The 144179-nt window shown below is 42.0% G+C and overlaps 4 protein-coding genes and 1 long non-coding RNA gene across 5 annotated transcripts; 3 read left to right on the top strand and 2 right to left on the bottom strand.

Annotated features, from left to right (window-relative positions):
* The first annotated feature begins 11632 nt into the window (after nt 1-11632).
* Nucleotides 11633-13958, top strand: cox7c (cytochrome c oxidase subunit 7C). Its single transcript, XM_030415950.1, has 3 exons — nt 11633-11815; nt 13310-13457; nt 13860-13958. Exons 1-2 carry the CDS (start codon nt 11741-11743, stop codon nt 13424-13426), a joined length of 192 nt encoding a protein of 63 aa, XP_030271810.1. The 5' UTR covers nt 11633-11740; the 3' UTR covers nt 13427-13457; nt 13860-13958.
* Nucleotides 13959-46154: 32196 nt separating this feature from the next.
* On the top strand, nt 46155-76242 carry LOC115581626 (ras GTPase-activating protein 1). Its single transcript, XM_030416882.1, has 26 exons — nt 46155-46699; nt 60383-60535; nt 63094-63229; nt 64609-64679; nt 65462-65579; nt 65833-65864; nt 66643-66695; nt 66869-67019; nt 67146-67224; nt 67632-67755; nt 67850-68006; nt 68174-68261; nt 68478-68558; nt 69590-69747; nt 69873-69949; nt 70077-70249; nt 70331-70490; nt 70729-70871; nt 71002-71117; nt 71240-71326; nt 71462-71529; nt 71622-71710; nt 71849-71926; nt 72092-72226; nt 72325-72404; nt 74685-76242. Exons 1-26 carry the CDS (start codon nt 46155-46157, stop codon nt 74731-74733), a joined length of 3201 nt encoding a protein of 1066 aa, XP_030272742.1. The 3' UTR covers nt 74734-76242.
* ccnh (cyclin H) lies at nt 73341-81111 on the bottom strand. The gene is made up of 10 exons (XM_030416883.1): nt 80903-81111; nt 80679-80803; nt 80463-80585; nt 80291-80364; nt 78852-79065; nt 78574-78737; nt 78046-78116; nt 77812-77917; nt 73787-73850; nt 73341-73695 (listed from the first exon to the last, which is right to left on the bottom strand). The coding sequence occupies exons 2-10, from the start codon at nt 80793-80795 to the stop codon at nt 73669-73671; spliced, it is 960 nt and encodes a 319-aa protein (XP_030272743.1). The 5' UTR covers nt 80796-80803; nt 80903-81111; the 3' UTR covers nt 73341-73668.
* A 984-nt stretch (nt 81112-82095) lies between these two features.
* LOC115580981 (uncharacterized) lies at nt 82096-119635 on the top strand. Its single transcript, XR_003983970.1, has 2 exons — nt 82096-82295; nt 116512-119635. It is a non-coding gene; the product is annotated as an uncharacterized LOC115580981 (long non-coding RNA).
* Nucleotides 119636-121467: 1832 nt separating this feature from the next.
* Nucleotides 121468-139851, bottom strand: tmem161b (transmembrane protein 161B). Its single transcript, XM_030418062.1, has 12 exons — nt 139619-139851; nt 135177-135280; nt 133975-134055; nt 131713-131810; nt 131445-131601; nt 129881-130032; nt 129716-129776; nt 129461-129601; nt 127653-127766; nt 126418-126592; nt 124835-124931; nt 121468-124744 (listed from the first exon to the last, which is right to left on the bottom strand). The coding sequence occupies exons 1-12, from the start codon at nt 139619-139621 to the stop codon at nt 124455-124457; spliced, it is 1473 nt and encodes a 490-aa protein (XP_030273922.1). The 5' UTR covers nt 139622-139851; the 3' UTR covers nt 121468-124454.
* Nucleotides 139852-144179: the final 4328 nt, after the last annotated feature.

Raw genomic sequence — 144179 nt, 5'->3', positions numbered from 1 at the left:
CTCCAGTAGCTCCTTTGCCGCTTTGATGCCTTGCCAGTGTCACCATTTCTGAAAATGCACCCATTAAACTCCTGCTTCCAGCCCACTACATAGTCTAACAGGCCGGAACGCTGGAAGTCAGTCACACTTGAGGGAGCTGAGGGGTCAGTCTGTGCAATGATGTCATAGAAAATGGTGCATAATGTTCATTGTGAACGTTAATTTGAATGGCTGGGATTAACAGTTATTAACAACGATTTGACAAACAAAGAAGCTTCAATAACCATAGTCAACAGAAGGGAGATGGGAGGAAAATTCCCCGGACTCCCTTCAAAATAGCTCAAGTTTGTGAGTCTTTAAGTTCAGGGTATCTCTGAACATCTCTTTGAGAAACGCTGACCATGACAAACTCCTTTGTCATCCGGGTCTTCGTGTAAAATTGGCAAATGTTACACATTCATTTCTTACTTTCTTTGTGTGAAAATCATCGTGCGTCACTCGAGATTCATAATGCCAGGTGCGAACTGACGACCTTTCCTCACATGATCGTAGCATCTAAGAAGCGCGGTAATGCCGGCGACAAACGGCCTCGTGGGTCATCATAATGCTGCACGGTGAGGATTCAGATATTTCACAGAAGAGCGAGCTGATCCGCCAGCTTGTCACTGTATTTCTTTAGGGGCTGCTGCGGCCCACTCAGCACCACATATAGCTTCCCCCCGTCCATGATAACATGCGCCGCAATAGGCAGAATTTAAATGCATTAATTATGCCGCTCTCTACCTTATGTGCACATCACATCTGCACATACATTATACATTAGACCCCTTATCACCGCCTGACATATGGGAACGTTTATGCTGACGAACATTTGACTCACACTACATAATCTTGGCACATACAGTGATTCCATGTGACTGGAGGTCTCTGCATGCTGCTTTCTTCGTACTTACACTGCAGGGGAGCAGCGTGCGGGGACACACAGGAAGCCCTGAGTAGCCTGACACTGAACTCACGTTTTTCACATACGAACATCATGCTGCAAGTAATCCCTTAGCAACAAGAAGTTTATACAAGTGTACAACAATTATACTTATTTTATACTAAAAGTGAGGAAGTATTCTTGAAGTGTACTTTTTATATACTATATTTTATATACTTAAGAAAAGTATAGTGAAGTATACTTGGCTTATACTGAAAAGTATAAAGAATAGTCTAAGACTAAGTACATTAATACTTAGACTTACACTTATACTTTAATACTAAAGCTTATACTTGTACTGTAGTATACTGTAACGCCCCTTGTGGACTGTGGCGCAAAGACTCTTGGGTATTCTGTTGTTATTGGTGTAATTATGGTTCGTGAATGTGGTTGTGAATAAGATGATGTGTAAGACGGTTGCGGGTTAATTCTCATCCTTGTTCTGTGGTTAAATTGTGTCGTGTTAACAAAGATGATAAAAATGTTGGCACCGTGAGTGAAGGGATGTTTTCCGGGAGAGACTTCCCATCTGTTAAGTTGTTGGTGTGTGGTAAAATTTGGTGAATCTGTATCCAGAACTTGCCAAGTTATAAATACTAATATTTAATATATCTTGATCTAACTGCAGACTAAGGTCAAGTTATTGACTTGTGCTTAGCAGAGTAAAACTGTTTTTCACTACACACATTTGCATTGAGGTATTATCCCTGTTATAAACTTACATGTTCATAAACTAAAATGTGGACCAGAAGCATATAGTTAGCACACTAGTAGTATATAGATGAGTGTACTTGTTGTATACTTGAAACTGTACTTCTGTAAACTTAAAATGACCTTATAAATTATACTTAAAGTATACTTTTATAAACTTAAAATGTTCCAATTTAGTCCAAAGAAGTATTAAATTGATATACTTTCTAGTACGCTACAAGTACTACAAGTATAAGTATACTTGCTATACTTATACTTAAACTCAAGCATACTTAATAAAATGAACTTCAAGTATACTACTTTTTGCTAAGGGATTGCTGATACACATATAACATATCTATTCCATAAAACAAACATAGAAGATTTTGACCTAGTTTTGACAGCATCTCCGCTATTTCAGCAAGTGATTATCATTACGTTACTGTTTTTTGCAGTAACGCATGTGCATATAAAAAATACTGATTAATTGATCATCTTGTAACGCTAAGCATCTGACGGGAAGCTGTCCCTTCTTGCAGATGCATTAGAAACTGACTGAACTCTTAATTTTTGGTCGATTTGGTCGAAGTGAAATTATAAACAGCTCCTTGAAAGCAACCATGTAATTCAATTTCAGCTTCAGTTCAGCATTAAAGTTCAAATAAATCAAGTCTCACTCCTGAAGTCCAAAAACTGCAATTTGATTATTTATTTTTTTCCCAATTGTTTTTAAAGCGTTTCCTTTACGTCCCTCAGTGGTCCATCACAGGAACTGCGTGAATCCCTTAAAGGCTTTAGACCCAGCTGTGGTTGAGACACGTTTTGTTTGTTGTGTGCCAAAGTTCACACAACAGACAGACTGTAGGTGCTAAAACAATTAGCAGGCTAGCACATTTGCATGTAATCCTGTACTTTAATATCTCACTTTTTCTAAAATGGAGAAGCACATAGTTCCTCTGTGTGCACATAGATAAGCACATAGCTCCTTTGTGTGCACAAAGGAACTGTTCATGAAAAGTGGATCTCCATTTTTCCCCACTGATTCTTTTTTTCGAATGTGCGTTTGGTATTTATTTATTTTATGTTCTAGCAGGAAGATATTGTTGCCCTGGAACAAGGTCAGAGCACGCGACACTGTAGGAAGGAAAAATGTTAAGTGAGCCTGGAAGAGTGTTTGATGGATGCTTGGCAGGTTTGGAGTGGAGCGCCTTAAGACCTCTCACACACGCTGCCATTGACTGTGTACACTGCTCTTTTCATAAGGTGGCGGAGGGTTGCACAGCCCGGCACATGGCATCAATCAAGAATGCTCATGTGAATTTGGCGAAACGGCAGGGAATGACTTATTTTTTTCTTAAGGGTTTTGCTCTGGGATAAATGTGTTTTTAGACCTTTTCTGGGCTCGTTTAATCTTCCCGTTGAGAAGAAGCGACCATCACAGCGGCTGAGCAACACTGGCCTCTAAAGGCAGGCGGAGGAACGGGAGTCAACACAAGGATCTCCATTATTAAAGAGAACAAATCTCTGTCAGCCTCTCTCTCTTTTCCTCCCACTGTATGTGCGTCTAGGGTTGTATCAGTGTGTCAGTGTCATCCCTCTATTACTTGTTTGTGAACATGTCAGTGCACGGCGGCACTGGCACACGTCTGTTCTCTTTGTGGCTGTGTTTGTTAATGTCACTCAAGTCAGGCAAATTGAAGGTGCCATTGTTAGTGCCGGAGGGCAACGGGAGTGAATTCGACAGCTTGACAGCTCTCATTAGCGTATTAGACACAAACAGTGGCACAGATGCTCCCGGTCAGTCCTTGGTCAGCCTGGAGCTTCGCTTAACGGCCCGCTGACAGGTGGCTTTGTGGCACTCTGTCTCGTGGTTGACAGGGTGGCAAAGCAGGAGCTCATCTTCAATAGACTGCTGGGATTGCCAAGGACGGTAGATTTCTCACAGACATGAATACTGCGAGAGTATAATGAAAGGGATCACAAAGCGTTTCCTTGTATCCTGCAGACACAGTGTTTTGTAAAAAAAATTAAAGAAATGTGTAAATGAGAGAAAAAGCAACCCAATCACCAGAATACATTTAAATCCCAGCAGTCGACAGATATGCTGAGGCTATATATTTGTTTGCATATCAACTTTACTTGTCTTTAAGCACAATTTTCAATGTTTTATTTTGACAACACTGTGCTTATGGTCTGGTTAGGTTTAGGCACAATAACCACTTAGGGTCAGAGTTAGGAAAACATAATGTTTTGGCTTAAAACACTTGTTTCGTCCAGCACTAACACTAACACAGCTGAGGATGTCCTGACTTCGGTCACCTTAAAAGCAATCAGTGGAATCAGGCTTACAAATTTTAAAACCTCCACCTCCACCACCATCCCCAGCCCACCTCCTGATATGACAGTCAGCTCATTGAAACATGTAATGTAAATGCGATGTAGAAATGTCAATACGTTACGTAGCCTATATCCTGGCAGCTGGGCTGAAAAGAGGGAGACATCCTCATGAACTTTACAGTAGATGGTTCTTTGACTATTTGCATACATTTGATATTTGCGTATCAGACATTGAATATTTATACCACAGTGTCTGCAAGAGCAGCCGACTTGCTTGTGCTGACAACAGAATCTCTTCTGTTCTCATGTTTACTGTGAAGCAAAGTCGTGTTTGCTCTGCGAAACACACGTGCTCACCATACGCATTCACACAGCGCACACGCAGTCAAAGTGTCCTGGTCTGCTGGTTCACCTTCTTACTGTAGCTATTGTCATTTGTTACGGCGCAGAGCTCCAAAGTTCAGTTCTCACTTTCACTCTTCACCAGCTAAAAAAATCAATGCCAGAGGCAGAGAAGTTCTGTTTAACTGAATGAAAGTTAAATGATTTTTCCAACACACCTTTTGAAGTTTTTCGCAATGCCTCAAAGGTAAAATAGAATGGGATGTACAAGTTATACAGTCAATGAGAAGCCTGTGCAGGCAAATACTTTGACAAAAAAAAAAAAAAGTGGAGGTGGACCAAATGTAAAAAGAGCCAAACAGCGGGAAAGACTGGAACTTTACTTTTACTGTGCTCGGAGTGTGTGTGTAACAGAATCATCTTGCATCGTGCATGGATTGATTTCAAAAAGCCCACAGTCATCTCAGCAGAAATCAGCAGAACAGAAATGTAATAGAAACCGCTCGCTTTCTGTCCTTGACCTGGAAAACTTTCAGGAGCAACTTTTTATTTGCATCATGTCTGCAGAAAATGATGCAATGTTTGTTTGTGATGTTTAAAACCATGGAGTAGAGCATTTTTATCACAATTCAATGTGCTAAAGTACTTCTGAGACTATTCAGAAAATGAATAAGGAAAATATGCACCAACAAGCTCATCACTGTTTGTTGATTTTGTCTTTACAGGATGTCGATTTTAGTGTTATTCCATCGTATACTTAAAGGAAGATGGCTCTGATTATTTTCATTTTGTTAAGGGACATGTCATTTTATCACAACCCAATCACCAGATTAAATACTGTGCTTATGCTCTGGTCACGTTTAGGTACAAACGCCACTTGGTTAGGGTTAGGAAAATATGTTTTAGCTTAAAATTTACCTGTTTTTGTCACCACAAACACAGCTGGAGAAATGTTGCGACTCATCATCAAAATCAGTTTTTTGCTGCTACAAATGTGGCTGGAAATTGTCCCAGTGTCCGTGGCCAAAAAATATCCAGTCGCATCACACTGACACGTAGGCGTCGACTGTAGTCACTGGCTTGGCGGCCTTGTCGCCTGGCTTAAGGTCATAAAACATGAATATGATAAAATAGGTCTTGTACAACACGTACAATGCCTTAACACATTATCACCCAGCACTGCATAACCTGTCATTATTCATGAGTTTATTCGTACATATATTCATTTAAAAATATTCTCACAGTTTGGCTAGGCTCCACCAACACATGCATTTGGCTATATCAGAGGGGACATGAACTGGATTCTATTGAAACAGTAAATAAACAGCTGATACTGAAAAAAGCTGAAGTGCCGAGACAGCAGGATGATGTTTCACACCTCACATAACCCTCACGAGCAGAGATCATAAAGAACCTCCTATGCATGCTGGGGGTTGGGGGAGGGGGGCGAATGACTCAAATTTGTCATGTTTACCTCTGCTCTCCAGAATAATTCTCTATCTAATTTTCTTTCCAGCCTGGCAGGTTTAATGTAGAATCCAATCATCAGCGTCCATTTTATTTCAGAGGTACAGCGACGCCTAAGCGAGCTCGGGGGGGAGGGAGTAGAAGCCCGTTCGTGAGACTGGAGTGTATTAAACCGGGGAACGGTAATGTTTCATGAACGTGATTGTGGGTAAGGATGCTTGTTATTTAAGAGGTCTTTCCCTGAATGGACAAGGGCATAGGTGATTCATCCCGAGAGAGCTGGGTCAGCAGCAATCCCATGCAGTTTCTGCTTTATCCACTTTAAAGATTAATGTCAAATCATGCCACTATGTGCATGCTACGAACTCCCATGGCGACTTAGCTGGAGGCAACATGTGTCTCTGCGGGCGCGTGTGTGTGCGCGCTGTCCAACCTGCATGCGTTTTTGAGCGCCTGTACGCTTACTGCACGCCTGCAGGAGCCCTGCTCACAGGACATATTCTGACCATAAAACAGAGACAGAAGAAATGGAAGGAAGCGGCGCGGTTGGCCCTTTCAGTCCCCCCCGAATACAGATGAATCCACCAGGACTGAACCCGAGGCGGAGCGATGACCGATGGAGCGCTTTCTGTCGCGACTGCTCGCACAAACAGAAACAAATAAGGTTTCAGTCCGAATAAGATTTTCACTTTTTCACCCTCGCGTTCCACAAATGCACTGTAATTGTACGAATCAGCTCTCAGGCTCTTGTCGGTGGCAATGATGCAAGACGCCTTAAACTCAAGAGTGCTGCTGCCAAAATGAACTGTCCTCATTGATTAACATTATCCATTATCCCCCCCCCAACCAACCCCTTTGTGGAACATTATTGCAAATCTAGACAGGGAGAGAGATGCTGTTTACGTTAGCGGTCTCGCCTGCTATCTGTCATATACTGTAGCAGATTGGTTTCTAACTGCTAAAAGCATTGAGTGAGAAAATTAAAAACATAATAATAACGAGTGACATCTTACATTCAGATATTTATTGCATGTAGCCACGTTTGGTTTGCCATTAATCCATGAATCAGTCTATCGATGTACTGTAATTATGCACACAGACTGCAATATTATTATCCACTTGCATGTACATGGTTGATTACAGGTTTGTTTACAGATATGACTGAGCGCGGGTCTCACCAAATGCTAATTGGCAGACTTGAACAAAACTGTGGCTTGTTGTTTAAAGAGGACAGCGTTGTGTATTTGTGCACACAGCACATTTGCATCTTTACACGGGGGTATTGACAGAGCACTCTGGGTGCAAACAGCTTCGCTCATGTGCGAGGGAATTGAATTAAGACAGTCAACAAAAATCACAAACGCTGGACTGAGAGCATGGATGAATTGAAACATGACACAGGATGGATTTTGGGATTGTACTACCGACCTCATGTGACCAGTAATAACATCAATACTTTAGGTAGGATCTGATGAGATTGTTTGTGGTGGGCACCGGGCGCCAGGATCCATCCCAATCCTTCATTCCTTTTTAACAGATTGTGCTGGCAATGGGAGCGCAGATACGTGGCAGCGGGCCAGGTTGACGACGCTGCCTTGATGGATGTGGCAGCCATGACGAGGGGTAACCAGCTTGCCACGGCTATCCGGATCACAGCAGACAATGTCACATGCCCTCCAGACTTGTCAGGAGAACAGCATTTTCACCAGCTGACAACACTGAGCGTTCACTTCGTACCGGGAGATGATCTAATGCTACGCGGAACACGCTGCTAATATAGGATTTGACATTATGTCAGGGTCAGAAAACAGGTGCATTCACAACAGTGAAGCTCCATACATTACATAGAATACAAAAGGTTTAGCTGAACGCTTCAGTGGAGAACTTTTTTATTTTCCCAAAATTAGGAGGGTTTTTATACGTTGTGTAAAAGTAAAGAGACCTCATCAGAGACCTACTTCACTTTCTTCCCAAAAGGCTCAAAATAGCACTTTTGAAAATGGACATCAAAGTAGTGAGGGAACTCAGGAGGATTTAATTTAGTGAGCAACTATTGTAAGTGGCTCCGCGATGAATCATTTTCTGGCTCATTCATAACTGAGAAAGTTTCACTCGCTGCTCCGCAATAAATTTCTGTCTGCATTCAGAGAATGTTTTGGGGCCATCGGCTGTGGAAAATATTAAAATGATTCATACATAGTCTGTGGCTCATTATTGGAGAATTAAGAAAAACTCTCTGTCTCTCCTTCTGTCCCTGTTAGTCCCCGCTGCATTTCGACTATCAGAAGTCATTTCTTGTAATTTGATTGTTTTCAAATCAGGGTATTTGTTTCGTATTTGTGGAAATATCTCATGATGTGTGCTGCTATACGTTAATGGGTCTGCAGATGTAAATGAGCCAAAGGCTAACTATGGTGCAATGCATTAAATGGTTACATTTATGTTTTAATTGCATACTGACCCTTACAAATAAAATTGAAATTAAAACTGAATAAAAATTGTTTACAAAGTGTATCTATGAGACTGGAACATTCAAGAAAAGTGTTAAGACAGCACTGTGGAACATGGAGAACATGTGAGGTCGCCTTGTGACTTTGATTTACAACTGATGATCATGCAAAGAAAAAAAGAATGTCCCTATTTTCATTCTTAAATGGCCTTTTTATTGAGGACGCCAATAAAGACAGATTTGAGTAATTTGAAAAGATTAGAGGAAACAAATAATGTTATATCTTGTTAAACTTCCTGGTTCCTTCTTTTTTCCTGGTTGCCTGGCAAACTGCACTCATCCAAGCAATGATCCAGCGCATAATCTCCTTTAAAACAGTGAATCGTCATAATTACACTTTGGTTTTTGTACGGATTAAACAAAGAAGGTAAAGCGTGTTAATTAGTGAGCTTTAGAGCTGCTGGCAAGAGGATTTCCCACTGTCTCCGGTGATTATGCTAAACTAAACTAACCAGCTGCTGGCTCCAACTATATATTTTCCTTATACCACATACATATATACATACTGTACAAGATGAACACTGCTGCACTCTCTACAACCCAATCGCAGAGGTATCATTTGGTGTCACGCTTACAAATGTTGAAAAGCGTGCTAGGAAAAGGTTTCGTTTTGGCTTAAAATACCTGATTTGGTCTCCGCAAACACGGCTGAATATGCCCTGTCTTCCCATCAAAAAACATCAGATTCTTGTTGCCATAAACACAGCTGGGAATTGTGACACGGTCTCCTTAAAAAATTGTCCAGTGGTGGCACGCTTACGAATGGTACATAGGTACGTATAAGTACAAGTGTGAACATATCAGTGGTTTTTCCAGAAATGTTAACATTTGCCAACATTTCATCCTGGTGACTGGGCTGCTCACCAAACACTTCAGGTGAGATGCAGGGATAGCACTTCCATGTTGTCACAGTCAACATCCTCTCCGTAATCATCACACTTTCTCTACTCTTAACCTGTAGCCTAACGTGTGTACCCATCCATACCGTCTGTTAAGCTCATCAAGCAAAATCCATATGGCGCTGCGCAAATGCACCATGTTACACGACATCTGCGAACCCATTTACGAAGACACAAGACAGAAGGCATTGGTCCACTTTAAATGTCGAATGAATGCTCGCGCTTACGATTATTTGAGTGATGGATCTAAAAACACTGAATAGTCATTTTGATTAAACTCTTCTTTGACCCAGGAGGATACAACAGACGTGCACTCCATCTCTCACACTTCAAGAATCCGTGTGAACGCAAACAGACACAGGGAGGGAACATAAATTCTTCATGACAGTCAGATGATGTGTTTGTTTTTTTTTTAAAGGCAACGGGACGTGACAAATGAGAAACATGTAAGATGAGGTGTTGCAGATGCACACTATCAAATAAGTAAATGCGTACACAACACACACACAGATTGCCTAATGGGGAAATTGCAACATATATCCAAAGCCTGAGGCTCTTTGGAAAATGTTCTTATGCCACTGACTCCTATAAGCTGGGCATTTATCTATACACATTCTGAATAAACAGTAGTCTGCATCATAAATGAATAAATCAAACAGCCTCTGAAGTGACATGGTGTGTAGCCTGGCGTGCACATATGAGCATTAATCAATGAAAGTAGCAGCAGCGGTATATAAGGAGGGTCACACCATCAGTCACTGTGTCCACCATAGTTATTACCGTGGCAATGAAATAGCACATATAGATAGCTTATCAAACAATATGTTTTCACTGTAGCCCATACTGACACACACACACACACAAAGTACCAGATTTGATCTGAATCGGTTATTTTAATTAGAATACAGAGTTGGCTTTGTCACTTTCTTGACTACACCAGTGATGGAGGAGGATCCAGAGTATATGTACTAATATCACACTGTAAAATACCACACTGCATTCAAGTTTGTTTTTGTTTTTTTTTTGCGATTACTAAAGACTGAAGTCTGGTTGTCAAAACTCTTCACACAGTCAGCAAAACAGAGGTCTATGTTGACCAAACAGTCGTTTCTTTCATTCAGCCTTTATTAAAATCTCGAAAAATCATTAAGGGCAAGCCCCCATTTTAAATGATGTGGACAGCACAAATAAAAATAAAAAAGGTAAAAACAGAATAGGTGCAAAAATTTAATAACAGACAGAAACAACGAACAAAATCACCGAGCGAGTAAACAGAATGAGTACATAAAAATGAAAACAGATAAAAAGCAATATGACAGAATACAAATAAATGGGGAAAAGTGCTGAAAGTGATAAGAAACAGCCGGCCAACGAACGTGACAAAACACAAATAAAAGTCATCATTGCTTCACACTAGATGCATCTAATGTCAACATTTTACACTATCCATGACCGACACTTTTCTTATTCATACTCCAGCAGCAAAACACTATATATTTCAAGCACATTTTTCGACATCATCATCTATTGTTACGATAGAGAAAACCTGAGCAGAAGGCAGACAGGGTACCTGGGTAGGCTATAGCAAGTTCAGCTGAAAGCCTACCCAGTTACCCTGTCTTTAGATTTTAGAGAGGTTACACTAACTCTCACAGCATTGTACATTACATAGCTTCATGCAGGATTGAGTATTTTCATTATGAATTAGTCAGCTTATTGTTTTCTTTATAATTGACTCATTGTTTGCTGATTTGTAAAGATTCTGAATAGAGTGAGAAGTGCACTTACCCAGAGCCCAAAGAGACACCTTCAAAGTGCTTGTTTTGTCCAACCAACAGTCCAAACCTCAAAGATACATAAGAAAAAACTACAAATACATTGACATTTTAGAAACAATGAAAAGGAAATGCAACACAATATTCACATTTTTGAAGCAGAAAGCAAGAACTGTTTTACACTTACACTTGACATGACGGTTACCAAAACCATTAGTTTTCTGCAAATCTGCAAATTGGTTAATCGACTTGTAGTTTTTGCTGTATTTGCTATAAACTGTTGGGTAGTTGAATTTATAAAAACAAATAATAAAAATGACTAAACTCTATTTCATGCATAAAATTGATTTGTACCTTGTAGCTAAAGCTTAGAAATAGATGTCATAAAGTGAAGATTATAATATTTACCTCTGAGATATAGTAGAGTAGAAGTAAAAAGTGGCAACAAAAGAAAAAAAGGCGATACACGCAGGGCTACCCTTAAATTGAAGTACAGCATCTGAGTAAATCTTCTCAGCGGTCAAGTTGATTGTATCTAATGTAGACACACAAACATACACACAAATATATAATTTTAAATCTCTATCTATAATAGGCCGGGAAAAAAAGTGGCCTCTCAGTGCTTTGAACTACATTTCCCGTAGACTCTGGCTTCATTTCCATTTCCCATAACCCTTTGCGCCGCACTGCCGGTTACACAAACAGGAAGGTCGAGCACATCAGCGTTGTATTGAGGCAGAGAATAAACCAGGCTACAATCATGCTGGGACAAGCTGTGAGGCGATTCACGACGTCTGCTGTTCGTGCTTCACATTATGCTGAAGGACCAGGGCAGGTGAGAATACCACCTTAAACCAGAAATATTGTTTGAAATGTGATATTATGCGTATCCGGCCTGGTCTGTATCCTCAGCCTAACGTGAGCTAGCTAGCGTCACTTGGAGGTCATGTCCGTCATTCGGCAAGTGTGTGAATGTAAAGCTAGCGAAACAAGCCACCAACAGAGGCATAAATCTGATACTATACGACGCGTAGAAACACATATTCTCTGGGCAGAGTTGTGCCTGCAAGTGTTGATTTGGGCGCGAGTCTGGCGACGTGTTGGTTAGCATTAGCTTTGTGGCTAACTGGCTAATCAGCAACTCTATCAATGCTCCTTCGTTAGCAAGCTGCTTCAGCAAAACCAAATAACGAGACTTAGGTTACAGGGCACGCTGACCTTCATATATTGCGCCGCAGATTTCTTGGTGACATACTTGTATGTCCAAGTGTTAAAGCTTAACTTAGACGTGCAACACTTCCGGTTAATAGCTGAAAAGTTAACTTGAGGTCACAGCTAGTCTTTCTTAACAGGCGACCCTGGAGAAAGGTGCGCCTAATCCTTTGATGTTATGAAACCGCGTTGCCATTAAACAATACTATAAGGATCCGTTCTTAACACGTTAATAAAATACAAGTACACTAGTAGTGATGTACTAAATCAATTTAAATGTATTTACATTTTCTGGTGCCACTGCAGTTTGCTTCCCCAGGTCACTGAAATATTGAATTATAGCTATTCTACCTGTATCTGCCTCAGCTGTAAAGCTTGTTGAATGTCACTAATGGTGTCAAAAAACAAACCTGATAGTTTGTCTTCTTTAAAACTGTTTGATTGTACATGTAGTGAAGGAGCAAAGTGTTGATACTGCATCATTGTGTGCCCTTAGAGCGCTTGGTTCAGTAGACCATTTTCACAGCAGACATATTGATTTGTCAAAGAAGGAAAAGCACAGGTGGAGTTTATAACTATAACGATGGCTGCATTCCATTTAGGTGAGCTAGCTCCAGAGCTCTGGTACTGTACATGCTCGCTCACTGTCATGGCTTTCAGGGACACGTATTACAACGGCGCTGTCCTTAACAATATTGGTGGCATCTGTGCTTTTCCTGCTCTGGCAAGTCAAAATATCTGCTGTGAAGGGTTCCATATTGTTTATCTCTCATCAAAATGAAAGGACTGGATTGCATAAATCATTTGGAAGTCACATAAGGACAGTCGTTACAAATTCAAATTGAGCCTTAAATTGCATAGAAACAAGTGTAAAACTCTCACATGACATTAGTAATAAGAAATGCAGTTAATAATACCGGGGAAATGGAGACGTGTCCCCTCGTTTATAATTTCACAGGTAATTGAACTTTAAATGGCATTAAATGTTGAACTCAATTGCTTTCCAAGATGTGTGCAGTCGACAGATGTTGTTTTTGTAATTACCAATGTATCTGAAGGAATTGTAATTAAGTTATTGCCATCTCACTTAGTCACAATACTTGTTTTTTTTATACAGAACTTGCCATTTTCTGTGGACAACAAGTGGCGTCTGCTGGGCATGATGGTGGTGTTCTTTGGCAGTGGCTTTGCATTCCCCTTCATCGTCGTCAGACATCAGATCCTGAAGAAGTAAAATGGTCCCATGCTGTTTTTCAGCCTTCTAGGTAATTATGACTGCCATGTTTGTCTAGCATGTGAGCTTTCATTTAAAATGTCAGAATGATGTGGCATTTACTTCTGCCTTGGTTTAAACAGTGACCTCAGACAATGACAGTCTGCTCAGCCTTTAGCTCAATGGCATATCTTGCAAAATTTATCTTCATGTCTGAGAGTGACTAACAAATGTCATGAAGGTTTTGATGCTGTGCTGCTTAGATAAGCTTGCACTTTTAGCAAGTTAATGTGACAGGTTATTGCAAACATTGATGCGTATCAGGCGTGAGCAGGTCAGAGTTGTTGTTGTCACATTTATCTTTACTGGTGTTTACCCAGAAATTGCTTTGGCGTTATCGGATATCTGCAAGTCATCTTTACTCTTTTTGCCCTGTCCCTTGTTGTCCCTGCAGGTCGTCACCTGGATGGAATTTATCCATCAGAGCTCTATCCAGGCAGAAGAATGGGAATCTCTTAATTTTGTTTGTAAATAAAGTTTCCTCAAATATGAACATGAATGACTGCTGTTGTTCTTTGCAATACCAGAATATTATACCATATAAAGTCCATATGAATATTACGCGGTAAAGCTAAACATGACAGGTGCGATATTTTATGGTAATGATAACTTTCTTCAATTTGTAACGAGCCTCTTATTTAGCCACAGCACATGCTTGATTTAAGCACTTTCAAACATTTGTTTTTCAGGCAAGAGTGTGTACTGTATTTCAGAGACACTGCATTTTTTTATTGTGTTTAAAAGTGGCAACAGTTCCAACACACAAGAAATATAAGAAAATCTGAAGCAAGGACTGGTTATTCATCCTTTAAATGCCGGATGGTAACTTCGACAAGTGATCGTAATCCGGTCTAGGGCAGCACAATATGTTAAAACAATATTTTGGTTATTTTCATTTTTATTGTGACACAATTCAAAATTGTTTGGCATGATCATTTCTTTTGTGTCCCAACTTTAACTGAATAACTAAATTCTGTGACATTTTTTGGGGTGTCTACCAAACATGTTTTGTAACATAAGTATTGAATCTAGTAGTTGCCACTCTTTGACCAAAAGCTCGATATATGCAGTAATATTTATACTAATAATCACCTTTGAGTGTGAACCTGCTATGCTCAATGCAACTTGGCCATGTAGTTTTGATATTCGCAAAAACGAGAAGTTCCAAATCCCTACAGAGACAGAAGATGTGTAGCTTGTTGGCGTAAAGTCAACATCCTGTAAAAGTTAAAACTGAACCCATAACTTGACATATTTCAAATCACTCTTGATGCCAGCAATCTAAAGTGAATGAATAAAGTCAAAATCGAAAGTCAGTTGGAGAGGGCTTGCATTGAACAATCTAGTCCTTTTCTGATAGGTACTGTTCGCTCGGCTCTTCAGCCGAGCTCTACTGAATAACCTGTTTCAATTCAATTAACCCCATGCTTTTGGCTATAATAATCCAAGGACAATGTATTAAAAAGGGAGGTGTGGCAGTTCAGTCAGTGAGGACGGAGAATGTAAAAGCTGAGAGGCTTTCCATGCACCTCAATTCAGGTGTACCTTACGCCTCGGGTCATTTTTTAGAAATTAGTAGTTTAGTTTTTTTTTTTATGTTTTTTTTAATTTTCCCATGCTGTATAGCAGAGAGGCGCCTGGGTTGGCCCGGAGACAAAAGCAGAGACATGGAGACAAGCTGTAAGCATGAGAAACAACCTTCTGTATCCCTTTTATAACCCGGCCTCCCTGATTTTCACACATGCACGCAACTCGCAGCTACTTGTAAACCTGTCGCGTGGTTTTGTGTTCTCCTGCATTTATTATAATGTTATACTGTCTGTGCCCCTGGGCCTCCTGGATGGAAGAGCATTCAGGTCGCGCAGCTCTTGCTAGGCGGTGATAAAGTTATCAGACGTTTAATGGGGTCAACAAGTGGGAGTCGATATTTCATAGGTGGGTTGTATTGAATAGGTTGACCTTTGTCAGTAGCTCAAGGGTAGGGAGAGAGGCTTTTTCTTGTGGAAAGCATTTCTCAACACATAAACATGACACCCTGCATTATGGCAGCATACTAAAGTGCACGCTCGCACACGGCACATTTTTTAAATCTCCACATTTGTTGGCAAAACACACACTTAACACCAGTGTAGACACACTGGTGGGCTGAAAAAAAAGAAAAAGCAACCAAAGTGCCCTCTCGGATGCCCCTAAGGTAGATAAAACATGACGAAACGCCCTCCACGGTGCCCTTCTACTGGAGAAAATGTGATGCAGTGCACTAATGGGTGCCCTTAAAATGGAGAAAACACAATTCAGTGCTATATAGCGCTGCTCTACGTGCCGGGAAAGGGTTTGGAACAGTTTTTGCCATAAATGCAACCCTAATTCTTTCCACATGTAACTGGTCAGTGCTGTTTTTATAAAAAAAAAAAAAATTGGGGGGGGGGGGGTAGGGGCCACACAGGGCTAACAGGGCTGTTAGCAGCGAGCATATTCAAGCCTAACGTGAAAGCAACACAATTTTACAAGAGGTGTTCGGGAAAACGTCCCAACTGCGTCGTGCGCTGTCGTTGAGCTCACTGAGCTCTCAGTAGCTTCTCTGTTTACCGACGATGCTCAACTCATCTCAGCCTTTGAGTGGTAATCCACTCTCAGAGCGGTCCTTATCAGTTCGTAATGAATCATCATGATTAAGTGTCTGAGCCTGCTTTAGTTGATGTCCTTCAGCCCCTTATGTGAGCCATGCTTGGCTGGTTAGTCTTTTTCGAGTGCATGTCAAAGATCACTCTGTTGTGCACGCAAAGACATATGGATCCCCCTGGTGCCATTAGAGACAAATAAGCCTCGGCGAAGTGACATTTCATCCGTTGCCTTTTCAGTAAAGGTCACTGTAGAACATTATCGCCATCATCTCCATTAAACGACTGCAGCAGGTTGTGTTATTTTAATTTTTTTATCCCTGAGCTGTTTATCCCAGTTTGGTAACAGTAGTAAACATTTGAAAGCTCCACTTCTGAGCTCGTACTGAACTCTTTGGCACCGACTACACAGAACTGCCAGCAGCTACTTTAAATTTTACAAATGGTTCGCCTGGGTGCAATACACTCCAGCACTCTGAGTGCTAATTTAGGAATGTCCCTAACATTTGGACCCTTTTGCAGGGAAAAAAAAAGGAAAAAGAGAGATTGAAAAGACACACGCACTCGCTCCCCCTGAGAGTACGAATTTAGTCCGGCATTGACACTTTAAGAGATCAGGTCTGAGAGGAGTGTCACATTATCTGGACATCAGAGAGCAAAAAAAAAAAAACACAGCACTAAGCAGAGGGTACTTTTTTTCAGTCATAAATGTTTGATCTATTCTCTGCCATTACGCTGCTAACAGGGGCTTTTAAGGATCCTAGTTGATGCCAGACTCCAGCAGCGAGGGCCAATTAGACACAATGGTGTTATCTGGACAAGGACCAAGCTGCAGTGCAGTGCTGGCGACTTATGAAAAGTACATAAGGGTGTGCTGGCACAGGACATGTTGCAGGAGGACTCCTACGGTGCCCACAATAGTGTACATCACACATTTTAGATGGGCTTGCCATATCTCCACCCCATGGCACTTAGAGCGGCTGCAGGAAGGAAGCGAGGGGTTTGGGGGGGGGGGGGGGGGGGAGACAAAAAAAAGAATACATTACAGGAGGATTATGCACCCAGCATGCCAAGTCTCTTGCAGGAGTTTGTCATTCGGCATTTAGTGTGTAAGTGGGGGGTGGTGGTAAAATAGAGAGCAGCGGTAGTGTGTGTGTGCCTGTGGTTTTCTGCGGTATGCCAGAGTTTACGCCTTCATTATAGCCGATATCTGCTAAATTCATTATTGTGATTGTTGTTTCCAAATGCTTTACATTCCCCGGCGCACAGGCACTAATTAAAACTAAGTGTGGTCATTAAATATCAATTCGGCACCAGTTTATCACCGTTCAGCTATTGCTTAACATCACGCATGCTAATAAAATGAATCGGTTACATACAATTACTGCATTGCGCACAAAGGTGAAAGCCTGTAAATATAGTAATGCCCCGGTCGACGCATCGCAGCATTTTATTTTCCCTTTACTTTTCTACAAACTAAATGTAGTTTTACGTGTTCCTGCTGACACGTAAATCACATTATTTGCGGTATTTGCGGCCATTCACCGCAGCCTCTGTAAGCTATTCAATAAGAAGACTTTTTCTGCATCTCACATGTGGAATCTAATTATAGACTCATTTGCACTTCACAGGAGAAGATAGAGGCTCAGCTCGGTGTAAAGGATGCGCAGCCGTCTAATAAAAAGACCTGACATTTTATTGAATCCCCTCGGTTAGAGGCAAATCTCACATCCAGCCGCGGTGTTATCGCTGAACACGTTAGTAACTGTTAGTTAGTGTGAGCGCACTCATTAGTGATTGACAGTTGTATAAACATTTACTTACTCTGGATGAGAGTGGGTGCCTGACAAACACTGTGCGGGCTAAATTACCCATCTGGGTGAGGTGGATGAGCTCTAATCAGCACTTTGTAGTAAACATCTTGCACTGCAGCATTCCACCGTAGCGACAGATCAATATATTACATTCAAAAACCAAGGGAGGCTCGATGATGTGGCCCACCCATCATATCAGCCTGATGACAACAAGAGGTGAAAGCAGCTGCCTCCGGTTGCAGCACAACACCCTGACACTGCACTGTCAGTCAATAAAAGTTTCAAGGACACGCTTACTCCCAAGTTTCTTTTGCTAAGCCCTTCCTCTTACCCTACCTTCTCTGTTTACCACACTCTACCTCAAAGATGCTGACTTGTGGAGAAGTGCGGAACTGTCAGTGCAGGAAGATGAAGTGTACGTGCACCTCCCACTTCGTCAGAGTGGAGCTCTACTGCCTCAGCCGGGAACTCTACACAATTAGACCAAGAACCTCCAGGGGGCTGACTGTTTCGTAGGAGATGAATGCTCGCAGGAGTTGACTCGTGTGTGTGTGTGTGTGTGTGTGTGTATGTGTGTATGTGTGTGTTCAGGTATGTCACAGAGAAAAGAGGTGCGAGAGAGACTTTAACATCTGATGGCATTTATAAAAACTGAGCGCATCAAAAAGCCACACTAGCCAGTAAGCTAGCACGGACAATATATCTTCCTTCTGATTGAAGATTTCGGGTCAACCGTCTGCGTGGGATGGGATTCACACCAAATTAAATCAGAACATCTGCGTGACACACGCAGAAGCGATGTTGCCTCATGCGTTCCTCTACCTCGTCAGATATTTGATCTCTTTCAGCACGTGTTTGATCGTCTCCATCTCCTGAAGATGGACCAAGGAACCTAAAGAAGAAGGACGGGTCACGGGGTCGCTGAAACTCACTCTTTGGTGCCAGACTGTAGTGAAGTCTAAGGGGGATTCAAAATTAAAGAACACACTTCACAGTAGGTTGACGACTGAGGACTTAGGCTCGTCAGATATTTGTTGGGCTCTGCATTGTTTGATCACAGTATTATCACCCCGGTCAGTTATTTCGTTGACCAGTGTAGACACATTGGGTTTTAGTGTGATTCTCCGCGCGTCTTCCATAGACTTCAATACAACTGGCACCACTGCAGTCTGATCCTTCCCTCTTTTTTAGGTACCTTGCAGTAGATATCTCCGGCGAAGTGGAGAAACGTACTTCACTTCACATTGACGCCGATATGGTTGGCATGCGCGGAGAAAGCGCAGCAAGAAACCTAACTCTGCAACCGTAATCGGAATATGAGGCTCCATGCAAACGCAGATAGTCTCAGAAGCACACGTGATTATAAAATATGGAAAATGATGTCCTCTCTGTACATGACATATTGCACTTTGCAGGCATTATCATGCATTAATGTTGCAGCACCTTTGCTTAAAAAAGAAAGACCTGTGCATTCAACCACCTTAGGGAAACCTGCCTCCCTTTCAAACGGTGGCATGTCGCAAAGATTTTGTGAAGCCAAAGGAGAAAAATATGTTATATGTCACTTCAGGTTTTTCCACATTCAGTTTAGTGTGAGAATAACCGGAGCAGAGAAACTCCGGTCGAGATGTGAAACCAGCATAATCTCTACATCCCATCCAGTCCACTTCGGTCCCCAGAACAGCCCTCAGTTCAATAATGTAACACTACACACTGCCAGAGTTAATAGTAGCGATTTTGAGGGTTGGGAAAAAAAAACTTTTCATTTTAAATAATCATGCCCACTTCAGTCCGAGCTCTCACATCGAGTCTTATGTTAATGCCTCTGAAGGGTTGGATGTGGATGGATGTGCATTTTGCTCTCTTAGTTCATACAATATACAGTACCTTTTTGAATCTAGCTCTTTGCCCCCTCTGATGAAAAGCAGATTTAAAAAAATTTTTTTATCTTCCCTTTTACCAGCTGTCTGTTATCGAGTACTTCTCAACACATAAAACGGTGCTCAGCTAAAACACGAGGTGTTGAGCTCTTCTGTCTGGGGATATTGCACACTGTCTCCGTTCGAGGCTCGTGACTGAAGTCATTTGAATTTAATTTGAGTAAAAACATTCGACTATGTTATATTTCTATGAAAATGATGGTCTGTCTGATTCAATTCATCATAACAACTGACAAATGTAGGATGAGCAATTTCCAAAAACATCTGCCTCCGCCACTTCACAAAAATATGATATTTGTTTATTTTAGCTCGTTACACCTATTTTTTTTATTTTTTTGGGTGATGTTTATTATGACTGTGAAGCAGCACAAAACATCCACACAGATGCTGCATATAAATGTCAGCAGGCTCATTCACTGTAACAAACCCCTCAACGGTTCAACCAGGACTGGGTCGGTTGGGCTCTGTGTGATCTGCATAGAAGAAATAACAGTGGGAGATATCTTTTTCTCTAATGAAGCATCTCTAGAGATGCTGTCTTCAGTGCAAAGCCACTGTGTGAATAACGCCTGACAATGTCAGACTACTCAAGTTGAAAAAGTGAGAGGGATGGCAGGAAAAAACAAACAAATAAAAAGGGGTGTAGTTGATCATTTGTTGTTGTTGCCTGTGCCGTGGGTCTCTCTCCTCCCAGACGGAGGGGAGAACATTGGAAGCTATTCTGGGCCAGAAAACTGTGCCTGTTGCTCTCTCGTGGCATCTCTCCCTTGTTGCTCTCTCAGGAGGGATTCAACCCACGGCATTTCACACACTGAGAGGCATCTGCCGCAAAAAAAAAAAAAAAGATGCGTGCACATTTGCACATGCCTAAGCCTCCAAACTGATGCACAAGTCCAAACACAGTCACGGTTTCTGTCAAAGCTGCAGCCAAACTACAGCACGTCTATCTTCAGCTTTAGCTGCGTGAATAAAGAGAGAAAACTACGCAGTTCTCTCGAAACCCGGTGCCAAAGATGCAGACTAAGAGTAACTTCTTTGTTTTCATGTTTTGGAGAATAGTTTTACTCACTGTACAGACAGTTGGACTGAGACCAGACAACATATATATATATATACAGTGGATATAGAGTACAGAAATGGGCACAGGAGCTGCACAGGTACAGGAACTGTACGTTTACAATTGTTCCCCCATTGGGAACAAACAGTGTCCTGAAATCTGCAAGTGAGCACTTTTTATAGTTTTTGTGCAACCCTGTTTACCATATTTGTAAGATTTCTGATGTAGTTCTGCCGTAGTCTCCCAGGACAAAGATACAGAGGTAGAGAGGTAGGGAGGCCGTACAGCGACGTCCAATTGCACTGATGCTGGGTAGCCCGATAGCTCCCCCATCTGGACAAAGACGTCCTATCAGGCATGTGGCACATTATGAATTCAGGGGGATGTTAAATTCCTGCGGTGCCAAGTTTACAGCTGCTGCATAATGGGGGAATTGCACAGCTGGAATGAGAACTCTTTAAAACAACTTTCCATTTGTTTGTTTTTATCATAGTCATGTGTTTTGATTGTCACACATTACTTTTAATGATAAATGTGACATGGGGCAGGTCAAACTTTGACAAACTGGTCGCATGAAGCTCGGAGCAGCGCAGTAAGAGTCCACACAAACACAATTTGATCTCATGCGTTTTTTTTTAGTCCGAGTGTTTGTCCAGAGGGCGGGATGCAGCAACTGTTGTTTGATTTGAACGTGGGAACACAGCCCCGACAGAGACACAATACAAGTCACAAAGGCAGAACTGACTGTGCGGGGGGGATGAATGAAAGGCCTGTGTCTTGCAGAGATGGGGAGGGAGAACTGGGGCAGAGGAAGGCACGGGGGGCTCTGATTGGTGTGTGTCCCCGCAGACCGGTCTCTTCCAGGATGTTCTTTGGGCACCACAGATGTTTGGGCGACATGAACAGGCACAATTGGCGCTGGCCTGAGTTCAGTTGGGATGTGGATTCAAAAGCCCCCGCTGAACCACATGGTGCCCAGGACCCCAGCCACAATGCTGCTGTGGACTGATTCAGTATTGCAAACATAAAAAGGATCAAATACCTTTTTATTCCCGTATTTCCTCCCTAAAATGATTGGTTGTACAAATTAGATGATGTTTTAAATGCACCACTGAGTGACATGTAATCCCACTGGTGCTTTCAGCATGAGGTAACCCGGCAGCTAAGAGTCACTCTGAGCGTCCTTCAGATGTTTTGTCAATTATGACCCATTTAAAGTTCAGCTTGGTCAAGACAAAAACAAAAAAAAACTCTCTTTTTGCAGCGACAACTGAAAGTTGAGCAGATTTAATCATCACTCTCTTTTCAACAGGACTTGGCCTACAGTAGACCACTTCAGAGTTTCTTTTGATTTTCCGTCTTGTTAGATCTTTCAACTTTTACCACGCAGACTAACCAAGGGAGAGTCGCTCAGTTATCCTATTCACTCTTTGCAATTATAAAGAAATAAGATACCGGATGAAAAGCCTCTTCTCTAATGGAATCTCTAGCTGCTGATTTTAGTGTGTGTGTGTGTGTGTGTGTGTGTGTGTGCGTAGGTCCACACAAACAAAACGATCCCACTACACTGCTGCGTCTTCACTCTGATAGGGGGAGGCCAAGATATCCAATTAATAAGCGGGGTTAAAGTTGACTTTCCACTGGCTGCTCCAATCACAGTAGGTGCCCCGGTTAATTTGGCGAACAAAGTCATGGCAGGGGTGGGTGGCCACTTAGGGAAAAGCGAGGCGAAGGAGAAGGGATGGATGAGAGGAAGCACGATAAGGACTGAGGGAAAGATTGTGGCCCCCTGACAGCTCAGCTTGCATTGCAAATGAGGAAGCTGACTGAACAAAAACATTTGCTGAATCTGTAATGGGAACGATCAGCCCCACTTCAGGAGAAAGTCGTGCGCTACAGCAAAGACCCAAACAAAACTTTTTGCAACAAGCGGCTGGGTCATCCCATCGAGTCTATGTGCGTGAAGTCCTCACGTGAAGAACGTTCCACACAAAATCCTAGTCCAGTCTCTGCTCAGTCCAGGGCTGTTCACTGAAAGAAGAAAAGGTTATTTAGGGTTTTATATTCTATCTATATCTTCTGTATCCTCTACCAAGGAATCATTTGTCTACAAATGTCATTTCTGTATTTAAATATTAAAGGCACATTATGTAAGAACTGTTCTCCTGCAAATAGGGGCCGAATATCACCAGATCAACTGCTAACTGCTCCTTTTTTTTTATTTAAGTATTTTTTTTCTGCTGCAGAGCCTCGGCACATGGGACGGCCGCTCTACCAACTGAGCTAAACGGCGCCCTGACTGCTAACTGCACCTTACTGTAGTTGCCATTAGCCAGTAATCTCAGGTTACCATGCAGCTGGCGCTCATATTAGACTCCGGCCGGACTACAAGCCCGGAGCACGGCGGGATTTTTCGGGTTGTTTACTATCGGTACAATAAGGCTAAGAGCTAGCTAGTTAGCATGCTAACTTCAATAGATACCCCAGTGAGATACATAGATCACAGTCTAGTCTGCAAAACATAGATACATACATGTGTCTGTACTGCATTTCTGAATATTTTGAACTAAAATTCTTACACATTACACCTGCTAATGTATTTGAATTAATGTTTTTGTTCACCCTGATATTTTATATATTGTTGCCTGTTGTGTATAGTATTAATGAATTATCAACTATATGGTGCAGTTACTTTTTTGATGATTAAATCAGCCATTTTTGAAACAACCTCTTTTGTTTTTCTTCAATCTACAATAGATTGGTGATGGCCAAGGTCCTATCCATTTATTGGTTAATTTAGTTGAATTTGTAGAAGTGAAGTTACCTTCATATCATGGTAACTCTGCAGAGTTATCAAAACAACAAGTAGCAAGTGGCATGGCAATACAAAGTAATAATAATAATGATAATAACGATAATGGCTAGCATTGATAAAGGGAATTTCAAGAAATTCAAAGCCTTAAACCTCTTCAATGATTTTACATTGAACCTTTTAAGGGTAGCAAATACAAACCAAGGTGTAGAACCCTTATAGGTTCAATATAAAACCACGTGTCCTGAGTTTGTAAGACATGAAGGGAATAGCTGTCTGAGCTGACATGTGGCTCTCTCTATTTCAGAGCACCCACGTGGGTACACAGTCACTTGACTCTACCCAGGAAGCCTGTGACTCTCCACTCTGCAAAGGAAGTTTCAGAGCTTGCAAAAATGATTGATTGAGGTTGCCAAAACATAGTATCTTTATACACGCCTCATTGGGACTGAAAAAACAGTTTCAACTCCAAGAAGCAGCCGTGGACGATGCTCAGACACATCCACCGTTGCTAAATTCATACACAGACACTGCAGGCAGTTTTGCCTTGGCAAGCTGAGAAATATTCCCTTCTGCTGTCTTTTCTCTCTCTCTCTCTCTCTCTCTCTCTCTCTCTCTCTCTCTCTCTCTCTCTCCCTCTCTCTCTCCCTCTCTCTCACCCCGCATCCCACTATCTCTGTCACATCTCTCACACTTTGGTTTATGAATCCAAACTGACGGCAGGCAGACTTCTTTTCAAACTTTATAATAAAAGTGACTCTGAATAGAACATGTAGCCCCTCGGCTCCTGGGGGCTTCAAGACCCAAGAGCTTCCTCGAGCGGCACATTTCAAAAGTGGAGAAAAGAAAAAGTATTCAATACAAAGAAGGTGGGGAGGGGATAATATATATATATATAAATACATATATATATATATATATATATATATATATATATATATATATATATATATATATATATATATATATATAAATATATATATCCAAGAACTCAAGTAATGATAACCTTAGAAAGCACAGGTAATAAAGGGATTGTAGAAAGTTTGAGATGGATATTTGTTTAATAAAAAAAAAAAAAGTGCCCTCGCAGAATTTGAGCCACACATTACCAGAATTTCACTGTTGTTTCATCATTTCCAGCGGAGATCTAACCTATCGTTATAAGCTCTTTAAGAAGGCATTCTCAGCAGTATTATCTTGATGCAATGTCATCATATCATAGAGTGCCCTTATTCTGAATAAACGTTTTCATCTATCCTTGAAAAGCTTCCCCTATGGCTATATCACAATATTTCATTACTTTGGTGTAATTTTCACAGGGAGGAGAATGAACAAAGTATGTAAGCCTAATTTGTTGCAGCTATGGTCTTTTAAAGTTTGAAATTGAATTTCACCTACCTTCAAAGTCTGCTAACACAATTAAGCTTAGTTCTTTGACTTTAAATATGATTTTGTTCTGAAGTGTCTTTGTTCTGACTGTCTATTCTTGGAAGTTAATTGCATTTTCAGTGGGCGCCGTTCAGCACTGTAAAATGGGCATTTATGACACCTAGCTTATATCTCTACTCGCAGGCTGCCCTGTTGTCAAATCGCTCGGGGCAAGCTGAAATTAATACTTTTGTGTTTTTTGGCTTAATGGAATCTGGTTGTAAAAGTCTATACGTTGGCGGAGTAGTTGTGGTAGAGTTTTTAGTTTTGGTGTCTTGACTCTGTGACTATATTGGCTTTGTGTTCACACACAAGATCTCCCTCTTTTAGTGGCTGAAGATTTCAATGGTTCATTAACTCACTTTCCTTAGGAAGATCCCATAAAGGTCTCTTAGAGTTGGGGTGAATGGCTTGCTTTACAGAGCAACGAAAGATGGTCTAATTAAAACGTGCCCTCCACCACTCTATTTAACCTTTGGCTGCTTTTTAATGAGCTACTCACATGGAACAGGTCTGATTTATATTACATTTATTCACGGACACACAAGTGTGGAAAATATGGGTCAGCCCTCCACAGAAGCCTCATTCTTAACCTGAGGTTATCACATTAAGGCAATTACAGTCCGCAAAAGTGAGTGTTAAATATGTTTTAAACACTTCCTCGCTGTGTCATCAGTGGTATAACATTTTATCCTTGAAAAGATCCAGCATGTAGGATTTAGTGGCATCAAGCGGTGTTTGCGTGTTGGCCGCTAAGCACGCCCGAGGTCGTCTCTAGGAGCCAGGGTTCGGTCTGTCCGTTCCGGGCTTCTGTAGAAAACATGGAGGTGCAAAATGGCGGACTCCGTGGAAGAGGACTCGCTCCGTCTGTAGGTATAAAAGGGCTCATTCTCAAGGTAACGCCACTGCATAATTTCAAATATCACATTCTGCGCATTGGGCACAAGAACAGAACGAGCAAAAGAATGAGGTATTCTGATGTGGTTTTTTTTGTGTTTTTTTTTGTAAATACATAATTATTGCTGAGTATCCAGCCCGGTGTCCGCTCCCCTGAGCCTCGTCAGCATCCATACGTGAGTGAGGCGGAGAGCAACAGGGAGTTCGGGAAGCCTGGATGTGCTGAATCAAATCTGCTCCACCAGCTGCGAGAGGACAGAAGTACGATGTGGCGACCTGGGAGCGATGAGAAAAAAAAAAAGAGAAAAAAAGACCTGTTTTTGATGAAGCTGAAAAAAATAATGCATTAACATTGTTATGCCGAGACTTCTCGGCGGATGAGAGAGACACTTATTAGACTTGCAAAAAAAAAAAAAAAAGGGTTCAAATATTTGACTCGCCATTTTTTCACCCCACTGTTTTCCATCACAAGGCTAAGAAGTTTCATAAAAACACGCACGGAATTATCACGAGAGAAATGGCCCCATACTGAAACTTTGGGAAATGATGCAAAGTAGGCTTTTAGCAGCCTCTTGTAAATAAGGTCTGATGACTGACTGAGTGACTGAGTGAGGGGGAAGACAAATTGAGGGACAAGTGGAGGGAGGGAGAGGGAGGGAGAGAGAGGGAGGGAGGGAGGGAGGGGGGTCAGGGAGTTTGGGATGGGAAAGGAACAGACTGCTCTATCATCTCCGCCCAGACACCACTGGGACTGAGAGTGAGAGACAGTATAGCGCGGTGGAGAGACAAATCGCTTTTCTTGACCTTTGAGAGAATAGCTACATACAATAATAATCCACCGAAGGAAGGGTGGGGCCGGGAGGGGGGGGTTGAGCTGGCCGTAATACTAGGGTTTTCACTTTTTTCACCACAGAGAAGTGCTCTTCCAACACACTGCCGAGGAAGATAAGGCAGAGTAGGAATGGAAGTCTGGAGCTCTGTATTTGCTCATGTCTGTTAGCGTGTGTGTGTGTGTGTGTGTGTGTGTTTGTGATTGCTCAGTCTTAGAGCTCCGCTGGTGATTGTGTTGGAAATGATCTCACATTCTAACCCACCCCCCCAAAAAAAAACAAAAACAAAAAAAAAACAGCCAGGCAACACAATGCGAATCCTCAAACTCGGGTTTTAGGATTTGCTGCAACTGGATCAGAAATATTCCCTCTTGTGCTTTTAGCTGCGAGCCTCCACCCAGCCGGCAAGTTCACCGAGATCTCAAACACTGAGGTTTCCACTTCATGCGCCTTCATTAAATTCTTACTAGTGCTGTAATTCTCCATGCCTTTGATTCAATAGCTCTTCTCTGCACTTCTTTGCCACACAGTACATGCGGGGGAATGTAGCCTGCAGTGATGTGCAAGCAGTGTTGCGGCATTATGGGGCCCCCTTACTTTTTTCTTTTTTTTTTTCATTCGCTACAGCAAAGAGGTTAGCATGATGGACTAGTTACTGGTGGTGCCTGTCACTGTAGTGTGCAGTGCGCTCTGATCTACATCGTTCTGGGCTTTAGGTACTACTTCATGCCCTGAGCAATTATGGGCTGCTTCGCTATAATCTGCCAGGGAGAGGGCTGAAGACGTATTGGTGGGAACAGTACCGTTTCTGATAGTGAATTATTCATCTGTTACATTACGGCGGAGATGATTTAGATCTTTCCCTGTGTTGCTTGATTCGCTTTCATCAGTGATTTCCACACAGACGACTCCACCACGTGTGCTTTTAACAGAGATTCTTCTTACGCAGTGGGTTGAGCACGATAATCTAAAAAAAAAACAACTAAAAAAAACATTGCTTTTCTGTATATCTTTGGTGACAGTATTGTGAGGTGACACTTTCCTATCCTGTCCTCTCTCACCCAGCCACACAGGGTGATATTTATCTGTAGCACTGGCAGCACGCCACCCCTTTTCTTTCCATTTTGTATGCTTTCACTCCCTCCATTTTTATCCCTCCTTCCAACTTGTAGCTGCCTCATGAATGGATGCAGCCTGGCGGAATCAGCTCATCCATTTTCCAGCGCCTCACCTGTTTGCTCCTCTCCAGTCATTATCTCTCCCATTCACACCCGTTCAATAACGTGGGGAATCCCTATCAGTTGCGCGCTGGATCTGGGTCTAATGTTCCACAGTCGACTGGGCAGGAGGTAACGTGCCATTAAGGCACATGCAGTCCCCCCGAATCCAACAGGAGAAGGCGCGCTTGATGCAGTGGCACCTCAGCGCATAGACAGATTAATAACTGCCACAGAGACACACATGACTTATGAGGTTGTAAAAGAGCATCATCCTGCAGGACCGGTGTGCTGTACAACATAATCAATTACAGGAGAGCACAAATACATGCCACTTTATTATTACAAATAATAAATGAACATTAGGCAGCTGGTAATGCAGCCAATTTGTCTTTCTCAAGGGTCGCTAATGGTGCAAAACACTCTGCGTGAACTCCCCGGCAAAGAACTTTGGATATTCTGGCACTTTCCATTAAAAATTGAAATGCAATCAGTGTTGTAATCTTCGGCTGCGGCTCTCGCCGAAGTCAATGGTGCTGAAACAACAGCCAGCCAGTTCAATCTAATATCAATCAATCATTAGGAGATTGTGCTCGCTGGATGAAACTGCTGAGACAGAGAGACGGAGGCTGGTGTACGTAGGCACTACGTATTCTATATTGAGACAAATGGGAGCTGATTGAGGTGCCGGGTAAATGTCCCCCATAACCTGCCTTTTGCATTATTATTTTTGCAGCAAGTACGAGCGCAACAGCTTCGAACTCTCTTTGACCTTCCAAAAAGACATTCGCTTGTACTTTAAATTGGGGGGGGGGGGGGCGTCCTTGTCTGTATACTCCATTCCCTGTTTACACTAATTAAATACCCTTCCTATCAGGTCTCAGGGTCATGGACACTGGGCGAGCAGTCTGAGTTGTCTGTGGTGTGGAATACCAGAGGAGGCCCGTCTGAGTGCCAGTTAGACAGCCACACCTTCACCCCACCCCCAACCCTCACACACACACACACACACACTCAGCTCTAATGAAAGAGATGAATTATGGCTCCGGGTGTCCAGAGTTTCACAGAAAGTGACGTTAGCAAGAGCCACAATAAAGCACCTCATATCCGCACAGAGAGCGGAGGAAAGAGGGGATGACTTTATGCTTTGTGTTCTGCATGCATTGTGTAGTGTAGTGAAGTGTGTGTGTGCGCGTGTGTGTGTGTGTGTGTGTGTGTGTGTGTGGTAGAGAGAGAGAGAGGGAGAAACTGTACACACAAACACAGGCTGCAGCCCTCCTTCCCCCCACTATTCAGTAGCTCGGTGAAGCCCAGACGTCGTAAACAGGATTTATGTCATTTAATTAAGCTTTTGTACAATTACCTTTATTTACAGCTGCATGAAGCAGGCAATAGGGAACTCATGGCTGTGTGAGCCAAACAGAGAGGTCGTAATTTCTGTCCTTTCATTCTCACTGTTCCCAAGACACGAGGACAACTCTCCTGTGCATGTGGGCTTCATGATTTGCTTGGTGGAGCTGCATATTTAGTTTTATCGAAAATGATATTTAATTCGTGACTAAATGTCTGGATATCCCATAGAGTTTGTTCCACGATATGGAAGGCCACATTTTTTGGTTTTAAATGTGAAAAATGTAAATGTAAAGCTCAAAATCAATAAATAAATAAACGTATTCTAAGATTCTACACTTGCTCCTCTCTTTATCCTTTTAATGCGCGGCGTTCATTCCCACCAATCTGTTGACCAATTTGAGAGGAAATGTTCAGCTGACATATCTCATAATGGTGATGTATCCCTTCTTCTTTCACACAGAGAGGTAAAAGACACATTGCTCCAGCTTCAGTGTTCCAGTGCCATCTGCTGGGAGGAACAAACCGCTCCAGGTTCAATGGCTGGTCGCTGATGCAGAAAAACACATCAAAACATGTGATTCTGCGCAAGCACGCCTGTTTACTTTGACAACAACTACAGAGGCCTCCTTTTCTGACAGGTGTTCCCATCTCTGTGTCAAACCAACAGAACACATGGCAGTGTCTGCAGCGTGGCTGGCTCTGTGCCACGTGGCTGGCTCACACGGACGCGCCGTGACTGCTGGCATTGTTGTCACTCCGAGAGGAGGCGAGTGTCATCAGCACAGGCATTGTGGGGCAGGAGTCACACAACATCAGCGGTGTGGATGTTTCATTTTTCAAACATGCGTCACTGCATCTCATCCGAGACATAGAGCGACATGATGGTTTTGTGTGCGCTATCTGTCCTCGGCTGCAATTACTTTTAGAATACTTTCAGTCAGATTTTGAGCAGAAACGGCACATTGTGTGTGTGTTTTGTTTTGTTTTTTATTCAGATAAAACATATCTTGTCTAAGGCTTTCAACATGTGACCAGCAGAGGGAGCTTTACCCACACTTTTTTTTCTCTGACATGGCACGAGGACAGGCAAGTCAGCCAGCTGTCTTGAAACTGATACCTCAAATGAACTTGTAATCATGTAGTCTGAACATTTAACTCAAATCAATCAGCAGCCCTGTTCTCAAAAAAGAGCTTCCGTTCCTGTACAGGCATCTTGTAAAGACTCTACTTATATTTACTAGTGTTGGTGAACGGCAGAATCAGGATCTCTGTGTCCTCACCCCGTCCCCTGTCCTCCTCCTAAGAATAGCCTGCTGCTTGCTTTTGCTTTTTTTTTTTTTTTCATTGTTTGTGCATCATGCCCTTTCATCAACCCCTGTGAATGGGATGGGGTATGAAACTATGCTCAGAAATGCAACAGGCCCTCGAGGCACCGCGACTGAATGCAAAGCTTTACTTCTCATTATGGCCCTCATAAAGAGGCTTTTAGAGGCTGCTGGCCTGCGGAGGTCTGTAGAGGAGAGAGGGAAAGAAAGAGAGAGAAAGAAAGAAAGAAAGAAAGATGAACGAAGAGGCAAATAGAAGGAAGAACAGAGCAAGACTTGCAAGTCTGGATTTGCCGGTCACAAGACGAACACGGCGCGCAGATAAAGCACCGACTCTCACGTAATGAAGTCAGAAATCTATCCATCTAAGAAACAACGTTTGCATGCGCGGAGCAGAAGGCCACAGCGGTCGTCTCCTCTCAGGGCCCCTCCATGTGGCCTTTTTTTCGCGACAGATGGGCGTCTGTCACTTTATTTCAGTCTCATTAGCGGTGAACGCACACTCATTTAAACTTCCTCAATTTTCAAAAGCTCACTGATTATCTACATTATGGCAGCGCCGCTGAGGGGAAAGCACGTCCTCGGCCCGCACTCACTACCTCAACATGCAGTGTGTACGCACAGGCCTGGATTTGGAATTCATAAGCAGCCATTGTCTTGAAATGTGAGAGAGGACAAATGGCGAGAAAAAAACAGCTTCATTCATCGTACCGCTGCAGTGTCAGTGTCCTGGGGCATTTTTAGTTTTTTTTTTACAGTGTTTTAGAAGTGAAGGAAAGGAAGGATAAAAATAGTTCCTGTCTAGCCAGTAATGATAAAACCATACCTGCTGATCCGGAAGCTAACCCTCATCCCCTTTGAAGACAAAAAGCCAAGAGCAACATCCAGAACCGTTGTTTAATCACGCGTAAAAACACTCTAGTAAAGTCTACAGGGAAGCGGATCTTTGCATTGTCTCGAGCCTTTGCTTTTGATCTCTAAATCCAAAGTTGTGCCAGAGGAACAACCACACTTTCAATACATTGAATGTGCAGCAGTACGAGACTTAAATCCAGGGTGCTGGGACAAATTCTGTGCTCTGATTGTATTTGCTGAGGTGCCACAGGAGCTCTGCAGCCGGAGCCAAGATGCTGAGTGTGTCTGCGTGCGTTTACAGCACGTGTGTGTCTTTGAGAGGGAACATTAGCTGGTAAATGTGGGGAATATGGTACTCTCAAATTGACTGTGGAGCAAGTTTCGCCCTCGAGCGATAAACTGCACGTACTTCTGACTTAGAAAGGCCCCGAGAAGATTGCCGCTGGTGGAAAATACAAGCTTCTTGCTGCAGGCCCTTTCCAGTCAAAATGAGACCTGTCTAAACATCAGCATCAGGATCACTGCAGCAAGTGCCAGGGACGCTGCAGGTTCAGCTGCCTGTGTCGGTTTCTAAAGAGGCTTACACTGGAGGTGTTTTTGCACTCACATTCGAGGGTATTTGCATCTTTTATTCCCTGTGTACTGCTCCTGCGTGCAGTTGTGGATTAAACTAAGTAATTTTTCTTTCATTTGGGTCAGTTTGGAAGACGAACAGAACAAGGGAAGAAGCTGCTTCATCTGAAATAAAGATGATATTTCTAGCCCTTTTCAGCTGGAACGTGTGGGTTAAGTGCCGAAGATGAATATCCTTCCTCATCTAATGGCTTGCCCTAGATTTCCCCACCTGCAGTGCCCTTATTTTTCACCGTGGTGTCTAATCCACCATCGCTCTCCCACTTAACACAAAACAAAGCCTCTTGCAGTGTTACTCGAGGCGGCCCATGGGAGCTGCTCTGCCGAGACCCAACTTCATCACACTGTAAGTAACACACTTTTTATGACATCCACTTCCAGGGAGAGGATTATTCCAGACAGATAGCAGACAATCACCTCTCGCCTCCAAGCACTCTGTTGATTTATAATGCAATCTGTTCAATAATCTAAATTTGTTTCGCATTATTCATGCATGAATGTACTTTTTCAGCTGGATAATTATCTTGTTATTGAGCCGCCGACTGATCTAAAGAGCTTCACAAGGATATAGCCATTTTGTTTTTGACCACCACGGCTGCAGTGATCAAACAAAATGGAGAGTAAATGTGTGAGTGTATTAACAGCTACTGTCATGATGTCACAACCAGGTGTGTAACTGCATTTTCAGGCAGGCAGAGGTGATACTGGCAGACTGACATGCAGTGGTGCTCTTTTCATTTTGCCTTTGTTCAGTTGACATGGTGCTGAATTTGTGCATGTGAAGCATATTAGATGATTGTTACTCGGTCATTCAACGTTATTGAACTGACCTTATTAAAACCCAGTATGTAGAAAACTATAGCAGTGGTAACTCTTTTTTTGCCACAGACCGGCCTTGCCTGACTGATGAAGGTAGCCAAATTTGGCAATGAACAGAGAGTAGAACAAGGACTTATTTGAAATTATTTAGGTTGATGGAGTCATGTATGGATAAATAGTCCTTTTCTTTGCATTTACACACAAAGATATGTTCATGACTTTATCTTTAATTGATCCAACTCCCTGTTAGACCTCTTACTGTATGAACAGAACTGTCTGGGGCCTGGGGCTGCATGTAAAGTGCAGCCAGCATCAATCACAAATAAAGAGCGTCCATTGTATTTAATGATGTTTTACAGCTCTGGGGACCAAAAGAGAAGTAATGTGTCATCAGCAGACTTCTGAAACAAAACCATGTTTTCAGCTCCTTTCCTTCATGAATTCATGAAGCATCAAGTACATAAATCACATTAAAGGGTAACACTGCATTTTTAAACATTAAAGTGTCTTTACAGGACTTGAGAAGGACTACTGTATATGTGGAAAAAGAACTGTAAAAACCTATTGTGGCTCCAAAGGACTGCATATAATCTGAAGAAATTGCCTCCAGAGATGTTACTCGGTGGCTAAATTGCCTGTTAGCATGTTAACACCATGACACTGTTGGACTCATCAACGATGGTTCAAAGACTAATCAAAACCAATACAGCAGAGGCAGAGATACCGAGATACCATGTTTTTTAGTCCACGCTTTCTTTCTCCTTTTCAAAACCTGACGCCTACAATACCCACAATGCAGCAGCCGCTAAGTGACACCATTGGAAACTGTTCATCGGATTGAATGGGGCTTCCTCTGAAGCCACAAAGAGCTTCATACTACTGCTTTCACATACGCAGTTGTGCTTCCAAAGACCTGTAAACAACCTTTAATGGGTTCAAATTGTGGAGTTACCCTTTAAAGGAGAACTTCGGTCGATTTAAACATGCAGCTTCATTGCTCAAGCTACCCCTGACGTGCGAGTACCGAAGACGCGAACAAATTAGGTCCAGCCATTATAGAGCTCCGTGAACGGAGATGTAGCATTGAACGCTAACTGCATGGGGTCAGAACTTCACGCTGTGTTTTAAGCATCTTAACATGCTCCACATCTCACACCAGAAGTTATGCAACATCAGCAGACACCTTAGCACACAGCACTGTAGCGTGTATGACTCAAAATGAATAAAAAAGTAGTTAAAATAGTGTGTTTGTGCAAGGAGCTACTTACCTGTTTGTTGACATCCGCGTCTTCCGGTAGCTAGACCAAACTAGCGTATCCACCGAGTGTGCACTTAACAGGCTTAACAAGCTATTGTAAGGCTCATGGCTCATGACAGGTTGTAACATGGACATGTACATTATGAACATACACACGAAAATGCTGGAATACGTTTCCGTCTCCGCCAGTGAGGGAGTAAGTGTACGCTCGACGGATTGACTAGTTTGGTCTAGCTACCGGAACACACGGATGTCAACAAACAGGTAAGTAGCTGCTTGCACAAACACACTATTTTAACTACTTTTTTATTCAGTTTGAGTCATACACGCTACAGTGCTGTGTGCTAAGGTGTCTGCTGATGTTGCATAACTTCTGGTGTGAGATGTGGAGCATGTTAAGATGCTTAAAACACAGCGTGAAGTTCTGACCCCATGCAGTTAGCGTTCAATGCTACATCTCCGTTCACGGAGCTCTGTAATGGCTGGACCAAATTTGTTCGCGTCTTCGGTACTCGCAAGTCAAGGGTAGCTTGAGCAATGAAGCTGCATGTTTAAATCGACCGAAGTTCTCCTTTAAGTGTGCTGTTTGGATGTTACAGTGAAGTTTCCTGGTATCTCCATGACAGTAATGACTTTGGTATCTTTGAGCCTTTAGCATCCATTTATTCTTCAGTTATCTACACCCACTTTTGAGTGAGACACACTGTACAGGTTTCCAGTCCTATTATTGTCTATATTTAACAAATTTGCGTATTTTAGCAGCACACTATACACATTGTTAAAATAGCCCACATGGTTTTCTCAGAGGTAAAACATTTGTAGAGGCGATCTTTTTTTGGTAAAGAAACAGTGTATCAGGAGTATCATGAACACGGAAAGGAAAAAAAAATGAGCTAGAGTGGACGTTATGTTGTAGCCGCTATGCTGAGGAATGAGTGTATGTTGTTAACACACGTGCATTTCACTATGAACGGAACAAATTGGCTGCCTCAACAGCCTCAGGGAGCCAGATCAAGCAGAATTAAACAACTTACGCCCGGTGTTGAACAGCAGGGGGTTACACAGGTGATTGTAAAACACGGTCAGCCTAAGCAGTGGATCTGCTAAACATAACTCAGATCAATAGGGACACAGTGTGTTGCCTGGTTTTTACCCCCAAGAGATTTCCTCGGGCGGTGTGATCAACTGCATGCTGGAAACACATTAACATACATGTGCACACGCAGACATGACACCTGACTCTGATATGTGCTCATTCATTGATGTGGGAAGCTGTTATTGCTGTCAGTGGTCTGCACGAGTGAGGTGTGCATGAATAACAGCCTCTCTGGGTGATTATGACCAAAGCATGCCGTAAATGTACATACAAAGACAAACACACATATCTCCGAATGTGTGTTTTAAAGAATGACACATTCAGCTCCTCAACATACACAAAGTAGTTGTAAAAGGTTTGTAGTTACTCAATCACAGAAGGGGACAAAAGCCTGCCAGCTTAGCAGATCCAGTTTTTTTTGTTTTAATCCAAAGTTGACTCATTTTTTATCTGAGCATCGCAGCGTTGAGCCTCCTTTACATTGCTGGCCTGTTTGCCCGATTTACAGGGAATCGTAAACATGCCTTGTGGTTTGAAAATGGATAATGGAGAAATCCTGCAGGTTGACTGATGATGTAGCAAAGAAAGACGGCAAATGGCTCCTGGAGCTTTACTGTCTTATCCACGCTCAATCCCGGATCCTGATCCATTCTTTATTGACGTACACAGAGCAAATATCCTCAAGGCAGATATTTGAGTAGGACAAAAAGATCTTCGTTGTGTTCGAGGGATTGCGCCGCTATGTTTAACAAGCAGATCATATTAAAGACTTTGCCTCTTAAGACTGCCCTGTGAGAATTAGGCGAGGGCCTTGCCTCCTCACCGCTGCCCTGATTTCTCATTTTGTCTCGCAACAATATTGATCTGAGAATCCCGTTAGGCATATGGGGGTTAAGGAGAGCTTCCACAGAAGATGGTCGATGGGACGGTGATTCAAAACCGGCTCTGCTGTCGTAATGTGGAGTTAACATAAATGGTAAAGACTGTAGCAGTGGGAGAATGTTATGCTTGTTCAATAAAAGAGAGTCATAAATGTATTTCTGGAATTAGAAGTAAGAAATGTTTTATGATGGAGTGCAATCACACCCATGAAGCTGTTTGGCTGGGGAGGTGGGTGTGATTGACATCGTCGTCGAGAAAAAACCCGGTTGTGAATTGTGCATATAACACCATCATCATCGGCGGCATCGCAAACATTGATGACAGCTCATATCTCCTGCTCACCATCAGCAAAACCGAGGAGCTAATTGTTGATTTTAGAGAGGAGGCAAAGACACACGCCCCTGTCTACACCCATGGAGGTGGACAGCTTTAGGTTCCCGGGAATCAACATCGCAGAGAACCTCCAATGGTCAATGCACATCACTAACCTGGTTTAAAAAAAGCCCAGAAAAGGTTCTTCTTCCTCTGGAAACTTAAGAAAGGTAAGTTCTGGAGCCAAATTCTTGTCAACTTGTACAGAAGAGCAACAAAAAGCATCCTGACTGGAAAGATCACAACCTTGCATGGTTTGTGCACAACGCAGGACAGGACAACTCAAAACCACCCAGAATATCACTTGTACCCATCTTTTGTGCATCAGAGTGATGTCAGTGAAGTAAGATGTCTGCACAAAGCGTAAAGGATACTACACGACAACACCCTTCCCAGCCAAAGTCTGTTCATCCTGCTGCGTTTGGGGAAAAAAGGTACAGAAGCATCCGCTGTCGTAACACCAGCTGACGGAGCAGCTTCATTCCTCAGGCTGCGGCTCCTCAATTCATCCTCCAGACTCCACTCTTGAAAATAGTCTGCTCTCTATTTCCCTTTAACTTTTTAAGCCAAAGATGAAAACACTGATTTCTTCACATATTCATTTTTCTAAATATAAAAATATGTATGCTCCGCGCAGTGAAAATGTGACACATCAACACAATATGTGCACACACATGCCAGTCGCCCTTTCTGTAACTACGCATTCTGTTTACCATATGTGTAGAAATAATGTTATGGGCATGACATATGTGTTAGGGAGGCACAGACGCACAGACTGTTGTCCTGTCCTCTCCGTGGGAGCACATGGTGCGCTGCTGTGACAGTCAGCATTGAACATCTCTTTGGGGATGCTCCATTATTTACACTGTGTCTTCCTGTGGCCCAGATGAGACATGACAGGAGCCACAGGAAGCTCATGAATTAAACAGAGGGGCCTAAAAGCACGAGGGGAGGGAAGAGGGTGATGGGGAGGCCCCGAGGAGACAGCAGAGCACTAAGGCTGCAGATTGCAACGCACATGTCGCCACAGCCTGAGGGCCTGGAGGGAGGTGAGGCAGGGAGGAAGGAAGGGACACAGAGGGACTAGGGGAGAGAGATGACAGAGCAGAGGAAAAGATTTTGTCAAGGAAGAAGATGCAGCGGAGAACTCGATGGAGGCAGGAGTAGAACGCAGCAAACAGGGACGCCAGAGGTTCTCAGTAATGAGACGGAGAAACAGCAAGAGCACGACAGCAGTCTTAATTTAGCCGGGGAGACATTAATCCCTCACTGATGCATATAAAATGCAGGAATGAGGATGGCGTCATGCATTCAGCGGACAGTCAGTGGGGTGTGTGATGTCTCAGCTGTTGCTCAAATAGGTCGGGCAGTGAGTGGCTTCTGGTGTCAGCCTGCATGACCGGATGGATGGGATAACCTGATTTGGGCTGTGACTCATCACCTGATGCAGCAAACCAATAAACGGTAGCTGCGGGCAATAAAAAGACTCAGGCAATCCCCTTTCCTGTTTCAGTGAGGGGATCAAATTTGACAAATGGGTATTCAGGTCACAGACATGGACGTTGAATTCTGACGGATGATGAATTTCCTTCATGCGTAAATGTACGATAGGTTTCTGCACTGAACGCACATTTGTCAAATACAAACGGTTACTTACCGAATAAGACCGTTGCTTTTATGCCTTCTCCCTCACCCACACGCACGCTCACACACACTTCTGCGTTTTATGAGTCTGATATTTGTAAGTAACTTTTTACAGGAAGTGCCTCTAATGACAGCCTCTTTTCATTGGCCCCGGGGGAGCTGCTGTCCATCTCTCGTGGCAACCCCAGACGGGAAAAGGAACCGCCCAGACCGTTGGTGCCAGAGTGATATCATCTGATCATCAACCTCAAACATGGGCGCTGAGCCACACAGTGCATTTTCATATAGTGGAAGGTCTTCATCCGTCACTCCCCCCCCCCCTTTATATTCTGCTCCTTTCATCCGCAAATATTAATCCTGCAGAACAAGTGAAATTGGCTTGTCATATAAAATGGAAAGTTGAGAGCGTTATATATCTGAATGGGTGCCAAGTGAATTAGGCTTATTAACTAAATCTTTTTCTTTTTTTTTTTTAAAACCTCAAGCTGAATGTAGCTTCTCTTATTGATGCAGTCCATTAGATGTAATAGTAGTCTGTCTGTGGAGTATCAGTTGTCGTTCTACTTGGGCTTGAGTGCTCTTAATTCCCTCCAGAGCCCATCTGGACTAGCGTCTTTTCAAACAATATGACAAGATGCTAGAAAGCAAAATTTGAATGCAGGCGCAATCATTTAAATCGTTCCTGGATTTACATCTACTAGTGTGGTGCCCATTCAAATCATGCTGTTCAGCAAAGATTATCTAGTAACATTTTTAATCTGGATGATTACATCTGTACTTTACAAGCCAGACCACAACAGCCAATGACAGCGGTATCCTGGTGCCGGTAACTGTGCTGCCAAGCAAAGGTAAACATTCTAGCCCTTGAGGCTAACATCAGTTAGCATTGTTGACGTTGTTCTCACTGCAGCATGTCACCACAGCAAGTTGTTGCACTACGCTGATCTCTGTTTTGTTTACGTCTGCTTCCCCATGCGATCACATGAGAGGGATCACGTGTGCGCCCAGCTTTAGTCCACAGGGCCTTGAAGCCAGAGCACTGCACACAGTGGTGTTTGCTGTTTACTCAAAATGTATTTGTTTTGAACTTGTCGTGCGTCTAAATTGCACTCAATTCATCACTGCACTTCTTTGGGTCTTCAGCATCAAACCTGCCAAGTGCAAAGTAGATGGGGAAGAATGGTTCTTGAGATATGTGAATAACGGACTGACAAAGGTTCCTTGCTTCATAGTTCGATTGTCTAAAACATATTGAAGCCTTAGTCTTTTTAGTCAGGCACTGGCATGCTACTGCATTATACTGTTCTCGGAAAGCAGCTCTCAAACAAGAATCCACATGAGATGTTCTAAGAAATCTGTCTAATTGTGTGTGTCTTTGTGTGTGTGTCTGTATGAAAGAGACATAGACAATGTTCATTTTTCCGTTGCAGCTTTCTTCTGTGAAATTGTTAACACTCATTTCAGCAAGACAAAAAAAGAAAAACTGTGACCACATGTTTCGCTCAATATCTAACACCAGAGCTCGGTGCGACAGAGCTCTCTGTTGAAGTGTTGGCTGACTTGAGCCGGAGAAATCATCAGAATGACATTTAGAAGTCTCAGCTGGTGTTGCTGCGCCGGTAAATAAGAGACAAAAAGTGAGGACGGCCCAATAATACCGGTGATGATTGTCCGGGAACAATGCTGCCCCTCTGTGCCTGCATCATTTTCACATGGTTCAAGTAGTCAAATTCCCAGATTCTACTTTGACTCTCTTCTTCTCAAAGTAGTCTTCGTACCACAAATGCGGGAGGCTGCCCATTTTCTAACACCATCCCTCTCATAAAGTGTGACTGAGGGGGCCATGTGCTCTCCATCCCCCCACCCCCATCCCACCACCACTCTGCACATATGTGCATTCGAGTGGCAGCTGCAAACTCCCCCGCTTGCCCTCTGAAAAAAAGAAAGTGAAAAACAAGCCCCCTACACCACAGCAAAAGTAGGAGAACCTTTCTGGTCAGGAGGTGTCAGGCCGCTACTGTGAGTGTCAGGAAGAACACAAAAAGAAAAAGGCTTCTGATGTCTATTGTTGTGGAAAAGAGTTAACCAGTCATAAGTGCTCCGCGGTCAGAAGTATTATTTTGTACAGACATAGTTTAAGTATAGAAGTGTAACTTCACACTGTCTTGTAATCAAGAAGATGCATTCATTGCTAGCATGTGTGCACACAGCACCACACACACACACACACACACACACACTGCAGTTATCCACTAATAAAGCAGCACAGTGGCCTCCCCATCTACTTTCTCCAACTCTTTTTGGGGGCTGCAGGAGGTGTGGAGCAGCAGACTGCACCACGGCCGGCTCAGCACATTAGCAACTCAGTGACACACAGAGGCCGGGTGGGCACATATTGCACATACTGAGGCAACGCCAGCAGAAGTCTCATCCAGAAACCAATTAGAACATTACAAGACAAGTTGTGCAGTCAGGGACCCAAAAACAAGTGTGAGCTGCACACACAGGCAAAAATATGGAGCAGGCCTCTGTCTCTTTGACACTTTCTGTTTTACATACACCACAACCCTCATATGAAATGTCACCTCACACACACACACACATACACACACACACACACACACACAGCAGATCCGTTCAGCGACAGACGGATTTGCTGCCGCCTGCAGCATAATACCCATCTTGTGCGAAGGAGGAACTGAAGTCATGTGGATTCTTGGTATACTAAACAGCCCAGATGATATGCAACAGAAAGAAATATCATCTTCACCGGACATATCAACAGAAAGTTCAGGCTTACAATATCACGCTGCATCAATGTTGCACGCTGCAGATAAATTATACAAAACATATTCCCAGACATAACTTGAAATCAGGGCAGGTTTTTTGTGTGGGTTTGCATTAGTAATTCCATACAGCTTTAATGCACAACACAGATTTTAAAGTGATCTGATGTAACAGTGAGTACTACGGCACATCCTGGCGCGATGCGAGACACATTCTCAGAAAGAGTTAATTTTTTCCGATGACAACTGAAAGATTCATGTCGTATCCAGGGATTCAAATTGGTAATTACATGAAACTTTAAGCATCCGGTTATCATTGAACATGGCATGGGGCTGTTTCATAAATCCCATGAATGTTGAAAAACCTAGCCCAGTTCTCCTGAGGACCTTTGCTCACGCTATCCATCCATGTGTCACTCACTCCCTTTTTTAAACTTTTATGTTAATCTGGTTATTTATTCACACGAGTCCTGATGTGCCCACGAGTATCCTCTGCTTTAGCTGAGGAAGAGAGGGCAAGTGCAGCTTGTGCACTGATCTAGAAACATGTAACATATGGGTTAATGTGTGTACTCTACCTTTGACACTCGCCACATTAGCACCTAAATGAGACACCAAGGGGTGGTGGGTTGACACACATTATGAAGATTTTGCTAAGGACAGTGTTCGTATGCTTGTGTGTGTGTGTGTGTGTGTGTGTGTGTGTGCGTGTGTGTTCATGTGTGGTCTATTTGTGAGAAGGATGACAGAAAGAGAGACATAGAGAGGAAGTCTACACACGTACAGCCTGTCACACTCACTGTAGATCTAACATATGACTCGTACTGTACGTATCACTACCACTTCGATCTGTCATACCTGACATTATTAACTTTGCCAAAGGAGGTTATTTCTTTGCTCAAGTCCATTTGTTTGGTTGGTTTGTAAGCAGGATTACACAAAAACTACTAAACGGATTTTCACGAAACTGGGATGGAGAATGGATCTCAACAGCAGACTCAACTATCATAAATGACAATAGTAACCTCTAAGCTGGCTCAGTTAGCCATGCAGCTAGCGTTCTGACCTGGGAGCTCAGAGCAGTGGTGGTGTGTTGGCATAAACACTGCTAGCACAGCTTAGAGCTTTTGACTGAATTGGGGCAGCGCTAGCTAGTTAGCATGCTATTTTCAGTAGCTAGCTCTGCAACAATACACAAATGTCCTAACATTACATTTTTTTTTAACATTTTTCACATTCTCCTGATAGTGTTGTTTTTAAAAAAAAAAATCTTTTCAACAAACATTCTTACACATAGCACCTTTAAAATTGCCAGAGGGAATTTAACAACATTTCGGTTAATTTATCAGAGAGAAATACATGGATCTTGATGGAAAACAAAACTGTATTTACAATTTGTTGTATCTACAAGCAAAATGTCAGTGAATGCAAAAAAAGGGATTTGGTCCAAAGGCGTAGGCAGTTGGAGATCTTTCCCATGCTGTCCCATGCCGGTGTTATGACACTATGACGAATTACATGGTTGAGAGCCGTCAGCCGACACCAAGTCAGGCTCCTGTGGTACCCGAATCAGTGCCCATCCTCAAATCTGACAGCGCAGTTATGGTGAAACAGAGCAGAACAGCCAGGCTGCCCTCACGTTCTCCTTCACACACCCTTCCTCCCCTTGGCAGACTGTCAGTGCCAGATCCCCCACCACCACCCTCCTATAACACACACGCAGAGATGCAGAACTGAAGTCAGAGACAGACACAATCTCAGAGTGAACATGAACACACGGTTTGAGATTTTGAGGTTGGACTTTGGATTCACATGTTTAACCTCCACAGGTATGAAATCACCTTTTTCATACTCCATCACACACACGCACAGTCACAGTCACAGTCACACGTTGAGGCCAAACATGGTAGAGGCTGGTTACTTCACCTCCCAGCAGGTATGAAGCTGGCCCTCTCATATCGCTTGCCAAGGAAAGGCGATTAGCTACATCCTGTCGGCAATCTCATTACACTCAGTCTGGGAGGATCCACAGGACGCAGTCACACTGCCACACAGAGACCAAGAGGAAGATCCCAGCGCTCACCATATAAGGCCAAATGAAAAAACTGTGGACTACGGGACCTAGCCGCACTGAAGCCTAATGCATGGCCATACAGTAAATGCAGGCCAGGGTGATGCTGTCTTGATGAAGAAGAAAAAAAAAAGACCAGGCTGTTGTGCCACTTTGAGAGGCCACTCACACTGGAGTGCCCCACATGCGTAGTGAGCACGCTTGAGTCCATGTCAATGGCGAGCGCTTCATGTATGTCTGCGTGTTTACAACTGCGTATTTGTGTGTTCCAAGTGGAGTGGCTTTCATGGTTACATGTCAAGTCAATGTCAGCCTTTACATTTCACGGTTCACCGACCTTCTGTGTCACAGGACTCAAGAGAGGCCCGCGCTTTAGTGGAGAGCATAGGCATCAGCTCCCTGAGAGACCCACGAGAATGCGAGGTGCGCTTCGTCATAAGTGGCAGTATGTTTCTTCACACCCTCGGCCGGTCCACCTCTGTCATGATGCATGTCAGGAGCCATCTGTCATGAGAGGACCACTCATGAAGCAGGGAGAGCAAAAGAGCAGAGGGGGTTGCCTACATCCAATCAAATACAAACACTGCAAAGATGCTAAATTTTGTCGATGGGAACTGACAGCAGATGTCGTCCACCTCTGCTTTAAAATACTTATCTTTAACTGTATTCGTCTCCCTATCTACAGAAGGACCGTCAAATCAAACTGCAAAAAAACAGAGTGAAAAAAGACGAGAAATTGAGAAAATGACTCAGACCGAAAGTAAAAACACCAGCGAGCAATGAGAAAGTGGCCCAGACATCCTCTTTTTTTTTTTTTTTGGCAGCGCCAGTTGCTCTAAGACGGTTCAGTGTGGAGGTAGAATGGTAATGGCAGCTGCACCAAGGGCATGGCTGGAGGTGGTGGGTGGAGAGTAACAGAGGCTGACTGCTGTAGCTGTTCGACACTGTGTAAGCTCTTCTCAGCCTATGGCCGAGTTGCTGGGGCTTACAAATCAACTTCCTAGACTGCAGAGAAATTTGAATGTTTAAGGTTGAATTTAAAGTTCACCTACTCAAAAAAGAGCAACTTCACCAGGCTCTATCCAGCTGCCACTGGGTCGCTTCATGTCCACTGAGTTCCCTCATTAAAGAAATACAAATAAATAGGATTTTAAAGGGGAATTCCATTATTTTTAAAGCTGGGCCCGACATTTAAACGTCTGGGTGTGCTAATGTTTTCTGTAATATTGTCACACAAATAATAGAACAACTCCAACCTGTAAAGATGTGATGTGAGAACTGCAGCACACTTACTCTTAAGTGTACTATCCACAGACATTAGCAGACATTTTGTCATCTTCTCTGGTGATGATGCTCCTCCAGGCCTGCACTGTGGCTATTTTCACCTGTTTATTTGTTGACAGTCTGGTTTTAAGTTTTCTAGTTGTCATGTTTCAAACTTAGCCAGTTAGATACATGTTTGGTTGCCTTCCCTGCAAGTTGGTCTTAAACTGTCCTAAAACTGGACACCTTTTTATAAACAGTTTATCCCAACATGAAGGTAAATAACCCACCACTGTCCTAATACTTTCTGATTATATGCAAGTAGCCAATCGGTGTCCCCGTTTATTTAACAAAATGCAGAGAGGCCAAGTGAGTGAAAGGAAAACGGATTACTCCAGCCTATACTTGTACAAAGATAGACTTTCTGTCACAGCGCGATAGCCAAAATCAGATTGTCTTCAGCAGTGTATTAAAGCGATCATTAAAAACCCCCACTAGACCATATACATATTTAATTTAGTCATCAGCATTCAGAAATGAATGAACATAATAGTCTATAAGCTCCCAGGCAGGCAGGACTGAATGATGCCAATCCAGGAATAGACTCGACATCCCTCCAAAGGACGAATACTTGGATTTAGGCATAACACAGATCACAATCAATTGCAATTGAATCACACAGACAACGTAGGCAAACCAATAGATACAGATGGGAAATATGCAACTACTCCACATCTAGTGCTGCTTGTCTGTGAAAGCCGTCATCCTCTGCAGTTGTAGATTATGGCATTCAAACATCATGCCGCTGTGTCTTAAGCAACGGGATCTCTATCATAATTGATGTATCTGAATATCAATTAGGATTCAAGTCGCATTTGCTGGAGCGCTGATTGAAGATGGCATGGATCGGACCGGCGGCGCTCTGTGCTCACTTGGCCGTGTCTGCTCGCTGACTGGAGAGGAGTGGGAGAGGGAGGGGAGAAGAGGAGCGAGCGAGCGAGCGAGCGCAGCAGCGGGCAAGCCACCAGCCCTGAAACCCAGAAATAAAGGCGAACTTAGCTCGAATGCGCAAGAATAATTGACTGTGGTTTTACACGATATGGTAGTTCGCTTGTAACAACACGGCGCTCCGGGGATTCGGGCGACAGGGGCCGGGTCGTTTTGTGGACTCTACACGAGACGGCTGGAAACTCAGAAGGAAAGAAAACAACAACACTGGAGAAAAAAAGAAAGACGGGGGTTACACACAACAGTGACAATAAAACAACACTCCCCGACAAGTGGTCTGCCTGGTGCCGAGGGTAAAGTCCGAGCAGAAAGCAAAAAAACCAGGAAATATTGGTGATTCGATGTTCTGTTTGAAACGTTTTAAATGTTAGTTTCCAGATAAGCGTGTCTGCGTGAACTTTAAACTCAGGAAACAATGAAGACATAGCGAGCAAGAACTCATCAAGTGTCTCTGCGCTGTTAGCCATCCCGCTAGCGTTAGCTCGGCTATCGTGCAGCGAGCGAATGCGAGGCAAAGCTAACGCCCGCTAGTGCAGCCAAGTAAGCTAAGTTAGCTTGTCGGCTAATATTAGCTGGCGAGCTAAACGCGTTTTGGAGAAACTTTTGGTGTTGTTTCCCCGGAGCCCAAACACTGACGGAGTATTGTAAGGACGGAGGGGAAGGGCAGGTTCCCTTCTGGACTTTTTCCCCTCTACATATTCTCCTAATATGATGGCTGCGGAGGTCAGCAGTGAGGATACGGGCTCGGTCACGACAGGGACAGGGGTGGCAGGCGGAGGAGGCCCGGAGACGGCCCCTTTCCCCTACTATCCCAAGTCGGGCAGAGTGCGAGTCACTGATTTGGGACAAGGACCAGCACCAGCCTTCCGCCAACATTCAAACACCTCTCCGGACTCACTTCCCGACATGAGCATAATCTATCCCTTGTCTGGGGGGGATATGACCGGACCTGTGCTGTCCGCAACAGGGAGTGGCGGAGCAGGAGGTGGACATTCAGTTTTCCAAGGAACAAGCTCAGGGACCGTGGGCGGCATTTGCTCCTCTCCCACCTCGGAGGGTCCAGCTAGTCGGATTTCACCCACATCAACAGGCCCTGATGGGCCCGCTGCCTTCCCCCCGCTGCCACCACCACCTCCTCCCCCTCCAGGCTGTGGGGGGCTCGGCGGCACTATGGATGAAAGCGACATGCAGGATGGACCGGAATACGAAGAAGAGGAGGTGGTCTTCCCCCTCTCTGCACCTCCCACTAACCAGTGAGTACACTACCACCAAACTGAAGGCGTGTTCATTGACACCTAGAAGTCAACATTATCAAGCATCCTGTGCCTTTTCTTGGGTTGACTTCCTTCCTGTCAACACTTGAGGTCTGATTTGACAGCATTAACTCCTGCAGGTTCAGTAGTGACTTATGCTGCTCGCAGGTATCATCAGTCAGTCGTTACTCCATGTACAGTGGGTGTTAAAAACCAATAAGTCCAATAAGTCAGTCCTTATGGTCATGCAATAATCCAAAAACCTGTTGACATACTGTGTTTACCGTTAGACACTTACAAACGTATCCTACATTTCTGCAGTATCAAAATTACTCGGGCTGAGTTAATATAGTTGGCAGAATTTGCAATTTGACCATCAACGGTCAAACTAAAGTCAGATTGTAGTTGGATCTTGTCATGGGACGATACAAACATTTCCTTCCACGATTATCCTGTCCACCATTACAACATATTTGTAAAACTTTAAAATAGATACGTTGCACAACTTGCACGAAAACATACAACATCACTTTAAGCTGGCATTTAGTTAAGAAACAAATGTTATGTTGCATCACAGATAGGACACATCATTGTGACTGATAATCAATCAAAGAATCAGGAATAAGTAATCATGAATCATATAGTCTTCCTGCACAAGTAAAGGATACATAAATCATGGTATCTTCATCCCTCTGCCCTTTTTGAGTTTGGAATCTGTAGTATTAACACACATCCTTTCAAAGTGTTTTATTGTGGCGAAGGCTGTGTGCATGCCAGGTCTTCCATGCTGGCAAACATGCCTAGGCAATTCAAAATATATCAGGGAACCCATGGGACTGTATGTCAGCGAGCTTAGACAGCTTTTTCAAATCATTCATGTGAGGATATTCACTGTTTCCCCGATTCACGATTATCCAGACAATGAAAATTCACAATCAACTTATTGTGAGTGTTTTTTATTGTGATCTGCTATGAAATCGAATTTAATCTAATCTCTAGTTGGATTTAAGTCTTTCACCCCTATTCACAGTGAAGCAAACAGGATAATAATAACATCCAATCCATATGTTTTTGAGTCAACATCATGAACCTTACAATGAGAAGTGATGCACTCAGAGTAAACTTGCCAATTTTAAGTCTTTCTAGTCACTGTGTGCCACATTGATAATGTATGTGAACATGAGAGGACAGTATTTATTGGCTATAAACAATCTGCATCTCTTGATCCTGGTCCTCTTGACATTATTCAACAAATAGCCTAACAAACTAAAACGATTAAACCTAATAGCAGTGGATCTTTTCCAATATATTTTTAGATTACATAGATTAGAGGAGATTAAACATGGAAGACACACAAACAAAGCCTCACCTGATGTTTACATATGCCTGTATCGGATAGAAAGGTGTAATGGACTATTGCATTGTCCTTATTCCTTATGTCTTAATGGATGTTGTTCCGACACCTAGTGGGGGTTAATTGTGCAGCTTTTTATCATAAAGATATCATCTGATCAGTTTCACCAGCAAAAATGAAACTGTCAGATCAGTTTTTCCATGAAGGCATGGCAGAGGCAGCCCAAGTGAACTGGTTTGATGAAAAGTTGCAGGTGATATGTGCATACTTAGTCTAGGTGAGGCAAGTGGGTTGTTATCTTTATCTGTGCATCAAAAACTATTTGTCTCAAGGCTGCATCATCGGGTCTGATCACAATTGTAAGGACTACATGATGTTCAGTTTGAGTCAATGCACAAAATACTGCAGTGCCAACTTTCTTTATACTGTATATTCTTGATTATTTATATACAGTGTATTAGTATAATAAGTGAAGTTAAATCACAAATGCTATTGTCTCAACACCTGTAGTATGCCTCTGCAATAATGACCTAATTATTTATAAGTTCAGTATTGTGCTCTTTAATGCTACATAAGAAATAGAAAAGGCAATGTTTCTGAGTTGCTCTACAATTGTCTACCCCAAGGTAATTACTGTCCCCGACTTTTAATGAACATTATGTGTTAGAGATGTTAGCCTATATTTTACAAGCAGGGTACAACAGGGTGTTTGTGAGCCTTTTTTGATTGCAGCATGGAAATGCATTCTAAACATTGTATTTTAGGATAGCATCTCTAATTACAGGCATTTCTATTAATTTATCAGGCTTGCACACAAGCACATGCCCATGTGTGCTGGTGTTGTAATAACCTAAATACGGCCCTCCCATTTGTTACAGTCTCATTAGAGAACTGCTGAGCTTTGTCATTTCTGGCCCTCATACTGTAAGATATGGAAGTGACTAGGCCTAGAGTGTGAATTCAGCTCTTATTTTAGGAGCTACTCTATATCTCCCTGTCAGATTAGAGAGTAAGGGGAAGGCCAGCATTTCACCAGTCTTGCCTGTACTGGTAATGAACAACCCTAGCTGGAATTTAACTGGACTTGAATCGAAGTTCTGACAGTACTTCTGTGGAAATAGTAGTTTTCCAACAGGATACAGACATCTTTATGGGTTTGCACTTGGATTCCAGTTTATCAACTTGCAGGGTTTGCCAGTGAAGCTGTGGAACAGTTTTCACTTGTGCATGAATGTCATTGATTTTCTGTGGTCTTGCTTGTTTCACAATGAGAGACTTGTAGTAAAATGTTTCTCTGCCATATTCACTAAGACATAACTTTACACGCTGGTGAGAGTCAAAATGAATCAGCTCTGAAAAGGTTTGCTCAACCAAATTGTGCAAGGCTTTTCCTCAATTTTGGGTTTGTGGTTTCAGTGTATTGCTCATAGTGGTGATGAGCATGAGAAAGCTGGACCGCATACCTTTTTTTTGTAGTTATTATTAGCCTGCAGTGTCCCGATAGGTGCAAGGTGTGTAACAGTGTTTATGGCTTTTATGGATATTGAACTTTGATATCCAAATAGAGGAGGTAGATCTATAGGAGGAAATTGGCAAAAAAAATGCTCTTATGATGTCATTTTTGTTTCAAGGTTCACAAAAAAAAAGCTTTGAGGTCAAATGTCTAATGTACAAACGGGTGCTCACCATGACAACACCTGCCACTGGCAATAGAAGCAAGGCCAGAGGCAGAGCTATGCACGCAGCCTCCATTCATCCTCCTGTCTGGCAGTGGATGCTTCTCAAGTACAGACAAGTTATAAGGTGCTGCCTTTGCCTTGTAACAGTGACCGAGTTAAGGCAAAGATCTGTCCCTCCTTCAGGATGTGCCTCTGATCCACTATGATAGACAGGGCTGAGATGTGGACACTCTGCGAGGTTAAGGTCTCTTCTTGTTGTGCTGTCCTATAGATGATGCCTGATTTGATATACAGTGATTCAGGCAAAATCATCACGGTCATGGACATTGTCTAAGTTCTGGCCTGGAGGCAATAAGATGAAACTCGAGGCTACATTTTATGGCGTAAATCAACCCAACTTCTGTCACATAATGTATGTGATCATCCAATCGGTGTATAATACATGAGATTCATAAATGTGTTTTTTTTTTCGTGACTACAATAGCATATGCCAGTGGCAAATTTACCACTGGCAACTATGGGTGTTGCATTTACAGCTGACTACCCTGAATGATTCTGAATCTCACCCTGCCCCTTCAGCTGTGTAGCAAGCTGTGTATGCCTTCTGTAATCGCACTCCAAGGCTCATCTTGTATTCCTTTGAGTTATTTTAGCAGCCTGCAAAGTGCATGTTGGAAGAGTGATGGTGGAAAACTTCCACACTGTTGGATGTAGTCCCACTGTGGCACATTTGCATCGTGCAGAAGAGTGAAAATGAGAGTGAGAGAGACAAACAGCAGTCACGCTCATTCACACCTCTGTACAACATAGTGTCATTAACAATGGATGCAGTACTTTGGTGAGAATTTCACGCTGATGATAGTTTAACGAAGAAATGGGAGTGAAGATGAGAGGTCGCTGTAACAGTTCTTGCTACTGCTGCCATTAGAAACCTCTGGCCCAGCGCCTGAGCTTAAACAAACAGCACGTTGGGAAACGAGTCGTTGATTTTGAGTTTCCACGAAGATTAGCAAGGATTTTGAGTCATAAAGGGTTTCCCTGAGGAGGTGGTGGTAGGAGGAAGGAGAAAAGGAGCAAAGAGAAGTTGGATTTGAAGATCAGTGGCTATGTGAATGAATTTAACAGATTTAATAGTTGGCTGTTGAAACACCTCTGTAACCACAGTGTTCATTGAGTACCCTCACTACCTAATTGGTTATTCCTTGGTGCCAATTGTTCTCACTAGCCAAAATGTTACAGCGCTTTATAAGAAAGTAGGGACTTAGTAATGGGATTTGATTGGTCATTGCACAGTTTTGATGAACGGTGATATCACCAATTAGTATTAAGCCTGTTATTAATGTTGAACATTTCTGAAATTACTTCAATACTGTAGCTGGAAAGTTACATATTGCACTGTATATGAAGTGTCAGTACCTTGTCGCTCAGCTGTCACTCAGTCTCCCAACCTTTATAGCCAAGGGTGCACATGCTTGAGGTTGGTTTACTAGACCCATTGATTGAAATACAAGTCCCACTTGTATTAGTGTAAACTCTGTGCTGTGCATTGATAATGTAAAGCCTATAGATTCCATGCATTTTCAGTGTGTTACGCAATGTCCTGTCATGCCCTTCCAATACCCACATTGCCCTGCCTTTTCTCTCCTGCATCCTGTTTTCAAGACTTCTGAGCCACTCATTGTGGCCTTAACAGGATCCTCAGGATTTCAGTTGTGTTTGACAATGCACAAGGCTTGATTTGAATGACTTTTCACATTAGTTAGGTGTGTGTGAGGATAGAACTGAGTATGTAGAAAATGTTACAGTGCCAGGTTAGGCTTAACTGCTATGGTACTTCTCACATGACTTCCTGCAAATATATAATAAAGGTGTTTCTTATAACAGTGTTGTCACTTCATTGTTACCTGTACAAAAGACTTGCCACACAACTGGAAGCTGCTGTGCACATTTCCATTATTATTAAGATGTTCTGTCTGCCCTGTGGATGTTTGTATAATTAATTGATGATTTAAATTCTGCTAGAAGAAAATGTTCTTAACTGGACACCCCTGCTTGTAGATTTTAGAAGCGCTGGAGGAATATGGTATGGGTAGATGATAGTGAAGCCTATTATCACTGATGTAATGATGTTATTTCCGGGCGGTTGATTCACAGCAGGAAAGCTGAGATGTTGGCTCTGGTCCCTGTGTGTCTGGCTGAGCATTAAAATGATGATGGTTGGTTAGCATTCAGGTTCAGAAAGGCTGAAGATTCATGGAAGTCCCTTTCCCTTCTATCCATCTGTACAATTTAAGTCTGCCACTGTGTACTGTCACTCTCCTGCCCTGACTGTGGTAACAAGCTGTGGCAGTTTGTCATGTGCAAAGCAGAACAAAACCAATTCACTGCTGCGCTCAGACAGTAGTTGCTCTCCACCTTTTTTATCTTTCCATTGTGGAAACTTGACCACACAGATAAAAGTAAATGGTTAAGAGGTCCCTATTCACATAATAGTTGTTTTGCTACTTGGTTAGTGCATGAACCCATATAATGTTACATTAAAATCTTTGTTCATCTGCTAAAAGAGTCCTTGGTGTAGGGTTATGGTAAGGAATTGAAACCAGTCTGAAATTCTGAGTATGAGAGAGATTCATGTCACTGTTTTAATCTTTAAGCATGGTTGACACCAGGCATGTACTCCCAAAGGCCACTGCAGGTCACAGGGTTGTGTGTTTCATTTCCACTAATGCACATCTGTGTATTCGAGTGTTCATGGACAGCACATAAATGTGTATTCATACGGTCGCCTGTGTGTGCAGTGATGCCACTCCCTACCCTTGCTGTCCCACTGCTTCAAAAACCAATAGGCAGCATGCTCATGATGCGTGCCTTTATGAGAGAGAAAGAGGGAAGGGGAAGAGAAAAAGAAAGTCATTGCAGAATGAAGTGGGAGCAAAGACTACATGGCTACCGTTTGCCTCAGTCTCTAAAAGATCAACTGCTTAAGATGCGCTTCTAAAGGATAATGGATCTAGACATGATCCTCCAGTTTTCCTCAAATTAGCACAATTCCGTACATGTGGGATGTCAGTCTGCATCTCTGTGTCCTCCTGTTCATCTTTCCTCAATGGATGTTGAGTTTTGACCCTTGCAACGGGAGATGACTGTATCAGGGCAGCAGCAGGGTCACATCATCATGCCTTGTAAGGATTTAGAGCTGCCTTTGCTCTGCTTTCCACGTCGGTGCTCACAGTTTTTGCCTGGCCAGCAGCAGTATTTGTGGAATTGGTGCACCTTGTGAGACCACAGGACGCAAGGAGGGAGATGCAGCAAAGGGCGAACTTGGCGTAAGTGGGGCATCAAATCTCACTGCAAGTCTAGCTTTAACAATGGGCTGGTGGAAATAGTTGACTACTCCAGTTTTTAAAAAAACTATTTTCTATTTGAGAATCTATGTATTTAAAAAAAATATATTATTTGAATAAGGGATACTCATGTGTGTAGTTTATCATTTCATTATTATGCAGGGGACTTTTTTGGTGTGAGTTCAACTGCTCATGTAATTATTCAGTGCAATCCCAAACAATCAGCATAAATTTGTTATAGGAATTGTGGTGTCATTAAATGTTTCGTCAAACATTTGCAATGATGGTGATATAATGGTGTATGTAACAAATTTCCTAATCACACGGTTCACAGAACTGGTACATTGAAGTCAGGAAAGGACATATTATATGTGCAACTACATGGTAGTATGCGATTTCAAGACAATCTGACCTAATTTATTATATTGGCTCGATTTAAAAAATCTTAGTGCGGTGTTTACTGGATGATACATTTATGTGTAGGAAACACATTGTGCCCAGTACCCCCTATATAAAGTCTGCAGCTCCCCTGAGGTGCATTACTAATGTACAGTAATGCAATGTTTCATTACTTTTTGATACTGATGAGGGCTGACAGTATGTCTGTGGAGATGTTTGAGTATAGCCACATCCATCAAGACGGAAAAAGATGAAGGGAGACAGAAGCTGAAGAGAGAGAGAGAGAGAGAGAGAGAGGGAGAAAGAGCTTCCAAGGAGCGTAATGAGAGACAGACAGGTAGACTGACAGAGAGATGAGGTCCAACTCACTCAAGTCACTGCAATCTATGTCTCTTCTGTTGGTCTTACCGCCCCTCGAGACTTGGCTCTAGCAAACAGAAAAAAATGCAAACAAGACAGTTTGTCAGTTTTCTAGCATGTAGTAACAATAAAGCTGTGCATAAAGTGGATGGGCACAAATAGTAGAATCTTTGCTTACCGTACCTTAAATCTTCATTAAAACTTAATATTGATATCAATATATCACATTATTTTAAAGGATTGATAATGTACAACTTCTTCAGCAGTCCATTACTGCGGCTTATTAAATGGTTAAGTCTTACCCAACATACTCTGGGTATCATTACTTTTTTAAAATGGCTACGCTTGAATGATTTTGGTCAGTAGAGTATGCAGTGTCCTCATTTTGAGCCCAAAATCTTTCCGAAGACTTGGTGTCCTTTTCAAACCGTAGCTTGTCATTCAACTTCTGTGCTGTTTTATTAATAATTCCATCCAGGGATGATGTACAAAAGATAGATTTATTTTTCTTATAGGATGTAGATGTAGCTTGTTTTTACTTGGAACAGTCTATTCATGTTTATGTCAGTCATATTCTCGATCCATTTATAAGTCATCGCCTAAGTTCTCCTATTGGGAGTATACAACATGCTTATGCTGGTATTGCTGTCTACTAGAGCACCATAAAATACTGTAATTATGAGTTGAGTGCACATTGATAACCCAAACAAAGCATGCAGTTTATGTCTCTCTCCACATTTAAATTGTTATAACAGCCCATTTAATGTAAACATCAGTTGCATACATACATGCATGACATTAGGGCAGGGTATCACCAGGTACCTCGCGATACGATACTATCACGATATTTTGCCCACGATAACGATAATATCACGATACAGCGATTCTGCGATAATCGATATATTGCAAGGAATTTCATCCACGATACATCACGATATCTGTGTCAGTGAAGAAATTCAGAATTTATTGACTGCACTGAATCCATTTCACATGAATTATAAAACATTGTCAATCAATTTCACATGAATGACAGCCAAGTAAACAAAGAGTATATTGCACAGTGTCTCTTCTTAACACACACACTGACTACAACTATCATTAAATATCTATATGTGTGGGTTTCAGAGCTACTTAAACCATTTTTTTTTTATTTTATTTGGTTGTATACCTATGTTTGAATAAAGATAAAGCTGTCCTCCGAAGAGGGGTGGTGGTGGTGGGCCCAAAAAAAAAAAATTAATAAATAAAAAAAAAAATAATAATTTTTTATTTTTTTATTTTTATTTTTTTTACATTTTTAAATATCGATATTTGGCACCAGTGTATCGATAACGTACCTCAAGGCGAAATATCGGGATATATCGTAGTATTGATATTTTGGCACACCCCTACATGACATACATATATTTTCTTGTGTGCAGTCACTGAAAACAAAGCAACCCATTGAAAATACTCTACAAATGTGGTAATCTTTGTGCAGTTTCTGTTGGATTATGTTTATGATTCTGTAATTTAAATATCTCTTCCATAGTTGTAAGATAGAAACAACATTTTTCACATCCTGTGTTTTCATGGTGCCACAGATTACTCTTTTCAATCAAAAGCTACAAGCTGAGAGTAAGCCACAGTGAGGGTTTATGTTGCTTAACAATGCAGGCACAATCTACAAAGAGTATGTCAGTCCTGTCCTCTTGTGATGCAATATTGTTAAAGGCATTCAGCCTTAAAAATATAGCCAGAAGGATACACAATAAATCACGCTGCTGTGCTTGTTGGAGCCTAAGCCCGATGTTTTGGTGTTTTGCCAAACTTACTAGGCTTGGGCATGTTTGGTTTCAGCAGTTTGCAGTAATACTGTTGTTGACAGCATGACACAATTAGCTGAACTATGTATCTTACTTAACCTAGTAACTCATATGGTCCCAGTAACACAATTAGAATTGGCATGTAAGTGTGTATCTGCATCAAATTTACATTGCTTTAAGTGTACTGCACAGAAAAAGGCATAGAGCTAGGAATAAGGACAACAGGAACTGAATAAATGTGTTGAAGTTAAAGATTGATAAATGCTGCAGTGCATTACTGTACAGTAGCATGTGCAAAGAGAGTAGGTGTATACAGTATATTTAAAAACACTATGGCTGACACCATACAAATATATAGTGACTGTGTATGATGATATGATATATTGTGCATTTAAGTGGATGTTTTGGTGCTACAGGTGTGTTGACATTGTGTTTGACTGACTGAACTGTTCATTACAGTAACTGAAATGATTGCCCTTGTCACTTTGTTCATGACAAAGTGCCTAAACTGTGTTCTGTGTGAAGGTGAGGTTCAGGATGTGGGCATTGGTGGTGGTGAAGGGTGACAGTGTGGGTGACTCCTGCTCACTCACCTCAGGAGTTTGAAACCTTGTTGGTGTCATTCATTTATTGTGACTTGGCTAGTGAAACATGCCATGCACATGAGATCTGTTCACACTTCATATCTATTTATGTGCAATTGTTAGCCTGTTTTACTGTTCGTGGGGGAACTGTATGCAGACAGATAAATGCCTAGTCCAGAGTTGAGTGTCAGTACAGGAGAGAACCAGGACGTCACTGTGCTGCTCAGTGTTCATGTACTGACATGACGGGGCATTCCTCAAGCTGATAGAAGCACTGTATCCTATCAACACTGTCATGGCCTATGCTCATAGTCTGTTTATCATAACTCCCTTCCAGTCTGGTTTAGCCACTCACTACCCCTGTCATCATAGACAGTGTAATTTAAGAATGGAATAGTAAAGCCCATACATCTATCTACATGAAACATTTCAATTGCTTTTTCCGTATCTACAGAAGGGTGTAGAGACACCAGAAGTTAGTAAATTAAATCAACAAGGTGATGGAAATAATGTAGATGACTAAAAAGCATACAGCAACAAATCTACATGGCTGGGGTTGCTATAGATACACAGAAAACATTGTGTACAGCTGTGACGTAACAGAGGAATACCACAGCTATAAAATGTATGTTTTTGTGCAATGAATTGCAACCCAAACCAAAAATACAGCTAAGCAGCCTCACCCAATGTGACCAAGTGGAACATTTGCTTGTGCATAATACTGTCGATAAGTACTGGATTTACATCAATCTACAGACCAAGACTGGTTTATGCATTTTATACACCTGCTTGATTCAACAAGACAATGAATGGCATAACAAGATCTGTTTCCAACTGTTTGTATTTGAGGCATAGTGTAGGAATTTAGTCTAAGTAATAAAGTCTTCTGACAAACTGTTTATTTTTAACTGTTTGCTCACATCCAGAGATAAAACGGTAACTGTGGTAGGTCACAAACAAATATATTATCTCATTTAACGGTTAATTTAAATACCCCACCTGTTCCAGAGATCTACAAAACACCAAGAATGAAGCTCCCCCGCATGCTGCACTAATACAAAGCACTAATTTGTATGGAACCCTGTTTTTTCTTGTTTAAAGCGAGAACCTATTTTTGGAAGAAAAATAATGTTTGGTTAGCATGGGTTAAGCTTTGCATAGTACTTAGTAGTATATAGTATGTATACAGGTGTTTGTTTGTTTTTTTCTGGGTTGCAATATGTCACTATTTTTATACTCTCGCCTGCAACTGTAAACAGCTCAGAATACATTTGCTGATGTTTTTGGACGTACGTATGCCAACCTAATTTAAACAGCAGGCTGTCTGGCAGCATGATGCACTGACTCAGCCATGCGTGACATTAGCCAAAGACGTTTCAGGTATATCAGTGTTCGTCAAAACAGTCGACTGAGCCACAATCTTCCTGGAGTGAGGCTAGGACTCACCCTTGGTAATGGTTTAATTTGGCTGCATAATGAACATGAGCAATACAGAATCATTGTTTGATTTTCAGATTTGAATTGAAAATGTAAATTTATACAAAAGATTTTTAAAAACTACAACCTACCTTAATAACAAGGGTCAGGAGATATTTAAAAAAAACATGGAATTTGTAGTTTGCTTTGCTAGAGGCACATGGACTGTGTGAGTGTCTCCAAGTGCACTCATTAGTTTTGGCTCATATGTTCAGCAGTATTAAGGTGAAGGTTACTATAGATCAGAGACTGTAATGATTAATAAATACATTCTCAGCCAGTCAAGTCATTGGTTTTATTGGACTCAGCTCAAGAGATGAATAATTTATAGCTCAAAGCAGAATGCGTTCCTGGCATTCTTGCTCTTACCAAAACAAAACTTGTATTTTTTATTTTATTTATTTAAACCCATCTACTGGCTGGGGAGTATTAAATAAAAGTAATATTACATTTGAGTGTGTGAGAAGTTGCATCAAGGATGAATGAGGGCTGCTGCACTGGTTGCTGCACCGTCACATAAATAGGGCCCAACGTGTATAGGTGTGTCTGGATAACTATTGAGATTAAAGTTCAGCACAGGATAAATAGTTGTTTTTTTATGAGGGTTTTTTTCTTGCAAGTATTTATACGTGATCTAAGGACTAGTTTTGCTTGACAAATACACCACACAGTCGTCTAAAAATGTCTGAAATTGATGCTAGTACGTCAGAGGTGGTTTTGGAGTTGGTAAACAGAGCAAACATTTAACCAGGACAGAGAGAAGGGGCCCACATTATAAACCAGCATCTTCCTGTCCATCACAGTCCATGTAGTGTTTGCACTGTTGGCTTGAATGGCTTAAATCAGTGGAAAGAGTTTGTGGCCCTTACATTGTCTTCCATGTTGTATTGTGGCCACTGTTGACCATTGAACATTTTTATTGATGTTGTTGTTCAAATTTCTTGGTTCTGAGATCTGGGGTCTTCTTGGTGTAGTTCAGGATCAGTTACAGGTTGAGTTAGTATCCAAAATATATTTTATGTGGCTTTAATGTCATTGTATACAGTGTGTGTGTGTGTGTGTGTGTGTGTGTGTGTGTTGGGGGCTCTTTTGCAGTTATCAATCTATCTTTCTCCCCTGACTACCTCTACTCCCCGTAAGTGTTATTTCCCCCAGCTTCCCCAGCCCCTTAAATGCTGCTTGGCCCTACTGTCTAGCTGCCCTCAATTGCCCTCTTCAGATCTCTTATCACCCAAATCCCCCCCCCCCCCCCCCCCCCCCCCCCCAAAGCCCCCTCCTGGACACTTAACTCACCCTCTACTCTTCAGCAAGCCTTCTCCAGCTTTCCATCATAGCGAAACTCATCACATTTTCTTTACAAGTAGACACCTCTCGTCACTTAAAACCAGATGGGAGTCCTTTAGGTCTCCTGTGAAAAGAACTACTGCAGTGCCTTATTCATCCTCTCACCGCTGGATGTTTTTCCAGCCACTGCCCTCTGTTCTGAGAGGCACCGGTTGCCTAAATTTGGAAAAGCGTGTTAATTTTTTACCCCAGTAGGCAGGGCCCAGCCAAGTTCAGCCTCTTCTGCTGAAATTTTAACCAGTGTTGTTCCTAAGGCTTCTGGTTAATTCAGAAAGCAGCAATACTTTAATGGCATGCTGGAAACAAAAAAAAAAAATGCTTTTGGATATAAGCTTTAAGCTGCCGTCCCCTCTCCGTTTGTTTGAGAATTCATGGCCTGCTCAGTGTGTGTGGGCTGCACTGTCATAAAAGTGGGTGGTAAAATATGTTAAAGCTTCATATCTGATGGTGATTTCATCATCAAGTCTATGAATAGATTAGTGATTATCAATTACTTATTCAATTTTCCTTACGTTAGTTGAGGTGATCTGAAAATAAAAAGAAGCACTGTGCCTTCAAAGGTAAAATGGGAAGTATAACACAAGACATTAGGCAGCCTGGTGAAGGTGGTTGTTTGCTGTGATCTGTATTCAAGTTTTGCAATGCTCTAATATTACAGTTAATGATTGCAATCAAACAGGACTGTGAGGAGCTCAGTGTTGTTGGCTGTCATTAGAGAGATGTTTTGATGAGAGGCACTCTGTCTTTAAAGTATTGTGTATTAGTATAGTTGTAAAAGAGCAATTATACTTGTATTGTGTTAACATTTTAATTTCAGTTGCTTCCAATGAAGCAGTCTGATATATAGTGCATTCACTGCTCAACACAAATGTATACCAGTCAGTTACTTCTCAGTTTAGTTTGCAATACAATAAACAGTTGGTCTTGGTCTGGTTTTACAATCCTGGATGAGCACCCCATTATGTTATATCCCCAAAATGGCCATGGGGTGAGGGGAATAGCAGATTAAATTTAAAACTGTGAAAAAGAAGTAGGAAACAATGGAGGGGCAACAATAAATAATTTATTTATATCCAAAAGAAACCTAAACTATGCTAACAAAAACAAACTTATTGTGAAGGGGTTTATTTGCTTACAACAGAAAAAAAACAGCCAAAGTTAAATGATATCCAAGGCAAAATTCAATCCGAGGTTTACCACAGAACCTCTAAAAAGACAAAAAATGTAATTCCTATAAAATGCCATCTGTGTACATATACAGTGGCCTAACACACCATTTGTTTTTATGCACCTCCTTATTAATGTCCTTGTCTGTCTGTCTGTCTTGTTGTTTTTCAGGTGGTACCATGGCAAGCTAGACCGAACCATTGCTGAGGAGCGGCTGCGCCAGGCCCGGAACCCTGGCAGCTACCTCATCAGGGAGAGTGACCGCCGGCCCGGTTCCTTTGTCCTGTCTTTCCTCAGTATGACCAACGTGGTCAACCATTTCAGGTAAGACCAGGGACATGCAACAAGCAAATAAAACTTAATCTCAGGGATTAAAGGACCAGTCTGAATCTGCAGAAAGACACTTCTTTAATGCCTTACTGAGAAGCATGTTTTTACATTGACACAAATGAATTAGCTGGTTTGAAGCAGAAATATATCCTTGCCTGGCTGACTTGGATGATGCAGTGTTGACCAAATATTTGTCTACAGAATTATTTTGCATCCCACAGTCCCAAACAAGTGATTTACATGAATTGTGAGTGTCTTTAAGGCTTCGCTTGTGTTAACCATAGACTTATTCTGTCTAGCATGGTACTGAAAACTAAGATACTAAGCAAGCTTTTTGGGTAGATTAGTAAGAATGTTTTGCTGTGACATAAGTGTTGCAACTCTATTCTCTATTAAAAAAATAGAACATAATATGTCATCTCACATGAAGCCACCATCAAGTAGAAGATAAGCATAGGGAAACCAGAGTTATTTATTAACTACTAACCAAAAGGGCAGTGGGCACTGTCGTGAAAGATCAACCTCAGAGATGAGTCGATACTGAAGTGAAAATGTTTAAGTTTGTTTCTCTCTCGATGTTGGCTTCCGGTGGCCCGTCAGGCCATTGCAGACTATTTCAGTCTATTTGTCTAAGAGTTATTCAAATAGACACTACAATGTTTGGGAACAGTGTTTTTTTATAATGCATATCAAGTTGCACGCTTAGATGCCTGCTGAAACCCATGACTCAGTGTGTGCATGTGTGTTTTTCTGTGTGCTTGTGATGCAGCAGACTTTTCTTTCACACACTGTGTGTGTGTGTGTGTGTGTGTGTGTGTGTGTGTGTGTGTGGACCTAAAGTAAAAGAAAGATGACAACATGTCTCGCAGCAATACTTAAGGGTATTTCACAACCCTACAGTCAATAAAACAAGACACCACAATCTGTAGTCTCCCTCAATGGATATGTTATATTAAATATGAGGATGCATTAACTCTCATGAAAGGTGAAAATATGCTCTTTTAGATCAAGGTCAAATGGCCTGACATCCTCTACTGAAAACAACCTTGTAGATGGGATGTGATAAAGTATTCATTAGCACAAGAGATCAACAAGCAGGCTAAGAATAAAATTTGGCATTTAGAAAAGCAGCACCCAGGTTTCAGCCTTCCCTGGTACATTAAATGCCAACTGTAAGTACTTGACACAACATGTGATGAAAGTCTGTCCATCTGCATATAAATGTCAGGCTATTGTGCCAATTCTGGTCTCAGACATTGCACAAAAGCTAAATTTCTCTTTGATGCACCTACAGGTAAACTACAAAGTATGCATTTTATAGTATTTTCCTCCTTAGTGCTTACGTGTGACCTGCTTGTGCTAATTTTGCAACTGACAGAACAAAAGGGTTGTGCTCTGAGAAATATATTTTCTAGGAAATGTAAATGCAACAGTGACATCATCTCCTTCACTCGCATTAGTTTAATGTGGAGCTGTGATGTCATTGATGCCTAAAGAAAGGAGCCCCCCTGTACTGGAATTATTAACATAAGGTTAATTGCGTGCCACCTACACTTCAAAAGGCTGATGTCCTTAGATTGCATAGGCAGCAAATGAGTAAAAGCACACATGGATTTATTATAAACCCTCAATTAGAGAATCCACTTAACTGATGAGCAGGGAATTAGGATTAGTGGCTCTGCAATTGGATATTGTTCAGAGCAGTACTTTTATTATAAGCGATAAATAATAAACAGGTATAAACCCAAGTCTCAAATTACAAATATCATGGTCATAATAGTTGGATTTAACAGGGCACTTTCAATCTCACTCTTCATGATCTTATCTAAAATCCTACTTGGATGATGTAAATATTAGGGGTATAATGTTGCACAGAAGTCACTGTTCAGTACCTCATTTTTGGGGTACGAGTCAGATGCAATGGGGAAAAAAGCAACAAATATCTCAAATGCATAATATTATGTGTATTTTCATTTTTATATTAAACAGAATTGTAAGTTACAGTTTGTTCTGCCAAGTTTCCTCCCTTGTCCTATAATTCATCAAGCAGTGAACTATGATCACACAAAAGACAATTTAGATCTCATGTCTTTGGCCTTGTCTACTGTCACATCGAGAGGCTGCTTAAAAACAGCAGGCATATGTTGTTGGACTTGATACTGAGTGGCACATCTGCTTGATGCCTTTTAATATGCATTATCATATTCAATGACTTTTCCACTCACACACTATAAAACATTTTTCAAATGAGTGCATGAAACTCACCGTGATGAATACATACCTTTACAACCCTAGTAGACATTTAATATTTTCTGACATTTAAGGATTATGGTAGACTTAAGTCTTACATAGTCATTGTTTATATGAGCAGTGTTTCATCTGGAGATTATAAACCCTGATCATGAAAAACAATGATGGAGCAGTCTAGACAGACAGTCTTGTCATCAAATAAATAAAGGGTAACATCATATACTAACCTAACTGCACAACAATTAGCTTGTTTTCAAAAGTACCTGTGCCGTTTTTATCATTGTTGTGTTTTCTCTCAACAGGATAATCGCCATGTGTGGGGACTATTACATCGGTGGGCGGCGTTTCTCCTCTCTATCAGACCTTATTGGTTACTACAGCTATGTGTCTTGCCTGCTAAAAGGAGAGAAACTGCTATCGCCAGTGGCCCCCCCAGAGGTAAGACTAGCAGCATGTTCGGGAGTATACAATAGATAAAAAAAAAACAAAAAAACAGAACTATATTTTAAAAGTCAATTCCTCTACTGTTTTACATTATTCTCAACTCTTTCCATTGCTTGTGTGCAATGACATAACTTGATATTTGCACATTTCCAATTGTAGTTTTCTTTCAAAGTAAGCATTATAAAATACACCATGTCTAAATATGAGGTACTCCCAGAAGGATAATGGTCTCAGGTTTCAGCTGAAATTGTGTAATATTACATGATTCATTTTAAAGACTATATATAATGCTAGAAACATTTGTTTAGGCATTTCTGATGGCTTGACTGGGTTGTGACTGCGATGTGGCAATGTGGTTTGCTTTTTTGAAAATAGACATCTGTATATGATAATTGTAGCATTTTGATCACAATGTGATTGACAACTTCTTGTTACCAGAAATGGATCACCATGATGAAGCAGATTAAGCGTCTTTTATACTGCTTTTAATAGAAGAACTTTCCTTTCAGATCTAGCAAAACTGAATCTTAAAGCGAAACTCTCGCCAAAATGCGACCTAGGCTTTTTTTGTGAATGTACCCGAGTCAAACCTTTGTGTAAAAGCATAATTACGACGATATAGGCACTTTTAAGATTTACATTAAGATTGTATATTTGTTTTTGGGTCAAACTCATTTTTAATGGGAGCGTTACGTGCATTTTTCAAGATGGCATAAAAATCGCTATTTTTAAAACACTAAGAAGGCTCAACACAACATGACACTTTGCTCATAGTATCACCAGGGTCTCTACACATGAACACAAACATTGAGAACATTGTTTGTGTACACAGAGTTTACTAAAAAGAAAGTTTTTGAGCAACTCATGTTAGCGGTTGCTTGTTCCGCTTGCCGCCGTCCTGCCAGTGGAGAAGTGTCGATTTCCGAAGGTTTGACTTGGGTACATTCACAAAAAAAGCCTAGGTTGCATTTTGGCGAGAGTTTCGCTTTAAGTCTTTTTAAATATCCCTAATGCAAATACCATGATAGTTAACAAGGTATGCAAAATTAAACCTTATCTCCAGAAATGTCATTCAGTAAAAATACTGGAACATTGCTGAAATATTTCATTGAGGAAAGATGAGTGTAAAAATATTATTTTTGAGTCAACTTGAAGTCAACCTTGATTCCTTTATTTAGCCCCGTGCTCACAGTAGAAGAATGTATTTTTCAACTCTAATTACCATTTTTTAGCTGAGTGTGGTAGCTCCCAGAGGGAGGTATAGTACAGCACTTCTTCTTTTTAGAATAATAGGGGGATTTAACATGGACGTGATTTCGGAAGGTCAAGGTTACGAGTGAGAGTTTTATTCTTGAGTGTGCATGTTTCCACAGCCTGTCGAAGACAGGAGGAGAGTCAGGGCCATACTTCCATACACCAAAGTGCCAGATACTGATGAGATCAGGTAAGTATTTTTATATATGTGTAAAAATAGACTTTTTTTGTCTTATACCTATAGAATCACATTTTCATATCCCACTAGTTGCATTCTTAAAAGTACTCTCAGAAGAATGATGCATAATCCTTGAGACACAAGCGAGCACTGATGATTTCCTTGACTTGACTTGAAACATAGCATCTGACTGTGTTGCTTCCAAAGAGAAGCCTAGTTTCCCTTTGATTTCTTTGGCATGTCACAGGCATGCTCTTCCCCTCACAGCAGCCTGGAAAGCACATCATCTGACTTGTTAATGAAAAACAGTCTTGTCTGTGTCATTAAGCTGCAGTAGGCACAGTTACTGATGATCCCAGCTATTCCTGATTTGCCAAATCTGATAAACATCTGTCTGAAGTCAGCCTCAACCCTGAGTCTGCCAGCGAGCCACAGGCTTAACTAAAGAAGACAGACATGCAATATTCACCTCAAATATTATGAGTCAGAGGGACACCTGCTGGCAATGCTTTGGTATTGCAATAGAATCAAAATAAATAGACACAATACAGACTCTTCAGCTGGAAAATTGAAATTATAGATCCGTTGATGGCAAGATTTCCTTCATATTATCAGAATGACAATGCCTTCACAGAGCAATGGTGTTGTAGACACACTGATATTCTGAAATCCTATGTGTAGTGAAGTTTATGGTGTGTTTTACACATTTCTTAATTTTTGCCTTCATTTATAAAGTCTGCACAATATCTTAATGTTATCCCGTTATCTTAAAACCGTTGTGCGTATGTCATCAGCTTCCTGAAAGGGGACATGTTTATTGTTCACAATGAACTGGATGATGGCTGGATGTGGGTGACCAACGTTCGCACAGAGGAGCAGGGCCTCATTGTGGAGGATCTGGTGGAGGAGGTGGTAAGTGATATACTATTTATTCTTTTGAAAGTTGTAAGTCCAAATTATTATGGACATCTTCACAGTAAACTATGTGAGTTGTGGATCAAAACAAACCAATGTTAGGTGACTGAAATATATCATACTGGCACTAGCATAGCAGGGTTGTGAGAAAGCGTATCAATGTACAGTAGTCTATAACATTACAAATTCTGCAGTTATTGGATCATTAGAGTTGGTGTCTTGACAGATTTCTGTTTCTGATATTTTTCAGGGACGGGAAGAGGATCCACATGAGGGAAAAGTGTAAGTTTTAATTTACAGAACTTGCTTTTCTTAAGCCTTGGGTCCACCAAAATCCCTTCATTATAGTACCCTTGAAACTTGTATATAACTCTAATGAATATACCCGATTCCTAGATCTGTTTTACATTTCCGCTGCAGACAGTACTCTTAAATGTAGGGTTAGGATTAGGGGTTACTCTACAGTTTCTTATCAGTTTGGTTTGCTAGGTACCTTTCCTTATGATGCAGTTACTTATTACAAGACAAGATATCATTATAGGATGATATCCACCCTGATAATTTAGCCTTCATTCACACAACCTAAGTTGGTTTGTCCTTGAGAGGGAAATTATATTCTTTATTCGATTTATACAAACAGAGTAGCAAGACAAAACATTGTGTATTGCAATGTATGAGTCATTATCCTCTCCTCACCTATCATGTCCTCCAAGTTTTAAAGTTTTAAGTTTGTGACTTTACTTTAAAGAAGACCTTGAGCATGCAAACTGCCCACTGGCCCCTGTGAGAGGACAGAAGTTATACATAAAATGATGGTCACATTTATGCTGTTCTTTGTCTTCACACTTTTGAACAATACACACGTTTGATATGTTTGTAGACCCTAGCAGTTGATTTAGCAAACATCACACAGTCATTTTATTCAGATAAATGTCTCTCATTTATTATTTCTGTTTTGATAGATGGTGTAGTGTGATTAGGTTCCTACATTTTGTTGATTGAGCTAATTTTATTGTCTGCACCTCTATCTTATTTTGCTTGCTTCCAATCTCCTAAACAGCTGGTATCACGGAAAGATCACCAAGCAAGAGGCCTACAACCTGCTGATGACAGGTACCATTCCTCTTTGCCTTTCATTAGGCAGAAGTTATTCATCACTTGTGACATTATCATGCATTCTTTTGTCATAAGAATAAGTTGTGAACATCAAAGTCCATTTATCAAAAAATAATGCTGAGCATGCATTAAAACCTCTGTCTGTGTCCTTGCTCCCTCTCATTTGATAGTTGGCCAGGTGTGCAGTTTTCTAGTCCGACCATCAGACAACACACCTGGGGATTATTCCCTCTTTTTTCGCACCAATGAAAACATCCAAAGGTTTAAGATCTCTCCCACCCCCAACAATCAGTACATGATGGGGGGGAGGTACTACAACAGGTATGTTCAGCAGTGGTTGCATCCAAATTATATACAATATTTTTAAAGTTGGAACTAGCCTCCATTGCTTATTTTGACTTGCAGTTACTGATGTGCTGCATCTTGTTTGCTCTCTCTCTCTGGTAGCGTCGATGACATTATTGACCATTACAAGAAAGAGCAGATTGTCGAGGGCTACAACCTGAAGGAGCCAGTTTCAGTGCAGGTAGGAACAAAATTATAATGTCATTACTGAGTCTGATCGAGGTGATATTTTGGACTTATATGGATGATATTTTGCAATTTACGGGGTTTGATACTGATTGACTTCAAATGCTCACATAGCTATTTACCCTTGCCATGAAAAGTATTCAAATATTGATGTTGGTGATTATCATTGTGCTCAAAGATGAAAATCTGAAAAGAATTAACTGTAATACTTATTCACTGAATTTTTTTGCAACCGACACATTCCTGCTTTTCTTTTTCTTAACAATCCCAGACATTTCTCTGGGGCAACAGATATAACACCTCATTTATATGTTTTTTTGCCATTTAAGTTGGTGCTCAATGGAATGGATTTTGCCTTTTATACTTATGTGATAGCTTGATTTGTTTCTGTATTTACTGTAGCACCAGGAACAAGTTCTTTCTGACACAGTGGATGGGAGAGAAATTTATAACACTATCAGACGGAAAACAAAAGATGCTTTCTACAAAAACATTGTCAAGAAAGGCTACCTCCTGTTCAACAAAGGTATGTAACATGTTTGAACGATATCATCTTAGTCTTCAAGATGAGATCAGGGATCAGGTCAGTTAGACCTTTCATTGGTTCCTCTCACCTGCAGGCAAAGGCAAACGATGGAAGAACCTTTACTTCATCCTGGAGGGGAACGACGCCCAGCTCATATACTTTGAGAGCGAGAAGAGAGCTACCAAACCCAAAGGGCTGATCGACCTAAGTGTGTGCTCCGTGTATGGTGTGCATGACAGTCTGTTTGGCAGGTGAGATGTGAAATCATAGTTCTTGGTGTAATTTAATAAAGTTGGCAGGAAGTGCTGTCGATCAGTTCTGAGTGATCAGTTGCTTAGACATTATGCAAGTTTACTTTGAAATAATGTCTAACAGTACAAAATGATTACAAAATCTTCTCTTCTATTTAACTTTTTAGGCCAAACTGTTTCCAGATTGTTGTCCAGCACTTTAGCGAGGAACAGTACATATTCTACTTTGCGGGGGAGGTTCCAGAGCAGGCACAGGTAATAAGAGTCAGGAGACCACTGTCACTTATAACTGTCCCATGTAATAGTGTAGAAGCATTCGCACATCTGTGCATTCCAGATTGAGTCCAAAAAACTTTATATGTGTGCTCAAAATGATTGCAACCCAGGGAACTGCTCAGTGCATTATTTAAATTTTTTTAAATATGTACACTGTGTTCTCCAAATGTTCTGACATCATTCTTTTTTTTACAGGATTGGATGAAATGCCTTCAAACTTTCTGCAGTAACTTAAGGAAAACCACTCAGCCGACCTCCAATAAGAGGCTTAGACAGGTGCGTGTGTTGTCAGTGGGTGTGTGTTATTGCAGACACATTAAAGCAGCTGATAATCGACAAGTTACGTAGAAAGGTATTTTTCCATCAGGTATCAGACCACAAGCAGCGAGTGCTTTAAAATCAAAATTTGATGAATATAATTCATTAAAAGCAAGCAGAAGCGTGACAGGGTGGCCACATGATTAAAACGACCTTTAATTTGTGAGGGGTCCCAAGATCAATATCTGAAACTGTGTGCATTAATTAAAAATACACACACACACACACACAAAAATAAACCTATAATGTCATCTCAGCCACGTGTGTACCAACATTTTCATGAACCTTCCGAGTATACAACAAAAGTTGAATTACCTGAGTCACATCAGATAAATCTTTCTCGGCAATGGTGATCGTTTCACGATGAGGGCAACAACTCACATGAACAAGTGCTATTCACAACATCCTCAAACAATGTCTTTTGCTTTTATTTTAAGTGATCCTTAGTGGCAGGAACAACGTGTTGTGCATTTGTATAGGTTAAATATCACTTTCAAAGACAATTATTAAAACGCATCATAGTTAATGTCATCTGCAGGTGACTTATTAAATAATGCAGCAGAAGTGAAGGGCACAGCAGTAATACCAGACACTAGCCAATTTCTGATAATGTATTCAGTGGCTGGTAAAATATGAACACTTAATTGCTGTCTGGATGAAAAAGTTAATTTTGCAACCTGCGTAGCTGTCTTTATTTTCTCAGTGGGACGTGACAGATGTTACGTGTTGTTGGAAGTGTTGTAAACATGAATAATCAGAATCTCTGCAGGAGTGGGTTGTAATGGTTGGAAATGCTACAGAAGAAAGCCAGTGTGGTTTTAAAAAACAACCCCATGCCGTCCTTCTTAGTCGTGTTCTGTTCCTTAACTGTTTTCAATATATTTTTATTAAAAGTCTGAGAGGAAAGGTGGTTGTTTTTTAGTTTAACATGAGCTTACATGACTTACTGAAACCATTCTCTTACTATGTGTTGTTTATTTCTCTCTCAGGTGAGCAGCCTGGTGCTGTATGTGGAGGAGGCCCACAAACTGCCAGTGAAGTATTTCAACAGCCCCTACTGCAACATCTACCTGAACAGTGTCCAAGTGGCTAAGACGCACCACAGGGAGGGGCAGAACCCTGTCTTCACTGAGGAGTTCATCTTTGAGTGAGTCTGTCTGGATCACTTTTTTTCTATTTGTCACTCTTCTTTCTCCCTCTCTATTTTATCCTCCTATCATATTTTCTCTACTTGTTTACAGAATAACAAAATGTATTTATCTGTTGTTTCAGTGACTTGTCAAGTGAAATCAACAGATTTGAAATCAGCCTAAGCAACAAAACAAAAAAGAGCAAAGAAAGTGACATCTGTAAGTAACTCTTCAGATTTTTAATACCAGTGTAATCACTAGAAGTCTTTGCATTTACCTCATGTCTTTTTGTTTTGCGTCACAACTCAACATCTGTCTACCTCCCTGCTCAATCTCTCCCTGTCAGTGTTCATGCGCTGCCAGTTGAACCGTCTGCAAAAGGGCCAGATGATTGATGAGTGGTTCCCTCTCAGCTCCCACGTGCCTCTGAAGGGCATCGAGCCAGGCTCCTTGCGTGTACGTGCCCGATATTCCATGGAGAAGATCATGCCCGAAGAGGAGTACAGCGAGTTCAAAGAGGTCTGTCCCAGAGAAAAGTGGTTTTAACTGTGATACGTTTGATATTCACTTAATTGTATCTCCGTTGTTTGTTCTCTTCAGATGATCTTGCAGAAAGAGTTTCATGTCATCTACGCTCTGGCCCACGTATGTGGTCAGGACCGCACCTTATTGGCGAGCCTACTACTGCGGATCTTCAGACACGAGAAGGCTGAAGCCCCTCTACTCAGGACACTCAATGACAGAGAGATTAACATGGAGGGTAAGAAAGCAAGCAAGTGATAACAGAAATGTGAAGTAAAATCAAATGGAAAGCTTTGCTTAATTGCTGGGTTGACTCAGCTCTTACCTCAGAGACCCACAATATATACATGTTGAATTAAATGAGTCATTTTCGAGCAGGGCTGAGCTTCTTGTTTTGGTTTGTCTGTCGAGTGGCTTCAGCTCAAAAATCTGCACCCGTATACTTCAAACCTTCCTTGCTTGTGCTCTATAACCAGACGAGGCCACGACATTGTTCAGAGCAACGACACTGGCCAGCACACTGATGGAGCAGTACATGAAGGCCACAGCCACACCCTTTGTCCACCACGCTCTCAAAGACACAATCCTCAAGATCATGGAGAGCAAACAGTCCTGCGAGGTAGAGGCCTACAACGGGTTTTCATCTCTTACACACACCGATGCAAACTCTAATCTGTTTCCACACCCTATCCTTTTTTTCCCCGTTTCCATTGCTGTATTTGAATCTCCTTATCTTTGCCTGTTCCAAGCTGAACCCCTCAAAACTGGAAAAGAATGAGGATGTGAACCTGAATCTTGCTCATCTGCTCAACATCCTGTCTGAACTGGTGGAGAAGATATTCATGGCTGCTGAGATCCTACCACCGTGAGAACAAACACACTTATATTTGTACACAGTATTGTCCTGTTTTGTCTGGGGTGGGGGGCTTATTAAACAGGCTGTTCAAACTTGGTAACCTCAAATGAACATCTCTCTGTGTAATCCAGGACACTGAGGTTCATCTATGGTTGTTTGCAAAAGTCCGTGCAGCAGAAATGGCCCACCAACACCACCATGCGGACAAGAGTCGTAAGGTAAAACACCAAAGCAATCAATGTTGGACAGAGTGAACAATCTGTCAGCATATTTATCTTGTCTCTACAACTTAGTTATGTTAATAGGTGTTTGTTGTTATCCATTCTAACCCAACTCATCAATTCTTCCTCCAGTGGCTTTGTCTTTCTAAGACTGATCTGTCCTGCCATTCTCAACCCCAGATTGTTCAACATCATTGCAGGTAAGCGTCCATTTAAAAAGCACACCAAAACAACTCCTGATTTTCATGTGACACGTTACAGTGTGTATTTTGCTCCACAACTGTTCTCGCAGACCCTCCATCTTCAGCAGCAGGCAGGACCCTCACACTGGTGGCTAAGTCTGTCCAGAACCTGGCCAACCTTGTTGAATTCGGTGCCAAGGTACGGATAATGTTCTTGAAATAATACCATGCAGTAGAAGTATTATTTTGACAGTGGCAGCACATGTTGGTATTTGTTAAATCAGCTGTACGTTATTATAGACATACTCAACAAATGTTTCTTTCTATCCTGAAACAGGAGCCCTATATGGAGGGTGTGAACCCTTTCATCAAAAACAACAAACATAGGATGATCATGTTTCTGGATGAGTTGGGAGTGAGTTGCACATTCTTTGCTTTGGATCAAATTGTCAGAAGTCTGTGGGTCATTTTTCACAGGGTTGACAGAAGAATAGAGACAAATACCAGTGTTGGCACTGGTTTATATTTTCCTTGGCAGAGTTCAAAGGGTTTAAATCTTTCACTTTCACTGTGTTTGCAGAATGTCCCTGACCTCCCAGAAGCCACAGAGCACTTTAGGACAGACCTGTCACGGGACCTGGCTGCGCTGCATGAAGTCTGTATCACCCACTCAGATGAGCTCCGGACGCTGAGCAACGAGAGGGGAGCGCAGCAGGTGAGAGGCTGACGATGTCACAGCTGTGAACACGCGGCCCGATTCATTCCGTCCTCTTTCCAGGGTTATCGTTAACATTCTTGTTTTCCTCTCTGCAGCATGTGTTGAAAAAGCTGCTGGCCATCACAGAGCTCCTCCAGCAGAAGCAGACTCAGTATGCCATGTCCAACAGCAACAGGTAGTACTGCACTCCTCCTCTCCTCCCATCTTCCCATCCCGCCACAAGTCTCCTCCACCGGAGTGCGGCACAGAGGAGACTGAGCATGTTCTACCCTCATCACCATGGCAACCCCTCCATCATGTCCTCCTCCAATAGTCCCGCTCATCCCCACCCCACCTGCCATCTTGTCCCGTTCACCACAAGAGAGCTATGCAACAGCAGCAGCTGAGTACAACAACCGACGCAGTACTTAAAAACAAACGAATAAATAAAAACTTGCACCAATGACTGACAGCTGTATGCACACGAAACAATATTTTCCCTCATAAACTGTTCACGAGTCTGACTTGGGTACATTTCATTCCCTTCATCATGAGGGCCAAAAATTCAGATTTCAAAAGTGGTTTCTATGTATCCACTGTGTGTTTTGTTAGCACAGGTTGCCAAAGTGTACCCTCCCTCCCCCAATCCTGTTTAATATGAGGATACTGACATGAAGAAGCTAGTTCTCAGTCCCCCTTTCTTGTAACTGGATTATGAGCGATAATGCTTTTTATACTGTAATTGACCGATTTATTTTAAGGTTGTGACAATATCCGCAAAGTGCTGAAACTAGCATTTCTGTCTATTTGTTCTTTTTTTTTTTTTTTTCTTTCTTTGTTTTCTAGATTGGAACAAAGTCTTTCTGAAAAGTATGGTTATTTTATATTAAGAATAAATTCTCTTGCTGGAATCATGAGTATATAAGTGAGATGAGCTGAAATTTTTTTTTCCCTCCGATTGTATCAGCTATTTTTTTGATTATTTGGTTTAGATCTTTTTCTGAAACTTCTCAATGCAAGACAAGACACATAATCAGAGAAACCAAGTAAAATGAAAGTGTTTACAGCAGTAAATTTTTTTTGAATAGTACAGACTGTATCAGACATGCATGCACTTATTAAACAGTTTTTGTAAAGTAGATTATGGAGTCGTTTATTGTCCCCTGACAAAGGTGGAGAAACGTGTGGACAAAGTATCAAGCGGCTTGGTTATGTGGAAAGATTGTTTGTTTTTTGTTATCTGCAGAAATATTAACAAACAAAATGTAGAAAAATATCTTTATTCTTGCTGCAGAACAAAGTCAAACCCGAGTTTCTACAACATCTTGTAGAAAATTAATATAACATGTACATTTATGCGACCTCACTGTTCATGCCACTCCATCGTATTCTCTATAGGTAACCTCAATGGCTCAGCATTGGAATTAAGTGGTGTAATAACCAAAACTTTGCTTGAATGCTCACATCAGGTCTTCATCAGTCCATTCCTGCGATAAGAAACAAGTTAATTTCAGAAGAATTGTGCCAGAAATATGCAGCTTAACTAAGTTTTACCATTAATACAAAATATTATCCTACCTCCTCCGTTATACGTGGTTCCTTTGATACGTGACCATCTTCTTCGTATCCTCTCTTTCGTTTGCTGCAATACGAGAAATATTGTACCATGAGCTGTTGAGTTAACGCATAAAAAACTGCAAGTTCATAGTTGCTTTTAATGTCATGATCAGAATTTATCTATGCAAGCCGTATCTGTCGGTGAACATTTCTTTCATACATGTTTGTGACCAGCCCCTTCAAGCCCATTTCCAACACTCATTTAGGTGAAGACTGTGACATCTAGTTTCCACCACGCCCTCATGATCACCATCAGTAGTTGTAGTTTCATACATTTAATTTTCAGTCATTAGTACAACCAATTCCAAAAAGTTGGTTTGCTGTGTTTGACAGGAAACTGTGATGATTTGCTTACCCTCTGACATGTACTCGACTGAAATTAACTGTTTAACCTCTTCAACACAGTTATTTATTTATGTTAATAATGTTAATGTTTATATTTTTAATTTGATGCGAGCAACCACACACAGAGTGCCAATAAAAGACTGGGAAAGTTGTGGAATGCTTTCACACTTGTTTGGAACATTCCACAGGTAAATGAGTGGACTGGAAAACGGTGATAGTGTCATGATTGGGTAAGAAGGACTTAGCTGTTCCTTAGACAGGATGGGGAAAGGTTCGCCCATTCGTGAGACGTCGTGATTGTGCAAAGGATATTACTACATGAGCTTGGTAACACTTTGTAAAAACAGCTCGCAGTAAACAGTTTGTTTGCAAATGACTGCATTCCGTTTCTTGAATGTTTCACACAGCTTCCCAACTCTTGAGGAATCGCGGTTGCAAGTGTTTTAATATATAACCACATCAGATGATTCTCAGAGCTTGTGCCTTTCACAAACATGTCCACTTTATCTTACAGGACAGAGTGCACCATCATGTCACTGGCTGCTGCCATCCAGGTTATGTGAGTTTTACAGATCCCCACCTGAGAATCAAAGTGTGGTAGTCAGACCACACAGCCCGGCCAGGCAGCCAAAGTCAGGCCTCGTCCCGTGAGGCGCACGACCGAAGACTCAAGTCAGTTTGTATTTATAAGCATGTGGCCTAGATTCCTGGCAGTTCAAATGCAATATGGCTGTTCTCCACGGGAAACCACTTGCTGCATATCTGAATACTGTCCTTCCAAAGCCCTTCCCAAAATGCTACAGACAGTGTGTTGAACTGATTGAAGTTTGACAAGAAGCCTTGTCACATGAGACCTTGCAGAGACGATTTCTATGAAGATGGACCTGAGATACAGTCAGCTACAGAAGTGTCTGAACCTCTTTAATCCTGGTATGCCTGCCGCTCCCCTCAGACTGCTGAGGGTTGGGATTGAACCAGACAAAAAAAGAAAAAAAAAAAAACGTGGCACCCTGATCACTGCTTTCCTTGGACAAATCTTGCAAAGGATTACTGTGGGAGGAAGGCCATCCAAAGCATCGAAGTAGCGATTTCTGCCGTCATCAGGGAATTCAAACATAGCACCTCTCTCCAAGATGACACAAGCCTTAACTCCCTTTCTACACCGCATCCGCCTGCCCGCACCGCCACCTGACTCATGACGAGCTCTTCCTTCAAACCATCGGCAACTTCCACCGTCTGTGTATGAACTGCCACGCAGCATTGACACCACTCGTTACATTTTGTTTTTTATACTCTGCTTTGTTTGTTGATGTTATATACTTAGGCTTGTATAGCAGTAAAAAGGTGTTTGTGTATGATTATAGCCGAACAGAGCCGAGAGATAGTCCAAGAGTTTTGTAGGAGATATCTGTATCCTGTCCTGTGCATGTGTTAATCCTGAATGGATCCTGCTATAGTGTGTGGGCCTACATATATGCTGCTCTAACAAAACATCACCTGAACTCCCTCTTAGCCTTGGGAGGGGAGGCGGTGTGAACGAAAAGCTTTCGTGCATTTGCGGTCTTCTCTTTCTCGGCACACCTCTGCACCGACTGTTTTCATATAGTTCCATCCTGAGAAGTCATGTCATGCACAGATTTATCAACTTCAAAGTCATAGTCGTAAAGGCGGGCCCTCGCGCGCCTCCTGATGATTCAAGTCGCTGCAAAGTCTGAATCTGTGCCTGTCATAGCTCAAGAGTTTACCAAACTGTTTACTGTAGTTGCACTTAAAGATACCACGGACCTCACCAACCTCACCAAGTGTTTAAAACAGACGACCGGCAACAGAGACGTGACGACGAACGAGCCTGAAAGTCTCCTCATCAGCAATACCAATATCAGCTGTGCTACATGGTATGGATGATGTAGGTAGGAATGTGGCGTGCTGTTGTACTTCCTTTCTGTATTTCATACAGCTGATGATGTGTTCCTTTTTATTTTTCTACCTGAAACTGAACCTTGAACCTTTTTGCATCTTAGATACGACAACCTGGCTATAATAAAACTGTTACTACGTATGGCAATGGAAAACTTGAGTTGCTTACTTGGGTGTGTGGGGTAGAAACTTTGATTACAAAAGCATACAAGTAGCAGGACCAATGTACTACAAAGAAGTAAGTTTAGTATTTAAACATTGTTACCTATGCCAAGGAGGTGATTAATTCACCTTTTTGTTGGTTGGTTTGTCAGCAGGAATACACAAAAACTCCTGCATGGATTCCACAAAAACTTGGATGGAGGATGGGTCTCAGCCCAGAACAGACCTCATTAACTTTCAGTGTGAATCCAGATTAAAAAGGACAGATCCAGGAATTCTTTCACACCTTTTTTTAACATGGCAATTTAGGGCTTTTTCCATCATTTTCATAGGAAATAATTCATGAATCTTAATGAAAAATAGCTGTATTTAGGTGGCTGGTATCTTGATGCAGACCCAAGTAAAAATCCAGATCTAGAGGATTTAAGAATCTTTTCAATGATATTAGATTAGCATGATTGAAGTAAAGGGAGTTGTTGGGCCCTTGGCGTATATATGCAATCTACTGAGTGCTCTTCCATTTAAGTTTTGAGACTAAACTTGTGCCTAAAATTACTTTAGTCATGGATGAAGGAAGTAGGGCTGCAGCACCCCCTGAAATGAGGCATTGTAAAAGAAAAAATAAAACAATTGATTGAAAAATAAAAGTATTATGCAGATAGCACTCATGTAGACGAGCAAAGAAGCACGAGAATATGAAGTGTCCACATGATTAAAAAAAAACTTTGATCATGAAACAATGTTAGTCAGGCCTGTGGTTTACCAGTAGTTCACAAGTGTATGAACTACACTGCAGCCTGGACTCTCCATTAACCGTGACAAACTGGCAGAGAAGATTTATATACACTCGTCGCTATGAAACGTCTGCATCGTTGCTGCGCTGCATTATTAGTTCACACCTGGCAATGTGTGTCCTGAGAAACCACCATGAATCTCACGTCCCCGCTCTATAAACAATATATAAACATACTGTACATTCTGGGACAAACAAACACAAAGAGAAATACCTTCATGTATAACATCTGCTAAACGAACAAGAATGCTCTGATAATTAAGAATTTGTCATTTTCAGCGTTTAAAAAAAGTTTCTAATGTCTCTCCTAACTCAACAGCTCAGACAATTGAGAGATTTTATGATGTAGTCCGGGGATTTTTCTTCCTCTCTCCCCCTTTTATTTCCTTGCTGTTGACTATAGTTGTCCCTGCTTTGACCTATATAGTATGTTGCTGTTCAACGTTGTAGATTGAAGTAATAGATCTTAATAATTCTGGCCATTTAAATGAACACAAAAAACACGAGCGTTGCATGCTTTTACTAAGATGTCAACATACAGACCAACCTCACAGCACCCTCGACTGTGATTGACTTCCAGTGACCATGACTCCAATTCTGTCTTTATCTCAGCACTAGATTAGATACAAATTTAATTTGGCTTCTCAACTCCACATTTAAGTCGTGCATTCTAATGTGACAGTAACTTTATATTCCCCGACGAAGCTCCGCTTGTTGGAAAACCCTCCAAGTACCCTGTAGAAAACACAACCCATCACGTTCGCCTTACTTGCTCGAAGTGGCTAACTCTGCGTGAATCCTCTCCAGCTTCTGTTTGTAAGCATTCACCTCCTCTGATTTGGGAAGTTCATACTTCTTTAGGAGGGTTTTCATTCCTGCATAAACAGAAAGCATTCCCTTGAAGCTCAGAAAAGACATGTTCTGTGTATCACACTACAGTGAAGCGCAGAACAGCTCAATACCACCATCTTGTGGTGTCAAAAGGGAGGTGCAGCTTACTCACGTCTCATCGCGTCGTACATCTTTGAGAGACTCTCTTTGTCCCCTTTCAGTCCCAGACATTCAGTCAGGTAACTATTGAAACAATAAACAAAAATGGTGTCAATTAACACATTAAGGGAAAAAACAGAAACATTCTCTTTGGGGAATTTTAGTAACGATTAGTAACTTATCTCAATGTGTTTGCAAATAATGACAGTGAATACCATTAAAATGAAACGTAAATGTATCGAAACTGTTTCACCAATCAAAGGAAGATACCAATTCTCATCAATTACAGAACAAAGCAATATTCATCTGTCATTATATCAATACTGAGGTTCAGGTCAACATGTGTGAGATTTAATTTGTTGTCGAGTACTAACATTTATCAAGCACTTTCAAAGAGATTTCAAATTATGGAGATATATTGTGTATCAAAATGTAACCTATAAATACTGCAATATTATGTTAATGTTTTATGCCCAGCCCTATTAATAAATTAAATGCAGCACTGCTGATTATTTTAACCTGAGCACACCTATTGACTCACCTCTCTATGCTCAGACCAGCTCTTAAGGCGCTGTTCAGAATAGCTGTCAGAGCGATCTGAGAGGGAGGAAACAGCAGTCCTGCATCTGTCATGGCTGCCTGAGTCAGAAAGTCATCAGCACTCTTCCTCAGGGACTCTGGATTTTCCAGAGTAGGGTATCTTGTCTGAGGGATGACATTTATGTAAATCCAACAATTCATTGACACAGGACAAACAACCTGAATTATTAAATGAATTTATGAGAAGCACTGAGAGCTCTCCAGGTGTTGACCACCTACCTTGAGGTCTATGAGCAGGCCCTCCATTGGTCTGTAGGGATTGTGGACGACAAGGTGAAAGTTGAGCTGTTGAATCAGCAGCAGCTCAAACTCCAGGATCTGCTCCAGAACCCTCTCCTGCCCTGCTGGGCTCTCCTGCAGGAGGTTGCCCACAAACTGGGTGCAGGACACGTTAAACTCCTCCACTTTACAGGACAGGTATGCACACGTCAGCCTGAAACAGGGAGGTAAGTTTAAAAAAAGGTTGTATAGACCTTAATCCAACCTTTTATAAATTGGATTGCAAAAGGATAAGTCGGACCTTTTATATTCTCTTAAGTTGGATTGCAAAAGGATAAGTCAATTTTAGCACTCTTAACAAGAAGAGTAGCTTTCTTTATCCATAATAAGAAACATTTTTAATACTTTATGCAACACTGGGCTGAGTCTGAACTGATGGGCAAGTGCCAACAGTGCCATGTTGACTCATGGTCAAATGTTATTTCTCAATCCAACATCAATTTCGTCAAACTGACAATCAGAGATGGGCACAAATACATCAAAAACTATCTTGCTGCTAATTACAAACACTTTCCAAAAACATACATATAAAGCCAAATTCTGTACAACTTTCACAGAGGAGCTATAGAAACCATCCTGACTGGAAACATCATAATCTGGCCTTGTTCGAGCACAGCCCAGGGCAGAAAGACTCCACAGTGGGTGATTAAAACCGCACAGTTCACCAGTGGTACCCATCGACAGAGCATCAGTAATATGGGTCAAGTACGACATCTGCGCAGAGCCTAAAGGATACTGAAAGATGACACCCTGACACCCACTCTGCCATTGAGACAAAGATACAGAAGTATCTGCAGCCATACAACCAGACCACGGAGCAGCTTCTTTCCTGAGGAGAGAGACTCCTCAAACCTTGTTTTTGAAACAAGGTTTGGATCCTATACTGGTTTGAGAGACTGTGTTTAACTAAAAGCCATTTAAAAAGCACAAAAAGGTCATTCAATACAAGCTGACATTATGACATCTGAGTCGTTTAATAGCCTCAATACGGGCTGGATTTTGACAGATGGGAGCTAAAAAAGTAAATAAATAAATAAATAAATTTTATTTTGTGTTATTTAGTTTATCATTAAAAGCAACTTGGTGTTTACTTCACTTGTTTTTTTCAAGCCTAATGAAGCTTACTCCGATTTTGTAAGGAACGGCGATCACATCAGCAGAGCAGTTTTCTGATAGAACATCCAATACATTTCCTATAACGTTAATGATGAACCTATAAACGAATGTTGAGGCAGCCCACTATCAACGAAAGAAATTGCTTAAGGTGTGCATCTCTAGGTAAGCCAATCACAATTATCTGCAGCAAGGGCAGGTCATACTTTCCTATCAAATAAAGTCCATCCCTCAGCTCATTTCTTACCATGATCAACGCTACTCACATGATAATCCTGGGGTGGTACTCCATCACAGAGTTGTTCAGGTAGAATCTCCTGAAGAACATGAGGGCTGTACCCTGCACACGTGAGATGAGACACACGCGATTCAGTCATCTACATGCAAGCAAATGTCATGTTGTTCTTACACAGGTGGAGATAAAGCGCAAACACATACCACAACAGACTTTGGCATCACCGGTTTGAAGGCATTGCAGAAGTCCAGCATCCTCCTCTCATAGTGTCTGAACACGACGTCTTCCCCGTGACGCTCCAGGAACATGGACTCACTCACCCCGGGCTCATTTAAGACACACAGGCAGACGGGAAGTGAGCTTAAATATCACTTGAAGACGTTTTACTTCGTTTGTTGTCGTCTTTATTTAACACTCACCTTCCCACTTTCGAGTATCTTGTTGCGGAATTTCTGATTAGCCTTGTGTCTCATGTGGTCCAGCTCCTCCTCGCATTTAAATATCCAGTATTTTCTGTGTGAGCTGTTGTGGAACATGACGGCGTCTGAGAGAATAAAAAAAGGAGAGAAATACAGGCGAAATAAAAGAACAGTGGCAGACATGAGAAGTTAGCCTGCTGCTCACAGTGTGACAATGAACTCACCTTATTTGTGTCCAAATGTACGATAGTCCATTCAAAACCGGATAACGCTGACGACGACGACCGTGTAGCGGGGCAGCATGTAGCGGTGAACGACGAACACTGTTTGGTCAGTCGAGAAACTTCCAAAATAATTCTCTGGAAGTACAAACACCAGCTACGAATACAAACTATCCGCGTCGCCAGTCTTCTACGTCGGCGTCGTCCCCAGTTGATGACGCACTATTACCGTAATTCAGGACACAGCGCGCGAAAGAGAAATGCACTGAGCGATAACTCCAAACTCTTGGACCGAGCCTTTTGGAGATATCTGCTCATATTAAACCTTTTTTTATATATACGAATGTACTTACAAAATAATTGTTATTTCAAATTTATTGTATTTATTTATTCACATTTTTTTAATATAGCCTATATTTTTTTTATTTAGTACAACCTATGGCCCACCTGGCGTATTTGTGATTGTAGACTGTAAGATGTTACATCTGTTTGAATAAAGATGATACTGAAAAAAAAACAAAAAACATGTAGTCAGCAGGTTCTCCCTCTCTATCTCTCTCTCATTCTGACACACTACACACGCGCGCACACACACACACACACACACCGAGCTGAAACAACCACGTTTTGTTTTATTTTGTTGTCTTTCCGGTCTCAAACATCTAATTAAATTCACATTTATGTCGTCGCAGCTGTGGACAACTGGTTGCATTTAAATCACGTGACATGTTGTCTAATTGTCAGAGCAATTTAAGGATGATATGCTGTTACAAGTGGAAAAGTGGAAAGGTATCCGGCTCCGAAACTTACATAGCCTTTGGAAGTTTGCTAATGTAGATTTCAAGCATATTTAACTAATATAATATGCACTGATAGAGGCTGTGTATTTGATCAACACACACCTCTGATGCAGAGTACTCCCTCTGAACAGGGGGTCCCGCAGGTTTAACCAGCTTGATGTTTAAGGAAATAAAATCAAATAGAATCTTAAATATACAAACAGATGCGTTTATTTATTTATTTATTTTTGCTGATTTGCACAGCTCCCAGCACCCTCCTTGATTCCATCTCCCTGACTACCTGGATGAAACTTCAGAATAAACTGCGCCGTGTTGCTGGAAACGCCTGGATTTTGGATCATTTCAGACGGAGGAGCATGACAGAAATTGAATCACACAGTATGTTTAGACGGAGCCACTCAACCCCCACTAGTGCTTCCGTACACCGTCATTTGCATAAACATGAGTAATTTATGAATAATAAATGCCCCTGCATCCAGCGGGAGCCGTTAATTTGCATATCACCACAGCTACAGTTTTATTTCCTTAGTGCGGTGTTATCATGAAGCCCCTTCAAGCCTGCATAAACCAGAATCAAAGAAATAATGCTTTAACAGGTATGTGCTGAGGACTCTTTTATTATCTTAATCTCTTTCTCTAAACGCGGAGGAAGATTTGAACTTTCATGTCTGAGCTCTGTCTGTGATAGGCTTGTAAAAAAACAACAACAAAAAAAAAAAACCGCTCGACGCGCGTCGTGCGCCATGCTCGCATCTACAGTATCCATCGCTCGGTTCTTTGCCCTGTAAATTGCATAAACATGAAGTGCCGATGCATTATTGATGAGACCGTTGCGACGTTTACTGTATGTGCGCCCGTGTGTGCGCCCGCTGATAGGGCGTGTAATGTCTGCGTGCGTGCGCGAGTGACCGTGTGCATGTACGTCTGTTGTCAGTCTAACCAAACACCTCTCCTTCCGCCGGTTCGCTTAATACCACGGAGTGGTGCAGCGGACTTATTTGAATCTTTTTTTATCTTGTGTCAGAATATCTAAAAGAAAAAAGAAAGAAAAAAAGAAAATTATCCAGCCTATTTTTTTTTTTTTTTTTTTTTTACATTGGTTTGGAATATTATATATCTTTTTTGGAAGTAATGAGACTTCAGAGGAGCCTGCAGTCTCTTTATTTATTCAAGAAATGCTGCAACTTCCTGTGTGTGTGTGTGTGTGTGTGTGTGTGTGAGAGAGAGAGAGAGAGAGAGAGAGAGAGAGAGAGAGAGAGAGAGAGAGAGGTGGTGTGGAAAAACGTTCAGGAGTGTGGGTCTCTGTGACTAAAGGATGTTTCCATATAATCTGACAGCCAGTGTTTTATGGGTAAGGGGGGGGGGGGGGGGGCACCACCAGATCAGCTGGATGATCTTTGAGCCTCCCTGATCAAGTTTTAGCCTCAAGTCTGTCTGTGACACTCCAGCTGCGTGTTGAAATGACTCCGAGCGTGGCGAAATGATTGCAATCCACCGACACAAAGTCAGATGTTGACCGATGGATTGTTGCCGTGTGAGGCATCACCTTGGCTGTACACAGCTTTGTAAACTATTCATGATGATGATAATGCCATGGAGGAGGAGGAGGAGGAGGAGGAGGAGGAGGAGGAAGAGGAGGAGAAGGATCTAGAGGGGGAGGAGGAGGAGGAGGAGGAGGGAGGATAATCCCCACCCCATGGCCCACCTCCCCACCATCTCATCTATGAAGTTACTTTCTTGTATGAAAGGGAAATCATTTGGAAATAACCTTGACAACGATGCAAATGATTTCTCTGACCAATGAGCTCGCTTTAATCCCCTTTTTTCTCCCCTTCTCTGATATTCCTCGTCTTTTTGCCGTGGCGTTCAATCCATTTCGGCTTCACACACCAACAAATACAATTAAATCCTCGTTCAAACTCCCCATATGTGCATATTAATTATTCTGCCCCTCCGCCTGCCCCTCGTCCTCCCCCCCCCCCCCCAAACCCCTCCCTTCCAATTGCACCGGGGTTGCCGTGGCAACCAGGGGTGGCAGCGCTGATGTCAGAGACTCCTCCAAGGACACTCGTGCAGGCGCTGGGTCAGGTGATGTGTAGACTGCTGCTGGGCATCGATTAACACCCGAGAACAAAATGGCCGTCGTCCCCCTTCATACTTTCTTTTTTTTCTTTTTCCTCTTTTTTTCCGCATGGGAGAGTCTGTCTTTGAGCTTTAAAACAAAAGAGGAAGTGCGCCTGTGCCTGCCCGACACCTTTTTGTTTTGATGATATGTGTGATATGGATGATGTGGAATATTCTCGCCGTGATTGGTGTGACCGAGACGCATCACAGAGCTGAGCTGTCTGAGCCCCTCAGAGATCAGCTGCCTGTCTGAAGAATTTAGAAATCTGCCCCGGCTATCTGTGTGTGCCTTTGTGTTTGAATGTGTCCGTACATTGGTTTCCTCAGGTTGGCATTAAGCAGCCAAGGGTTTTTTTTGTTTTTTTTTGTCCTTTCCCCTCCCCCTCCCCTCCAGACATTCAAACGCTCCCCCACCATCTCTCTCTCTCTCTGTGTGTCTCTAATTGAGCTTTGTGTCTACCTCCATCTCCATTCAAATCCAGAGTCATTTGCATATTGCCGCCGCGCGCCGGACAGCTCCCCAGCTGTACAGTACAGAACTAAATGAGGAACACAGACCCACTTTACGTGACGCGAATACTAAGCAGCGAGGAGAGTCATTTCCCTGTTTTCCCTGAAAATGCAGCTACCTGAGAGATGAGGGACGGCGAGGAAGGAGGACGGTTGTGACAAATCATTCAGAGCGAGTCAGGAGTTACCAGTCTGAAAGGAGATGCTGATGTAGAGGCAAGGGGGTTTATTATTTTTAATAAAAACACTGCAGAAGGCATCATACGCTGTAATTTCACACCAAAGGGAGCCCGATGTACTGTGGTATATGGAGGCGGTTGGTGATAGAAGCCGGCTTTACGTGCATGTAAGACATCAGTTCCTTGGTATTTGCACCTTTAATGAGCTCCCGGATTTTTTGGGGGGGCCTTTTATAGAATTCTGCTTTAAGTTGCAAATCAGAAATACTCTGCGGTGAAAATACAAGATTCACCCGGCTTTTTTTTGGTACAACACTGACATGATAGCTGCTTGCATTTGGCCCGCTTTCATTTTGGACCCAGCTGCCCCCTCGGCTCTTCTCTCGCCTCAGTCCTGCCGAGGCCCCGACCCTGAGCGTCCCTCGCGCCTCCGCCAGAGAGACACAGCATCAATGTAGTTCAGAGACATTCTGCTCGAGTGTGTGGAGACACATGATTATGTTGTATTTTTGATGCACTCCAACCACACTTAACAGTATGTGTTAAGCAGGCCCTTAATGGGAACCTTAAAACCCCAAGGCCAATTTCCACTTCGAGCGCACTGGTAGGGATTTGTGACATTTCAACTCATTTCAGGATTCAATCAAAGCCATAGCTCCGGGGAGAGAGCAAAAAATGGCACGCTCTTTATGGCAAATCCAACTGTCCTTGGTTTGCTTTATGCATACAACTTCTTCCTCCATAGTGCGACCACTGAGAATTGAGTGAAATTTAATGACCCATTTAACTTTACCTTGAAGACAAACGCAAACGAGGCAAAAAATGTTTCTGTTTTTCCCCTCGGAAGGGTTTTATTTAGAAAACAGAGTAAGACATGCATATTTTTAAAAGGCCAGAATTCTAATCAAGGAGAGTGGAAAAACATAAACACACGTACACACACACACACACACACACACACACACACACACACACACGCACACACTGTGCTCCATCATTCTGAGCACCTTAGTTTTGAATGAAACGCAGAGAAGATAGAGTGATGTTAAAGTGCAGCCGTTCTGGTGAAAATCCAATCCTTCACAGCTCCAACGAGTCCTCCAAATGACCCTTTATATCAACGCACGATGTCCTCACCTTTCCAGAATAGCCGGGCCGTTTGGGTGGAATAGGTGCACATGTAGTGCACAGCTAGAGTAATGTATGGCCCGTCCGTTGGCACTGTTCCTGTCGAGTGTATTTGTGTATTAGGGCACAAATGTGTTCTGCTATGCGGGCTGTATTTTGTGTTGTATAATTGTGAGGCAAATTAATCTTCTCTTCAAAAATACACATTTTCTCCTATTACATATTATCGTATTTATAAAGTTTCTATCAGAATTGGGAGGAAAAGGGTAAACGTTTGCAAATGAAGGAAATCGTTAACATCACAATGAATTAAACATTTTTTTTCAGTTAATGTTAGATGCGTTTCTTCAATTAATACTTATGCATATTTAATTGGTAGATTAGAAATTAAGAATCTCGCAAAACTGACCACTTTCACCCCCGATAGCTACATTTTTAAAAGGGTGTGTACATGACTAAATCAATACTGTATATGCTGTGTGCATGTGAGATCAGTGTGAATTTGCTCGCAGTGGGGGATTTTGCATCTTAATCTAATTAAGAACTGGGTGTCTGAATATAGACGAAGAATTATGAGGCTGCAAATGGGGGGAGGGGAGCCCTTTTTGATCAAGTCAGGTTGCCCAGCAACCCAAGCCATTTATTTCAGACAAAAAAAAAAGAAAAAGAAAAAAGCCCTCTAAGATTTAATAATCAGGTTGTCTGCATTAAAATGCAAAGGAGGCTGTCATGCTGCACCTGAAGGACAGCAAAAATTAGGCAGGGTAATTTCTCGACTTACAGGTGAATTGCTGACCTTCTGCGGTGAGTGCCTGTCAAAATCGATGCTCAAACACCACAAAATAAGCTTTTTACACGTAGCTTGTAAAACAATTTGAATGAGGAAAATTGAAGCGCCTTGTGTGTACGGTATATACTTTCTCAGTTTGAAGTTTGTTAATTGAGCGGGCTCGTGTGGGTCTAAACGCGGTCATTATAAATTAAACACGATGCTGATTTTCAATTTTCTTCGCCAGGCAGGTTCCCAGTTTGCACGCCTCGTTTATTCTAGGAAGTGAACCCAAATATAATGACAGAAAGACATAAAAATAGAAAGGAAAGGAAAAAACTGCCATATTTCTTATATATACATATATATATATATTAAAAAAACATTTTGGTACAGCAATCTTACACAAAAACATATTTCAATAAATTATATTCTCATTCATATTTTCTCTCACTGCCTTATAAAAACACGTTTCATAAATATTAACCATTAGAAGGTACATTTTCTGACACTCTTCGTCACATCTCTAATTGACTGTGTGAAAGCTGGGTGTTGGCTGTCGAAGTGCTCCAGCTAATAATCACTGGCACCCTCCTCTCTTTTGTTTTCCTAATTGCCGCCGTCCCTTTTGTTGGAGAGCCCTTTCTTCTAAGTTCGTCAGGCCCTGCTGGAGAGCGCTGAAGGCTTCCTGCGGACTCCAACAAAAAGGCTCTGTCAGGTGGATCAGCCATTAGTCATCAGTCTGCAAATCTTGTTTAAAGTGCACGCATAATTCCAAAGCACCCCGTGTGCTCCACAAATTGCACCGCGTTTTTATCCCGGATAATGTCACACACACACGCGTTGGGTTGAACTTATTTTTATCTTATTTATTCTTTTACAGAAAACATGTTGATATGAAAATGTTGATTCGAACCTTTGCTCGGTTGAATCTCAGTGCAACAAACGCACGGTGATGTGAAACGACCAAGTTAATACATTTTATTGTCAACGATGATTTGTGCCGTTATCACATGGTGCTAGCCTGACTTTATGATTCATTTCTTTAAATCGTTCATTTTAATTCATGTTCACCCATTTTTGTGCTATAAAGCAACATCAGCTTTTTTTCTGCAATGTGTAGTTTTAATGTTAATTGAAAATAATAATAATAATAATAATAATAATAATAATAATAATAATAATAATAATGCTAAAAAAAATAATACTAACAATATTGTTTCAGTCATTTTCAACTGTTTGTTTTGGTGTTTATGTGAGAAGGTTAAAGCTGTGTGTATTTTTGCAACATCAGTGCAACCTGTAATAGATTTTGCCACGGCACTCTGATTAAATAATGCCCTCTTGTGGTCTTTGTGTGAGGAATATTAAGTAGAAAGGAGTATTTAATTAATATAATGATGAACGTTCAAATACGCATTTATGTGTTTTTCTGTTTCCTTTCAGCTTAGTCTCCGAGCGTCCTCCCTACACTTGCGTCACATTTTGATTTATATTAACACTCCGTTTAATTCTGTCCGTTTCTCGAGAGCCTTGAGAGGTTCATTTAAAAAAAATCCAACACACACACCCTCTCTCACACACATACACACACTGGCTCAGTCACTCGAGTGGCTGATGGGAATTGCTCCTTCTTTTCACTAGATGGGGTAAGAGCATCATTTAAAAGGCTTTGAAATTCAGCGGATGTGGTCGGCCCGCTGCACCTCTGCAAACACAACGCTTTCTTGATCGAGCTGTGCATTAATGCTGGAGGTTTTCCAGGTTCTCGGCGAGGCCTGAACTTACATCACCTTACAGCAAGCTGTGCATGTGTTGAATTTCAGAAGGGAGGCGTTTAAAATGTTTCCCCTCAAATGTGTTTGTATGCACGGCAACCAAAGAGCCTAAACACGAGGAAAAAAAAAACGGTATGACAAAAAAGTGTGTGTGTGTGTGTGTTGCGGTCGGTACAATGCATTTGTGGTTTTGCGATATTTTGGAGGCTGCGCAGTTTGACAAGGCCCCCCTGTGGGTATTTGAATGTTACCTTGTATTAAACAAAATCGCTTTCTGGAAAACACATCTTAGCAGCCGCAGCACAATGTTGTTGAACCCGCATTTCGACCTTTTTTTTGGTATGCGTTCTCACAATTGCATTTCACCGTGATTTGCACAGTTTTCCCTCTCTTCTCATTTATTTCCTGCATTTCATATGTTCATTTCAGAGTAACATATCATTAGCTCATGATTGTGTTATGGCCCGCTGTTGTTCGTCATGTCATAGCTCCTTAATGTGTCTGAATTGGCATGGGAAAGAGACGGGGCGAGCTTAACCGCCAGCACTGTGAGGCTCTGTGGAGGTGACAAGTAGCTCCTTGATTAACCCATAGGCTGGTCGAGCCGACACACAGTGTTCTTTATTCATTTCCCTTGTCCTTTTCTTTCAGAAAGGGACCCAATAGGGCCCAGCAGGTGAATGTAAAGAAACGCGAGAGGACTCCCCTCCGATCGGGCTTTTCAGACCCGGACAATGGGCCGGCCCACCTCTTGTACAGCTGCATTAAAACCCTGATTAAAGTTCTTCCTGTTAGCAATTGATTGAGGATGCAAAGCTAAAACCAACAAAAACGTGCACTGCTGAGGCCTGATAATGACAGGGCCCCACCTACAAAGCACAGGCTTCAAATGATTAGTGGGGTTTTGTTTTCTTAGTAGGTGTGTGAGTGTGTGTTTGTGAGCGAGTGAGCCAGTGTGTGTGTCGGAGAATGGGAGAGTAGTGAGGGTGGAGAGCTTGTCTAATCAAACCAGGAGGTCTGCAGACAGATAGGTCTAATTAATCAACGGGCTCTTGCTAAAAAATCTTTCTTTCTTTCTTTCTTATTTTCTTTCTTCCTTCCTTCCTTTTTCCCTGTCCGTTTATGTTTATCTCAATTTGTGACGCTGCATATTAGTGTGTTCAGTGTCAACTGTTTTTTTTGTTGTTTTTTTTACAATGCCTCGGCCTAAAATGGAACAAAAATGGACTTTATTTTTAAGCCCAGATCCAATCCTTACTGGTTCATCCTTACTTCATTTATTTACAGTTTTTTTTCCACACGACTCACAAGGGTTTGTGTGGAATCTGATAGTGATCAAGAAAAAAATCAGACGGGTGAAGAGGAAAATCAAGGGAAAAAATTAAACATGCAGGTAAATGTTTTGCGCCGCACTCCTTCAATCATCAATATCATTGGGGCTGATGGAATAATAGAAATGGTCTCCCACATGTGCCTAAGGCCCATTCAAACTTTCACGTGCTTATCATAATCACGTCTTGAAATGTGGATTTTTAAACACTCCCGTCATTGTTATGTAAACAGCCTTTTTCGCATGTTAATCCTTTTATGAGCGAGCGTTGGGGAGACGCATGACGACATGGGAAATGATTTGTGGAGAAGACGCTGAGGAGACTTTGACAATTTGCATGTGTGTGTGTGTGTGTGTGTGTATGTGTGTGTGTGTGTCTAAAGAGAGAGAGAGAGAGAGAGAGAGAGAGAAGGAGAGAGAGAGAAGGATAGAGAGAGGATCTTCAAGAATCCATAAATATTGCATTTCTTTGTTTGACGGATGTGTGACACATTTTCATGTTTCCTCAACAAACTCCACTGTCATATTTTTCCTTTTGTCAGTCATCTTCCAAACAGCAGATCCTGACAATTATCCCGGAGAAACTCCTGATCAAAACCACCTTATTCTGTCTGCTGCTCAGCTTCAACACACACACACACACACACACGCACACACACACACACACACACACACACACACACACACACACACACACACACACACTGATTCTGCATGGCTCTCTTCTCCCTCTTGCACAATCTTTATTTGATTCCAGCTCTGTATATTGCACCACTCATCAGTTCAAATGCAAAAAATTACATTTACAAAGTGTTTGTGTCATCTATATTTCACACGTTTTGTAATGTCTGTTTGTCGATGCGCGGCGCGGCTATTACAGCGTTGCCGCCGAGTGATTGTCGTGAGGCTTCTCCCTCTCGTACTGTAACGAAGCAGCTAATTCACATTCTGAACAGAGGAGGGCATTGTGCATTCGGACTAACGTGGGCCACCCTTAATGATGGACTTGTCAGCAGCACACTGGCTTGGAAAAGTTGGTTAACTGTTGAAAGGGTTTAACTTTTCAAGAATATTTAGATTTTTTTTATTTTGTTTCGGGGGGAAATATATTTTAAGGTTAATTGATTCCAACCGAAGCAAACATAATATCAAATCAGAAAACTTTCATCTCGTGATTAATATTTCAAGTCAGAGCCAATTTTTTTTTTTAGAGTGATTTGGTCGTTGAGCTGCTGAATTTCCTTAAAAAAAAGAAAAAAAAAAGACCAAATTCAAACTACAAGAAAAGCTTTTTGATCCTGTCAATCCCGCAGTGTTTGAGTAGCAGCAGAGTGAAAAATAGAGACAGACAGGTAGAGAAAAGGCACTGAGGAGGCCCTCAGGCTACAATGAGGGTCTTGGGCAGATTGGCTCTGGGGCTCCACAACGATCCTCCCATCCCACACATTTATCAGAATAGGGTTAGCGTACCACACTGTGCCTACACTAACACTGTGCCCTCCCGCAAACACATGCACACACACACGTTTAGACGCCCGCCTACACCCGCTGTAAGCCTCGTGGCCTTTTTAACGTCTCCTCGGTGCACCTCTTCCTCCCACTCCACTGTTATTACCCTCAGACAATCAGACATACCTGACTCCACCTCGCGGCGTGTATGTGAGTCAGAGTGACCTGCAGCCTCGGTTATTTTCAAGAGCCTAATTGTTCTGTGTGTATGGCATCAAATTGCCACTGCAGATTCAAAGAATCGGTGCGGGGGGGGGGGGGGCGGCTTAGATATAGTAAAGATATTAGTGAAATGTCTAAGATGGTGAAATCATTAGAGATTTTTCCAAGATGGTGAAAAAAAGCACAAAGCACAAAGCAATATGTTTGTAAATACAGTTCTAGGACTTTTTGTTTTTGCTTTTGTTCTTGTAGCTTAAAGCCTTTGCAGCTCAGCCTGAGCCCTGTGATTTTCTTTTATTTTTTATCATGTCATATATGGTCAGGGAGTCTTATTTAGCCTTACACAAGGCAAGTGTGGCCTCAGGCGCATGAAAAGAGAAAATTCAACTTTTGACAGCGAATCAATCTCTCTTTCATTTGCACCTTGTACATCTCTTTGCTCTTCGGACCCTTTATGCTTATAGAAATGGACATTAATCGTACCTGGCAGGCAGCGAGTGGGATAAGAGCAGGGGTCTGTTGATAAATCCGGCTTGGTTCATATAGTCAGACTAACAATGTCTACACAGAGCCCCTCGGAATGGAAAGCTATGAAATACTGTTTCTGTGTACCGCCGCTGTTCTGCATTTCGCCCTGCTGATTTATTATAGATAGGACACAGTGTTACTCTCTACCTACAAGTCTGCTTTTTCACATGCGGGTCAGAAATGAATGACCACAAGCACCAAAAAGCATCAAAATTCAACAAAAACAGGTTGAACTCATCTGTATTGTCCAAAAAAAAATGCTTTACCTTTTTGGAGAAAAATCGAATCTATTGTTACACGTGTGGGGAGCAACTTAAAGATATAGAAAAAATATGAAATTGTTCTGATTTACGTGTTTTCTGCAATAAAATATGAATGCGGAATCGAGGTGGTAGTGAAACACTTTGCCTATTTCCGTGCCTGACAATAACCACAGAGACTGGCAGTCTCGACACACCCCTTGCCCTCAGCTCCCATCCCCCCCCCACACCCCAACCTTGTCCATGCCCGCGCCAACCCACCCTCAACAAACTGTGGTCCTCGGCAGCACAAACAGCAGCACGTTGTCACGCGCTCCACCCTCGGTGTCAGCACCGGGTCACGGAGGCTGACGACGGGCTGTGTGTACCATCAAACACACATGTCAGTGTGAGGGACTGCCAGATTGTCAGTAACTCTTCTCATCCAACCCGAAAATATCGCATAGTCCAACACACCCCCCTCATGGACACACTCAGACACACACACGTTGCACAGACTGGCTCAGTATCCTGATCTGTCTGACCCTGGTGGATGTGGATCAGTGCAGAGGCACTGACAACTCAGGCTCTGGCATGCCAACAAGTCTGCTGTCGATGAAGTGATGCTTTGAATTAAAAGTACGTTTGACGCTTAAAAGGAGCTAACCTGATTTGACTGGCTAACGTGATTTGAGTGGGCTCAGACAGAGATAGAGTGCCACAGTGTGTGTGGAGAGGAATGGATCTCCGCCAGCTGGATCTGCTTATTCAGTCGATAATGGAAGCAAATGCAGCCAAATGAACCCCGAGGTTCAGCACGGAGCTAATCTGAAATGTTAACAGTTGCCCTTGCATTGATGCCATACTAGGTTTTATCATTATGGTTATCTAATAGCCTCTGCTAAATGCTCTTGAGCAATGCAAGTGTTTAGTGTGGTGATCACTGGTGAACTCTCAGATTTTTTTTTTTTCATTCATTCAGTGCTCAGTATGAAAGTAAGAAACGGATGCTATTATGTGGCAGATTTAAAGGTTTAATGGTTTGTTTTTTGAGCAATTACGTTCATCTCTAAGACCACATTTGTTGAACATGGGATATGTTCACTTTTAAAAACCAATTTGTTCTTGTGAGAGGAGCTTTTGCTGAGGGAGGCCGAGCATCTGGGGTGTTTTTTCAGAGGTGAGAGGGTGTCAGAAACGGTGAGGTACAAAGTGCAGAGGTGTTGATTGGGGATGGAGGAGGTGAAGATCCGGAGACAAAGATGTGCCTCTTAGGATGCCCACTTACATCTATGAAGTACCAGCTTCCAGTGCGTTTCTCTCACACTTTCACTGTTTGTGTAGGAAGTGGAGGGGTCTTTTGCTTTGTATGTAAAGCAGCTGAGGTGCTGTACACCCCTCCACCCTCCACTCCCACAACCACCACCATCCTCAAAGAGCATTAATCATTGGTTCTCAAAGACGCAGTCTCTCTGAGGAGCAGTCACTCACCTCGCAATGACGAGACACACATGAAAGCTAGCAAAGGGGGGTTCAAGATAAGGTATGGCGAAACATCCTGCAGGAAGAAGGGGGAGAGGGATTTCCCCTCTCATTAAAGATCAACTGCTCGGCTCTCGCCTAACGAGAACTCCTTCTTGAAAGCAAACAAACAAACAGGCACTCGCTTGGAAAGAGTTATAAAAAAAAGAAGAGGCTTTCCTGGGTAAAGCCAACTCTGTACCTCCTGTAAAGTCAAGTTTTGGATGGGTGCTGTCTCTGTGAGGTCATCGGTCACAGGTGGTCTCGGGGTGGGGGAAGGGGGGGGGGGGAGTGGACCAAAGCGAAGCCGTCTTCTACTCCGAAAATGCCTTCATGATCTCCAAGCATGAGGCCTCGCTCCCGAGGACCACCCCCTGCTGGGCCCTCTAATCCTGTCTAAAAGAACCAGGAAGATGGCTCCTCTGCTCCATCTCTGGCCTTTGGGTCCTCCAACACCTCCCAGTATATGAGGGGATTAGCAAAGCTGGCCCTGAGCACCCCCGCTGTCTCAGTGTGGAGCTGACCCTGGCAACCCTGTGGCCAGGTGGAGCTCTGTGATGGGTGGATACCGAGGACTGAATAAGCCTCTCTCTTCCCCTCTAAATGAGGTGTCCTGACGGGCGCCAGGTAAGACAGGTCACGAGGGGTCGACAAACCCCCGTGGTCTGACACAAAAAGAGGCAGAGGATCACCTGCCGCCTGCCAGATCAAATGAGGGCTTAAATAGGGGGCTCCTCTCTTGTCAAATCTCTCTCCATGAATACTCAGCGAGGCCAGAGACTACTGTATAGCCTCCCCCAGTCTTGGCCTCCTGTAGACCTGAGACCCTGTTGACTGCTAACACCCCTGTACTTCAGCCCAGGTCCCCTCGCAGTAGCCATCAAGCTCTTAATTCCTCCTCTCAGCCCATCACTAAGTACTGTGTGCATAATGGACCTATAATCAACCCCTGGCCAATGGAGCCTTTTCTCTCAGCGTGTCTGCACTCATGTTGAGCTCGCATGTCGAGTTGCAATGAGATGCTAATTAGACTTCATATCTACAGGGCTAATCTGTGTGTTCACATTCAGGTGCTTTTAATCCACTCCATAGCCGAGCAGCTTGCTAATTTGCAGGTAGTATTACCATAGTGGTCAAGGGAAACGGGTAAAATTATCTTATGAATTATTATTATGTGGACGTGTTTGAAGGTAGCTATTCTCATATACTGGAAGGCAGTCATTTCCACGTGTATGTACAGTATGTTCTGCGGCTGCGGGGTTAATGGTCAGATCCTGTTCCTCACTACCAAATAACCTCATCAAACCGCACCGCATGACAGGGTAAGTGAGGGGTGTGGCGATCTAGGTGCCCAACACAATGCCCCTTGTCAGTCAGCCTCATTCCTGGGGGTGAAGGGGGCGAGGGAGGGTGCGACGGAGGCAGCCACAGGCCATTGGGTCTCTGCGATTGGCCTTAATCCGCCAGCTAATAAGTTCAGAGAGGGGCCATATGCTGCGGTGCAATGTGTGGGGAGGGGAGTGTTGCCTCATGTTACTTACACCAGGCCGGCGCTTTCTCAGGTACCGCCCTCCCACGGTCTGTTCCTTTGTACTGGGGGATCAGCCCTCTCCACGCTGTGAATGGTCCGAATTGATTAAACCCCACCGTATAATTGTCAGCAAATCCCAGCGAATCATTTCCCATCCATTTGAAAAGTACAATGTGCGTTTCTCTTTTTCTCCTCGCCTCCTTTCTTCCTCACCATCCCCACCCCTCGATGTCCTTCCCCTCCTGTTTTCTTCTCTTTTTTTTAAGGTCTCAGGTTTGTCCCTGCATGCCACTCTACCCTGCATGAGAGAGAGAGAGAGAGAGAGAGAGCAGAGGCAGGAGGAGGAAGAGGATAAGAGGAAGCAGGGATGAGAAGGCATAGGGTATGCTTGGCTGGACAGTTGGCTGTAGATGAAAGTGGGCAAATGGGAGATGTGTTTTAATCTGTGGCCCAGGCTAGCTGATCTGAGCCAGTACCTGCCTGGGCACAGCCTGGGCTGAGTCTGGTCGCAGCATCAGGTCAACACCAGGCAGTCAAGGTTTGAAGGAGGCAGGGAAAGTGGAACAGACATTTGTTTAATAAATGTTGAATTAGTTTTTTTTCTTTTCCCGTAGTATTTCTTTTAGTCTGTCCTCGCAAGGAAACAAGGAAATCAGTTGCTTGCCTTACAACGACATTTGTTTGAATTTAAGTGACGAAACCCTCGAGCAACCACAGTAATTACAATGTGAGCAAAGGAGGATTTGTATTTGAGGTTATTATTGTTAACATGATAACAGAGTAGTACTACAAAGTTTAAACTCAAAACCACATTTTTTCCCCTTTCCCTTTTCTGTAAACCTAACCAAACCATGTCTGATTTAGTGGCATCTAGCAGTGTGGTTTCACAATGCAACCAACTGAACACCCCTCGCTGGACCCTTCCTTACCTTGGCCAGCTAAAAATGCCCTCTCTAAGGCCGGTGTTTGGGTTGTCCATTCTGGGCTGGATACAGCCCCCTACAGTCCTATGAGAGCTGCTCAGTGGCTCATTAAGCCAAAATAGCTCGACATCTTGGGTATAAAATTACCCCCATCATCATGTGGTCCACAGAGCCTGGCTAGCTTTGGATGGGAAGCAAAATTATTTAATTGTACAGCTTATCTAGACTTTAAATTGTTATCAGACCAAATGGCTCAAATGATAATAGTGAAACGAGTCATTTTGCATGGTTTGTGATGCTCTAAAAAAGTGTGTCCACTGTTTTACAGCTGCTTCTGTCACAATGTAAGCTTATGGGAAAAAGTCACAAAGGCTGACTCTGCCTCTGAGGATCTGCTCCCTCTGTTGACATAGTAGATTAAAAGGTAACAAAACACAGCAGTTCTCAGTTTTATGTGACTAAACACTAATGGAAACTTTATTATGAATATTATATTTCATTTCTGCCAATAGATGCCCCTAAATTCTACAAATTGGACCGTTAATCATGACATCATAAAATTGAGTTGCAGGCCAGATCCAAAGTTATTTTATAAGGTAGGTTTTGTTTTTTAGGGTGTAGTTTGACCTCTCGATTTAAAGGGCCAACTTGTAAGAAAGTTGTTTTTTAAGTCTCTTTCCTAGTTCGTCATCCTATAACATCAGTATTTCACAAGTTGAAGTGAGACTCAAAAATCGTCTGTCTTACAAATTGGACCTTTGAAGTCAGCTTTTATGTGAGCATGTCTTTAAGCATTTAAAACCAAAATATCCAGTTTTCTATGCTTTTATAATATAACAAACTACACTAACCAGACAACAATCATCCCCTCTGACACTTGTCCGTCCTCTAATCAATCCCCAATTACAGGAACACATGTTCAACACCCTTTCATTGATCTGAGAGGTCCCCAGGCGGAGGTTCAAGACTCTCTGACCTCAGTCATTTAACCCTTGGCCTTTGCTACTGGGTGAAAGCATGTCCCGATCTGGGGGTTCAGTGTATTTCAGGTGCTGGGGGCTTCAAAATGTATCAGTATCAAGTTCATAATTTTTACTCTAGGTTAGATATAGTAGTAGGAGAAGGTTGCAATGACAGTAAGTCCATATCATAATATTATTATCTAGTTTTATTTGATTGATATATGTCAAATCTGGTATTGCCTCAAAGGGTACCTCCAAAAAAGCTGTCCGGAAAAAGCCAAGAAGACCTTAAACTAGGACAATACCGCAAAAATCTTTCCAAGGTCAACGATGAATGTGACGGATCAGTTTTAAAGGCCCAAAGTTCGATTAAAGAAGGCGCAATTGCCATTATTTGAGTGTCATGTTGAGCAAAATGTGGCCAATCATAATGGATTGCCATGGAATGCATCTCCCATTGTTCTTGATCAACATCCCCTGGAGATCCTCTTTACATATATGGTCCTCTACGTACAAGCGGGCCCTGTCACGAATCTCGTAACCTGACATTGATCTTCAACTTTGACGCTTGGCTTTCATTACTGGCTGAAGGGCGTTGTTTGTGAGAGTGATCTTCATGTAAAGTGCTCATAAACGATCACGGGCCATGCAGGCAGATTTATGATCATGGGGGTTACAAGGAGACGTGGGACAATGCAGCATCTCATCTATACCCATATAAATAGCACAGTCGTGTGAGTTCCGGGGTTTGTAAGCGATCATGGTGGTGCTGATGATGGTGACGATGGTGTAGATGATGAAGAGGAGAAGATTGAGAAATATAAGGGGGAGGCTTGGGAGGGGTGGGCGGGTGCTGGAGGTGGAGAAGGGCAGCGAGTAAGCTGTTACGCAAGAAGTTGTGGTTAAGATTCTTCTGGGCGGATAATGGAACCCAACCCCGACTCGCCGCTAATTCAAATGAAAGCCTCCATGCAAATGCTCGTACAGGACGGATACAAAAACACATATTAACATGCTAATTCTGGATATAGCTCGTGGTCAGGAAATGCAGCACCTCTGGCCCCTTATTTCCATGCAGAATAGTTAACCTCGAGATCAACACTGGAAAATGCAATCCTCAAAGACTGTCTCTCTAAAGACCCTATGTAGAGTTAATTATCATTTTCAACTCACAGTTCTGCATTGTTAATGACTCCCTGTGCATATTTCTGTCCCCCTTTTCAGACTTAAATGCGTTCCCATCACGGTGCTTTATGGAGGCAGGTGCTGGGAGTTCAGTGACTGCAGTGTCCGCCTATTCTTCCTCTGCATTAAAAACTAAATGTATTTGCCTGTATTGTAACATCGCAGTATATCTAGGTCAGCAATAGCTCCTGATGACATTGACAACGGACACATGGTGTGACACTTTAACGCATGCGAGTGCCCTCCTGCTTATTAATGCCCCTTCGCCCAGTTTTCCACTTTAACTTTCACTCCAGTTTTAGCTGCTCATCATGTCAAGGGTCATTAATCCTTCACTTGTCCGGCCTAAGTCCTTAATGATGTCCACTAACTAGTGCAGGAGTCCATCGGGAAGAGTCTCCCGGGAGTGAGGTCATGGTGTTTGGTTCGCGAACTCTGACCTCTAGTGACCACAGTGGTCTGACCCACGCATGTGCTCTTGTACCAGCGAGGTCATCAATGGGACCTTGTCAAGAGCCTTGAGCAAACAGATTAGACCCATTGTTTGTAAATAGGATGACCAGCTGCCTCGCTGCCCAGCAATATTATAATTATGTGACCCATGAAGATGAACACCCAGGCCCACTTTATCAGGAGCTCGAGTGGTTGTCCAAGTCATGAAACGTAACCACTTGGTAAGATGTTTCACCGATAAAACATTTTTTGACAAATAGTGTGCTTGTTGTTGAGGACGAGCAGGAGAGCGTAAATGTCCTATTTTTTTCATTTCGAAATTCCAAATACAACATTTTAATTTAAGCAAAGTGTAATATTTGCGCAAATGAAAAAAAAAAAAAAACGCTAAAAAAAAAGCTAAAATAGCGCGTGTTTGATAGCCTAACATGACTCTCACCAATCACATGTTAATCCCAGAAAAATACAAGTCACAGCCAATGAGTCTTGACTTAAGTCAAGTGTTCCTCGGTGCCAATCATTCCCTCGTTAACCCCCCGCTCCCAAAAACAAATTGCCCCACTGCCACTTCTCAGGACACATCCTGAGTCCTCCCAGTGCTGCGACCCCAACCCCCGGACCCCTCAGAGGGCGCAGCGTGGCTGACCATACCCTCGTTTGACCTGCATCTCCCATATGGAGAGAGGCGGTGGACGGATATAGAGAGGAGACACTGCCAGCAGGTCAGAGGTTAAATGACCGGGACTGTTTATAAGGCGATGGGGAGTTCAAATAGCAGACGCTTGTCCAGTCTTTGTCCTTATCCCGTTAATGACTCAATTAAAAGGACTAAAGAGGGTTTCAGACATTATTGGTCAACTGAATGAATTTATATATAATGTAAAATTATCTAGAATTATTGAAGTAAACGATAAAGTTAACGAGTGGTGCTTTTAAGCATGGAAAATATATAGAACGGCATGAATTTTTTTTCTAAAAGTTCTTCAGTCTGATGAATAAAAGCAGCTACCGGACCAAACTTAAAGCTTCCCCACCTTAGCTTCTACACAACTTCTCACACGGGTTATGAATCTGATTAACATGGGGTTTGCTTTTGTTTGGACACCCTGTGTTTACATAAAGAGGCCCAGTGGGACCAGCCCTGGAGGTCAGGGGGTCGAACCTGGGTTGTCAGAGAGCCTTGTGACATTTCTTTCCCACGTTTCCCGGCTCCCATTGTCCACGGCGAGGAGCCCCCGTTAACGTTTGGCCCTGGGAGGTAGTGTGGCGTGAGAGGGAGGCCTAGGGGTATTGGACCCTCAGCGGGTCCCTGGGAAACGGGCGTAACCAGGCGGGGCTGAGGCGAGCGGGGACAGCATGGGGTCATTTTCCGGCTTGCTGCCCCTCTAAAGGGCTTTGGAGCACAGTATTGGCCCCTGGAGGAGTGCTGGTGTGGAAGACAGTACAAAGGGCTTTGTCTGTGTGTGTGTGTGTGTGTGTGTGTGTGTGTGTGCGTGTGTGTGAGAGAGATGTGTGACACACCTCAGCAGGTTTGTTTGAGTAACAAAATGATTATTTTACAAGTTGGCTCTAAATTCTGGTCTGCAGATTCATGAGCAACTAATTGTGATAATGGATAATGAAGTTCAATAATGTCAGGGTCTTTTTAGCGGGGCAAGAGCAGCAACCGGTGATATATAAAAAGAATTAGAGGCCAAGGTGTGTGATCCCCAAATATACAGTGACGATTCGATGCGAGCAGCCTCATAATTTCTGATTACTTCCTAATCTAACGGCGCAACGTTAAGTAGAATGCAAAGAAGTTGAAATCAAACGCCCTGAATAATAAATCTGATTAACGTTCTGGATGTGAGAACTAATTCCAGAGGTCACAGGATAAAATATTTGCAGTGTGACACAGAATTGCAGCATTATACATGGTAATATCTTTAATAAAACATGACTTATTAACTGATTTAATCACTGTGGACGGACCGCTGGACGGCCGTCAGGTGTTTCGGCCATTCAAATATCGTCGTTTTTTAAAGAGAAAATCCAATTAAAGATCCTTTAAATTCTCCTGTGTTTGTTTTTAGTTCCATTCAGTAATTATGCAACATGTTTATTTATATCACAGCATGATCTTGCAATATTAACGCGCCGATTCCTTCCTCCTTACACCACTTTCTCCCCACTAAGTAGATGCACATTTACATTTTCCCTCATGTAGTCTTCGGATGTCATTTGAAGCTAACACACCTAGCTATTGAATAATAAATAGACATCAGCAAAATGAATAAATAAAACATATCGCCCCGCCATTATCACCTTTTTCTCGGTCTACATGCCAGGAAAAATATAACAGACGTTCCTCCTTATAATAAGGTCATCCTTTTTTAATGTTAGCCTGCTTGTGTCTTTCGGGGCCTCTGACAGGTTTTTCAGGAGTCTCGAGTCGACGTGTACAGTAATGCGTGACTAGGGCTTTGTTGATCTGAGAGAGGTGCGCACTCGCTAGCTACGAGAGGTGATGGTACAGAAAGACCCCTTAAATCCACCCTCCACACCCACACTCACGCACACACGCACCACCAACGATCCTGTGAAGAGCAAAGCATCAGAGGATCTTGTTGGGGGGGGGAAACGGTCTCTGGCGTACGGTGCACGGAGACGATCTGTGCCACTTCTCTCCTCTTGGCGCAGCTCGAACGTGTGGTGACGGATGGCAGCCATTTTGTTTTTGACGCATTCGAGATTCACCGCGTTCCCCCTCCGCGCCCTGATATTTTTTTGAGGAAGTCCCGTGTAGAACATGATAAACGCAAACACAATCCGCACACCTGGGTTCTGATTGGTTCTCTTTCTCTGTTTGGAAATGGTTTTGTTTTTCCTGTTGAACATGGCTTATTATTCATTAATAGCATTCAAATCATGTTTTCAGTTTTTATTGATCTATTTTTTTTTACGTCCCTAACACACAGCTAGAAGTGATGACGAAGCTGCAATCTGCTCGGGGGTTGGGGGGGGGGGGGGGGGGTTTGAAAAAAAAGGAAAACACTGGCAGAGATGGAAAATTTTGACACATGGAAAAAAAATGGAGGAGCATGGTTTGTTTGTCTCCAATAGAGCATGCTAGCTCCTGAGTGCTATATATAAAAGTTCCAATATAATGTCTATTCATCCCAGGGCTGAACGTATTACCAGTGGCATATCAGCCACAAGAGCTAGCCTGATAGAATCTCTCCACTCTTCCAAATCGCAGACAAAACATTGCAATCTAGTGGCTGATTGCAGCTATTTTCTTGCTTCTCTCCTTAGCCGAATTGTTTCCTGGCCCTCACGAATTGAGTTTATCAGATGTTGAACAATGGAATAGGGGCGGTTTATCAGGTGTTAAACAACAGAATAGAATATTGTGGGGGGAAAAAAAAAGGTCACAACTTTTCACAAAACTCGAAAACCCAAACTTTGTTTCAATTCCGTTCTGAGAAGAGGGCACAACACTTTCAGACGTGAAAAAAAAAAAAAAAAAAAAGAAGTCCTGAGTTCTTTGGATGCGCCGCAACGTTTCCACACATCTCTTGTTGAGTATCCCTGACGCGTGGGAGGGTGCCATTTTATTTTCAAATGTATTTATTCATGGATCTGACATTTTAAACAACCTCTGCGCGCCTGCGGAGTTACAAAGCAAGCTAATTTTCTATCATATTCCATAGGTTTAAGGCTCTATCACGTTCCATACACTGTTAGATCTGAGGACTATCCGCTTTTCTGTCTTTCTCTCTTCGCCTCCTGCTCTCCCAGACCCTGAACCTGAACTTGGGAGAGCAGGCATAGATTTATATGCATGCCCCTCCTTTGATGACAGGGTAAATATTCACACAGACAGCCAAGGTGCCCCCGTCATTACCCATGTGCTGTGTGTTTGCCCACCAGTTAAATTCTTAGGGGGATTGTTTGGTGAGATGAATGGGGGCCAAAGTGCTGAAGGACGTATCGGAGTTCAGCAAACAAAACCTCCCCAGATTGGCTCAGCAACAGCTTGGTCCAGTGGGCAAAGTTAGCAGCAGCGAGGAGTTGAGAAGGCAGGAGGTGGGGGGGTAAGAGAGAGAGAAAAAAAAAAAAAAAAAAAGCCGTTGTAGGGTTTTGCCTGTCAATTAAGGCTGCCGTGAATGGCTGGGAGGTGGGGAGCGCTCGGCGGTGCTTTCCATCTCTTCTGGTCCTGTTGGATCCGTGGAGATAGCTGAGGTGCCGTTCACCTCCAATAGGAAAAACCCTGTCAATATTCAACTATTTAATAACCCTGAATGTGCTGCTCACGGTGCCTTTTGAAGACTGTGGGGTCTGCATTTCCCTTTGATGTACATTCATTGTCAGACTCTCTATCTGAAATCTTCGAAGATGGAATTGGTGACATTTTCTCTTTTTTCATTCATTCAATCCAACCTCAAAGGTTTTCCAGCAGTATTTCTCTAGTCCGAGACGCTTTGTTGTATGTGTGTGGGGTGGAGGGGGGGAACTCAAGTTGGCTGTAGCTCCCCACTAGGATTTCTATCACCGGGTAATGGAACACCGGGAGATTTAGCCAAGGATGTTACTGACAAAATATATATATTTTGATGGGCCTTGCCTGCTTAAGCATAGACCTCGGTGTCTAGATTGCTCCAATTTAGTTCCTTTTTTTCCAGAGTCAGAAACGCAAAGGTGCATAGAAGCACATTTACACACGGGAGCACTCTTTCTCTCCACGCACACACGCATATGCATGTACAACACATACGCACACACACACACGCGCGCACACACGCACACACACACACACACACACACACACACACACACACACAAAGAGACACGCTCGATTATTATTGTTGATCTGTAACACTTTAATGCCTCACAGCCTAGTATCTTCAATTACTGTAATAGCTTTACTATATTTACTAGTACAGCTGCATCCACTTTTTCTAACCTGAACGCCAAAACGGGTGGCCGGAAAATACTACATCACGCAAAGAGTTGTGACTGCATCAAGTTAAATTCATCATTATTTCCTCACATTTTCTCAGTGTCCCGCTTGTAGGATTCAAATTGCAGAATTGAAAAGAGGTGGGGATCTGGAATGAGCTCTTTGGCCCCAAACATCCCAAATTTTAATGACATATTGATCTTCATTTGCTGAATTTAACATTAACCAGGTGGTCGAGGTTGTGTAAGCTGCATCACCACTGTGCATTCATGAGAGACCCACAGATGAGGCTCAGAGGCTCAGAAAGCTTTTGTAGCAGATTTTATCATCATATCACTCGCAGCACAATAAAGCAAACCCTGGATTTGCTTTCCTCTAATGTCGGTCAAGGTTGTCAGTTTTCCTCTAGGTTCTGGCTTTGCTCCTTTTACCTTTAGAAGCGTTTTTCCTGTATTTTACAAAAGAGGGCACAGCTGTTGGCTGTGATGGTTCTTCTGCCTAGATTCAAGGTTATCATTCAAAGCAAGGCAATTCTCTCTCTGTTTATGTTTGATGATGTTTTACAAGATAATATTTCTTATTACAAAATTAGAATCAGAAGACTTTGCTAATTGCTTTGCTGAATTTGTCCGTGTGTCTTTTTTTTATTGATACTGCATGGAAGCCAGGCATGCCTAACTCTAAAATAACTGCAATGATATTGTTTATTTTGCAGTTAATATACTCAAAACGTATCTGAGAATGACATGGCATGAGATTTTAACAGTGGTTTTAAACAGTCACAAACTAGAATGGCTCTCAGTAGAGTGCACACCTCTGCCAAAGCTCTCCTTTGAATTCAGTCAAGCCTCTTGATCCAGTTTTTTATTTGGATCTTCATCAAATAGTAATTCATAGATACCAACCACCTAAATATGCCTGCTTTTTAAATCACGATCCATGCATTATTCCCTGGTATCCCTGCACGCTTCCAATCCAATCAGGACAGAGTACTCCATACAGAGGCGGTTCTGTCTGTTCGTGAACATGCAGAGAGCAAGATCCTCCTGTTTTCTGTTATGTCTAGCTGTTACCACATTCATGTGGTGATATAGAGATGTGGGAGGGGATTGCTGATTGCAAAATGAACAGGAAGATAGCTGAGACCTTGACAACGCTTCTAGCAGCTTTTAAAGAAAATGTGAAGAATAAAGCCCTATCTCTCGCACCAATTCCTGGATCCACACCAAAAGCTAATGGGGTCTGTTCTGGGCTGAGACACATCCTACATCCAAGTTTGGTGTAAATCCCTCCGGTAGTTTTTGCGTAATCCTGCTGACAAACCAACAAACCAACCGACCAACGGGCATGGGCAAAAACATAACATCACTGGCGGACTTAGTTAAACCTCAAATGTGTTGACATCTTAATGGGAGTGTTTTCTTAGCAGCAAATTTCGAGACTTTGTTTATTCATTGTTGGCAGAGCAGCTTTTGCAGAGAGGAAAATCACTGCTCTCACCTGGAACGACCGCAAATGAGTTCAAACTAAAGTCTTCTTGTCTGACCTTAACGCCACTTATTACCCTGTTTGTTTTGGCTGATTTGTTGTCCCTACTGAAACTGACACACTTTACCCGACAGATTTTGTCAGACTTAGAATTAATTACAATTCAGCAAACAATAGGAGTAAAGTGAATTAGGGACTGGTGTACTTTTTCGATGAAAGTATAAACCGCAGCGCCGTTGGCTTGTGAAAAGGTAGCAGAACGTTGAAGTTAAGGCGATCGAATGAACACCTCTCTGCCCTCAGCTTTGAACCTGCCCTCACTTTTTCATCGACTTCAAAGGCGGCATTCTTCAGCGCGGTGATAGCGCCCGCTTCTTGACCTTTCGCTTCAAAATATACAATAAACACACAAAACGTGTTTATTGGGATGCTAAGACACCTGAAAAACTCAAAGTGAAACCCTGAGCCGAGGCAGTTATGATAGAGTGTATGCAGCACTCGTGCAAGCAGAATCCCTGTGAAATGAATAGCGCGGACTTTCCCTCACTGTAAAGTATCTTTCAAGGTCTGTCTGGAGGAGGACATAACTATAGAGCCCACACTCCAGAGCGTGCAGCTGTAATGTCTAACAACTTCCTCCATTTCTCCTCCTCATATTCGGCTAATTTGAGTCCTCCCGTCTCTCTGTGGTGCTGTGTGCTCTATACATCTTCACCCACCATTCCCTCACATTTTCACTCTGTGCACTCTCACTCTGGAGGACCTATACACTGGCAGATAAGAGGAAATGAAGTCTCGTCTGCACAATTTGAAGCGCTGCTTTGAAGCTGAATGTGAAATAGCGGCTCCGCTCCTCTCTGCTCCTCTCCGGCTGGTAAAATAAGGGCCCTCTCGTTAAAAGCACTTTACCTGTGCTCCCTCTATGGATCATTGCTCTCATTAAACAGATTTGGGGTTACATTCAAATTACAATTACTCCGAGCACTATCTGTTAATGGGCACAAGGGTTGAAAGAGTAAGAGAAATGTTTCTGACATTTCTTTTTATATCTCTCTTTGAGCTGGGATGAGAACACATCAAAAGGTGTAAGGTGAAGCATAAACCAACCTAAACCTGTATGGGGATTGATTTCAAAGATGTGTAATATTGAACTGTACCTGAAATCACAGTCAGGAAATTTTAACTTTACACTAGATTTTAATCTTACGGTCCGCTGGAAACCGTTACTTATACCATGATTATGTTTTCGAAATGCGGAATTGAGTTTTTCTCTGCAGGCTGAATGGGCAACTGGAGCACATTCTTGCCCTCGCGTGACCTTTCAGTACTTACCGAGTGAGTTTTTTTTTCTGTGCTTGAATATGCAACACACATTACTGTGTGTCTGTGCGAGTGTGTGTCTGTTTGTCTGTGAAGTTGTTGTATATGTACCACACTGTGGAGAACACCCCCTGGGTCCTGCTGCACAATGCCAAGAAGAGCGCAGGCAAGATACTTTCATCTGCTCACCACAGAGATCCTGCTGGGTGTGTGTGTGTGTGTGTGTGTGTGTGTGTGTGTGTGTGTGTGTGTGAGGGCATGAGTGTGGTGGTTGTGTGTGTAGTAGTAGTATCTGAATGGTAAACGGAGGAGATATGTCACCTTGGGCTCTGCAACACAGGGAGGAAATACACTTTTGTGTTGCAGATAGAGATGGAGGTAGACTATTCCTAATTTGACACTCGATCATTCAGATTGAACAATATTTAAATGACTGTTTGCACTTTGCACCAAGTCTTTTCTCAGAGATAGAGATAAACCTCTTTAAAACTCACAGACTCATTGCTTCCTCTGAGAGTTTCCTTTAGTTATTAACCTGCTGACTGCCTCAGGAAAAGAGAGCGATATGAAGTTTTTCATTAATGACCAAGAGAAAAAAAAAGCAGGCGGTGGATTTTCTCATGATGCACTTTGTGTATTTGAGAGAAAACAGAACGCACAGTAGGCGTGCAATTTAGCATTTTGTGGGTCGTTGCGAGCATGCATGCGGCTGCGCCTCACTGCTGCCGTTGCATGTGTTTGCATGTGCCGTCTTACTGTATGTGTGAGGGCCTCTCCTGGTGACAGCCTAGGGCAATAGCACAGGATGTAATCCCATGTTTGCCTCCAGTCTCTTAGCTGCCTGCGTAGATGTGGAGGAACGTTTTAGCCCCTGCAGTGTGCCGTAGGGCACAAGTGCTCACCCTCCTGTACTGTAACAGACAGCAGCTTCCTGGTGCCGTTCCAGCACACTTTCCTCCTAGCTTTCACCATCTGTGTGAGGCGCTTTGTACACTCCCTATCTGTGTGGCACAGTTCAATTTGGAGCAATTAGAGGTGGCTTAGGAGAGAGACATTTCCCTCTGACAGCCGTTATATTGAAGTATGCACACTTTCACAATTTTTTATATCAGTGTCTGGAGGTGAAGAGCACTCTCTCGCTTGAAAATCAAATCATGTGCTTAATGTATAGCATTATCTTGATTGGCACTCGGTCACGGAAAAGCTAAGAAAGGTAGTGAGTAAAACATGCTCGTGGTGAAGCCAAATGTCGCGCATTGATTGAAAAGTGCAGACCTCCTTAGTGCTAAATTCAGGATCCATGACAGGCAATCAAGTTTAATTTGACCAATGAATTCGAGAAAACAGGCTGACATGAATAGCTCTATTCGGCAGGTGCACAGAAATTCCATCAGTTAAAATAAACATCAATGGAAATGATCGGAGCTTTTTAGGTGTTCTAAGAATAGTCGAAGTGGATTTCCTGATAAAAGCCAAAGCTGAACAAAGCTTGGAGAAAATTTGGGCAATGTGCTCTGCATCAGTGGAATAATCCCACCAATGCACAAAAAGCATCCTCATGTCGTGTGAAGGTACTTCTCCACCTTTTGAAAGGAACAAACAGAAACTCAAGCCCTGACATGCGCATGCCATTTAGATAATCTCTGGACTCTCCTTGATCTCTTACATCTCTTATCATTTCTGAGTCAAGGAAAAATATGTTTTCTTAAGCATCCCAGTCAGCAGGATAAAATGGTGGCCGTTAATGTTTTATTCATCATGCTTCAGATTCGTACGTTTCATTGACCTACGTAACATACATATCATATCACATCCACACTGCGAGTTTGTAGTCACTGGATATTTTTTCTAAGGAGACCTGGGGACAATTTCCAGCCATGTTTGCGGCAATCAAAACAGTCTTTTCCTAAACCTAGCCAAGTGTTTTTTCTCCTTTACCATGAGTAGAGTTATCACAAAACACACAAAGCCAGGTTTAAAACATAAATCGAGCTTTATTCACAAAGCTGCCGTCTAAAATCTATAGTCTGAAACGTGAGCAACAAAATAACAAAAACAGGCAAATCCACAAAGATTCCAAAACCAAACACAGTACCAATCAGACTCCCAGGGAACAAGGGAAGTAATCCAAAAACACAAGATAAAAAAATATATGGGGAGCAACGCGGAGACACCGGGCAACACAGGACTGACGAACTGACAGTGAGAGAAAGACAAAGGAATTAAATACACAAGAGGCCATTCAGAGACAGGTGAAAGTATCTAAACTAAAGACAATCACAAGGGATGGAAAACAAGAGAAAGAGAGGGAGCAACACGACGTGGCATATGAGGATGAACCTTTCAAAATAAAACAGGAAACAACAACTAAACCAAACACCCAAACCATAACAATCACATTATGGAACTGAAACTGAACTGAAAACTGAACGAAATACATTTCGACACATACATGCAGTTTGCAAGCACATGCATATGGCAGAAAGGCCCTTGCGCTTTTCATGATCAACAGTATATAACTACTCAGCACCGTTAACGTGTCGCCGATTCCCTTGAAATAATGAGGTGGAGGAGGTAGTGCATTCGCGTGATTTTGTGGCTGGGGCTTCTACCTTTAACAGTGAAACCTGCCATGGCCTATTTCCATTCTGACTGTGTCCTTATCCGTCCAATTGGTTTATTATTACCATGGCCTGACCTCCTGGGGTGTGTATCAAGAGTTCTGATGAGGTTGTCGAGGAAGGCTAGAGGAGTGACAGGTGGTCTTGCTGATAACTATCCATCCGCCCCCTTCCATCTCACCATGGTCTCATCTCTGATGTCCACACTTGCAACAGAACACAGTAGAAAGGTAGATCAATAGGTGTCATGATCGATAGGTCAGAATGAGGAATCACTGAAAGGTCAGCGCCGATCGATTCCCACATTATTGCACTGCAGCCTCTCTGCTGTTGTGTGTTGGTCATTAACTTTGAAGCCCTGCAGGATGCCAGCACCACCTGCGTGCTTTTAGCAACATCAACTAATCCTAATTATTAGTTCCGCTCTGGCTGGAGGGTCAGAAGACGACATTTTCTTGATCTGTGTGTTATGTGTTATGTTATGATATCTGCCTGGCCCTTACACCCCTGACCTGTCTCTCTGTGAGACGGGTCCTCGTTAGAGAAAGTCAGCTCGCCCCCTGCTGCATGTAGCCGCTGCCATACAACCATCATTAGTGAGTGACAGTGCTGGATGTGGCTGCCACACAGCAAGGTTCTCGGACCAGCATTCTTGAGCTCCAGGAGGCTGTCCTGGAGCTGTGTGGGGTCCAGAACATGAATCCTACACCACTCAGCTCAGAGCAGTTCGAGTCCATCGTAGAGCTTAGCAAGACCACCCGAGCTCTCCGCTCTGTAGGGGAAGAAGACGGGATCACCCAGTTGAGTCAAATCTGATTTTCACCTCTGTCCAGACTGGTGTGAAGCTCTGATGGAGTTTTGACTGGCTTTAGCAATACAGTGTCATTGGGGGTGACGAGATGGATGACAGGGGTCGGTGTAGATGAGAGGCTGTATCTCATGGAATGTGTATTCTTTAGACATCACTGATAGAGACGTGACTCCCTGTATACTTTTCATAATAATTTGACAGCAGGTGATCATACAACACACCAAAGAAAAGCAAAAATACAATCAAATGTGAGTTAGCATGGAAATTAAAGTATTCTACAATGGAAATTGAACAAATTGAAAACCAGACACTGACATGTTCAGCTCTGAAAAAAAAAAAAAATCAGACCTGCGCCGTGGCCAACCATCTCCACAGCTCTTTTTTGACCCTCTAAACCCGTTTTGTCCAGCACCTCTTCCCTGAAATGGCATTAGCATAAATCTCCAGCCCATAGAGGTAATGATGGCGTGAAATTATGGCTGCCTCAGCAGACCTTATTCCCCTCTCTGCTCTCCCTCCCTCTGGGTCCAAGGCCCCAGCCTTCGACTGAGACCATCTCCCATGCCTTCTTTCTCTCCTTCGTCTCCCTCGCTCTTCTCCTTTGCCTCCTAGTTCCATTCAAAGGGAATGTGTAACTGAATTTGAAATTGAGTGCCCTTCTTTCAAGGACCACAGCTAATGAGACGTTTTGCCTTGAAATCCAGGCTGGATGGGGGGAGACCCTGATGGGTGGAGATGATAGCCACCCTGTACGTCAGGTGTAAAGCTGTCCGGATCACTCGCCGCTGAGAAGAGGGGAAGGGGCTCTCTATAGGGGTGAGAAATAAGGATAAGCCTTTATAAAATGAGCACCCTTCTCTGGGTCACCTGGGGCTGCCATTGTGAGGCCAGGAGCCGACCTGAAACAGCACGCCTGTGTGATCTGCATCTATGTGCAAAGAGACCAGCCAGACCTCCCCCTTTTGCATACATGTATTAGGAGCTATATTGAAAAAAAAAAAAAAAAGAAAGAAAGAAGCCCATAAGGGTCTGGAGAGAGATAGGAGGTGACAATTAGATTTAGATGGAAGAAAGTATGCTGGAGTGGGTAAGACTGAGTTGAGGAAGGGTGGAGTGTGAAGAGATGGAGAACAGAGTCAAAGAGATGGAAAGGGGGTCGGGCCCATAGAAACAGGTATACTTGACAGTTTGCGGTCCGGGGATCATCCGTGAGACGCTGCATGGGTGCAATGATGAAAGGGATGGAGAGCTTTGCGTCCTAGGGGTTCTCCCTTTAATCAGGGGCCCCGAGGAGAGAACCTTGCAGCCTATGGGCCCCTGGCCGCTGCTAGCCACTGTCATGCTAATGAAAGAGGCTCAGCGTGTGAATGAAGGGAGAGGCTAGCTTGTTACCAGCGTGCTAATTAATGCATGCAGCAGGGGTGTGCGTGCGGGCAAAGGGTTTTATGCATTTTAATCAGGTGTCTGTGTACGCGTGAGTGTGTGTATGCGTGTCAGGATGACAGGGATTTGAGGCGTGGAGAGAGACGGATGTGCGAGCGGGATTAAAAACAGGGGCTCAAGAGTGCAGAACACAGCAGATGCATCTTCGAATAATGTAGAAATAATTTGTGGGAAATTACCCCGAAGTCGAGACTGTGACTCAAGTCTGCCTCTCCTCATCTTACTGCTCCATAATAACGCATCTCTCAGCTTCAAAGTACTGTTAAAAGCACCCTCACGCTAATTTGGGCTGCACTGGCTACTCAAAAAAGGTGTGCAGATCGTGTGTGCTTTATCACTAACCGATCGGGAGCCTTAATAAATTATTTCTATTATATTGGTACTATTCATTAATGCATCAAATCTAAACGACTTCCTCAGCTGCAGCCTGCACCGTCTCCATCCCTGTGTGCTGGAAACAATCCCGTCTGATTCACTTTCTCACAACTAGCGACGTCACATTAAACAACTGTTTATCAGCGCTCTTGTGTCTGTCATGTCCCAGACTATGTGACAAAAAATTATCCGTGGAGATCTGTTAAGGGTCTCAACCCCAGACAACCCTTTCTGTCTGCGCGGCGTTCCCACGGACGGATAGATGGGGGACTTGTGGATGGCCATAGGCCCAGCATATGGCCCTAGGCGGCAGCATTGTCTGAGCTGTTTGAGTAAGATAAAACAAAAAAAATCGCATTGTTGCACGTGTCACTCAGACAAGACGGAGGGGCGTGTGTCAGGGCAAAGGGAATGCCTCCGAAGTCCCTGACCTTTTAATTTGCTGGTGGCCTCTCCCACAGACCTCTGTGTCCGCCGTACAAGCCCCATTCAATTATTTGGGACTCTATCAATCTCATCAGTATTGACAGGGGACATGTTTGCCAGGTTCATTTTGACCGATGTAAAAAAATCCAAACGCGGAGGTTTTTGTTTTTTTTTTGTTAAAAAATCCCCACACGTCTGAGAATAGTTCTGCTTTAAATTAGGTTAAATGCCGCAAGGTTATGGCCTGTGAGAGAATCACCACAAGGCCTTAAATGTGAAATTGACAAGAATTAAAAACCATTTCCTAGAACATTCAGATGAATATCTCAGAGGGTGTGACCCAGTGCAAACGTGATACACTGCTCCACTTTTTTCTTCCCATCAATCAGTTTATCCTCAATTTCTAACAGCCGCTTGGAGTCTTTTGCACTTTAAGATCTTATCTTTTGCTCAAAGTCAGAATATCATTTAGATTTGATCAAATGGTGGCGCGATTTTAACAGCTGCTACAGATAAATTATTTAAAAAACATGCACCCCAATTACCAGTTGCAACAACCCATCATGCATTTCTGTTCTGTCCGTATTTAAGGCCTTTACTATCTGTGCTGAACAACAGAAATCATTGTGGGTCACTGTCTCACGGCATATGTGCGACACACACTGGATCTTCCTATATTTTGTTCCACCAGCGCTGCCTCCCGTATCCCATCCTACCCCCAACCTTGTCCACCCTGTAAAGTGCCATTATAAAAATGTCAAGGGGTCCCTCTCTCTCGTCCTGCCTGTCAAAATCATGTGCCATTATGCAAATCAGCGTGTGAACACACACTCTCAAAGATTTACATAGCCTATATGGGCTATAGGCAATGGTGAATTCAGATGATTACAGAATTAATCTTAGAGATACATATTGCGTGGGAACATTTATGAAAATAAGGGAATATTTTACATTTGCCCTTGAAGGTTAAAACATTATCGCTGCATTAACATGTGTGCGTGGCAGCTGCAGCTCAGGAGGGAGAGAGCGGGTCGTCGACTAATCACAGGGTTGGTGGTTTCGATCTCCGTCTTTGGGCGAGCTGCACCCGATGGGCAGGCCAGCGCTTGCTTGGCAGCCACGATGCCAACAGTGTGTGTGTGTGCGTGTGTGTGTAAATGGGTGAAGGAGGAGGGTAAAATTGCAGAATGCTTTGACAGTTAAGGTAGAAAAACACTGTACACGTGCAGCGCATTTTGCCACCATTTTTAACGACAATGTCTTTGTCATTATTGTCACAATTTTTTTTTCATATCAAACAAATGCGTTTACAGTCTTTTGCCATTTTTTTTGTCTTTTCAGGACAAAAAAGCAATTGCTATGATTAGATATAATAGAATAGACATTATCGATCCCTCACTGGGGAAATAAATTCACTAATTACAGCAGCTCAGTAGCCATGAGCAGAGGGAAAAACAGCGATAGATGAATTAATTAAACAATACAAAAACATGTTAAAAGAGAATAATAGAAAAATACAATTTTAAAAAATTGATAATAAAGACTGTGTGCACTATTCTTCTTTCATATGCAGATGTGACTAAGAAGGACAGTTGCACATGATAATTGCACCCATAGTAATACTTATACCCACATGGTGTGAAGCAATATGCTAGAACAAACAAAAACAAAACCAAAAAAACAACAATGAACATAAGTTCATTGGTACATTGCAAAGGATTGGTTGACTAGAACTCCTCAGCGACAGTATACATTTCTTTAAAATAGTATAGCTTGAAGGATCATCAAGTCTGAAACTTTTTAAATGAAAACCTGAGGCAAATAGATAGATGAACAAATCCAAAATCTGTCCGGCCTTCGGTCCAATTCAACTCAGCCCGACACATGCTCAAATTTGAATATATTCTCCAAGTTAAGAGGATTGTCATCCATTGATACTTTTCATTGAAGAGATCATGCTAAATGGTCCAGTGCCAGAACCCTCTTAAATTGGGTTTAAAGTGATTTTCTCAGTGACTATTAGATATAGAAGTGCATACAGTGTGTGATTTTATCCTTTTTTACATTTCTTAACTCTTTCCTCTTTCCATTGGACTTAAATGTCTGCGTTTGAATTGCAGTGTCTGGAGTGGTTTTTGCGGCTGTGCGGAAATGGAAAGAGTATGCGTGAGAAAGAAGAAGGGGGGAGAGAAATAGATGGAGAAATATGTAATTTTTGGTGGAAAAGCATGAATGTGCTTGAAGTGGGGGTCAGCCCTATAATGTAACCATTTGGAGGGAGGATCATTAAAGCCATTTACCGTGACTTTCACTGCATCGCTTCTTAAGTAATGACAGAGGTCTTCCCATCGAGGGCAAGTGAATAGAGTTACGTGTATCCTTCTGCCGCACCTGTACTATGCAGAGCGTTTCATTGCGGAAAATCATGGAAGGACAGATAACTGCTGCTCTATGACACATCAGGGTATCCATTAGCTGCAGAAAGAGCACCAGAGAGAGAGAGAGGAGAAAGAGAGAGGAAAAGAGAGAAAGACACAGAGATTGGGCCTTGTGTTTTGACAGCCCTGAACCAGAATATTGCTCCATTGTTTGTTTCTCGGAGCAGAGGAGTCATGGATGTGGTTTGAGTGACAGTGAGTCCGATGTACGCTGACATGTGGAGCTGCTTCACATTTCCTCTAATTGCTCCGCATTGCCCGAGCTTGGCACACATGTAGAGCATGGTAAGAGGCGCCTCTTTTTAGGTCGAAACAGAGGGTGCTGTGATTTGGCATACAAAGAGAAAAAGCAGGCACGGGGGGAGAAGAAGAGCAGGAGGAGGAGTAGAAGGGCTTGAAGAGGAGGTATTCTATTATTCCTGATAGACTACTCTGAAGGACAGAGAGGTGATGGCCTTGCTTGTACAACTCTGTGGCATAATAATGTCCTGCATTAAATCTCCGGCCAGTTAAAGCAGATATAGTGCCGGCACACCAGATATATGACCTCAGGTCTGGTCTACCGATCAGGTGTCAGGATATATGGGTCTTGTGGAAATAAGCAAATGCAGAAACAAAGACGTGGACGTGAGGGGGGACAATACAGTTGCATACATGGCATTGGTTTTGATTCATGGTGTGCTGAAAAGCACGGAGATTGGAGGAAATCCTTGTAAGGGAGGGAAAAAAGCCTCTATCCTTGCTGATGCTATTTTAATTAAATAGTTGCTAGGTTACATCGCGCAGAACGACAGGGGTGGGTGGTGTGGCACAGGCGCCCGGGCGAGTGGAATGGTGTGTGTGTGTGTGTGTGTGTGTGTGTGTGTCTGTCTGTCTGTGTGTGTGACGGGACATGTCCCTGAACAATGAAAGCACATCCCTTTTTTCCACACCCAATCTATAATAAGGATTTCAAATGTGAGACATATTGACATGAAATACAGTGAGAGCGATTTTACACTCTCTAAAACTCCCTCTCCCTCTCCGCCGCTTGCTCCCCATATTTGTCTGCCTTTTTCATTTTTCTCTCAAAGATCAGAGGGTGGGGGGAAGCCCCCTTTCATCTCTGTGACAGTGCTTTTCACCTCCACTGGTGACTTACCGAGGACTAGTGCTCCCATTGCACCCTGGGATGCCAGACGGTGGAGAATGCCACGGGCCTGTGTGCCCTGGCAACCATTCCCTGTTTCAGATACACCCCCTCTTCGACACACATACACACACACAGCTCCTCCAGCGTCCTTTAGCTCTCCGCTCCCAGCCTCCATCCAGGACTCTGACCACACAGAAACCCAGACAGGGCACTGATGGATGGGGCTGGAGACAGCAGAGAGTCCCTTGATGTTGGAAATAAATCTGACAGGCCCTACTGGATAAGGCCAAGCATAATCTTTCTCATTGACTTCAGGCCGAAGGGTGTGTGTGTACGTGTGTGTGTGTGTGTGTGGGTTTGTCCTTTTTTTTTTTCCACACCCTTTTTCTTTATTTTCACCCTCCCTCATCTCCACCCCAGCCCCTCTCTCATCCTCCACTTCTTTCCCTCTATGCCAGCAGAGATAATGCCATAATTTACAGCTCTGCATTGTAGAAGATGAATGATAGTTGCTTTTCTTGCTTAATATGCATTCACCACTGCCAGATAATAGTCTTTTTGTAGGAAGAATAAAAGAAATGCCTTCAAAAGGAATTTTTATGTTATATTCTCCCCCTAATGTGCTAAAAGTGATATATAATTCCCAGTCTTTCATTAGAAACAAAATTGATAATGATGAAAGTGTGCTCCGTTTTTCTATAGCTGTTCCTTTTTCATATTCTTGAGTGAAATATTGCAGGGTGAAAAAAAGTTAGCTTTTCAGTCTTTTTTTCCCCCCCCCCAAAGTCTCCTGAGTGTATGTGGAGCTGGCTGGGAAACGGAAAAAAAAACACACACACAGACACACACGCACAAATAATTTTGCAAATGTCTTTTTTGCAAAAACATTCACTCTTGATGCATATACAGCATAAATATGCATTCCGTGTCTCAGCCACAAACAGCCTTTTCTCTTTCTACCTTCACTTCCATGTCTCCCCAGCCGACAGGAGCATCCGAAGAGACCGGGGCTGCAGTCTGCGCGCGTTTCTCCGCCGAAAGAAGCCGAGAGCCCGGTGTCCAGGGGCCGGGTTCCCTCGGGACCTCTCTAAATGACCTGCTCCCCTCCTCCGTGGTTCCAGCAGGTCGCAGCGAGAGGTCAGAGGTCATTTGAAGCAACATGGTGTCAGTGCGTGACACTCTCGCAGACAAACAGGATCAAACGGCAAATTAACTCAGCTGAACGGGGTCACGGTTGGACTTTGTGTTTGAAGGATCGACAAGATTCCTGGCGCAAATTATTCACGGTTGTTTAGGTTTTGAATTTCCTGCTTCAATACGACAACAGCTGTTTATTTGGATTGTCACCTCAGCTCTCAGAAAAGTGCACGCGTATATCGCTTGAGATGCGCAGAGCTTAGGAAACCGAGAGCGTACAGTTTAAAAGTGTAAATACTACGACGAATGCCTTTTTCCTCTTCACCAAGTCAAATCCAGTCGACCGAGGATCAAGGTAAAAACAATTCAAACGGCAATAAAACCTCAAGATATGGTCAGATGGGATATTATTATTGCAGTGTCTCTTATTATCCCAGAATACGCCATCAACAGACAGTGAGACATAAACAATTTCACTCTGTTTTTTTTTTTGTCTTCTATCTTCCTAAAGAAGCATGAAAACACACACTCCTTGTGTATCAATATCATCAGATGTGTTCACAGTCACGCAGAACACACACACACACACACGGTATTCGAGGTACAAGCTAAACAACGGGCTGCAAACACACGTCTCCCTTTATGGCCGCCTTTAATTCCAATCAGTTTTACATCTCCTGAAAGCAGCGCTGAGCTACATCGTCTTAATTAGGAACACGGCCTGGCTTTACAGAAATGTGTGGGAGGACCTGCAGGTTGAATTGCTCCGTGAATGCAATGTGCATCATCAGCCTAATAAAATATAACGCCGAAAATTAAGTCTGTTGGACCTGCGGCACACAGAACAACAGAATCCCTGAAGCAAAATGATGCAGGTTTTAGCAGTGTGTGTGCTCTTGTGTGTGTTTACATAAGTGCATTTGCCAGAACGTAGAGCCACAAAGGAGCGATTATAGAAGTGTGTTTGTTACTGTATTAATTCTTTCTTTCTGGCAGAAAAGAAAAAAGAAAATGTGATGTAGGCTGCGGCTCCTTTGTCCTAGTTCGGGCGCCACGTTTCGCCAAAGTGCATCAAAGTGTCAGCAATTGAAACATGAAAAATGGATGAACACAATGGTGCATTTCTCACAATTTTTCTAATAAACTGTCAATCAAACCGCACCGTGAATGACACTAATATCATATGATGCAGCATCCCATATCAAAGATCTCATCGATGCTCGTTCCCCCTTTGGCTCAATCTGAGGCCTGTCCTCCCCTCTTATTATCACCACCATCACTCGGACATGAAAGGGGAGAAACAAGTGCCGCGCCATTGCCAAGGAGAAACCTTGATCTCGGAGCATTTGCATTCGCCACCTAGTTCCGCTGGATGTATGAACGCGTTGCAGAGGTGCCCTCTGATTGGACGGCATCAGGAAAGCTGGCATTCTTGCTAATGCTCAAAGCAAAAGCAGGCTCTCCCCCTCCCCCCTCCACACGCTGTCACACTCAGTCGGTGGCACTAGGGGGCAGTCCACTCTGTTGGTTGGGATTGTCGAGGAGGCATCTACAGGAGGAATTTTCACCAAGAGAAAGAGGACACAGCAAGAGCTTAAATATATATAAATATATATATATATATATATATATATATATAAATCATTTAGTAATTCATGTCAGTTTCTTAAAAAATCTATTAGGTTTCTGTGAGCTTAATGTCCTGCTTTTTCACCATGAAAGGCATTAAGCTGTGTACAGCCGTGCTGCTTTTGCTAATTAATTTGGACTGTACCATTAATTTGTTCAGCACAGTTTTACAGTAAATCATGTATTACATAAAGAAGACACAGAATATGGAATTCGCCTGTCTTGTTGGGCTAATGATACTCTCAGAGGAGCATTAAGTCTAAAGTTGAATACATCTAAATGACACAATATGAGATAATTGATAGTAATATATCCGGTGGTGTAAAAAAAAAAAAAAAAAGAAAAAGAAAAGGGCTGTTCTAAAACTGTTAATATGCAGACTAGTGTTTCTGCCTGCACCTTGTGAAAAAATGATAAGCTGCACTCTTATCACAATACATTTCAGTTTAATCCTCGATAATAATGAAAAACGATGCCAGGATGTATTAGGAATAATAACACTAAATATAATCCATATTAGATTTTTTTTAAAAAAGGGGGGAAATGTCACTGTTGGTTTACATTAAGCGACAAAGAGAAGCAATTCATTTATGCGCTAAATACATGGTTACACACACACACACACACCTCTGAAGGAGCTATACAGTGGCGGTGTGTTGTGTCTATCAGGAGGCTGCTGATTAAAGGCCCCCGCAAGAATGAAGCATGGAAACCCCAAAGGAACAATGTTCATCTGGAGATGAATTAATGTAAGAGCAGCGGTGATTACCACGAGGGCAGTCAGCCATTTCATATTTTCCAGCAACGAGGCAGTGGACCTCAAATTTTAAGCATGACGAGATTTAAATGTACTTTGCTTGGCGAGAATCTTTCCTTTTTTTTTTTTTTCCTCCTCGCTCATTTTTCCCTGCTTTGCACTGATAACTGGTTCACGTTTAACTCAATTAGGTCATAACACGCAGACAGCTTTATGGATGAACAATATTTCCCATAAGCAGGCGTTGTGAATGATGTATGGGTCAGAAAATGTGTGAAAAAATTAAAAATCCCCCGGAATGCTACATCATCTTTAATGTTGCCCGTGTATCTTGGGCTCTCTATGTGTCATATTGCACTGGATGATACACTTGACCCTGTATATTTGTTTAATGTGATTCAAACAATATGCCAACTTTGCGTTGTATTTGTCATCATTTAAAAATAACATATTCCGTGATGTTTTCTCTGAGCTTTACCCTGCAGCTTCGTAAACGCACTGCGACTTGTTCCTGTATTTACTACCTGCAGATAAATTGAACTTTTATCACAATTATAAATAAAAAATTGATTACATTTTTGAATGATGTGGTACAATTCTTGCGCTGTTCAGTGGAATTCACGTAAAATTTTGAATATTGGTTAAATGATGCCAGTCGGCTCGCTGCAGCTTAAAAAACACAATTTTAAATGTTTTGTGCTACCTTCTCGGCTGTTGTCATGGTAATGAAAAGGTGGTAATTGCATGTATTACATCTGAGGTGATTGCTACATGCTGATCTCAGCCAGCCAATCTGTAATTGGCACTCAATCCAGCGGGGGGCCGTCTCTGGTTTTGTTATCTTTGTCATAATTCAGATGTATCGTTCTAAAGAAAGTACAAAAAAATTGTTTAAAAAAAAAAAAAACAGGTCAGAGGAGTTCAATCAATGTAGAGTGTTCTCCTTTAGGCCTTCAAGATACAAGGTCAGGTCATTCATGAAGTATAGCTGCTGCCTTTCACAATCGACATGAGGGTGGGATCACCATTCTGTGTCAGACAGAAAGCCCACTATTATCGAGTCACCCCTCTAGAAGTTTCTTAGTTCTCCTGGCTGTGTTTGGGACCAGGGGGTGGGGGTCTTCCCGAAGCGGAGCTCCACGCCGCTCTACGGAGAGAAGGACCCCGGTGAATAGGCCCCACTCAAGAGGAATAAAGGAACCTCTTCACTGGTTTGTTTTGGAAGCTGTCTTATTGATCTGTCTACCTATGAATGAATGCATTGGCCCAGTTTTCCCGCTCATGTGGACAATGGCACTCAAGGCCTGTATTAACTGGCCCGATGTTATTCCCAGAGAATGATGTGCATTAAGAGGAGTTTGGGAACGTTTGTCATTTCATCCCTTCATCTACTCCACTAACCTTTCCCACAAGAATAGGGAAGCCAAACTAAGAAAAGCAAATTGATGGTCAGTGACTGCTTAAATCAATGAAAGTTTGTGCAAGGACATATTTCATGTTTAGAGTGATCCTGAAACACAATTACAGTATTATTGAGCACTAATCAAATACTATCAAGGCTAACAAAAAGGGTGGAATTAGAAATGGTTTCTGTGACCTTGGGAAACCAAAAAGGAGCCAATGAAAACGAGGAGAAAAGCTTCAAGTACAAAGCATTGTTTTGGAAAGAGGATCGTATCTGCTTTCACTGCCCAGTTGCAGGATTTAACACTAAAGCTTTAAACAGTTGACACCTTTGTGAAATATTTCGCAGCTCAGGATCCTACATGTGAATTCTAGGAGGCAAAAATCATCATGCAGGAATTACATGACAAGGCCGTGTCACAAAAGGAAACTGCTCCGCGGTTAAGGCCAAAAGGATATATAAAGTAACACTATTTTATTCAAGTTATTGAAGTTTCCCACTCTCTGATCCAACAGAAACATGTGCTCATCGTCATCAACGCCATCTCAGGGACGGTGACTTCTGTTGGTCTGATTTGGTGGAAAAGAGAGAATGAGATTGAACAAGGAACGACAGACAACTTTCACTTCACTCAGTCTTTGGTGAGGCGTCATTTCTGAGGCTGTTAGTTGGTCTTTTGTGCCATCAAGCTTCAGTAGGAATACTGACTTGCTTTTATTTTGGTAATTTATTGCGGCTATCAAACTCAAAGTGAATATAGATATATTAAATATCTAAAATCCCTTCCCCCTTTAGCACTTAATGACTGCGACCCATACATCCATCTGATATTTCTACTTCTACAGGAGCCTGAGAAAAAAACCCCCAAATGCTTAGATGCTTGCCTTGAAATTACCAGTGAGATCCAAAGACATCTAAAGCTTCATAAGTGAACCCGTGTCCCTGTTGGCCCACTGCTAAGGACGATCATAAAGCTAGTGGCGCATAGGGGATGAAATAAAAAAAGGACATAGTAAAGAACATAATTTATTTAAGACAAAAATCAATATTTCATGTATTTACTTCCGCTTACAAAATCAACAGAAACAAATACATGAAAGAACAACAATGTGTTTAATTTACTTTGTGAACCGAACAATGAATAATAAACACTTTGAGTGGTAACAAACAGAAGAACCAACGCCTCATCGGGCCATTGAGTTCTGAGTATTCCAGCTACTTTATAACGGACCATACCATAAAAGGAAATAATAATAATAAAAAAAAGTTTAACTGTAACTGATTTGTCAAACACATTTTTCAAACCTGACTTAAGCCACCATGCACTCCAAATAACAAAATAAAGTGTTAAAATTAGAAATGTTTACAGGCCTCGACATGTGTAATAAATACAAAAACAAAGATAAATCAATCAGTAAAAAAAAACAAAAAAAAAAAAAAAACAGTCATTAGGACAAATTAGAGCTTGTTTGAAAAGATCGATTTAACAGATGGTAGTACAAGTAATGAGTTTGGGGAGGAGTGGGGTTAGGGGGTGGAGGGGCGGGTGGGGTTAGGGGTGTTAAATCAACTCACCATACAAATCATGGTCATGAAAACAAATCTAGAAATTAGGCAGGATTGATACATTCATTATGTGCATATTCCCCGTCATTTTAAAAACAAACCAAACTAAAGCTAAGACTTTCGACATCAGGAGTTTAAAAATTTGATATGGTGCTGCTCGACATTGTAAAATGTTTTTTTCCTGTTCAAAGTTCGTAGGAACTGGAACACATGGATTACAGCTCTACTGACAAAATGAAACCACCAGATTGTGTGATCTGTAATGAATCTGGCATCACGTACCTTACATTCCTGAACAGACTGGACAATCATATTGGGCGAGTGCTTTGCGAGCACAATGTTTGTGCGTACATTTAGCCACTAAAGCATTACAGCGTGCAAAGACACTGTAAATACTGTGAACCAAAGCTTGTGATTCCCCTCTTTATCAGGATGGATCTACAGAAGACAGAAGGCCGCAGAGTTGTAGTCCAGACGTAGTTTCAAACACTTGCAGACACCAGATCTACAGACATTGGGATAGGGGAACAGAATGACTTGGCACCATTTAAAAAAAAAAAAAAAAAAAAAAATCTGAACTTTTACAAATTCACAATTTGATCCATTAGAAAAAGAATAAAAACAAACAGATTGTTCTCAGATAAGATTAAAAGCATTGGATGAGTAGAAGTTAAAAAAAAGGGAAAGCAGAACACGAAGGCTGTAGCTTATCAACAGTAGTTGACATCATCTCTTCTTCATCACAATGCCCTTTCAGATTACAGCTGACCTACAGCAGAGATTCCTACACATGCAGACAGACACATGGACATAAGCACACACCTTGACAGAGCCCTAGGTGCCGTCCTCCCTTTAAAATCATTGCTGCTGCTCAAAAAGAGCTTAAAATTCTCTCGTAGCTTCTAAAATGGCTCAGATAAAACCAGGGAGGTCACAATGCAAATGAAACATCACAAATCTGTTGGAACGCCTTTCAGTTAAAACCTAAGCTTGTCCTCGACGGCAAGTTCAGTTAGACACATTTAAATACATCAGCTTCAAGTCTATGAGATGTCTCTTCATGAGTTTAAACATCTCCTCTTCCTCCTCTGCAGGTACGATTCTTCTTCATTTGTCTACTCTCTTAACCCTGGTAAGCTTGCATGACAGCTCCACCCAACCAGCCATTCTGGGAACATCCACAGGCTGCTCCTCCCTCCTCCTCCTCCTCCTCCTCCTCTTCTTTCGAAAAGAGATGCATTGGTCCTTCCTTCAAACATTTAAGACTCTCTCTCCCACTCTGTGGTCCGTGACAACGGTATTTAGACATTTGAGTTATATAAGCTATGTGGCTTGAACTCACTCGTTTTGATCAATAGACAAACATGGGGCACATGTATGGCAGTTGTCAGCTCCCTCAAAAACTAAGGAAAAAAATACATGGTGACTTTACACTAATTTGAAGCCTCCATGAATATTTTCAGATTCAATGATATTCTGTGACCTAAATATAACCTCTCACAATCATATCACGATGGGAAATTAGCAGTATCGTGTACTGCGATATGACTGGAATATAACCACACTGTACCTCTGTAGGCATCCGGCAGGACTTCATGTGAAGTCCCTGCACATACGAAAGTATGCAGTTTTTCCTGGGATGATCTATGATTTTTGAAAAAGGAGGGGGAGGACAACAGTCTGATCACTATAGGTAAAGTTGCCCCGAAGAACGCCTTGGGAAAACCTCCTTTGGAAAATGCAGCGTGGTGCACCTTTGGATCTAGGCTGCGCAGCCAACGCATCAAAAGGGAAAAGCAGTGCAACTTTGTACTGGAAAGTTGAGAAAACTTTAAAAATCACTAGAATAACGGGCCGTAGCATGGTAAACCAATAGTTTTGCTGGATACGTGTCTTGGTGTGATCGGCCTCTGAGAGGCTGCATTTAGAGCTTTCTTAAGTAAAAAAACATCATGAATCTGAAGAAAGTGATGGATTACATATGACCAATTTTGGAAAAGTTGAATTAATTTCAATCACCACCAGAACTACAGTATTTTTCCTCATAGTTACATTTCATACAGCAAACTGGGCCAGTTTCCCACCACTATGCAAACACACCACTGACACTGATAAATATTCTTAAAACTCATACTTTAGTCTCTCTGTTATTAAGGTTTTTATAAATCTTGCTCTCCAAATAAAAAGGGAGTGTAGTAAAAACAATGACAAGAGTTCACAGAGTCATCTGTGGAGGAAGCACAAGTTGAACCAGGAGCTCTGATGATATGCTCAGTCATTGTGAGGTGGTTGGAAGGAGGGAGGAGGGAAATGAGGTGCTATGGAGCAGAGTCATCAATAGGCTTCTGTTGCCACCAACCAGTTCTTTCTGATCACGCTGAACACACAGTAACCCTGTGGGCGCCTGGCTGCCTCTCAATGGCTGGTGATGCTATGCCGCCATGAGATACTGATGGTAGAAGAGGCCAAAGAGGGAGGTGGAGAAGAGGCAGGCAGCAATCCACCAAGCAAAGAAGGAGAAGAGACCCCGGAAAAGCAAGGGGCTGAAGACAGTTCGCAGGCTGCCCAGAGCCATTGACAGCTGGGCTACAGATGCCCGCGCTCCTGTTTCTGCCACTGAAGCTGGTGTTGGGGCCGCTATTGGTGCCACGCCCATCACTGAGTTCATATCATGGGTGCAAGGCAGGTCTTCTTCAGGATAGATCCACCATGAGTGTCCACCTGTAATAAAAGTAGGCAAAAGATTTAAATGCTTTGAACTCAACAGTAATGAAATATTCTAAATTCTAAATTAGATAAATCTAGACTTACCTAAGGTTTTTAGCAGCAAAGTTGTATGCAGCAGCATCACCAACGGTGCCACATACTGTAGTGCTATTACACACAAGTAGTAAAAAACACGTGCAACCTGGGTGAAAACAGAAGAAGAACTGCATTACGATGGGCTTTCACACAAATGGATAACAAGGCATTTGCAGGATTTGAAGGTTTAACACCAACATTTCTTATTTGATTTTTATTTCTCTCAAACAATCTCTTCACACATTATCTAACATAGCCTGTGGCTAGTAACAGTTTTAGTTTCATCTTATCAAACAAATGGCCTTTTTACTGATGCTGGTCGCTGGATGGGTGAGTTCATTCAACCATCAAGTCTAAAAATAAAATTCACCTAACAATAGACACTCCTGATGGCATACCTGTATTTGCAGCGCCATATGTTCTATCATTTGAGCTGATGTATTGACTTTTGCATTCCGAAGAAAACAAGTTATAACATAGCAGTAGACCAAACTGTCCGTACTTCCTGTTGGGGACAGCTTTTACAGGCAGGCTGATAGGAGCTGATGTGTTTGGCCACAAGTGATGCCAGTCGTAAACACACTCACTGATAATGTATCCAATTTCCAAGTGCACCACAGGTGGGCTGCATGCCTCCTGCATAATGCATTTCCTGTGTGCAGCTAACTGAGTTTTGTGCTCTGTTCTTCAATTCACAAAGACCAGACCACTCTTCTGCCACGGAGGTAATTTTTTCGCTTGTGCTCGTTTGCTGATTGGTTGGTTGGTTTGTCAGCAGGATTGCAGAAAAACTACAGAGCTGATTTCCGCGAAACTTGGACGAGGAGGGGTCTTGACCCAGAATAAACCCCATTAACTTTTGGTGTGGATCTGGAATCTTGACGGGTCCAAGGATCTTTCTCACTTTCTTTAACTTTGCGAGATAGTGACTTTTTGCTTAAGAGGAATAATGCATGGATCAGGTGTATTTAGGTGGAAGATATCTATAAATGATTACACTTGGATATGGATTCAAGTAACTATCCAGATCTAATATGGATTTAAAAGAAAAGATCACCCAAAAATGAAATTCAGTCATAATCTCCCACTGATAGAAAGTCAGGTAAAGTTTTGTAGTCCACAAAACAATTGGAACTGGGAAGAGTAGTTTATGACTGAACTTTCTTTTTTGGGGTGAACTGTTTTTTTCTTTATATAGAAATATAAGTGTTTTCTTTGATATCAGATTAGGCTTGGCGGAGGTATGCGCTCTACTGAGTGCCTTTCAACTTGTTGTGTATATATTTCCCTTCAATAAAAGGGAAACTGATTTACTGATCCAGCAAGGCAGCTCAATCTTAGTTTCATGTAGCACATGTTTTTTTATTTTAACATTAATCTCATATAAAACCAGGAGAATTGCTATTTTCCGCCCATAGTCCCTGTCAGATAGAAACTAAAAACTATGAATGACTGATTTTACCACTGCTCTGCCTTTTAATCCCTTCAACAGTACAGCATGTGTTTAACAGGATAATGACATTATTTTGTATGTATAAATCCATGCAGAATTGCAGAGGAGGATAATAAGGATTATCTTTAATCATATTTACCATCTTCTGCAGGTCAACAGTACTTATCCGTCCTGCCTCTCTCTTCATCTGTTCCACACCCTTCTGGGCCAGGTTGAGGTAGGCCTGCAAATGATGCCTCATCATAGCAAGCCGGAGTATACACATCAGTATGATGGTCCATAACCGCAACGTATCATACGTCTGCTCAGTCATCCTGATATAAATAGAAAGACAGACGGGAGTGTGTAAGAGAGGGGACATGATGGAGCGATGACAGCCTTTTCTGGCCTGCAAACTCAACATCATGTATCCGCTCCATCATTCGGATGGTAGGCAGAGACAATGAGACAGGCAGGAAAGATAGTAGGAGCAAAAAAAGTCATAAACTACTCAGAAGAGAAAGTACAAGAGGGTGAAATTGAGAGATAAAAAGGTGAAAAGGGTGTACTGTAACATGAAATCGGACTCAATCATGTCTGACCTTGATGGCATCACAGTCACTGTCAGCATCAGGAGAGTTTGACACACGACAGAGTTCAAACTTGCAACAAATGAAAGATATTATCTTTGATGGAGCTAACGAGACGCCGCATTTAGAGAGACAATAAAGACCTTTCCCCGTTTACAGTCTAATTTCATCTCAAGTAGACGTGTTGTATTGTCACTTCATCCACGAGATGATTACATTCCTTATCTCACTGAATGGTTGTAAATTTCATCTTCATAACTGCTGTTGCATTGTTTACAATCATTTTCCAGCACAAAAGCCAGTTACTTTTATTTTCAGAGCTCTGCATCATTGTCACCTCGCTCTTGTTTGAACTGTAGCTCGCTCGATATCGAGGGAGTCTAACCGGCTTGCCTACCAAGTGCAGATCAATCAAAAAATGGCGGGCACATACACCTTTAGCACACTTTTGTTTTCAATCTCATACATGAACTACAAAGCATTTTACAACTCATTGTCCATGCTAAGTTTTCATAACTATTAGTAAAGAATGTATTTGTGAACATAAAAGTCAGTGAAACATAAACAGTTACTTCTCCTACATTCAACTGAACAAAAAAAAGGTTAAACATCTTTAGACCATGGCTCTACATGCAAGTTAAAGATAAAACTTTTAAGGAAGCAAAGGATAAGCAAATGCTCATAAATGACAGTAACATAATAATAAAATACAAACGCATAATCAACAAATAATATAAAAGTGTAAAGGGAGTAAATTGGACAACAGTGCAGAGTAGAATGAAGGATAAATAATTATTTTACTTACAAAGGCACGCTCTCCTTATCCAGAGTGGGGTTCATTAGATAGTCCTTTGTAATGGGCTTCACCCACAGCAGAACCATGATAAGAGGAGAGAGGAAGTTGATATATAGCAGAGTCCTATAGAAAAGGGGAGGTGAGGGAGAGCGTGTCGCGTTAAACCCAACCGAACCAAACATCCAACAATCTATCCAAGACTCATCAATGACTCCAATGTAGGAGAAAAAAAAACAGCTCAGTAAGTGGTCCATGCGATCAGTGCAACTTTCCCAGAGAGGGGTGAGAAGATAACCAAGGCTCAGATTTGGAAAGGCTCGGAGATAATCCCTGCTAGTGACAGGGTCTGGGGATGTAAGCTCATGACAGTTAAGAGGGGGAATGGAAGAGGAGGCCATTTTGGAGGGTCTGCTGTGCCAAAGTGGATTATCTGGATGCGACTTGCACCCTGCTCTACACCCCCTATCATGGTCGTAGACATGCCACCCAGTGAGTTCTGAAATAGAAATCCACCCCAACTGAGGAAGTCTTCAACTGACTCGCAGGGTGCTCTCTCTTGTATCTGACAGATTTGGAAATAGAAGGAGACAAGTGCAACTGCACTATATTTGGCTTCTTGGTACCTCTTGAGCACTGTGTTTGTGACCAATCTGACCACATGATGTATTAATTAAAGCCTATCCTACTGCTTTTTCCAATTATCATGAGGAACAATTCACTATCATCACATAAAAATGATTGTTTGTGCTATATGATAATTTAAACCACTATCAAGAAAATGAGTGAGGATACAAGCTGAGGCTGAGTTCAGAAAAAGAGCTACTAAAGAAGCTACACTACAATTACTGCCATGCAGTTGTCTGCATTTCCTAGTCAAGTTGCAGTTTAATTAACAATAACCATGTCTGTCCGGACTTGGGATGGGACAATAAAAGATTTCGTCACGGATCGCATTTTAAAACTCAAAATAAGATGATCATGATTCATTTTCATTATCAGGATAATGGAGATAATCATGACTATCCTCACATGAATGACTTCAACAGGCTGTCTAGCTTTTCTGGCAGACAGTCCTACATTGGTTTTATTTTGAGATGCCTAAGCCTGTCACTGTGGCTGAAGGCATATTGTATCCCCCACAAAACCAAATCAGATGAGTGGAAATACGACAGATTCCGAACTGAAAAAAAAGACAGGGTGTTGAGGTACCCACTATTTCTTCATCTACTCTTTGTGCAGAAAATTCCTTATGATTCATGATTAGTTATATAAGGTTCTTAAACTGATTTTTTTTTTTTTTACGCAAAGAAAATCTGTATCCCACCTATGTAATGAAAATATCTGTTTCCCCCAAAAAATGCTCTTAACAGATTAAATCAAAAGACATAAGTAGTGTGGAACCATGGAAGTTATTGTCTTAATTGTTAAGAAAACATAAAATGCTGATGAATATTCATCCATGACTCCTGCAGAAACATTCATGGATATGGTCACCTTTTAAAATGTGTTGTTGTGTTTAGTTGCGTTTAGCTGACTTCCTTCCTTACCCTGACTTCCCAGATGTTATAGTTATTAGACATTTAATGCAGCAAGGGCACATATCACATCTTGAAGTTTATTTTTTGGCAAAAATGGACACAGCACTACAAATTATTACTGCCCAGGAACTGGTCTGAGAAGTCTAGTTTCAACTAAGATTGCCATGACCCTTCACCTTTTACGTCCCAATTATTAAAGATGAGGAAGACATTCAAAGTATTCAATGAAAAATACATGAGTGACCGTCAAAGTAAAGACCATTACTATAGCAGACTCACTGTGTAAATTTGCATTCGGTTAGGTTGAGTGCATCTAGATGCATCTGGGCCAATCGTAGACCAGGGAAAGTAAGAAATGCTCCAATCAGGGAGCAGAGCAGGGCCAGGATCAGCTTGAAGGTGAGTTTAGATATGGGACCCCTGTAAAAGAGAAAACGCATAGTGAGATACTATTGTAGTTTCACGAGTCATAAAGAATTCATGAAGGCAGAGACAACAAATATGATACTGCGAGAATACTGATTTTGTTCTTACTGGGACTCTAAGCCCTGGTGCCGCAGAAAGTGTAGAGCACTGTCAGAGAAGTTTGCGAAACCTGGAGATAAAGACACGTTTGACAATGACTCAGTCACGGGTGACAGAAGTAATCAATTTATGATGTGACTAACGGGGACATTAGCGTGAATGTGGAGCACTCACCTGTCTCCAGACCGAACTCAAGGTAGTTTTCAGTGACGATGAGAATGGCCATGGCTTTGACAAAAAAGAAGAAAGCAAAAGTAATGCAGAGTGAACGCTCGCCTCCTTCCTCCAGCTTGAAGTAGTGGGCCGTTAGAGAGAAAAGGGTTTTACTGTGGGGAACGAGTCAAGGAAAAATATCTGCAGAAGCAAGCAGGCATACAAAGCAAAAAACCTCTTGGCAGATGTATTCTCAATGCTTTTTACACAGTGAAGGGAAACAGAAGTATGTCTCCACAATCAACCAATACAAAACATTTAGAACACAGTAACACACAGCTGTTAACCACAGGAGTGTGTCGCAGAGTCCGTGCATACGTACAGGCCCCGTGTAAGCCTTCCACCCATTACTGCTACACAAACCCAGCATGTGCAGGTACACAATGTGTGGCACCAAAGCCAGCCACTGATGCTTCAAAGTATTTTTCTCTGCTCAAAAGGACACTGATCAGAAGGATAAGGACGGAACATGTTTCTAAAGCAAACTCAGGTCACCAAAGAGATAAAACTCTGTTTCTAGAGAAACAATTGTACATTTTTCACTGCTTTTTATATGATTTCCACAAGGCTATTCACTCCAATCAACTCTTTTTTATTTTCTCGTTTCCTCTATTCAGTATAGATTTTCAGCAGTATAAACACTAATCAAATAAGTTTGAGCCAGCACGAGGCTTCAAAGAGAAATAGGCCTGTTTGACTGATCATGTTGCAGGCTATACAATTAATATATTCCCTATTTGACCTGTGAACATTGGCCAACGGTGAGGATATGCAGTCCCATTTATAAATTTCAGTAAAAAAGGGGGGAAAAACCAGTTACCATAAGATGCAGATACTTGAAGAGCATGCTGCTCTCGGGTTATCAGTGAAGGTTAAGGCAGCAGAGCTGATCTCCAGGGCAAGAGTCTTAAACATATCATCAGAGCTGAAATAGGAAAACTGAAATCAAGTGTCCCATTAACACATATATTGAGCCAACATATTCCCTCATCTTCTTCTTCATAGTCCCATTTCATCTGTTCCACAGTCTGTCCTTTTCCCCAAGCATATCAGTCTGTTGGGCTGTGAAAATTGGGCCTCCAATCTCCGACGTAGGCAGGAAATGACACACCATCTGACCGCGGTGAGCTCGGGCCTGACCAGGAGTACTGGAAAGATTGATCCCTGCAGTTGGTGGCAAGGATAATGCATATTATTTAACTGCCATTCAGCGTAGCAAAATGACAGGTAGCTGTGGAGCATAAAGGTGCTTGGAAGTCAAGCCAGTGGGAGCTTCAGTAGTCATTTTATAGTCTCTCAACGTCACTGCAGCTTCCATACAATCAAGCTGGAATGACTTTGTCTCTGAGAGATGTAGGATAGGACGGAAATGTCTGAGCGTAGAGGAGAATCTATAGAAAACCCAGAAAGACGCGAACCACCCCCAGACATAATGTAATGTACAGCATGAATGTTTTTCCATTTAAATAATAGTTTACACCAACACACGATGAAAAAAGGTGTTAAGACACTGACGTAAGGATACATGACGAAAGCGAGTACCAGCAGGCACCAGACCACGCTGATGTTCATCTCTCCCGAGGCCTGAGCCACACTGTAGTACAGCTCTGTTATCAGATAGACCACAGTTGCCGCCACGGTGAAATCCACAAGCCACTGGAACTCTGGGAAGTAGTGCAGTGCTGCGGGCATAAATAGCTTAATTAAATCCAAACATACATGGCACAGTGTATAAAACAAGTGACTGAAAAGTTAGAACTGTAGTTTACACACTCCTCCTCTTAGACTTATACCTAATGTGTCGACTTCTGTGATGCATTTCGTCTCCAGCTGTAGGTCTATGTCCTTGGGAACTGTTAGCGGCTTATTGTCTATGTGACCATTGTATTTCCTGGGACGAACAAGAGAGCAAGGAAACAACAACTGGGGTCAGGGTAACAGAAATAAGCAACTCCAAAATGCGAGTAAACAGAATTTTAGACATTTTGACATTTTTTTATCCTTGAAGAGATACAAACTTTAAAAAGCATCACGCTTAAGAGTAGAGCTGTGCAATATATTGAAAAAGTACTGTTATTGTGATATGAGACAATACGGTGATATCTTTTTTTTAAATCTGAATTTAATTCCTCATGTGTGTTGATGTCCTATTATTGCTTTCATCCCATTTATTTGTATTTATTCTCCTCGGCATTTTGCCTATCAACTTCGATTTTTCAAAGCTTTTGCTTTGTCTGTCAAAAAAACCTCTGTTTTTTAAAAATGCTAGTTTTTGGTAATTAAAAATTTGTATGTCATCTTAAATTTTGGATGTTGTTTTATGGCTTAGGCGTGGATTATAAAAAGGCGGCATTGAGGTTAATTGATGTTTTTCAGTACTCACTAGACAGTACGGTTCAAATACTTGCCTTTACCTACCTCATTTGTATCCAAATTACTGAGGATTTTTTTTTATCAAAAATCTCCTGTTGTTAATATTGCATTAATGTACCAATTCTTATACTACTAAAATTCTACCTTTCAATATTGTCATAATATTAATATCAAGGTATCTGGTCAAAAATACTTTGATATCGGATTTTGTCACCCAGTCCTTTTCCTCTATTAAATGCTTCTGACAAGATTCAAATCAAAATACTGAACAAAATACATTCTTATAGCTGGGCAGGTTTTAGACATTACTGTTAAAAGTTGTCTCATGCCTTGAATACAAACAAAAAGTTGTAGCAGTTTGACTATTTTTGAGCATATCTACGGTGAATATTGGTAAAAAAAGTCAGATGGTGATCTTAGCTGGAGAACTGTTCGTCAACTACAACTTTAAATTGATTTCCTACCTCCCAAATAGTCATTGTGATAGTGAATCCATCACAGGTAAACCCTTCATTATTGTGACGCTCAATGCAGCTCCAACACCCTTATTTAACTGTTGGCAGAGGTCTTCTTACTTTTATTACAACCAGTACTACTGTACTCTTCCGTGTTCAACAGGGGCAATACATATGCAGTGCTAAATCCCCAACAGCGGGCCAATGCAGAGCTGTTCTATGGGCTTGAAGACCTCATGGGCCTCCACTGTTCTGGCCTTTGTTTGTTCAGCCCGGTGTGTGCTGTATTCACAGGACAATACCACTGTAAGACTCAAGGGCCAAACATGCCTTGGACAGATTTCATCTCCGAGACACCTGACAGGGAAAAAAAAAGAGGCTCAGCTTCACCCCTGACTGCGGGAGTCAGACCGTTAACAAAAAGAACGGAGCTGCATGGCACGAGCTGGCAAAAGGACAGTGGGTCCATCTTTTTCTTGAAGGGATTACTGAACATGCGGTGGAGCCTTGACCTGCCTCATACAGGGTCGGAGAAAAAAACTGCGCTACAAAACTGCCTTAAGTTAGGAGCTGGATACCATAAGGAACAATGAGGATTTACTTTCTATGGTCACTTCAATTTAAATTCACATTTTAAAAGGAGAGTACAAAGAAAATGGCACTAAATTCATGTGTTAAACATATGGTTCCACTTCCACCTGCAGCCTGAAAAATTAACAGTACATTTTATTTTGAATTGCAAAACATTCCTGAAGGAAAATCATCTTCAAGGATCAAAGCTGGGCATCTGACCGCTTTGAAGACATACTGCTGTTTGGGAAACTTTGATTTCAGAAAAATGCAATCCTTTTAAACTGTCATCCCCTAAAATAGCCTAAATAGCGATGGTTCCAAAAAACAGGACCAACGTTCCTCACATCTGCTAGACAGGGCTACTTCTAAGACCGAGTTGCGCTGAGCCTCGATGACGAGCCATAAAGGAATGAAACAACAAAAACAGACTTCTGTCTCTTTACTTCAAACAGGCCTTAAATGAGCCACATAAACACATCAGCTTCATCTGTTTGCTGACATGCCTGTGGTCTCCATCCATCTCGAATATCTACGTCTCATCTTTTCTTTCCTCTCTGATGAAAGGGGTACCTTTCGGTCCTCCTCTCTGCCGCTGCATTTCCCCAGCCCCCAGACAATAGCCCTTCTTCATTCCAGCCCTCCCCTTCTACCCACCTGTCTTTCCTCTTCTGTCCTTTTTGTTTCCCGGCTAAGCTCCTCAACTCATCTTCCGTGGGGTGCTGATACCAACGCAGACTGTGAACAAAAAAAAGGAGAGGGATGTTGAATCAGGCTCAGATATGGACAGAGGAGGAAAGAGTAAGAAAGACACAATAAAGCAGATACTTCAAAATAAACGCCTGCAATATTTTATTATGAAGAAATACAGAATAAATTAATTGATCATGTTGATCCCAAAGCATGGAAAGTGTAGGTTAAGTGATATGTAACAAAACAAGAAACATATTTGATAATAACTTGCATTTACTTGCACTTCCATTTCGTGCAAGAAAAAAAGGCAATTTTGTTTACTGTTGGGAGCAGAAAAAAAGCCTTTATAATCATTCTTTACGGAAATTATAAGAAAAACTGACAGAAAGGTTTGCTTCTCTGAACAGGACTCAAAGCCTAAATTTGTCCCAGCACACAATCAAACACACACACACACCAGACGTTTCTCTGTGCTTTATTTTATATCAGTGACTTTGATAGGCATCTGATAAGCAAGCGAAAAGCTTTATAACAGCAAGGTTATCTGTCCTTAAGGACTGAAATTGAAACAGGAGCTAATTTCAGAGCATCCTTTTAGAAGAGAAACATTTCAGGCACCCTCCTTAACTTTGTTTAGCAACCCTCTAGTCAGCGCATCCTGAGAAGCTCTCTGTGAGGCAGAGGCGGAGAGAAGGAGCACAAGCTTGTTTTTCCTCCACGCACACTTATTTATTATGGAAAATTAATTAGTAAATATTCTGGAGGGACACTCTGGGCCTCATGCTTGGGGTAAACTTTTTGAAAAATTGTTTCTACAGTGCCCTGAAAAAGGAAACTGAATCAATTATTCAACATGTTCCATGAAGCTGTTGAAAAACATATATGGCATTAATTAGAGGAAATGAGGCTGGCACTTTATTTCTGAGCACCATCCTCTCGGGTCATGACAACATTTGGGTGCCCTTTGCTGTATGATTTAATGACTTTTTTTTTTTTTTTTTTAAATCCTTTTGAACACTCTGTCATCTCAGTAAACATTATGATCTGCATTGTTGTGGACCCTTTTTGAGAAAACATCTCAGGAGGCAATTTGGAATACTTCTTAAAAAGAAACTGTTGCATGCAGAGAAAGTATCTGAAACAGCGTGTAGGGGATACTACATTACCTGCCACTGCAGAGTAGCCACCTTGCGAAGGAATAATGTGGTATGATTTTCTGAATTACACTGGCCATTACCATGGTAACCACCAGCTGCACTCCGATCACACCCTGAGGAAATAAGATGGGGGTTTCAATCACATTCAAATAGTAATTAGACATGCTATAAACCAGTAACACATACAAGATAACTATAAGATAAATTCTGCGGCATATCTTCTAACTTCTAACCTTAGAAAGTGTTTCAAATGAATTTGAATATCAAAAATTCTATTACCAATCTCAGATCAAACATCTCGGCATTACACCCTAATCTCAAGTGCCCATGTGATTAATACAATTCTTTCTACGTACCGTTTACACACCAACAAACTTGTTTATACACAACACATTTTTCAATAGGGACCACATACAGAGTGCTGTCCCAACAAACATCAGGAGTGCTGAGAGGCTTGTGATTACTCGTTATGACAGACTTTGCTTTACTGATGCACTATCTAACAACGTAAACTGTGCATATGAAGGTGAATCATAATAAACAGCTCTTTAACACTGCCTCTAGTCTTTCAGAGGACAATTCCTTAGCAGTAGAATGTGTGAGTTAGCTATTTACTGACAGAGGTGAGGTGATAGACTTGGTTATAATGGGGCTGTATGCCCCACTAGCAGGGGCCTAATATGTTGCCAAGTGATATGTGGCAAGAGTATTCATTGCCCTCATAATACTTTTGGTGACCATGACTCCTGAACTTTCCCTCAGCTACACCATCAGGCTTTCAGTTCCACTTGTAAACAAAATTGCTTTATGCATTGCCATGACATGCACTAAGAACATCCATGTTCCCAGGAGGATAAGTGCTTTTAATTTGAGAGACTGCTTTGCTCTTTCATGCAGGTGATATGTTTGATATTCAGTCAAAATAAAGATGATACATTGGACCATGTAAGATTCAAAGCAATTCTTCTTCTGTTTCACCTGCAGGTAGTATATACTGTATAAACTATGTTCAACACAGCAGCATTAATCGTGTTGAATTACAAAGAATTACATGATTTACTAACCAAAGTTTAGTGGTGTAAATAAAATGTACCAATGCTGTCAGTAGCATTCATCTGAATGTCAGCCTCCGTGTGCCCAGGAGAATGAACAGCCAGCACTCCCGTGGTAGGTAGCACAAGATTTAACAACATAAGGAGCTCAATATCAACCCAGCACACTTAGATCAATATTCACTTAGGCTTAAGAGGCCAAAATCATTCCCATCATGCTGCGCTTTTATCCACACTGTAGGGTAAGGTCTGCGGGTTGGCCTATCTACTTGGCAATCAGCAGGAATCATTGATATCTGTGTCTACACACATTTGGGCAAAAAGAAGCAATTAAGCAACTAATCCCCAATAAAATACCATCTCTTGCCCAACAACAGTCTTGTGTCTGTGCCGGCACCCGGGAATGTACCAGTGAATCTACACACAAACTCATCCTCTGGACATACAGCCAAGATTCCAGTGTAGTTTGTTTTGTCAACACATAAATAATATTAGGCTAAGCAAGTCTCCATGCCCTCACCAAATTCCACTCAGTAGAGCGAAAGAACAATTTAGGGCAATTTAGAGAATTGTTGGTCAATCAAGCAACATGTTTTTTTCATAGAAGAAAAAAATACTGCAGGACTCATTCTTTCCTAAAACAAAACCAAATCTGCTGATGTTCAGATGCTGAATAGGTGTCTTCAGGGTCGGTCAATCAATGAGCAGTGCTGGGCCTATGCTGACTGCACGAACCATACCCTAAGTCTTTTAGGGCCTAGTCCACACGTACACAGGTGTTTTAAAACAAAAGCAATCTCCGACTACACTACCATACCTGAAAATGCATATCACATGGCCATTCTGTTAAACTGGGCATGAACAGAAAGTAGATTATACAATCTGTGATTGATTGTTACTGACTCATTTACATTACCTACTTACTTTTTATCATATATGTTATAAGAAGCATTTTGAGGCAGTCAAACAAGACTGCTCTTTACAGAGTTCTCCTTGACAAGTCGGTGCGAATTTCATCAAAACATTGTCAACATCAGATTTGTGTGTCTTTTCTACATCACTGTATTTCAATGTTCATTTGTGCCTCACTAATATAGACAATATAAGATCCACTCTTTAGCTGTATAAACTCAAAACTCAACTCCACAGCATCATAACATATCTGTAATAATCAAACAATGCTAACATGCTGACCTAAGCCAACTCATATCCTGCATCTAACTTAAGGTTAGTCAACAAGCATAAAGTCATTATAATGAAAAATACTGCACATAATATAAGTAAACATAAAGGTTAAACTTCTGTCAGACGGCAGCAGGTGTAGAAGGAGGAAGTGAATGACACCTAAAAGGAGAGATGGTGAGGCCAGACCTGGGCACTAGACCTAGATTTTGGATTGGTCATGGGGATCCCCAGCATCACCCAGCAAGGGGTAAGTCCCAAATGCTAAAGTCAATACATCTCTGGAGTCACAGAGGGGAGAGTGGGTGCCATTAATTTGGCAATCACACTCACTGAAGATGTGACGTGTGACCAAATGCAACCTTTCTGACTCAAGACATTTCCTCCATGTGAGTAACTGTCCAGCTATGTAGGTCACAAGCACACAGCCTGCGTTTGGTGGATGGTGACCACTCTCGGCGGGGGCCCTGCAAGGATCCCAGGCTTGGGGGAAATTGAGCCAGCATGGACTCTCTTATCTTGCCCAGTCCGCTTGACCCCCTCCACGCAACAACCAAATGAAATCTGTAGGGGGTGGCGAGTGGGAGCTCCAGTGATAACCACCATCCATAAGAGCTATAACACCTCACTACTATTTCGCCCACGAACTCTGAAGCAGTGAAACCTCTTATTGATCGATGCTGCCCCAGTTTCATTCATCTTGACTAGTCTTGGTGTAGGTAATCCTCCTCTGTCCAACTATTGGCCACTGGAAAATTACGAGCACACATTCGAACTGAAATATTGAACAAAACTGTATATCAAAATACTAATATTGAAGTAAGAGCAGTGATGTCACAATACTGACATTTCTAACCTCTAACACAATACCTTGAAGTACATTGATATGGGATACCATATGGAAAACATGACACCACACTGATGGCATACAACTTCAGATTTTTCTTTAAAGATGAATGAAACAAGGCTTGTTTTATCGAAGTAGATGTACTTACATAAAATGAGTTAATAGTTTTATCTACATAAATTTACCTATGAGTCAGAAGAGTGATAGAAGGAGAACTCACTGTCAGAGAGAGGAGAGAACAAGAAAGTGCAGCTGGTACAGGTGTATCGATACTGTTGAAAATTAATATTGAAATATTTTCAAATACCAAGAAACATTAGGCATCAATACACTATGTATGATACCCTGAATATTTGTCATTTTCTGCAAAATACTGTAGATCAAAAATGGATGCCATTACCTGCCTGGCAATCGCTTCCACAATAGTACTACTATATTCTAAGTTATGTCACTATGCTTGTCCTTGCTGCTGTAACATATGATTGCATCAAATCTGTTTGTATTATCCGAAGAATAATACAAATCCACTTGCGTAAATGTTCATAACTGCAAAACATAATATAGACACAACAAAGACAAACTCCTTGATTGTGTTGGTGATCACCCAAATTGTTATGTTGGCTCCCTTCCTGTACTTTTTGAGGATTATCGTTTGCTTTAACAAAACATTACAGATGCCTACGACTAGTACACAAATGTAAAACGTGCATACAGCGCAGCTAGTAATTTCCCTCAGTAGGTCCGGCATGCAAACATTTTCCTGACAGGTTAATAAAACTCTTGACATAACAGTAGCTTTACCTATCACATGTTCAATGAATGCTAACGGAATAACGAAAAGTTTACACACTTTTGGTAGACTTTGTTAAATCCACAGTTCGTCTGAGGGCATCCTGAGGTCAAATCTCAGGTGGGTAAACACACCTTGACTTCTCCTACCGGTATCCTGCTGCAGGATGAATGGCATGCTAACTGCTTGATGATGTGATTCATTTCTGATATATGTAACTTATCTTTAACCTCCCCCCTGCAACACCAGCTAATGTCGGGACTCACAAACATCGTATGTAAGTTAACACCACTTCAAACGCTGAGTATTATAAGCTGTTAACACCACCCGGCTGCAGGCTTTTAGCTACCGCTAGCTACATTGCTACACTGTCTAGCCGGCTACAAGCAGTTGCTATGGCTAGCAAGTTAAGCTAACGTCTCACTGATCTCACAACAACAAATTGCTAGAACACACAAATGGGTCAGTAACGTCACAGAAGACATCCATATGAAAACTGTGATTAGCAACTAATGCTCCTTCAATGAAGTGTGACAAATTAGAGAAACCGCTACGTTCAGGTGCTCACTGTCACACTCACCATGTTGATGCAGTGCAGCTGAAACGGACTCTTCCCCGGCAACACTGAGCACCCCGAGTCGGAAATCAAGCGGCGAGGAGCACATAAGCCCTTTTTGCGATGGTTGTGCACAAAATGAAGGGGTTTCTCATTCAAATTTCCATCGTATCCTTGCAGAGATGGGCTAAACCGTGAAAACTCAATGGATCCAACCTCCGCTTGCAAGTGTTTTCAACTGCAGTAGAGGTCACGCTAAAATTTTGGGTAAGGGGCTGCCCTCAGATGTGCCTGTACACGTAGAGTATAACGTGAGGATTTAATTATTTTTCCTCGCATACATTGAAATAAAACTGTGGTCATCAAATGTATTATATATTGACGTTTGTAATGTTATTTTTGAATTGGACTCAAATATTGTACTTACTTTGTCATTTTGGACAGGCTCAGACAAGACCGCTAACCCTATGCATTAGGACCGCCGCAAACGGAAGAGAGCAAAGAGTCACCACCGCACATGACAGATCTGTACCTGCATCAGCTGTCTGGCAGTGGGCAGTGTACATCAATGACAACAGGCAGAACAGTCTACTGGTTTCTGCTTTTCTTGACCTCTGAACGTGATTATTTACAGAATATATACATTTTACATCAGTTGGTAAACGAACCAGGTACTGCAAGCATGCCGACCCCTGACTAAGGTGACTGTTATAGGATGCTTTACTCTCACAGTCTGTCGCTATTATGACATTATTAATTACTAAAGACTCATTCGCTCGTGTAAGGTAAGATACAGAACTTATGGATGCATAATTTGTGCTAATTTGACTTAAACATTGTAGAGACTGTAACACAAGCTCTGTGCTTTAAAGTTAGTGTTCACCAAACCAAGTGAAAGGACAGAGGTTGTGTTTAGTGATTGTATTTTCACCTTACGTGATCACAATTCACGTTCAACGTGATTGGAATTTAAATTTAGCATGAAATCCCATACTGCGGCATTATTAGTGTATGTGATGATTAAATGCCAACTCATAGAGTGTAACAAGATTATTATGTCTTCTTGTTGTTTTGCAGAAAGTCTGCGGCATTTGAAATCAAGGTAAACAATAATAAATGACGCTCTGGCTGTGTTATGCATACAATTAGACATAGTGATATCTGCATCACTTACAGCATTAAAACACATGAACAGAGAATTATTAGTTATATTTTATAATAAATCAATATAACACTGGAAATAGACAACATTTCAATTTTCCCTCCTCTAGCATATCCCCGTGGTATTACTATCGCAAGGACAGCATTAACAACATGGCCGCTGCCAACAGCCTGACAAAAAACATTATGTTAGGATCCTAATTTAACCTTGAAACCTAAATCATAGCGCTATGAAAAGACAGAGTGAAACACCTGGTTGCAGTAATAAGTAGGCAGGTATTGTAGCTTACTGATATATTAGACAGAATGTGTGTTTTGAACCATCGCAAGGCCCACTGGTATGAGGAAGCTCATATTGGCAAGGGAACACACTTGACACAACACTGCAGTGCTCTCCAAAGGGTGAAATGCTCCTCCGTTCTCTCTTGTTACACCGCGGTTACTATCACTCGCCCTCTTCAACGTCTTAACCTCCTCATCTAGCGGGGTTCTGTTTCTTTTGCAGTGTAGAGTTTCCATATTTATTCCGAGTGTTCCACCGTAAGCTGCAGATGGCAACCAGGGAAAATAGTGGACCTTCCTGTTTTGGTTTGCCCAATGGCAGATGTGCTTCCTTTGTGCTGTAATTGGACCTTCATGTTTTTCTACAATATGAATGAACAATACAAATCCAGCCTATTGCCAGACCGGATAGCGTAGTGAAAGCGAGGCTTATAGGGAACCGATCTATACATGGATAGTGTAGTTTTTCTTCAGCCATTACACTGTGCAATCAGTATTTACTTCAGAATGAGGAGTTCAAGCAAAATAAATACTTTCAATACTTAATTACATGGTAGGCCGAACTTAAATGTGTTTGCCTAAACTTTTAAAATGTAGGACTAACACTTCCTATGGAGCACTGTTTTCTTTTCACCACCACAAATGACATTTGGTCTGTTCCATAATGCACTCAGAGTGGAAAATGGGTGGAAAAATAACACTGAATGAACAATTTATTGTCAGTGGCATAACTTACAGTAACACTCCTGATGGACTCAGCAAAAGGAGTCTTTTTCCTTTAGCTTTTTCAAAGAAAGAAAGAAAGAAAAAAAGAAAAGAGAGTAAATGAGAGTTGTTCTTCTCATACTGTATTTAGGGGGAAAAGGAAGCACGCAAGGTGTTGAAACCTAATTACATGCATGTAAAAAATACATAGGTATCACAAGCAGCATGGAGCAACACGGAGTGGCATGTACATCAACATGTGTGTACATGAGGGCTAGGCTGTATTTGCACATGCGCATGCATTGCCAAGCCCTCCTCTCTTATTGCAGGGATACCTACCCCACCCCCTTGATGCATTGTACCAGCCCCTCATGGCATGTAGACACAGACACACACTGCAGGACTTGTGCTTCCCCACTGTCTCAATCTACTCCCTCGCACATTTCCCCCTGTTAATTAGCATTCTGCCCTGCGGCCTTGGAGGTATATCTCCCTAAATATTGCTGTTTAATAATGATGATGTCAGCAATGAATCCAATTAAGTCAAAGCGCTGCTGTAATTCACATGAGAAAATGGAAATTACATCAAGACACATGAAACCTCTGCGATTCTGAAAAACAGGACGATGTTTCACAAAAGTGGCTCCAGAGAGAGACAGACAATGTTTTATTCCAGTATCTGGGTTATTCCATACATTTCACACTGATTTCCTTTTCATTTATAATTGAAGGGATTCTCATACTGTACATTCTCCTCGTTGTGTTCAGTATCATACTCAGCACTATTACTGCTGCTGTTTGAACTCTATTCTCTCTGGAGCTCGTGTTTTTTTTTCTCTCTCTTCTTTTCACATTCACTGTTGTCTATTCTTTTTAGTCGGGCTTGTTATTTTTAGATGAAACATAATAGCCAGGATCTTCAGTGTACTGTGAGAGTCTCACACCCCTTCCTAGCGTTTAATCCATATGACATCTCCTCCGTGCCTACTGGCTCCTTTGAGTTTCAACTCACAAGCCTTACAATATAAATAAAGATGATGAGAATATTACAGTAAAAACCTCAGCCTAGTCAATCAAATAGACTCATTGTTCAATGTCACGATTCATTTTTAATGGCAGTTCTTTTTGTGAGTGAGTGCTGGTGAGCATTATACATCGTTTCCTTCTTTTATTAATCAAACAACAGTTTGAAATGTGTGTCACTGATCTCAGCAGCATACCTCGAAGCAGAGGAGGAAAATAGAACAAAAATCCATGTCAGCTCCTCACCAGTAAGACTGAAATTGGTTCAGAATGTAATTCTCTTTGGTGCAGCGCCTCCTTCTCCATTCTCTGTAATCTACAAGAATGCAAATTACAATGCAAATGCAAATACTACTGAATAATTTATGTGTAGCGTAGAGTTCCTTCACAGAAACCGGGAGCTTTTTTTTGTGCTTAAACAGAGTAATGTGGCATCCGAAGCACACATTTGGTTAACCGCAGAAATATACCTTAGAAATTCACCGTGTGAGACTGAGTTCAATAATTTAGTGAAGATGTGCAGATACTACGATTAACAGGATTAAACGTCTGAGATGCATCTTCATTTCTCAATGTCTCAAATGACGTTTTCTGCTGTGTGCTCACTAATGATGCCGAACAAAATGAAGCTCTGGACACATGAAAAACCAATGTTTCTTTGTCTTTCTGCTCCAACATTAAAATTGGATTTTACATCGTTGATACCTCTTTGTTGTTGATGTGTAATTTGGCCCACTCTGGCCGGACGAACTGGCAACAGCAAGCTAAATTTGACCTGACGTTACTATAGGTTATAGCCAACAGCAGTGCAATTATTATTTTTACTAACATTCATTTATTCCCACATTCACAGCGGCTGATAGCTAAATACCTCCAACATACTGTATGCAAATGTCAATCCGAACCACTGTTGACATTAGATCTGATTCTCAGATACTGCGGTATGCAGGGCCTTTCAAGGACCCCCGTTCAATACATCAATCTAATTTCTGCAAATCAAACTGAGACACATGCAGACTGCCTCCGTATTTTTGCGGGGTCTGGGAGAAAATCACACCTATTACAATTAATGACACTGATATACACTTGAACACATACATTTTATGTTTTTGATAATAATAAATAAATAAAAAACGTGTGTTTCTGTCTGAACGTGTGGCTGTATTCAGTCGTCTCCCTCAGCGGTTTTTCCATCAGGGTTTGTAATTAACCAACAGCATTCATGAGTGGGCATGCTCATTTAGCCTGCGTCTGGGCTTAGACAGCTTTAAAAGGATGAAAGAACAAATCCTGGTGGAACAAGGCAATGTATGCTATAGCCAAAGTGAAAACACTGCACACAGAATAACAACTACTCCAAAACTTTGCATGTACGTTTTTTTTTTTCTTTATAACATTATGCCGTCTGCAACTT

This window comes from Sparus aurata, chromosome 5, assembly GCF_900880675.1.
Source record: "Sparus aurata chromosome 5, fSpaAur1.1, whole genome shotgun sequence".
Classification (NCBI taxonomy): domain Eukaryota; kingdom Metazoa; phylum Chordata; class Actinopteri; order Spariformes; family Sparidae; genus Sparus; species Sparus aurata.
The sequence above is the reverse complement of the archived record's forward strand: the minus strand, read 5'-3'. Positions and strand labels throughout refer to the sequence as shown.

What these genes read in the sequence shown, in the direction of transcription:
- LOC115581626 (XM_030416882.1), top strand. Translation starts at nt 46,155, where the DNA reads ATGATGGCTGCGGAGGTCAGCAGTGAGGATACGGGCTCGGTCACGACA. An exon ending in GATCCACATGAGGGAAAAGT is followed by an intron (nt 65,865 to 66,642) that starts GTAAGTTTTAAT and finishes TCTCCTAAACAG; the next exon opens with CTGGTATCACGGAAAGATCA. An exon ending in ATTGTTCAACATCATTGCAG is followed by an intron (nt 71,530 to 71,621) that starts GTAAGCGTCCAT and finishes CTGTTCTCGCAG; the next exon opens with ACCCTCCATCTTCAGCAGCA.
- tmem161b (XM_030418062.1), bottom strand. An exon ending in TGAGTTCGGTCTGGAGACAG is followed by an intron (nt 129,777 to 129,880) that starts GTGAGTGCTCCA and finishes CTTTATCTCCAG; the next exon opens with GTTTCGCAAACTTCTCTGAC. An exon ending in ACCGAATGCAAATTTACACA is followed by an intron (nt 127,767 to 129,460) that starts GTGAGTCTGCTA and finishes CCTTTTCTATAG; the next exon opens with GACTCTGCTATATATCAACT.
- ccnh (XM_030416883.1), bottom strand. Translation starts at nt 80,795, where the DNA reads ATGTTCCACAACAGCTCACACAGAAAATACTGGATATTTAAATGCGAG. An exon ending in GCCTGCTCATAGACCTCAAG is followed by an intron (nt 78,738 to 78,851) that starts GTAGGTGGTCAA and finishes GTCATCCCTCAG; the next exon opens with ACAAGATACCCTACTCTGGA. An exon ending in AACCACGTATAACGGAGGAG is followed by an intron (nt 73,696 to 73,786) that starts GTAGGATAATAT and finishes TTCTTATCGCAG; the next exon opens with GAATGGACTGATGAAGACCT.
- cox7c (XM_030415950.1), top strand. Translation starts at nt 11,741, where the DNA reads ATGCTGGGACAAGCTGTGAGGCGATTCACGACGTCTGCTGTTCGTGCT. An exon ending in ATGCTGAAGGACCAGGGCAG is followed by an intron (nt 11,816 to 13,309) that starts GTGAGAATACCA and finishes TTTTTTATACAG; the next exon opens with AACTTGCCATTTTCTGTGGA.